Source organism: Perna viridis, chromosome 1, assembly GCF_037379345.1.
Source record: "Perna viridis isolate PV_CMFRI_1.1 ecotype Kerala chromosome 1, ASM3737934v1, whole genome shotgun sequence".
NCBI lineage: Eukaryota > Metazoa > Mollusca > Bivalvia > Mytilida > Mytilidae > Perna > Perna viridis.
In genome coordinates, this window is record NC_142445.1 from 14189877 (window position 1) to 14329550 (window position 139674).

At 33.0% G+C, this 139674-nt stretch overlaps 6 protein-coding genes and 1 long non-coding RNA gene across 12 annotated transcripts; 4 read left to right on the forward strand and 3 right to left on the reverse strand.

Moving 5' to 3' along the window:
* The first annotated feature begins 357 nt into the window (after positions 1 to 357).
* Positions 358 to 4428, forward strand: LOC148627368 (kelch repeat and BTB domain-containing protein 2-like). 2 transcript variants are annotated; one of them, XR_015919310.1, is made up of 3 exons: positions 358 to 443; positions 679 to 813; positions 2606 to 4428. XR_015919310.1 is itself a non-coding variant. In XM_088564662.1 (2 exons), the coding sequence occupies exons 1-2, from the start codon at positions 1866 to 1868 to the stop codon at positions 2860 to 2862; spliced, it is 315 nt and encodes a 104-aa protein (XP_088420788.1). In that variant the 5' UTR covers positions 1847 to 1865; the 3' UTR covers positions 2863 to 4428. The 2 variants fall into 2 exon arrangements, 1 of the variants encoding a protein (XP_088420788.1); XM_088564662.1 differs by lacking the exons at positions 358 to 443; positions 679 to 813 and adding an exon at positions 1847 to 1923.
* Positions 4429 to 13364: 8936 nt separating this feature from the next.
* Positions 13365 to 26741, forward strand: LOC148627369 (uncharacterized). Of its 2 annotated transcripts, none has more exons than XM_088571874.1 (10): positions 13365 to 13557; positions 13870 to 14094; positions 14396 to 14743; positions 16278 to 16649; positions 17316 to 17429; positions 21561 to 21911; positions 22098 to 22898; positions 23320 to 23427; positions 25932 to 26222; positions 26441 to 26741. In XM_088571874.1, exons 1-10 carry the CDS (start codon positions 13440 to 13442, stop codon positions 26623 to 26625), a joined length of 2913 nt encoding a protein of 970 aa, XP_088428000.1. In that variant the 5' UTR covers positions 13365 to 13439; the 3' UTR covers positions 26626 to 26741. The 2 variants fall into 2 exon arrangements, with proteins under 2 accessions (XP_088428000.1, XP_088427989.1); XM_088571863.1 differs by having other exon boundaries at positions 13366 to 13557; positions 21558 to 21911; positions 26441 to 26740.
* A 1758-nt stretch (positions 26742 to 28499) lies between these two features.
* On the forward strand, positions 28500 to 42191 carry LOC148627370 (inter-alpha-trypsin inhibitor heavy chain H5-like). The gene is made up of 12 exons (XM_088571894.1): positions 28500 to 28707; positions 31252 to 31409; positions 33111 to 33218; positions 33459 to 33694; positions 34681 to 34826; positions 35798 to 36083; positions 37056 to 37732; positions 38445 to 38532; positions 38968 to 39030; positions 39814 to 39924; positions 40452 to 40802; positions 41772 to 42191. The coding sequence occupies exons 1-12, from the start codon at positions 28636 to 28638 to the stop codon at positions 42005 to 42007; spliced, it is 2532 nt and encodes an 843-aa protein (XP_088428020.1). The 5' UTR covers positions 28500 to 28635; the 3' UTR covers positions 42008 to 42191.
* A 692-nt stretch (positions 42192 to 42883) lies between these two features.
* LOC148627371 (inter-alpha-trypsin inhibitor heavy chain H3-like) lies at positions 42884 to 62246 on the reverse strand. The gene is made up of 13 exons (XM_088571881.1): positions 62012 to 62246; positions 59100 to 59260; positions 57846 to 57956; positions 56560 to 56807; positions 52028 to 52194; positions 50575 to 50860; positions 49040 to 49734; positions 48376 to 48466; positions 48080 to 48139; positions 46274 to 46351; positions 45492 to 45605; positions 44461 to 44826; positions 42884 to 43945 (listed from the first exon to the last, which is right to left on the reverse strand). Exons 1-13 carry the CDS (start codon positions 62090 to 62092, stop codon positions 43704 to 43706), a joined length of 2700 nt encoding a protein of 899 aa, XP_088428007.1. The 5' UTR covers positions 62093 to 62246; the 3' UTR covers positions 42884 to 43703.
* Positions 62247 to 78258: 16012 nt separating this feature from the next.
* On the reverse strand, positions 78259 to 111856 carry LOC148627372 (inter-alpha-trypsin inhibitor heavy chain H3-like). 2 transcript variants are annotated; one of them, XM_088571907.1, is made up of 14 exons: positions 111642 to 111856; positions 99615 to 99775; positions 98997 to 99107; positions 97342 to 97589; positions 96548 to 96714; positions 94663 to 94948; positions 93591 to 94282; positions 92625 to 92715; positions 85092 to 85130; positions 84549 to 84617; positions 84047 to 84112; positions 83377 to 83490; positions 82358 to 82723; positions 78259 to 81916 (listed from the first exon to the last, which is right to left on the reverse strand). In XM_088571907.1, exons 1-14 carry the CDS (start codon positions 111720 to 111722, stop codon positions 81675 to 81677), a joined length of 2733 nt encoding a protein of 910 aa, XP_088428033.1. In that variant the 5' UTR covers positions 111723 to 111856; the 3' UTR covers positions 78259 to 81674. The 2 variants fall into 2 exon arrangements, with proteins under 2 accessions (XP_088428033.1, XP_088428044.1); XM_088571918.1 differs by lacking the exon at positions 84047 to 84112.
* A 6488-nt stretch (positions 111857 to 118344) lies between these two features.
* LOC148627373 (uncharacterized) lies at positions 118345 to 137821 on the forward strand. 3 transcript variants are annotated; one of them, XM_088571936.1, is made up of 5 exons: positions 118359 to 122742; positions 135218 to 135357; positions 136381 to 136757; positions 137233 to 137358; positions 137586 to 137821. In XM_088571936.1, the coding sequence occupies exons 2-5, from the start codon at positions 135225 to 135227 to the stop codon at positions 137733 to 137735; spliced, it is 786 nt and encodes a 261-aa protein (XP_088428062.1). In that variant the 5' UTR covers positions 118359 to 122742; positions 135218 to 135224; the 3' UTR covers positions 137736 to 137821. The 3 variants fall into 3 exon arrangements, with proteins under 3 accessions (XP_088428080.1, XP_088428062.1, XP_088428072.1); XM_088571946.1 differs by lacking the exon at positions 118359 to 122742 and adding an exon at positions 133031 to 133103; XM_088571954.1 differs by lacking the exon at positions 137233 to 137358 and having other exon boundaries at positions 118345 to 122742.
* Positions 129620 to 131997, reverse strand: LOC148627374 (uncharacterized). The gene is made up of 2 exons (XR_015920607.1): positions 131863 to 131997; positions 129620 to 131353 (listed from the first exon to the last, which is right to left on the reverse strand). It is a non-coding gene; the product is annotated as an uncharacterized LOC148627374 (long non-coding RNA).
* Positions 137822 to 139674: the final 1853 nt, after the last annotated feature.

Below are 139674 nucleotides of genomic sequence, written 5' to 3' on the forward strand. Positions count from 1 at the left end.
TTGTCTGTGCATTATAATGGTAACACTGAGTGTTTTGGAGTAAAATGTAAAGAAGTAACCCTACCCCACCGAACAATCGCTTAAACTTACATAATTTCGATTTTTCAATTGTGTCACAAAAATCTTGGCCTTTTGACCCAGTGGGGTACAAATATAGGGTGATACTAAAAAAGAATCTGAAAATATTCTTTGGCAACAAATTGATTTGGTTATAAAGGTACCTGAAAAACAACATGAAGTTGATGAGGGGGGCACGGTGGACCCTCCTAGCCCAAGGACTATTTATGGTGCATAATATTTATCTCTTGACTACTGGGAAAACCAGTTTTAAAATATTCAATACACTTTGGCTATTTATAGCGGAGACGAAACATCTTTGAAAGGGTATGAATTTCATGACATCATTGAATGTACAAGTCAACACTAGGAAACTTTAATAGCTGGTATGTATATTAAACTAAACCCTACATTCTCTGAAACAGCTACACTTTTACAGATCTTAAATTTAGTAAGTTATTAAAGCATGTTCAAATTTAGACGATTTTGCCACGTAAAAAAGCAAAATATTGTGTCTATTTTTCATGTGATTGGATAATAATTTTGTCTGACAAAAACTTATTATCATGGTTTGGCTTTTTCTTTTTATTCTATGATAAGATTATTGTCCATTTTTATCAGGGGATTTCATCCATCAGAAATGGAAGATGGAGTTACTTTTTATTACCACGAAGTTGAATTGTTAGAAAAATTGAGAGAACAAAAAGAAAGGCAGTCAAATGTTTGGATGTAAGAATAATTGGTGATGAAGGACAGGTAATTGTTGTTTAATGAAAGAAAAGAAACCTTTCAAGTTTAATAATTGTAAGACGGAAAGATTTTATTTACAAATTTTCAAACATTTGTGTTTTTATTCCCATTTCCTAAATATTTAAATTCAAAGGTTCATGATTTGAAATCAGGACAAAGCAGTTTTTGGCGAAAAAAGATAAGTGGTTCGGAAAATGATCATACAAATCTGATCTTGCAAAAAAAGCGTACATTTTTAAATTTCGGATTGCGATTTTGATTTGCGACGAAAACATTTGATCACAATTTTTCTGTGTAGAGTTTACCGTGAATTTTGCAATAAATTGCCCCTTTTTATTTTCTAAATAAAAAAGGGATGTTTTGAATCTCAGAAACTGGAGTTCAAACATTTTTCGAGTTTTACCGACATCTAATTTACCCTGTTACTTTGTCATTGTGTGACACAATCAAGCGAATATCTGCAATATTAAGGATTTTATTTTCGTTTGATGTTGGGTTATATTGAATTTAATCGGGAATGCACGGTCTCTTTTTTCCATTTGTATATTTAAAGGCAACCTTTAATCTGTATCGCAACTACATATGTCGCAGTTAGTTCAGTCTTAACGTTGGTGTATTTAACCAACATGACATTGGACAATTCATATTATTTTGTACGTTTAAATACATTTCCAAAAAATAAATTGTGAAAAATACATTTATTTGAAATCCTGATTCATTTCCAAAAGCTGTTATTTAAATGACGTTTCAATTCCTTTACCTATCTTCAAAAATATGTTAATTGTCTGACATGTCAAGACCTGTCCCGTCGACTTTTCTACAAATTCGTTTCTAATTTCAATTTAAGGTTTTGAAAAATTCTATTTTTTTTTGTTTCAACATAAAAAGGGTATGTGTAATTGATATGTCGAGTGGGTGAAAAATAATCTTGAAGAGAGAATATAATTTTTAAAGTATATTTAATACTGTGCTTGAAATTAAATTTGGGTTGCCACTTCCATTTTTAAAATCTGTCTTTAATTTTAACGTAGAAACTAAAGGCACGCTGGTGTATACTTATGTCGTGTCCATTTTTTGAAAGTATGTACAATAGCGGATTGATAGAAAAACAGATTGGTGAGTAAAGTGTTTCAAGCTGATGATTAAAGCTAAATAACACATCTGTATAGGTTATGTTAGTCTCGTCATGTGGCTCTATGGTTTCACGAGAATGAAATCTGTCAACCTGTCAATCTTGTAATCGCGATTCTTCTAAGCCGCTATATGTATTTTTAGTTACATGAAAGTGAGAATAGCATTTGTAGATGTGCATTTATACGTACAGGCAATAACTATTTTCCAATGCTTGCGGAGTTGTAATCATGCCAGTCAAAGAATCCGTTCCTTACAATATAAGAGCAACTCCTCATTAAAGGTTCTACTGATTGTGAAGAAATTTTACAGGAAGGCTCGATATAATATGTAGACTTTTAAGCAGAAAAGAATAAGATTACATTTCAATGCACGCAAAGATAAGTTAGATACTACATCTAAGGGTTAACATTTTCGAAACTCGTAAACCAAACCCCTTGTTAATCGCTCAGTTGATTTCCACGAAATTGTAAAGGAAGGTCAGGCATCATGTAGGTTAATAATGTCAGGTTGGTATGGATTATCCAACTTTGTAAGGATTTAATATGACGAAGTCCACTTGAAGTATAGGTATGATTTTGTGAGCTTGCTCCTCACAGTATTTCTAGTTGATGGTACATCATTTCCGTGTAACATTTGGGCAATTTACATCTTCTCTCTTTTTCAGGTATTGTTCATCTTAAGTCTAAAAAATTTCACGCCATAACACAAGCAGTTGATTTTCTCTATAAAGGCCGCAGTGATCTCAGCATATTAAGTTTTTCTGAACTTGATGATCTTCTTGAAGTTGCAGATTTCATGCAGATTGAAAATCTTAGACAGAAATGTATTGAACAGTTATGGCGCTTTATCCCAGATGAAAACAATAGCATGGGTTCTGTCATTAAATCAAACTATTTTGAGATGTTCGTTTTTGAAAACTGATTTTAGTGATTTTAGAAATTCCTAAAGATTTAGTGAAATCGTTACTATCCCACAAAAGTTTTTCTCATTTATCACGTGATTCGTTTGCTAAATTTCTGATTGATTGGATAAAGTTCCGTTTTAATCCAAGAAAATTTCAGTTGAATGAACTGCTTTCACACATTAAGATAAAAAAACTAACGTCAAACGTGTTAAAAAAACTTAAAGAGGATGTGCGAAGCTGTAGGAAGTTGTGATAAGTATCTACTTAGGTGTAAAAAAGAATTGCAATCTCGAAAATTGAAAGACGGACAAGGAGATTTCGAGGCACTTAACCCGGAAGTTGTACTAATCTCAGACGGAATATTGATTTGATATTACAACTTAGATTCAAAGATGTTTGGAAAACTTTGCAAATTGCCTGTCAAAGGAGTTGATTGTTCCTTGGTATCTGCCTACAATATGTTTCTTTATGTTGTGACGTCATATCCAGTCAGAGATATCTCATTGCAGTCTTTAAGTTTGTATAAATTTGATTTAAGAAGTAAAGTTTGGACATCGCCGATTTCGTTTGACTTTGATTGTTTTGGGACTAATCATTTCAAGGTTTTAAACATTCATTTAATAAAGTACAAGATATATCTATTTGTAAAAGTAAACACAATTAACAAATGTAAAATTGTGATGGTCGAATGGACTGCCGATAAAACATACCCCAAAACTGAAATTTTCATCTGTTGTGAAGAAGAGGAAGTTCAATTTTCAGTCTTGAAAAATTGCAAAGTGGCAATTTTTTGTGGCGTTCCACAAGTTTATCACAAAAATGAGAAGTATGGATATAGTTCATTGTTTACGTACGATATTGATTATTAGAAACTGTCTGTTATAATGAAAGGATTTCTGAATCCCGTTAAAAATACTAAACTCTTAAGTTATGGTAATGATATTTTCTTGCTGAATTTAGTTGCAACTAGTGGTATAATGCTTCAGTATGATGATAACAGTGAAACATACAGAATTGACAAATATTCTAAAATTTTAAAGAACAATCATGCGCAAAAATGTTGTGTTATGGTTGAAGGAAAAATATATGAATTTGACCATAAAATTATGAAGATATACAATTTGAAAAAATGTAAAGTCAGGTCGTGCGATTATTTAGACATTAGCAGGCGGCTACAATACCAGAAGTATTTACAAAGAGCGTTCCGATTTCATCCACAAGAACATTCCATATCAGTTTGTAGATGCCTCGGGAGATGACTTGTTGTCACGCAATTTGTTCACTAAATGAATGTAACAGTGAAAGAATCAGCAAGCTTTTCCGATGGATCAAACGATACTGTATTTTCAAGTTTAAGTTACGATGACTATTTTGAAGAAAACATCTCACTAGAGGATGGTGCTTTTTTTAAGACAATAGTATTTCTTTTTCACACAGCTCAGACAATTTTTTCACAGACGACGAATGGTAATGAGACATTACTGTATAAAACCATGTTTCAGTCAGTTTATTTTTTACTGTTTCGTTATTCTCATGTTTGAATTTTGCCATTATATGTAGAACGGTAATATTTATCTCCCATAAGCGACAATGGTAAAACCTTTGAAATAAATATCTCTTTAAAACAATGACGGAGCTAAAAACTGACTGTTCTGGTCATATCTTCATTTTCCTAACTAAAAATGTGAGCCAAGTCATAGCATAATCGTCACGTTTCTTTGATATTTTAAGCAGATGATTTGTAAGGTCAAAGAGTAATCAAGGAAACCAAGGTTATAGCGGTAATCAAAAGAATGTAATCCAGGGACAAAGACCAGATATGGAAAACAGACATACACAACAAAGAACATAAAATAACTAAAATCATACATACAAAGTAACAAAAGCAAATGAGCAACTCGGACTCCACTAAAAACTGGGAGCATGGACCAGGTGCATCGGTAGGGTAAGCGTTCTCTGCTTTTTTAGAAATACCCGCCAAGTTGCTCATAAAAAATCAAGTCCGGGGTAGACAAACGAGGAAAGGTAAACTATGACCCGTTGAATAAATCAGTTTTCATGGAGCTGATGGATATATCATAACGATCCACGAGTTCATGATGACGACCATAAAACTTCTGTAGTGATGACTTCAATCTTGTAGCAACCTAACCCTGCTCCAGAAGCCTATTCACTAGAGTTCTAGTGCGATACAAAAAGTATGCGTAGTTTCGGCAAGCTCTGGCATAACGTATGAGTTGTGATATGAACACTCCATACGCAGGAGCAGAAGGGATGTTGCCACAGATGAAAGGAAAGTCATCACGTTTGTCGTAAAGTTTGGACAATAGTTTTCCTTTACCATCGATTTCTAACTGTAGGTCAAGATATGAGGTTGACTTCACAGTGTCTGTAGTATCCTTTATCTCAAGTTCTTTTGGGTAGATGCGATGTATCAAATCCCCGAAATTAGGATTGTTTAAAGATAACACATCATCTATATAGCGGAAACTGAGATTGAAGGATCTAGCCAAACGATATTCTTTCTTTCTGATCAAATCAGCTATAAAGTCAGCCTCATAAGAGTGAAGAAATAGGTCAGCAAGTAAAGGAGCACATTTTTTCCCATTGGAATGCCGACCGTTTGTTGAAAAACACGTCCATCACACTGGACAAAAAACAAACAAGAACAAAGCTAGAAGAAGTATACTGAAAAAAAAAGAAAATCGATATATTTATTATACTCTAAATCATCATTGACTAATACAATTTTATAAGCCAGGCTATATTTTCAATTTATTAGATTAAAGGACTGAAATCCTATTATTTACAAATGTAGAATTATAAACGCTTGGCCAAAAGTTGAATAACTGAAGTTCCTCAATACTTGGTAATTTAGATGAAGGCCAACCCTGTCAGAAATTTCATTTTCAGAAAATCAATACGATTTGATGAAGTGCAAAACATTTAAAAATGACTTGGTTTTTAAGTGCGATTGCACTTAGGGATCGAATATCTGTATTTGTAAAAACAAGGTTTAAAGAACAGACAATCATTTGAAACTCGTATCTTTTACGAATAAATCTATCAAGGGCAATTGATAAATCCATCAGACTTTGTTTTAAGAAATGTTCTTTATAGACTATATTTCCCTAAAAAATGGGTGAGTAACACCATTTTTAATGAAGAACCTGCAAGTGCTTTTACATTTTTGTATCAAACTTTTGTAACTGTGATGACGTCATTTTATAGGATAAAAGTATTTGAATTGAACTTATTTTAAACAGTAGTTTCCGTGCCGTGGACCTGAAACGTTGATATTGTCTCGTCAGCAATAATTTTATAAAGTAAAGCGATTTTTTTACAGTGGGATAGCGGTGTTCAACTTCAGTCAAATGCAATTTTAGAAACTATCAATAAGCAGATTGTAATATTTTTTGAAAAAGATCATAACTCATCAAATGCTAATAGTTTTAATACAATTTAGGTACAAAATCATGAAGTAAATCGAAAATGTTACAACCCTTTATCATTTTCAAAAAAAGTAAAACATTTTTTTACAACAGTTTATTAAGCAGTGAAAAGCGTTCCTCATGTTACTTTATGTTCTTTTTTGTTCTGTTTTCCATGTCTGGTCTTTGTCCCTGGATTACATTCTTTTGATTACCGCTATAACCTTGGTTCCCTTGATTACTCTTGCTTATCCGTATAAGTTTCGAAATATTTGTATTAAAAAATCATGACTTAAAAAACATGCACTCACACACAAAAGCAACATTGATATAAAAACTTTGATTGAACGTCATTTCCTTTTGCATTTTCTATCGACGTCCGACGTCTTAAAACGCTTATTGTACGAAAAACATACAAAAGTCTATGACAAAATTTTGGTATAAACGATTCCTGACTAAGCAGTTCTGACTTCTAATAACTAGGTCAGACAGAAAAGTAGAAATTCTGATTAAACTGATATATATAAACTTCCAAGAATGACTTGATTAGTTTGAGCACTACACAAGGTATGTCTTAGTATAAAAAAGATATTCTGATCAGCCCGCTGAAAAAGACCCTATGTACCTTATTTTGATGTGGTTCTGGAAATTAGAAAATGAAAATGGCTTTGATCATTTCGGTAATTTTCCATATTCATTGAAAATTTGATTGTCCACTTGACTTTATTTGGGATTCGTTTTTCTCTATGGTTTAATCGTTTTATCTTTTTCATGGATGGCTGGACATTTGCGATATCACACCATGAAATATAAGGATATTCAACTTTCACTCAGTATTAAACCTATTATTATCACATACTAACTCTGCTCCTTTCCTAGCCGATTTGTTTTCATATTCATACGAGACTGAAATTCTTCATAAACTCGTAAAGAATAAAAATTTAAAAGATGTTAAATCCGTTAACTTTAAATACTGTTATATTGATGATAAATTGTCCATCAACAACCCATCTTTTGGAAAATGGTTACCGTCAATATATCCACAAGAGCTAGAGATAAAAGAGACTGAATAAACAGCTTGTTCTGCATCTTTTTTGGACCATCATCTTAAATTTGACATATCAGCACTAATTTTTTTGATGGAAGAGACGACTTTAATTTCAATATCATAAAATTAAATTACTTGTGCATCAATACCCCTTCTTCCCCTGCATATGATGTTTATATTTATCAATTGATTCGCTACGCTAGAGCAAGTACGAACTACTCTGATTACCTTGAACACCATAAATATCTGCGTAGCAGACTCCTAAACCAGGGGTATGAGGAAATGCGTCTCTAAAGATCTCTTACCTAATTTTATTTTAGATATCAGTCCTTGGTTAAAAAATACTCTGTTTCGTCTAAAATAATGAGTAATGATATTTTTTTGTGTAAATTGTTCCTTGTGCTGTTGTAAACGTTGATTTACCTATTGTGACAATAGCATGCAAATGCTTTTTAATGGCCACTGGTATATTCACGCCGCAATGGAAGAGGGGGTTTAACGCACAGTAAAACCTGGATTTAACCCACCATTTCGTTTGACATGCATGTACCAGGTCAGGACCATTGCGGTACTAGCTGCTCCGATGTTATAATATCTATTTTGCCAGATTTATTTTGGACTGGACTTGATTATTAATCGGATAAGTGTTCGGTAATTTTGTTGTCACTCTTACTTATTGACCGATGGACACTCGGAAGGAGTAATCATGGGAACCAAGGTTATAGCGGTAATCAAATGAATGTAATCCAGGGACAAAGACCAGACATGGAAAACAGACATACACAACAAAGAACATAAAGTAACTAAAATCATACATACAAAGTAAAAAAAGCAAATGAGCAACTCGGACTCCACTAAAAACTGGGAACATGGACCAAGGTGCATCGTCGTGATGCACCTGGTCATGGCAATACGTCATGGCAATAATTTTTGCAATCATATGTCTATGACGTCACCAGTGTCTAGCCATCCAAGAAGTAGATGAAACACCTAAATCATAGAGAATTCTCACTACCACTAAAAATCAAAATGTGTATCTGAACACTGCAGTAAGGTTCCCTAGTTAGGAAACACATACAATTGCTTATTTGTTTGCATTAAGAAATATATATTTCTTTATACATTCAAAAACATTTACAAAAACGGTAATAGACTTATCGAATGTTCTTCTTCTGTAACGGAAGTAAATTTATACTCTGAAATAAAGTAACACTTACAATGTTGTGATATGCTTTGTTATTTGTTTTTGTGTCTTGATAATTATAGGTCTTATAATATCAACTCGAGTTATTTAGTTTCAACATCATAACACTCTGTGAGTTTGTTATGGTGTTTTGGTATTAAATAGAAAAGTTGATATTTTGCAATGTTCAACTTTCACGAGTTGTTAAATCTTTTTCTCTATGACTCCTTTGGAATATTATGAGCGCTTGACATTCGGCATCTAGCAATCGTCCGCCTAGGACGTCACCCATAGTGTCGGTGAATAACGTAATAACGTTAGAAACGTCACAACGTCGCTTTCGACCAATCAAGTTTTATAGAAAATGATACACAATCACACAACAGCCAATCACAAAGTTGAAATTTTATATCAATACTGCAAATCACACCGTCCATACTTATCAGTCGAAGAAGAAGACAGAACGACCAATTCACAGAGAATAAAGATTATGATGCAAAATTCCTGTACAAATATCGCCTAAGCTAAAGGATTTACATATTGGCTGATCAAGTTTGAATGCGTGAAGGAAGAAAATATTTTGTAGAGTTTTGTAGAAAGCAATGATTTTTACTAATGGTCAGCATTAAATAAATTGTTTGCATTTACTGCACATATGTGTATTATACGATATTTACTTACCACTCTGAAAAAATATTTTTTTTTTTATAATTACAAACAAACATTACTGAAAAACATTGATATCACTCAGGGTAAAACAATGCTTTTGAATTAATCTTATCTTATATTTTTGCAAAAAATGTAAAATGCAAAAACTTTTAAAAATATTTTTATGAATTTTGCTTATGAATTGAAGGTTGTAACTATGAAACAATGTTAACCATGCCCGTAAGCACTTGTAGTTTCATTTGGCCAATTGCATATTTGATGATGTATATCACCCTTAGTGACTCCTATTAGTAATATTTATTCAAGAGGCAAAATGTACTTATCCTTCCGCATCACCTGAGTACCTCATGGTTTATCAAGGTTTTTCCGACCTTCACTTTTTTTTTTAATTTTGCTATTTGGTCTTCGAATGTTTTCATTCCAGCGTTGTTTCGTCCAAGAATTTCTTCCTTTGCACCCTTGGTATCGATATACATCTTCTTGTGCCACATGTTGTTTTTGGGTGACGTTTGAAGTGAGTATTTTCAGAAAAGGTGCAAGTCCTAGTTTAAATCGCATTTAAGAATTTAAAAGAAACCAGAATTTGAAAGCGGGGAAAAATGAAACAAATGATTTAAATCAGAACCATAAGAAAATGCAAATAAAAATATAATAAAAAACCTTGACTTCGCTTTCTCAGGTACAGATAAATCCACGCTTTTATTGAAGAACTCGCATGGGCATACTCACGTCATTTACGGTATGTATCTGGAATGCGGTAATGGCCATTGTAATTTGTTATAAACAATGGGAAATTCAATTCAATAAAACGTTATTTTGTAAATGATTGAATGTATTACACCTTCCGTTGAGAAAAGCGGATTATTCTACTGTCTTATAATCTTCATTTTCCAAATACTGTAGACAAACTTATTTTCACAATTCGAATTCGCTATAATTATATCATGTATTTTATTATGAACGGACTTATTATACGCGGCAATATGTTTTTCGCAATTTTTTGCAATTTTCGAACAAAACTCTATTCTATACCTCTCACTACACTCTCTTTACAAAACAAGTCTTGACACTCCTGTTTCTCTTGACCCTACCTCATCATTAGACAAACTTGTTGCCATCGTTTTGGATATTGGTTTCCACAGACTCTTTAAACCAGTTTGTGTGAAAAGTCAAGATGAAGAAAAACGATCACCTCTTCCACTACCGTTTGTCAACGAAGGTATAAATGCAATTAATTTTGCTAATATCCTCCATCACAACAAAATTCTCCCATATTTCAAAGACAAATCAATACCGATTATTTCATATTCCTATACTTCACCCATTGCATCCAAAATTTTCAATTACCAAAGGCTATTGTAGAACCTCGAGATTGAGAACTTCAAGGCTAAACCACATGACTGTTCTTGCAAAAACACTCCATCCAAATATGGTCCTTCTGGTCACGTCGTTACGGGAGATTTAACCATCATCGAAAACGAATCTCTCCGTAATATCCTTTCTAAAGGTCTAAAATACCGTGAACCACGCTCCATAAATTGGAATTATAACTTTAAAGTTCTTATGGATGCAGTGGAGGACTATGCAAGAAAATGGATAAAACGAGAACATGTAGACATTGATTCTCTGTAAGGCTGTGAGGTCGTGAGGTCTTAAATTTTGAAACGAATGAAAGTTTTAATTAGGTCAATGACTGCCAATGCTTTCAATGACGGGGATATTATTCATTGATTGCTAATCGATTATACGAAAAATTATATTTCTAAAAATGTTGATAAAAATGATACAAATTTTAATATATGAGTAAATAAGATTTATGTTCTAATTATTGTTTACGATAATTTGTTTATTTTTCATTGGAATAAGTGCTTCTCAAAATGTGAATTATTTTCATTAGAATGATAGTTATAGATTGGGTGCTATAGAAGATATCTTCAACTTTCGTTAGAATGATAATTCGGAATAGTCGCTAGAAAGATATAACAGTATTTTCACCGAAATAATAATTTAAAAAAGTAGAAATTGCATGATAACACAACGATGGCATTCGTCGCAATAGAACTAAGAAATAATATGACGACACAAAGACCGATTGGTGACCAACATCATCTCTGGACTGTTGGTCAGCAGGCTTAAGGAACATATGGTGGGGTTAAAGTTGTTTTATAAAGCCTCAATCATTTCTCTTGAATGTAAGGTCAAAATTGAACTGAAACAACAAGAAAACTCAATCATTTATTCAATTCCCTCCATAGAATATTGAAAAACAACCTATCGACAACCCCCCCCCCAAAAAAAAATTCTGATTTCCGAATACTTACTTATAGCTCACACAAATTGTATAAAAGAGTGACGAAGCCATGTTGTTCATGGTATGAAAAGTAAGAAGTATTTAAATGCTAATTGTAGCACCAAACTTGTAAACAAAATTATGAACCATGTCACCCATGTCTTAAAATTAAAGGGGTGTGTACGATTTTATTAAATACGGCCCTGATATTAAAATTAATATTTGATCGGTATGGATATTGCAAAATATTAACAAATTTCATGGAAACCATTGTGATACAAAATTATCCTTAAAAATAATCCGATCTATAATCAAGTCAAGTCCAAATATGTCGGGTAAAATAGATATTACACCACAAGAACAGCTAGTACCGCAATGGTCCTGACTTGGTACAGGCATTTCAAACGAAATGGCAGGTTAAATTTAGGTTTTACGGCGCGCTAAACCTCCTCCTTCCATCGCGTCGTGAATGTACCAGTGGTGATTTAAATAACATTTGCATGATATTGTCATGATCGGTAAATCAACAGTCACTTCAGCACTAAGAAAAATTTACAAAAAAAAACGATCATTACTCATCATTTTAGACGAAATTGCGTATTTTCAACTAAGGTTTGATATTAAAAAAGGATTTGGTAAGGGACCTTTTGAGACGCATTTCCTCATACCCCTGATTCTGGAGTCTGTTACGCAGATATTTATTTCGTTCAAGGAAACCAGAGTAGTTAGTACTTGCTCTAGCGTAGTGAATCAATTGTTAAATATAAACACTACATGCAGGGGATGAAGGTATATTGCTGCACAAGTACGGAAAATTTAGTATATTAAAATTAAAGTCGTCTCTTTTAAAAATGTGTAAATTCTTCCAAACGGGAAAATACCTGATTTCCTCGTTTGGACAACTTGAATATTCTAATCATAAAAGCCGATTCTACCATGAAAATATTTTGCATAATATTCAGTTTCTTAAAGCATGTTGCATCCCAGTTTTTAATGGAGTCTGATTTACTCATTTATTTTTGTTGCTTTTTACCTATTATTTTGGTTGTTTTATGTCCTTTTTTGTACATGTATGTGTGTGTTTTTCATGTCTGGTCTGGATTACAATCCTTGGATTTCCGCTATAATCTTCGTTCCCTTAATTACTCTTAGGGACGCCATTTGAAATGTAACACCTCGTGCCATCAAGATATATGTCTGTTAAAAACAAAATTAATCTAAGTACATAAAATAGATAAATGACAATTATATTAGAGGTATTTCGAATTAGTGTGTCACTTTAAAAAACACGCCTCACCAAAAAATATTCTCAAAGATCATTATTTACGATAAGTGATTAACTACCTCAGCGAACTCTTTATTCTTGAAGTAGGAAAAGTATTACACACTTTGTAGTCACATCAAGTGAACGCCCCTAGTAAACATTTTTATAGCTTATTCAAATTCGTTGTTTTGACTTTTGATAAAGGAAAAAACGAACCATTAAAGTGTTGTTGACAAATTCTACTTGGCTTGTCTCAAAAGATGTCCTCGACAAGCCATATCACTAAAGTGTCTCTGAATTGATCTTAAGAGCTTTTTTATTGGTCATGCAGACTTGTCCGATTACATTTACATAAATGACTAACAATGCCTGTTAGATTAATTTAAAATTAATTCGTAAATTGCATTCTTCTAAGAGATGATCGTCATATCGTTGCTGCAGGTATGTAACCAAGAGCGTTTAGAAATCTTTTGCTCTATGACTTTAAGTTATATCTGACGAGCATGATGAGCATTATATTCATAGGACGGAAGCATTTCGCCAATGTCTATTCATAATCCATCAGTAAATAATGATTTTTATATTGTAATCCTATTTTGTTACATTTTTAGGAGATTAAATTGACAACTTTGGAATTAACAGCTCCGTTTTGAAATACCATAAACAGTCATGTAGAGTGGTTCAACCATTTATATCTATACGTATTGTGATGGTTACCAGAACCCAAACTTTTAGTGAAAAAGGAAAATGCTTAAGAAATAGAATGGACTTTTCAGCGTTGAGATTCGTTTTTGTTATTAAACTTGTTTTTAGTTTATGTAATGCTGGTGAGTTCGATGTCATTTTAGTAAACTATAATTCGTTAATCTACATAAGATCAACTTGCGTACTTTGCGTACGAAATGAGACAAAATGATGCTTTCTGAAAACTTTATTATCGCTGTTTGTTAGACAATTTCTTTGTCTGAAAACGAAAATAAAAATATTGGCGTTTCTTTCTTGTTCATATTTCTTCTTCTTCTAATACAACAAAATACTTATGATATTCTATTTTGCTATCAAAAGAAGTATGTTAATGTAGACATCACTACTATTGATAGGTGTTTATTGTAAATTATTGTTGTATTTATGAATTCAAGATGATGTTGGTCAAACTGAACCCATTTTGTTAAAGCCGTTAAATCGTGGGATTGTAAGGAACTTCTGGGGAATCGTTCCTGAGGATAAAGATCACCAGGATATTTCCGGAGGCATAAAGGATACAGTCCAAAACATAGAAGCCGGTTTGTCGACAAAGGCTGTAGATGACAAACCAGACACTGGTGATTCCGCGCACGGTCTACACAGCACAAATCAAGATATAGGTAGGAAAAAACTCTGCATGCCTTCATTTATCTTTGATATCCGTTTTGTGCTCAAGACGACGAATGTTTTACTATTTTGGTCATCTTCTTGTATCTGCAATGTAATCGGACTTAATAGTTTATATTGCCATATAAATGAATGGAAAATAATTGATAAATCTCTGATGTCAATATCATTTAAAAAACTAATGTTAAGTCATGACGTCATAATAGAAAATTATTGTAACGTCATATACATTATTACTAATTTTATACTTACATGTTTTTTTATTTAACGTCTGTTTTCAATTTTAAAATTCAGCGAAAACTGGTTACCATAGTGACCCTAAACCACCTCTACCACCAACGCTCAAACTCAAACGTGACTACAATCCATCAATATACAAAAACGCAAACGAAGGCCATGTTGCAATTGATCTCAGTGTTTCTGCAAATGATGTTCAACGGAAGACAGCTAAAAAAATAAAACGTGTCACAGGTGAAGATGCACACTCCGTTTCTGGTACAGCTTCTGTTGGTAAAAGTGATCAAAATGCAGTCAATGCTTTATCTGAAAGTAAAGCTAGTGCACAAACATCAGGCATTACAGGAACGCTAAAAGCAGAAGGCGCTGACAATGTATGGACTACTGCAGCAAACAACATAAATAGTAAGTTAAGGTATACATTTGAGGATAATTCTTGTGAAGTATACTATCTGGCATTTTATATTATCGTACATGTTTAAAACTGATGTTTTATAATAGAAATTATCCAACCTCACTTTCGATAAAACAATTCAGTTTAGAGATACAATCACTCCTATAATAGAGTTCATTGAAATGAACATTTCTCTTGATTAACTTGAACTTGTATTTTTGCGTTTGCGTTTTGTTTTTTTGTTGTGTGATTTTATCTCTTGTTTTTTCTCATTTTGTTCTATTTGTTTTGTTTTGCTATTTTTATTTTTCATATGCATTTTTGATAGAGATTCCTCATACTTTGTAAGAAATAATTCCAAATCATCTTCCAAATATACAGAGGAAGATGTTTACAAAATGCTGGAATTTTTAATTGACAACATATTTGTCCAGTGTGGTGGACGTGTTTTTCAACAAATGGTCGGCATTCCAATGGGAACAAATTGTGCTCCTTTACTTGCTGACCTATTCCTTCACTCTTGTGAGGCTGACTTTATAGCTGATTTGATCAGAAAGAAAGAATATCGTTTGGCTAGATCCTTCAATCTCAGTTTCCGCTATATAGATGACGTGTTATCTTTAAACAATCCTAATTTCGGGGATTTGATACATCGCATCTACCCAAAAGAACTTGAGATAAAGGATACTACAGACACTGTGAAGTCAGCCTCATATCTTGACCTACACTTAGAAACCGATGGTAAAGGAAAACTATTGACCAAACTTTACGAGAAACGTTATGGCGTTTCATTCAGCATTGTCAACTTTCCTTTCATCTGTGGCAACATCCCTTCGGCTCCTGCGTATGGAGTGTTCATATCACAACTCATACGTTATGCCAGAGCTTGCCGAAACTACGCAGACTTTTTGTATCGCGCTAGAACTCTAACAAATAGGCTTCTGGAGCAGGGTTATGTTGCTACAAGATTGAAGTCATTACTACAGAAGTTTTATGGTCGTTATCATGAACTCGTGGATCGTTATGATGTATCCATCTGCACCATGAAAACTAATTTATTCAACGGGTCATAGCTTACCTTTCCTCGTTTGTATACCCTCGACTTGACTGGTTATGAGCAACTCAGCGGGTGTTTCTAGAAAAGCAGAGGAAGCTTACCCTACCGGTGCACCTGGTCCATGCTCCCAGTTTTTAGTGGAGTCCGAGTTGCTCATTTACTTTTGTTACTTTGTATGTATGATTTTAGTTACTTTATGTTCTTTGTTGTGTATATCTGTTTTCCATGTCTGGTCTTTGTCCCTGGATTACATTCTTTTGATTACCGCTATAACCTTGGTTCCCTTGATTACTCTTGCAATAAATCTTATTTCCTGTACTTTTTATGTCATTTCTGATGGAAGTATTTAGAACATGTATCAACCTTTTATTCAAGAGATTATTAAGACATATTGAATTTTTTGTTCGTTTTGAAACTTTTTAAATTTCATGCGCATGCCAATACTTAATCAGTTCAAAAAAATATCATGTATAATTATTACATTGCAGCAGAAAGTGGGTACCAAAAAGATCCTGAAAAAGCACAGTTACCACAGTCTATCAACCCAGTACGTTACAATCGATCGATACCAAAAGCTTCTGAAGAGAATCACATTGATGTTGACCTCAGCGTTTCTGTCAAAGAGGGCCAACGGAAATCTGCTAAAGTAACTAAACACATAAAAAGTGATGATGGGAGTTCCATGTCTGGTTCTGCATCCGTTATGGTTGATAACAGTGGTGGAGAATTCGTAAATGCCGCAGCCGGAAGTGATGTTAATGCACAAACAACTGACGTAGCTCACAAGTTTAAAACAGACTACATAAACAATGTAAACAATGTAAATGATTACCACAAAAGTGCAGCAGACGGCAGCAAAGGTAAGTGCGTTATCGGTCCCTGAAAGTAATGATTAAGATATAAAAAAAAATGCATGCATGTTTGAACATCTGTTTTAAGTTGTATTGCAATCTCCAGATATACACGTTTGTGTAGACAAATACATTATACTTATACAACAATACTATATGAACATTCACATCATACGCTTTTAGTAATTGATGTTTATGGCATTTTGAAATTATAAAAAATAATAAGATTCCGCTATCAATATTTGTGTAGAAAGTTTATTCACACCAATGAATCTAAATATGCAAAATAAGTGCAAGTTTCATACATTTCAGAAGAATGTTACCAGTAGTGAGACTTAAATCTAAATACACTATAACTCAGCATCCTATAACAAATACTAAATTCTGATACAGAAAATTGTGGCACTTAAAAACAGCTTCAAATTACCAAGATAATACAAAAAGTGTTTAGTTTAGGGTGCTGTACAAAATTTGGGGTGACCATTTCACAATAATGATAATTTAATTGGTGCAGATTTTTCAAACAATAAAGTTCACTAAAACAACTAAAAATTTAAGAAAGAAAAGAAATACAAATACATTAACAAAAACTGAAATAATAATTAAAAAAAAAGCAAACAAACAAACAAAAAAAAGCTACAAACAGCTTAGATCAATATATGTTTTTATCCTAAGGTACAGTTCGGCAAGCAGATCCGAAATTATGGGAATTCTTAAACCATGGGTTTATCAGAAATTTCTTGGGAATTATACCTAAGTCTGAGCTGCAAGACGACGTCCCAAATTATGGTAAGATAAGAAAGACAAGAAAGATATTATAGAATTGAGGCTCATGATTCTCATATCTTCATATTACTATTCCCCATACTCATTTGAAATCGCGGACCCCCCACCCCAAAACAAAAAAAAGTAGTATCACCTTGATACAAATATGTCGTACTTGACATTCTCTATACAATGTAAAAGCAATTCCAACGTTAAGCCAAATCTATTGCGCTCAATTCGTGACAAAATCACACGACAATGATTTCTCATTTCGTATCATAAAATTTCCTTCCATGTGTGACAGCATCTCTTTAGCTCCGAGTATGGAGTTTCCATATCACAATTTATACGTTATGCCAGAGCTTGTCGAAAGCACGGACTATTTGTAACCATCTCTAGACTTCATACAAGTAGGTAACTGGAACAGGGTAATGTTGCTACAAGGGTAAAGTCATCACCACAAAAGTTTTATGGTATTCATCATGAACTCGTGTTTACCGTGTCATAGTTTTCCTTTCTTACTTTCGTTTTACCCATACGTTACATTTGTTGAGCAACTCGGCGGGTGTTTTTTTTAAAGCAGAGAATGCATTTCGTATCCATGCACCTAACACATGATCACAGTTTTCAGTAAAGTGCGGCTTGTTCATTTATTTTTACGTTTTATTTTTGGTTATATTATGTTCTTTCTAGTGTGTATCTACTTTCCCTGTCTAGTCATTCATTATTCTTGGTTTATATTCTCTAGATTACCTCTTTTATCATGTTTTTTTTTATTTCCCCTAAAAAATCAGAACATAACACATACGATTTGGTTTAAAATATAACAAACAAAACCAATACCAATGAATGGAAACAATATATCACAGAATACAACAGAAAAATAATTCACTTTAAAAAAAAAGCTGTTTCATGACAAATGAATTGCAAGTCATTATTTGACACAATAAATTCAAACGCATATATTGTTTTGTCTTCAATTATACCCCCAAGTGGGGTTACATATAGTGATAGGGGTTTCCGTCTTTCCGTCCGTCCTTCCTTCTTTCCTTCCTTCTTCCGTGTCACAGTGAGGCATCTCTTATTCGTTACTCCTCTTACACAATTGAAAGGAATTGAAGTGAACTTTCACAGTACCTTCATTTTATGTTCTTATTGTGCAGCTCTATTTTTTTTTTTTTTATTTTGATCCAAATCAATTTGGGGGTTTCACACAGCACAACTGTCTCTGGTGTTATTACACGATTGTATAACGTCCCTGTGGTTCTCTTCCACCAACTCGTTCTACATGTATTTCTATAAAACTCAAATTAATCGGCTAGCGTTTCAATTGCTTTGTTTCTACGTGAAATGAGGAGAAACGTCATTACAAATATTTCATGGCCCAAAACAGCTATAGGTTTGAAATATCGGAATAAATATATAAACTTCTATCATACTATGTGTCAGCATTTACATTAAACAATATCAAGATCAACATGTTACTTAAACCTAGCTTGAAAACTTATGAAATGCCATTCCCAAAACCCGGAAGTGAAAGTAAACGTAAATGACGTCATTTATAAACATTGAAGACGTTGCCATGCTACTTGGTTTAAGATATACTATCATCAATATATAACGTTTTGATAATAAATCTAGTAAATCAAACCAGTCAGTATTCTTCAAATGTAATGTTTTTCACGTTCAAAAGAGATTTTCACTAATTTTACAGAACTCACCGTAAACAAATGTAACTCGCCCTTAAAGAACCTTATGCGACACACCGTGAAGGACGAGAAAAATATTTATAATTAGTGCAGATGAAAATCATGGAACCATTCATATCTATTTCACGGTTCATATCTTTGTTGAAGAGAGTAATCAAGGAAACCAAGATTCTAGTGGAAATTAAAAGACTTTTATCCAGGAACGAAGACCAGAAATGAAAAAGAGACACACAACAAAAACATAAAATAACCTAAATAGTACGTACAAAGCAATAGTGTTAATGAGCAACTCGACAATATAAAAACAACATTTTGAATATCATATTATGTGCAATACTTCCGATAAGCAGATAAATACGACAGCAGGGGTGGGTCAAGATATTGAAAAAGGAGGGTGGACTAGAGAAAAAGCGGGATATATAAGACTATTAATAGCTTGTTGTTGTCCTAATTTTGCATAAAATTACATACTCTGCCAATAAAAGAGGGGTTTCAAAACCCCAGACCCCCTTCAGGCTCCGCAACGACGATAGTATATTTGAAATGCATAATTTTACTATTTTAACATATTTTAAATCACAGCTATTTAGTTAAGGTCTAGAATTAGTCGAACTGTCAACCCAAATGTCGTTCGAATGCATACAGACTTGAGTGCGTTTTATATACATATAATTTTTGACTTAAACGTTTTGGATAATTGTTATATTTTGAAGCATTTTCTAGTTAATTGGTTATGTTAAAGTATGGAATAAAGCATAATTTTTAAGGATATTTACATTCTATTACTTCTCATCGTAGGGCAATCTAGTAGTCTCGGGGAAAATAATTAGGGACCCCTGTAAAAATGACAATCCTCATTCACAGGGACAAAACGAGGCACATTTATATGAAGCACGGGATATTTTGCTCCTTTCAATGACCATATGCAGAATATACAATGCTATTAAAAAAGTCAATTTACTTGTTATGTTACATTTTAAACGTAATTTAAGTGCAGTGTGTTCGCTCCATATCATGTCTCAAGACTAGCGATATTGTATTGAAAGTAATTGTGTGTCTAAGTATACATTTCAACAATAAGATTAAATTGGGTTATGGTACTGGTATTATTCCTGCATGTAAGCAACACAAAATCATAATTTTGTACGAAAAAGTAAAAACACAACTAGCTTAATAAATAAAATTGTGCGCAATTTTATCACGTTAATCTACTTTAAAATATTAGTGCTTAGTGTAAAAGTAAAAAATATAGTTACGAGTATATATCTAAATATACATATCCATAAAATATAATAAAAATAGATATGGTGAATATGAAGAACATACTTCATTCCATGAATTTAAAGACAGATAAAAGAAAACGAGATATGAACTATATGTCTATGTCATAAATGCAGACATGTGATAGTCAATTTTTTATTCTGGTTATATAATTAAATATAAGAAATATTAAAAAAAAACTGTAAGAAAAATAAATAAAACGGATGAAATTCTGGGCGACAGTTTCCTCCCTTATTATAACGAAAGGTACGTCTGAAATTATAAACCGATTTTCAGTCTAATAAATAAAAGGCCCATTTTGTAAAGGCATTACATTTGTTTTGATTATGTTTTCAATAAACTTGAAATGTGTTAAACCTTTGTTTAAGCATTATTTCTACTGTAATTGTAGTTATTCCGTATAACAAAACAGTGGATCCCTATCGGTACGTCCCTTCGTTCGTCAAATTTAGTGAACATCTTTAAAACGACTCTTCTTAACGCAGAACCCAAAAAATCGTGTAACATCATAAGTAGTTGGAGATCTGCTTGAAGCATGTTTGATAAACCGAATAATTTCCAAGTTTTAGATTATAATGACTACGTTGACAAGGACACGTTATGCACATTACGATATATATTTATTACTGTACATAAACAGCAGAAAACAAGACAAAAATACAAAATATTCAAGCATACAAATACAATTATTTCAAATTGTTGTCAACTGTCGCTTAGACAATATCAAAGAAAACCATGTATTTGCAAGTTTTGTTAAATGAAAGAGTAAAATAACTGCAAGATACAGGTAAAGAATATGGATATTTCGTTTTTAATGCTCCAAAATTAAAACGACTCATTGATCTTTTTTTTCAATCTGTTATTCTGTTATTGTTTAGAATCAGTCTATGCAATTTTATTTTATATATCGATGTTAAACTTGAGTAACTTTATAGCAATTTCTAAAAATAAACAAAAGTCAAAGATATTATCATAAAATGCCCGAAAGAATAATAAGCCAATGAGTAGGCTTTCTACTAATAAAATTAATTAAATTATTGCTGTGTTCTTGTAAGTGACAACATAAATATAAATAAAAATGATGAATTCATAAAAATGATTACTATAGAAATGACATTTTAAACCTCATCTGTTCCTTTTCGAAAATTTTGATTGATTACAGCAGAAGCTGCTTTCCATACCCATCACGACGAACAAGATCGACCAAACAATATCAATCTAAACCATAACAATGTCAATCAAAATGAAGGAAATCTTGATGCAGACCTTAGTGTTGCTACAGAGAATTACAAAAGCAAGTCAGCAAAGTTATCAGAAAGTATGCAAGATGGTCACGGTGGAAGTATTCCCGGTGTCACCTATGTTGCGGATGATCGTGGAGAAACTTTCCCTTTAAGTACCGGCAGTACGTTGATAAAGCAGACGTCTGATGAAATCGGTACACAATTTTTACCTGGAGTATCATACGTAGGAATAGATCACACGTGGTCTGGGACGGAACCAAAGATGTTCAGAGGTATTATACTAAATAAGATTAAATATATTCCTATATTAAAATGGTTATTTTTTAAAAATAGTTTTATGGAGCTATGTTATTTTTTAAAGAAAAGCAATGCCACAAAATGTACTTCTGAGAAATTCTAAACCATCAAGGATGGTAAAAAAAAAACACCCTCAACGACTACTGTAATTTGAATTTCAGAAGACCAGAATGTTGTCGATCCTTACTATCATAATTTACGGAAGAAAGCAAAATTTGTAACCGATGCTATTAGAGATGATGTTGCTAACAAACCTGGCATTAACGTGCCTTATGTTCCATATGACGAGTTATTATTGCCCGGTGTTGTTTATGTCGGTAAAAATTATAATGGAGTTTATGATCAGTCGGATGTGGCGACACGGAGCAAGAGGTTAAATCCTGATTATGCAAATCCAAGGAATTACGGTACAGTAAGTACGTCTTTAGCAGCTGGAGATCAAAGGATGTCGCAATTCAAAACAGGATATCAAAGTTCGCCCCTGAGTAAATCGTTATCAGCGATCGCTTCTGCAGGAAATGGAAAGAGTCGTGTTTCTAAGTCATTTACTAAAAACACTTACCAGAAAAGTCATGATCCAGTTTCAGTGAGCTCTTTTGTCTCTAGTTTCTCTAGTGGATCAGGTAATAGTAAAAACAAGGTTTGGATAAGTAATTCAGAGTACCAAGATCCATTTCACGATGAACATAAAGATAGGGGTTTAGTCACTAGTTCATCAAGTAGTGAAAAATATAATGATGGTACTTGGTATAAATACAATAATGACAATTATTTCTTGGATCAATACTTCAAACATTCCAAAGGGCAACTTCCAAAATTTCTTATTCCTCCATGGGACCAAGCTTTCAGACCAAGACGCCCAACCTGGAAAGTTGTTTACAATAATGAAGGAGTTATACATGTGGATTGGCCTAGGACAAAATCTCAATACATCGAGGCTGATCCAGTCTGTATGGACAAAAGTAAGTTAAATGAAGTATGTTACAATGGCTTAGTTTTACCTATTTGATCAAAACCTGTTTTTCCTTTACTGCGTCTTTTAAGCATTGAATTTAGAACTGACGTTATGTGTCAGTATTAAAAGTTTGTGCCAAAAAAACTTTCTTGACATAATAAAATAAAAATGATATTGTGTTAATATATCAACCTAGACATTTAGTAAAGGTTTGTTAATATATCAACCTAGACATTTAGTAAAGGTTTGTTAATATATCAACCTAGACATTTAGTAAAGGTTTGTTAATATATCAACATAGACATTTAGTAAAGGTTTGTTAAACAAATTCAAAGAAAAATGACAATATTATCGTATAAATGTAATCGGTAACATAATTGATGCATATTAAGCAATAATTTTTGTATTTTTTATTTTGTTTATTTAAGAAAACTATGTACCATCAGTATATATAAAGGTAGACAAACTAGATATACCGTTATGTTTACATCTTAATGTACCAAAAGGCAGGAAATACACACTGATTGAACACAGCGGTAAGTTGCTGAAACTGTAATCCTTCTGAATGCTGAATATTACATGTCAAAATCTTAATCACATGCTGTATCAACCCGAAGCGTGATATAGGTCGAGGGTTGATAACACATGTGATACAGATTTTGACATGCCATGTTCATTATATTATATATTTTAACTTTACTTCAGGTATGGTTTGTAAAGGGGTGTGATATAGGGTACGCGATAAAGGTCTAGGGGTGTGATATAGGGTATGTGGTACATGTCTAGAAGGGTGATATAGGGTATGCGATATAGATCTAGGGGTGTGATATAGGGTATGCGATAAAGGTCTAGGGGTGTGATATAGGGTATGCGATAAAGGTCTAGGGGTGTGATATAGGGTATGCGATAGGTCAAGAGGTGTGATATAAGGGTATGCGATATAGGGTAAACGATATAGGGTTTAAACAAACACTTTTGATACATCAACCAAAAAAAGTATATTTTTATCTAAATATATCTAAATATCTAAATATGTGACATGACAATAAGTCCAGTTCCGTATGAAAAGGAAACAAATATACGTACGTAAGTGGCAAAAAGTTGTAAATAATATACTGCTTACATATGTATATTGAAGATTAAAAATATAGCAGACATCGAGCTAGCAAACTATATTTTAAGATCGTAACCCATTTATTTTTTTTAGGGTTTTCTTTGTAAATATCTTTGCACGATATTCCTTTCCTACACTGTTAACTCATGCTTTTTGTAAAAATAAATATCTATATAAATAAGAGAGCGGAAATGGATTGGTTTACAATAGCAATCAGTGTAAATAGCCAATCTAAGTAAACATCTGTAATAATTAATATGTGTTTTTCGAAGGCATTTTCTCTACAACGGAAACATTTTTGGTCATTTTGCAAAGAATATTCATCAATTGTCAAATCGACATAATTTATTTTGCTTAAACAAAGTGCATTCTTAAATAAAATATCTCCGAAGGAAGAGGTCCATTACAAGAAAATTTTAAATAAAATTCAATTAAATTAAAAGTACACAGTAGTTTGGGGAAAAATCTACTCAGTGCCACTAAATTTTCACTTTATATAGAATGGTAATCAAAAACTCCTTATGTGAAGTAAAGTTGGCATTTCACCAAAAAAATCACTTTGTAATAACAATTAAGGTAGTAGACCTGGGGTACCACCTACATTTTTCTATAATTCAATTTTCTTTAAATTTGTACACGCTATTACACTAATTGTGGCGCATCATTTGTCAGATTTTCAAGAAAATTCACCATGCACATTTTGAACAGTGAAGACTAAAATATTGCTGTTTTTTGTTTTGTTTTTTTTTTTAAATCTGTATCATTGGCCAAACTGAACCTTATCTGGTATTTTGAGGTCATTTTGACAATATATATTTAAATAATTAACTGAATATTAAGTAATAGGATTAATATGTCTGATTTAATATCGAATTTTATTCTTTCCATTTTGTAGAAGGGAAACTATATTTACCAAAATAACAAAAAAGGGAGGGGTATTTTTCAGCTATTGGCTTATGTAAAAACCTCTATTTTGCAAAAAAAAAAATCATAATTCAATTTTCGTATAAACAGGTATCATATGGACTATTAATATAGTTATTCATGCGAATCAATAAACAAATTTTCAGAAAAGTTCACCGTATAGTTTTTTTTTTTTAAATGTTTTAATGATAGTAGGGTAAGGCATTGAAATATTTTTTTTGATAATTAATCATTATGGTTAAAAGTATGTTGATATTCAATAAGGTTACCAAGTATCACATTATGAAGACTTATATTGATGAAAGAGCATTGTCAGGCACAGCTGGAGTCAAATACTGTTGCAAATAAATGTCACACCAGTATTAATACTTCTGCACGAAAGGACAAAATGCTAAACGTAGTTCAATGCTGGATAGAGTCATATGCTGAAAAAAAAGCAACAAAATGAAACGTAAAGCTTAAAGTCTTATAAGGAATTATAGAAAAGGCATATTTTTTAAACTCTAAAAGGTTATGGAGTTATAAAACTGGCAATGTTATTGGTTAACCGTACTGTCTCATGACAGTGACCATTTTCATATTTCAATTTTGATATTATATCTAAAGGTATCATTTCAAACGTTTTCCCACATCATAGAATATATTCCTCAATGTACCCATTTGAAACAATAAATCAATACTTCAAAAGAGCTGAGTTACTTGGGCTGGCGTATTTGTCCTAGAAGTCGAACCCTTTCATGGAGGTATTTCCCTTTAACATCAGTATCACTTTGAAGCTTGCATATAAGGAGTCATTCAAACGCTGTAGTGACTAAAATCCATTTAACTTGGATTACCTCCCTTACCCCAGGTCTACTCCTTCAATGCAAAAATCATTGGAAAATAAAGTCATTTTAGTTCAGTTTATTTCAGTCGTATCATTGCGAATATTAAATTGTTACGTGATGTTAGAGCACAAATAAAGTAATTGTTGAACTGAAAATACAGTTTACTTAATTACAGATGAAAAACTTAACATTAAAACAGAGAGGTGTGAAAGTATCGCAAACAATAAGTACTACAGTGCAGAGTACATACAAGCTGCATACTTACCTGACCACCAACTGACAATGTATCCTGATGTAATTTTGGAAAATCTCAACTTCCGAAAGTGGCACGAAAACGAGATTTGTGACCTTCCATTTCCAAATAAAGAAATGAAAATAAAAGGATGCAGAACAAAAGGAGCTCTCCATGGAATACAGTTTTATATTGATGCAACGAAATCTGATTGTCATTATACAGGTCTTGTAGGTAAGCTAAAATAAACTTCCAAGCATTACAAAATAATTATATAAAACGTGCATGAATGTTGTTTTATACTGGACGTAGTAAATACATTAAAAGAGAAATAAATTACAAGAAGTTAAAAATAAGTAATGAATTTCGTACTTTTTTTGTTTTGCTTTTTTTCTCAAATATAGTGTCTGTATACATTTTATGTGATTAAAAATGCTACCTTTGTTTTTTAGGGTCATATGCAAATATGAAGATAGAGAAATTTCTAACTGAAAAGAAGAACAACCAAACAACGGCTAGGATTGTAATCAAAGAAGATACTAGCTACACAATGCATGCTATCTTGAGAGAAAATTCTAGCAAACTTACTAAACAGTGCTGGGAAACTTTCGATACAAGATTTTTAAACTTTATTTAAATTTAATTAATTACATATTTAGGGAAAAAAGCCAATTGTTCCATCCATTGTATATACATATATTACTATTTTTTCAATTTTCATACCTTTCTTTTTTCAAAAAATAATATATTAATATTAAATCTAAAAATCGACAGTTATTGACATTTAGTTGTATTCCAAATGAACAAAACTTCCTACATTTATGAAAGGCAATGTCATACCGATTAGTTTATATTCCCATTTTCACATATTGCATCTAAACTTTTCAACTACAAAAGAATATTGCAATACTTCAAGATTAAGAACTTAAAGTCTAATCGACCTGACAGTTCTTGCCAAAACACTCCATTCAAACATGGTATATCTTGTCACGTCATTACGGGAGATTTAGACATCGTAGAAAATGAATCCCTCTGCAAATTTTTTGAAAGATGTGAGTTGACAGATGTGATTTCATTATCCTAGTAACGTATTAGAGTTCTAAGTAGACTAATGAGTGTCTGTGATAGATCGCATTGCAAAGATCATAATATAGCAAAAGGATAATGTTGTAACTGCAGACAAAACTTAAAACAACTTTGTTTTGTCCACAAGACGCAACACGTATAATTTGTAATTTCGAATAAAGGTAACAACAAAATTACCGGACACTATTACGATTTATAATCAAGTCGAGTCCAAAATAAATCTTGCAAAATAGATATTACACCACCGGAGCAGCTGGTACGAAACTAGATGCGGGGAAGCATAGCATTAATAAGACATATACTACTGCCACACTCTATAAAGAAGAGATGATTAAAAACCATAAATCCGTTCTTTCCTCTTTCGGTCTCCCTACAAAGACGATGTTTGTGATAAAAAAATCCCCAAGAATCAACAAAACTTCGAGCTGAATTTGCAAAATGTACTACAATATAGAAATAAGAGATGCGAATGAGACAGTCATCCATCAAAAGTCATTTAACAAACTCAATTAAACTTCTACAGGTCACTACAGGTCCTCAATGATGTTCAAAAAAATATATGTGAAATTATTAATAAAAGACGAAAATCGGCCTTATCAAAAGAAAACAAAACACGTAAAATTAATAACAATGAGCATAAAAAAACAACGACGACTACTCGCTGGACTAAGGGTTTCTGGCTTCGGAAATGCATATAAAATATGTGGCGGGGAAAAACATGTTTGCGAGCGCTCAATCCTCCCCTTAACATGGGACAGTGGCGGGAAAATTCAACAATACAACGTTTTAAAGAAATCTGTTTAATTCGGATTTAACTCCTTTGATCGATGCATAATACAAGCCCCTTAACAAATAGGACAAAGGACAACAAGCTGTACCTATCTCGAAAACCTCTTTTACAATTTACTTGTCATAGAAGGTCTTCAGTCTTACCATGAAAATGTGTCTTAATTTATGAATTAATAACAATATCTTATAAAATTGTTTCCGCAACTTAGATTTTGACAAATATTATTCCGTTTACTCTTTAGTGCTACATGTGTGCATTTGTTTTAATGACTTTCGCTGAATATTCTTGAAAGTTCAAGTGTCCTAAAATCTATAAAGTACGTTTATGATAACTTCTATAACAAAAAGCTGTCGCAGTAGCAAAACAAACATTACGAAACGCTGCTGAGGCGTTTTGATAATAAACCACTTGAAGAAGGTAATAACATACAACTTATAGACTTATCAGTACAGTGAATCTTAAAAAAAAGCTGCATTTTGTATTATCACAATAACTGTAGACAATTGAAAAATACAGATGGTTTGTTTCGAAGCCAGTTCTCTTGGTATTTTTGTAATCATGACTTATGTAAAAACGGACTTTATAGGTTGAAACTAGAACTATTTCTTATAAGACAATAGCTGTGAATTAATGTATTGCATGTTTTTTTTCAACCAAAGGCAGTTGATGTTATAGCCGTAACACCTACTGGTCCGATACGTTAAGTCTTTCATTAGAGCAATTGGTGCCATTGTACGCTAAGTATGTGAATATTTTAACTTTAAAGGAACAATGAAGACATTGTGTTTTTTTACGTTTGTAATTGGGATCTGTACATGCTTGATATCATCGGAAGCTAACCAGGTAACTATATTTTGATATAATTAAAAATTTGCAAGGTAACTGTATTTTAATACAAAGCATCGCAGGCGAGGCTAACGATAGACGTTCAGTCAAACCGGACTAGGTATCAGAAAAACCCGCAGAAATAGGTCAGGGAAGTGAACTCAAAATAACAGTAGCCTTTTTATATGACTTAAAATATGCAATTCAAAAACAAAATAAAAAATAATAAATTATTATTTACAGTATCTACGTACGGTACACTGGCCCCGTGGGTCCGGGTGTCAAAAGAATAGGCCTGTAGCAGCGCTAAGCTTGTCGTAAAAGGCGACTAAATAGTGCTAGGAAACGTAGCCGGGGACTAGGCGCTCGGCCCACAGAGCATCTGGAATGTGTGCTCAAGGTGGTGGAATGGGGTACCCCTGGCGTGTAACATGCTGGGGTTGTCAGGCTATAATACGGAAAACCTGACCGCAAACCATAGTGATGCACCGTGTTGGGAAAGATGTCACGTTCGTCACGTTCCTCGCACGTTAAAAAACCATGCTGTGGTATTCGATAGGAGTAAGGAACCTTTGCGCTCCGCAACAGGAGGCTAAATTGCCAACCTTACCCATCCCTCCCTTTTTTTATTGGCAATCAAAATTTTTCGACCCTATTATCCTTGTGTCCCATCCCTTGTTTTTCATTTCATCATCATGTTCATTTTATCATCCATTTCATCTTCATCGTCTGAATATAACTGAAATATTGGTGCTTGAACGTTAAACCCCAACAATCAATCAATCAATTAAACGGTACACTGAATTATTTTACCACACTTTACCTATTCCATCTCGTTCCATTAAGCTTTCGTCCCATTTGCTATGTCTAAACAAACGTTAAGAAAAATGTATAAGTGCGATGCTCGGTTGTTGGATGTGTCTAACTCATATTGTATTGGAAGCTGACTATGTGATTTGATCTTTAATTATATGTCATCAGAACCTGACGATGAAACTCTAGCTATATCACCTCGCGGGCCTATGGCCCTTGGGTGATATAGTAGTCTCGAGTTGATACAGGATGTGATACAAATTTTGACATGTAATATTCCGTATATCATCGGATATTGACCAAGTAACTATATCTTCATATCATTTGATCTGACCTGGTAACTTTATCTATATCTCTTCTGAAGCTGATCAAATAACTATACATTGTATTTTGAAATGATAGGACTTGACCACTTGATACCATCATAAGCTTGCCAGCTATTTATATCTTGATATAATCGGTATCTGATCAGGTATGTCACCAGAAGCTGCCTAGGTTACATGATGGTATCATCGGAAGTTGACCCGGTCATTATATTTTGAAATCAATTATTACGCCCTTGGTATCCATTGTCGAGACAGGTTCGGGTCAGCTAGACTAAGCTGATTATTGCATGATTACATCTACAAAGAAACTATGCAATTAAACTATTCCATTAATATATTTAACTTTTGAATAATGAACGGTGTGATTATTTGAATAATGAACGGTGTGATTATTTGAATAATGAACGGTGTGATTATTTGAATAATGAACGGTGTGATTATTTGAATAATGAACGGTGTGATTATTTGAATAATGAACGGTGTGATTATTTGAATAATGAACGGTGTGATTATTTGAATAATGAACGGTGTGATTGGAATTCTATGGTCAGAAAATAGCTGTTTGACAAAAGTAAAAACAAAACAAAACGCAATATTGCACAATATTTATTGTATCGAAAATTATTCAGAGAAGACGTAAAAATGTTTTCTACTCTTTCTTTTGTTTTGTTAAGAAAAAACGATAAAGCTAAGAAAATATTGCAAAAAAATAGAAATTCTTCCTTAATCATACCTACAAAGAATGTTAAGGACGTTTTCTAAACATTTCAAAAGTGAGTAATTGTATGTCCACTGATAAATATATCAGGATAACATGTGCCTTTTACCCAAGTAAAGGTATGATCTCGAATCTTAAAGACAGTACTTAAATCACATTTTTCAAATTTCATACTGAAATGTTATCCCAATACCATATTTAATGACTATTTCTTTTTCATTTTTTTTTTATGAATGATGACTGCATGATCTATTTAAGTGGCGACTTTTCTGCATGTACGTAGGATAATAAAAGAAGTTTTCGAGTTATTGTGTGGAGGGAAGGTTTGCTGAGTAGTTAAGATGCTGGATTTGTATTGACGAGGTCGACACCACTGTCAATATAATGGTCGTTTTCTTAGAGAAATTACTTATAAAAACGGCCAACTAAGCAATATTCTGATTCCAGGTGTGTTATTGAATACCTTGAAAATCCCCCTTTTTCTGCTAATTGAAAAAATATGTCTTGAACATTTAATCAAAATACAAGTATAGATCTGTATTATGGGTTGACAATTTTGTCTTAAATTGGCCAATCAGTTCTGGTTTTGACGTAGCGTAATCGAAGATATGATATTAATTCATAAAAAAGAGAAAATATTGTTTGCTTACGCTGATCTTTGCGTATTTTTGTTTATATTTCAGACGATTTTGTTTTTCATTTCAGAAACTTGTTATTCCTGAACTGAAAATCCAAACGGATGTCCGATACAGGTTTGCCGAAACCAAATATGCTTTGACGATTTTCAATCCATCCAAGGCTAACAAAACATACATAGCAAATATTCCATTTCCAAAAGATGCTTTAGTCAAGAATTTTACTCTGTAAGTTGATATTGACTTTAATAGTATCGACCTTAAAAATACAATTTTACCATTTCATTGTTTTCGTAATACCTAATAGACGAGAATTGGCATTATATGTTCGTTACTCCAAAAATACGGTATAACTAGATAGAAATACGTAGCTTGGTAGAGATTCCTTATACTTTGTGAAAAAAAAAAGATTCTTAATATTCTTTCATGTATACCGAAAAGAATGTTGTCAAATACTGGAATTTTGATCGAAAACATAGTTCTCCAGTTTGGTACATGTACACGCATTTTTCAACATACGGTTGGCATAACAGTGAGAACAAATTGTGCCCCGCTACTCCATTTAGTCCTATATAGTGCTAAATAAATGAAGTATCGTATTTTTGTATCGCTCTAGAACTCTAACAAATAGGCTTCTGGAACAGGGTTATGTTGCTACAAAATTGAAGTCATCAATACAGAAGTTTCATGGTCGTCATCATGAACTCGTGGATCGTTATGGTGTATCCATCTACACCATGAAAACTAATTTATTGAACGGGTCATAGTTTTTCTTTCCTCGTTTGTCTACCCTCGACTTGACTGGTTATGAGCAACTCGGCGGGTGTTTCTAGAAAAGCAGAGGACGCTTACCCTACCGGTGCACCTGGTTTCTAATTTCTTTCCTTAAATTTCATGCGTTTTATATGGAGTCACCTGATAAATACCAAAACGTTTTTCTTAAAACTAAACTCCGATAAAACATTCTCATATTTTGTGATTTCATAGAGTATTCAACTATTCAAAAAATATAATCAAGAAATGTGGATTAATAGAGTAGATTTTGACCGTTTTTTATTTTGGGGGGGGGGTGGTTAAACTAAAAAAAAGTGTAGTTTTCATTCAAATTATCTACTTTCAAAATATCTGAATGTAACGATTAATGGGTCATTTGAAGGACAAAATAAGATGGTCGTGCAACAAATCAACTTTGAGTTAGCCTTTAAATATTTTAATAGTGTCTGCAATGTTGTGTCTCTCAAGGTTTGCCAATCCTACATTGGTTAATTAGAAATGACAATTGAATACTCATGCCGAAGCATTCCAATTTCTTTGATTGCTAGAATTGTCGTCCTATGTATCTTATGGTGTTTGTAGTGTTTTGTTTTATAAAGTTTGATTTGATTTGAAATGAGAATTGAATATTCATGGGAAAGCATTCCAGTTCTATGGATTGCTTGAATTTCCGTGCGAGTATTTGTATTGCGTATGTAGTGTTGTGTCTATTAAAGTTTGCAAATTATTTGAAATGGGAATTTGATATTAATGGAAAAATATACATTTTATTGATTGCTTGAATTTAGTTTTACGCCAAGTGGCAGTTATTTTAAGTTTTTTCAGGACGCCAATCATAATTTGGGTAATCTATCAAACCATGCTCTGTACTCATCTGGCACAGTATGTACGATAGTGACTACCAGTCTTCAAGTCTGGGCCCGGCCGGGGATCGTACTCGAAGCGAGTAAAACACCAAAGCTGTTTCAAATTTTAAGCTTAGGTTAAATCAATGCAATAAACACACTAATATTTTTCTCTCAAATAATTTATATGTTTACTTGTTCAGTGCCACATGAAGCTCCTGTTTAATGATATTTTTTGTATTTGTAACTAAAGCGTTGTGAAGGGACTTTTATACCATAGGCAAATTTTTTCTTGCTCTAATATTTTCAGAGAAATTGATGGCAAAACATATTTGAGTCGAATAGTAGAGGACCGGAACAATAAAGAGAGTAAAAGAGTTGAGAAAGAAACAACGCAAGAAAAAATAAATATTAATCAGTAAGTGGTTCTATAAAAGAATATTACAGCAATAAATACTTTGACTAGTTATTCATAACCACAGTAAAAATTCGTTAAACATTGACTTCTAGTAAACAACCATGGAGTAAATACTGTATCTGTTTTAACTCATTAGTTTGTCAATGAGTTGATTTAGATCTGTTTTTCTCTATTGTCTAAACTTCTTGGTAATTATTGTATGCGAATCTAACGTGTACATGTAAACAATTTTTTCTCCAGATTACAAAATACCAATGCATTTCGGCTTCCAATAATAGTACCACCGTCAAAGTCTGTAAGGCTTGTCCTTACATATCATGAAGTCCTGAAACGAGTAAGGGGTTTGTATACCATTGGGACATTCGTAGTTCATTGCACAAACGTATACAACCTCCATGTACAAATAGCAATCACAGAAGAAAGCCGTTTGACAAGGTTCAATGTGTTACCCGCAGCTTGGCCGACAAAAAACACAGGTATGATGATATCTATAGATATGTTTTGATTAAATTATCTTTTTAATTTAAGTCTGATCATATTTATGATATACTTTTCATCCAGTCGCGTTATACAATTCACTCTCCCACAAAAAGTCGCTTAACTATCAAATGATCTATACAAAGCACTGCTAACTTTTATTACTGGCGTCATAAAACCTAATCTCAGCATCTTACCGAATGATTTAGTTGAACACGAAAACATACCAAAATATCGGTCACAAAAAAGTATTTTATCAAGGTTATATGAGAAACTGTTATTTATACCATCTCACTGTGCGAATCAAAACAAAAGTATGCTTATCAGTTTTGCGTTAGAGATGAAAACTATTAGATGAGAATAAAATAATTAAGTACAGTCATATTAAAATTAGGTTATTTTATTTCGCGCATTGCAGATAAGCCTGTGCACTAAATGACAAAGATGAAAGATATAGATCGTACGGCAGGGTTTTTTTCTTTGGCGGGTATATAATTTGGCGATTTTGAAGCGTAATAACATATGAAAAAAAGTTTGTCGTTTCTTATTTTGGCGGACGATCAGTGATGCACTAAATAAAGTATATTTCCGTGAATTCAGCTGATCAGTGTAAAAGGCTTGCTGCCTTCATGGCAAACGGAAAATCTACAAATAAAAAAAAAAAATGAAAAGTTAAGCTATCGTGTATAACGTAAGCATTAGTACGCGATGAAAAATCACGAGCAGAAAATCATATTGAAATGAAAAGGATGTATAATACCGGAATTCGTTTTAGTCACTTATTACATCATTTTCCCGTTCTTTTTTCATATGTGACTTTGGCGTAAGAAATATCAATTTTTATGAGATTTATTAAGATAATGCTTGCTGTTTGTTTTATCGTAATAAACTATTTCTTAAAAAAAAAAAACAGTTCTTCGATTAAGCCTGTAGTTCTTCCATGCTGTAATAACATTGAATAAAATTATCAACTATACTGCTATAGGTTTAAGTAACAAGGTCAATGTGAGAAGACTTTCAAACAAGACAGCACACATAACATACAAGGCACTCTCAAACAAACAGGAATGTTTACACCAAGTTGAAGTCATTTATGATGTAGAAAGGAGTTCCGAAGCAGGGGAGATTATTGTAAGCAATAGTGTTTTACAAACCCGGATTACTTTTTCGCTTGTTTATATATATATATATATATATATATATATATATATATATATATATATATATATATATGGGTCTGAAAAATTCCCAACGATGTTAGAACTGTCAAATTTGCGAAGCAAATTTTTGGTCGTTCCCTCCGCGGGACTCGAACTCGTACCGCTGTGACATCTATGGCAACACCGCCTGCACTAAGACCAGCGCAAACAAACATGTTCACAAAGTAGCAAACCGATTAAAATAAGATTAGGTTAACGACACGTAACACAAATATCTAAAGCGCTGGCAATTTTAACCCCCCCCCCCCACAAAAAAAAACTATAAAAAAAACGGCAATGTCATCAGGTGCGTCAAAAGGGTAAGCATTTCCTGCTTCTCTGGCGGCATCCGTCAAATTGAAAGCGATTATAATCCGGTAATAGTCTGGCAAAAATAATAAAGCTCCCCGAGAGGAGTCACAAAGGGATACTATCAAAACCATTTCATACCTATCATGGTGATATCATTCAATTCAACAAAGGATAATAATGTAAAAAAAAATAACGTGGAAATGGTAGAAGATTTCAAAATTTTGTTAGCATCATTAACAGATTTAAATTTAAATTTTTTCAGTTAAAAATTGTTAATGCATCATTTTTAAAGTATCTGATACAAATGATGAATGGCCAACTGTTAAAAGAAGGTATGAAATGGTCATTGTCTGCATGTTTACTGAAGTAATTTCTTCAATAATGACATTCTAAGCTGAGATTGGAACGTTCATCGTATCGTTCATCTGTTTATGTTGTAAATTGCGATGTGGCATGTGGAACGATTGGGTTTTCCTCTTTTTTAGCGGACGTAGTCCTTGTCTATTTAAACAAATCTTTGTTTGTAGTATTGGAAATTTAACTTTCGAGGTTCTCTTGGTAAGTAACACAATTTTAATGTTTGTCTTAAAGGTGGAGGATGAATTCTTCGTTCACTTCCTTGCACCTACAGAACTTAAAGCCATTCCCAAAGACATAGTTTTTGTGCTTGATACCAGCAGCTCTATGTCAGGCACACCAATAAGAGAACTTCAGAAATCTATGATAACTATTCTGGAAAAGTTGGCACCAGAAGACAGGTTTAATATATTAGTATTCCAGACAACATTCGGCCTACTAGAGAGTGAATTGCAAAATGTGTCTAAACCCAGTATTAAAAATGCTAAGAACATGATAAAACACATGAGTCCTAGTGGAGGTAAGAATTATAATTAACTTAAATTGCATCGCAAACTCACAGGGCATGACATAGCAGTACGATGGGGTTTTCCAAATAGTAGGAAGCCGCTTTCCCGCCCGACGAATCTAGACGATGCCCTTAAATTGGTAAGAGTTTGGATTGTTTATTATTAATTTAGTTCTTTTGCCATTTCATTCGGTTCCAGTATGCATTGTACGAGTTCTCTCAGCTTTCTCTGTGTATTGTCTTTGTCGATTTAAAGTTTTTATCACTTCAATAATAATTGGTTCTGATTTTATTTCTGTTTCACAAGTTTTAGACAGATTCTTTAAATGCTTCGTGAATACTGTATTGTTTTTTGTTTGATATATATTTTATGTCTTTTCATGCATTGAGTTTTTTGTTGTTAACAAATCGTATCCCATTTCATATCCAAGAGCCTGCTGTTTAACAATTTATTAACTATGATTGTTTAAGCATATGCAATATCTCTCATAGACACGGTCAGTTTCGTTTCTATTTGTATATGAGATCATCAGATGTATATATAATCAATTCCATTGTATTGATTGGATGTATAAACATTATATGGATGAGACGTAGAGTATGGTAACGCGGAAGATTTCACAAAGCGTTTTTTCCCCGATTTGTGCGGAATTTATTTATCGTTTTTATTTCTAATAAATATACTGTTATTGTTTTTATACTGCAAGTATCATCATTGTTTATCAAGAATTTTATACGACCTGTTAATTACATTTCTTTTCCACCAGCCCCCCCCCCTTTTCCCCCGATAGTGGTGACGCTACTATTTACATGAAGTCCATACAAGAGTAGGAAAGTAGAAGGAACTAAAGTGTTATATACTGTCAGTGTTCGTATATCATCAATAAAGTTACTGTCGATGCATTTTGGTTGCTCAAATAGAACGATTGCAGTATAGATTAGTATTATGTATATTTCATGGTGACATGTTTTATCTCGTTTTAGCAACAAATATACACGACGCACTGCTTGCTAGTATCAAAATGCTACATACGGAAAAATTAAAGGACATACGATCACCTATTATTTTATTTTTAACTGGTGGACATGCATCAGTTGGAGTTAAAAATAGACGTGTCATAACTAAACGTGTGCAATCCAGAAACACGCTTGGAATTCCAATAGTAACAATTAGTTTGGGACAAGAAGCAGATCAACTGCTCACAACGAAACTTTCTGCTCAGAATTTTGGGTATTCCCGTCATATATTGGACATTACGTCATCTTCTTTGGTTATGAATAATTTATATGACGAAGTGGCATCAACACTGATGAAAAATCTTCATGTTATATATACGAATAATGTTGTGAATGATAGATATTTAACACGAACGAAATTCCGAATCATTTTCAAAAATGCTGAACTAGTCATATCAGGAAAATTACTTAATAATTCAACAAGTTCAGATCTAAATTCAACAGTGATTGGTCTAGGAGCTAACGGTTTAACAATTTTGTCGGATCCTCACATAATTGTTCTTCAAACAAATACACAGGAGAAGACAGTGAGAAGCATTTGGCAATACAATAGAATAAAAGAAGTAATGATGTTAAAAACAGCCATATCAAATCCGGCTATTTTACAACGACTTGACAAGACGCTTTTGACCTTAGCAATACAGGTTATAAATTCATTTTTTTTAAATAATTGCCCAGTATATCAGCTTTTCAAACGTTTAACTTTGTCACTGCCAAAATTCATATATTTTGTTTCAAATATTTGTTTTATATATTTGTGTTTAATGTCAGCGCATGTCATCTAACCAAATAGTAGAAGTCACATATATATACTTTCCAGAGATATAATTTTATTTAGGCATTAAATGTTTAACGATTTCAAATTTGAACCCACATAAACTTTTAAATATTAAGTACCAGCCTTTCTAAAAACAAATCAGACAGAAGGTGATTCATGCATTTTAAAAACCCACCAAATTCAATCTTATTTCTTGTTCTGAAACAGTTACTGATCACGTAACCAGTCTTCATTTTTTTATTAGGTTGTTGCGCTTTTGAGATAAAAATCATATAGATCGTACATGAAATTTGCACTTTGGAAGAGTTATGGTTCTTGATTTGGCTTCATTTGGTTGGTTTCAGTGGGAAATGAATGTATGATTTTCATAAAAGTGCAGATCTGAATGCAGAAACTATTGTTGTTTTGTGAAAGTATAGCATATGTAGACTGAAAAAGCACCATTTGTTTGGTGGATTTTTCTTCACCATGAATCACTTTACCATTGATAGTGTATGAATTTTGTGTGTACTTAAATATATATATTTTGAAAAAATGAGTATCTTATATGCAATGACTTTAAAATGTATTTATTACAGTACGACTACGTTACACCACAAACGACTTTATCAATCGATACATGTTTCAACAAGGGTCAACCTGATATCATAAAAAATAGTGAAAGAGGTGAGTTACTTAGTTTAGTACAGCGCTAGCGATCATGATTTAAGGTTATATGTGGAGATAAAAATTATCTTTGTATTTATCTACTCTATAAAAAAAAATGCTTAACAAGAAAATGTCGACTGCATCCATCAAAGCCAGAATTATATTTGTATCGTTTTGTCGAGAAAGTTTTAGATACCCCTGTTCTTCCTTCTAGCAGATCTGAATTACCTATCATCGAGCTCAATATCACGCTTTACTTTTTTTTCTATTACGTTAAAGGTGCCTTATTTACAAATGCTTATTCATATCTTGTATTATACATATTAAGTGTTCTTTTCATTGTCAATTGACATTTGATTTAAAAAAAATATAGCAGACCCGAGGAAACAAATACATGTACAATAAAGTATAATTTTATTAAAGATATTTTCATATTTTCATGCTTTGTATAAGTGTATGCTGCCGCATTCCGTCCTACAGAAATTCCACCGAAGAGACAAGGCAGTCGGTTTTCAGGTAACACATTTACATGTATATAACTATAAACGTCTCAGAATGTGACGATTCTATTCGCTACACTGCTCCATCGGATCAAATTGATACAGGGAAGATAATGTAAACATATAGAAAGGTCTGAAAAATTCCCAACGATGTCAGAACTGTCAAATTTGAGTTGCAATTTTTTTGTCGTTCCCTCCGCGGGACTCGAACGCTGTGACATCTGTTACAGCCCTAGATTAATCCTACGAGGAGGAATGACCCGGCCAGCGAAAGCTATATTTTGATATAGCCTAGCTGGCTGAGTGGTCTAGGGCGCTGGACTTTGTGCAGGCGGTGTTGCCATAGATGTCACAGGGGTACGAGTCCCGCGGAGGGAACGACCAAAAATTTGCATCGCAAATTTAACAGTTCTAACATCGTTGGGAATTTTTCAGACCTTTCTATACGTTTACATATCTTCCCTGTATCAATATGATCCGATGGAGCAGTGTACCGAATAGAGTCGTCACATTCTGAGACGTATATATATATATATAGAGAGAGAGAGATATCTGTAGAGAGAGATTTTAGATTTGATTTTTTTAAGTCTTTGCTATTAAATAATCTGAATGGGGTAATTTTGAGTTTAGGAATTTTTTTTTCTATCTGATAATGAATCTAGTCCAATAGTTTGGATATCGTAATTTTTCTCATACCTGTTCAAACAATTTTGAAATTTATGATATTACAAATTTGTTATAATTAACTCTATCATTGGAAATAAAATTATTGACAAAAGCATACTTATTTTGATTCTAGGAAAGGGTGATCCACATTTTGAGGTTACTGTTGAAGGAATTGAGTACCCTCTTTGTTTTGACATAAGCATGGAACCTTACTCAATAATACAGATTCTGCATTTTCCTGGAGGTAAAGCCATACTTTACGTAAATTGTACTATACATACAATGTGCATAGGTTTTGTAAAGTTTAACGACATCAGCATAATAAAAAAATTATTATAAAGAGCTGTAAGAGTCCTCTTGCACAAAAAAATATTTATGTTCTATAGATATGCCAATACATGTTTGCGTAGATTTTACTTTGAATCACATCTGAACAAAATTTATTTTTGATAGAAAATATTATCTTGTATTAAATTCATGTGTCGTTAAGTTATAAAACCCATATAACCCAATCCAAAATGGCATTTGACTTTTTTCAAGCGTCATTATATACTTTCTAGCAAGTGTTACGGTAAAAAAGGGTAACAGTTTAACTACTTGTAATGTAAACTTTATTTGTTTACCATTTTTTTATTTGAAGGCCCGGTGCGATTCGTCTTTCATTTTCTTATATACTGCAATTAAAAAACACTATGAGGGAATCACCTGTATTTTTTTTTTTAAAAATGGGATGAATTCTAACAGCATTTTCTTTGTTTTCTCTTTCTATAGAACTGATTATCAATATTGGCATAATTCCAGAAAGTGATGACTTTCGAGAAGACAAAATGTATATTTCAGACATTTTCATCTGGAGTCAAAATGATAAAATTCTTCTCAATATAGATTCTAAAATTCTTTATAATGGCATGTTTTACAATTGGAGTGCAAATAATTGCACAGAACAAAGTGTTGAAAGACTTACTATCTGCATTAATGGAAATTATGATTTAATCGAATTCAAAATACGAAATACGTTCTGTTTACTTGTAAGGAAGGTCATTCACCAGGACAGGAAGTACTTCAATATTTTAATCAACGACGTAGTTGTTTCTGCTTCAACCAAAGCTTCAGGATTGCTGGGTATGTGTATTATGAATAGATGTAAAACAAAAATCAAGGGGACCAGGATTCGGAGGGATTATCCAAGATAACGACTAAACGGGGAATAACCACATAACAAAAACATAAAACAATCAAAATATCTCGTACATTAAATCGAAAGTAAACAAATTACCCGAACTCAACTAAAAACTCGGAGCATTTTATATTTTGAATGGATGTAAAAGTTTGGAGTAGGAAGTATGGTTAAATATTGTGCTCTATGTTCCCTGTCTTTTCCTCAAAACCATCGTTATCATCAACGCATTTTGGCGATTTTTTTTCACTTTTCACTTTTCAATTTGTTTTAAGGTTTTGTATTATCTAATAAACAAACTTATATACATTTCTCTAAATGTCGTTTTGAATGACACAGTCTTAATTCAGTAAACAATCGTAAAATGTCGATGTAGCGATTTGATGTTAATCAAGTTGAATAAATGTGAAAATTGGTAATTTTTCAACGGTTTATGTTGTACAGTTCAGGAGTTTTTCAAGTCTCTTTGATGATTACTTTCAGGTACAAACATTAGGAAACAAGAGGCTCTCAGGAGCCTGAATCACTCACCTGGTTGAATTTTGCATATAAGGGCAATACATTTAATAAGAAGTTCTCCAACAATTTTGACTCGAGAAGATTTTGATACGACTTATCATAAAGATCATTTCACTAAATGAAAGCTTATTTCCATCTAACATAGTTTTCAAAATATTGGCTGAAATCTGAAAAAAAAAAATCAATTTTTATTTTTCAAGGGCAATAACTCTTACATGGAGTCGTCTGACAACTTTTATCCCTGGAGACTTTTGTTTGTAGGCCTTATGATAAGGATCATTTCAGCAATTTGGCTGAACCTAACCGTTTCTGAGATATATGCAAGATTTAAGCGATTTTTCAAATTTTATTTTTGCCTGAAAATTAATTGGTATTAGTCTTTGTTTCTTTTTTAGCCAATATTCTTAGAAGTGGAATAAGATTGAGGAAAGTGGTAAACAAGAAAAGCCATATCATAGGTAGTTTCAGATCTGCACATCAATTACAAAAGAAACCTCTTCATTTGGTCGGCAAATTGAAAATGGAGAAATCAAGAGAAAAAATATTATGTTGGCATTTACATAAAAATGTAACGAATATCTTTGGAAAAGACTTTTTTCTTCGTAGCCTCTTCCATTCAGGAAAAGTATAGACTTCATATTCAATGGGATCTAGACAGTGTGGAATGGAAAAAATGACTATTGGAAGTAGGGCTATGGGGCGGTGGGAAGTTTCTCTGATAAATGTATATTTTTTTAGGTTTTGTATGTCCTGTTTATATTGTATTTCAAATTGTCGATATAGTGGAACACACCTAAAATGTGTTTGTACTTGTTTTCTAGTCTATTTTATTCAACAATGGCACACCTCTTAAAATGCTAAAATATGTCTACACATAAAGTAAATAGTAAGCGATGAAAGTCTTGTTGTAGATTGGTGAATGTTCAAGGAAAACAAAGAAACTGAAGCCAAACTTGCATGTCTATGTCATAATATAATTACATAGTATTAGAGATATTACAGTGTGAACTGTCCATTATGATGTATTGCTATATTGTTATTATGAAAATGCGAATATTGCAATATGTGAACAGCTTGATATTTAATAAATTTAAATATTTACTAAAAGTGTAATATGATAAAGATATTTGTAGAAATTACATCCGTATCAGTGCAATATCTTGATCCACGAATAAAATAAATCCACATTTTAGTATTTAGTAGGTTTCGTTTCCAGATAAGGTAAGTTCCCTATTTCAAAGCACCACTCAGTAGACCTTCTTATACAAATGATCAATGAAACGAAACAGCTAGTGAGCAACTCGGCCGTTGGGTTTTTTCTAGAAAATCAGAGGACAGGACACTTATCGCTGCACCTGTTCTATGCTTCCAGATTTAAGTAGAGGCCTCGTTGCTCCTTTTTGTTTACATATGCGTGTTATTTTAGTTAATGTTATTTTATGTTCTTTACTGCGAGTGTGTCTTACTTCTTTGTCTGAATGTTGTCCCTGGATTCGTTTTATTCACGTTTTAATAGTTCTACCCTTTATTTCACATGTCAATGTATATTGAAGCTTTTCACACACCGTATAGCAAAGTCTATAAGCTATCCTTATAGTGAATAATAATAGTCTCTGGATACACAAGTCCAATATCCTTTAAACATTGCAATATATCTCAACACCCAATTTCCACCATTATTATAACATTTTTTTTTAAACTAAACAAAACAATAACACAGGAACACAGCGAAGAATTGTAAAGAAAATAATACAAAAAGCCCTTAAAGGCAGTCATTCAACCAATTATAAATAAGCAACTTGAGGACCCCCATAAAAAACAAAAGTTCCAAAGGTGTACATTGATTAGTAACATTATCAAATTTTAAAACGTGTTGTGATATAGGTAGAAAATTATCGAACCGGAAGTATGCAAATGTTTATATAAAAAAATGATGCAAAATATGTCAATTTTACATTGAAATCGACAAGGATACAAATTCAATTTAATGTATGGTGACGTTAACATGTTTGCTACTGAAAGAAAAAAATATGAGAAAAAATTAACTTCTGTTATTTCTTTATATATGAGTACACATGGAAAACTGGTATATCAAAATTTTATAGGTGAAATTAAACTATTTGAAATGTAAAATATAAAAGAAGTTTTCAATCATTGTTATATAAGATTTCAATGAATAAAATGAACGCATCATTGTATTAATTGCTATGGAACCATCAGCAAATAGTTAACCAATGACATGATTTATGTATAAATGACTGGCACACGTACTTCAATAAAGCTTTCTTCATTGGTCCTTCATAGAAAATAAGTATGTCTAAAGTAATTTACACCGTATTGACATCAGATTTGAAATACCGTTCAATATTTCCATTTATCAATCCTTTGATGGTTTTGTGCAAATTCCAGCATGGCACCATTTCGCCAGAGATAATGTCAGGCTTAGAATGCAAAACTGCAGTAAAATATGTCTTATTTTTGTTATCAACTTCCCTGAAATGTCCTCGTATCCGCCCCTTGCTGTCTAAGTTGGTTTTGGTAAGTATCGTCTTTTTATGGACAAATTGACCTACAATAATGCACAAAAAGCAAAACTTCAATAAGGAGTGAACTGGTATGCATTGACTACCACTAACTGTTACCGAAAGATACTAGAAATTATAACACATATTACTTGCAGAAACAGTACTTTTAAAACAATGCGCTTATTTTTCTAAGTCATGTCTATATAATCTATGAAATGTGTGAAGTTGACTTGGAATGCTCGATTATTATTATTTATTACAAATACGTCCTATTCTTTCTTCTAAATTACTTTGATATTTATCCTTCATTATGCATGTATTTTATACGTTTTAATATGACAATAGGCTAAATGAACAGGTTTTGCGATAGCTACATGATATGTTTATTGTTGTTCCAGGGAAAGATTAATAAGATTTCTTTCTAAAATCTGTATGGATAATCCATAGAACTTGACGCACATTTACTAAAGACTTAACTGGATAGTATACCTTTAATGATAGGATGAAAAAAATAATTTCATTAGTAGTAGATAAAAAATTGTAGTTATCGGTATCTCACCTAAGATACCCCCAGCCTGTTTTGAAAGTCCAAACTCCTTATCTAAATACAGATTGAGGTAGTCGACATCTCTATTTGTTCCTTCTTTACTGGACCGTTTTATCTTGATACTAATGTTTTTCTCGAAATCTATTTTTAAAACTCTGTCATAGGTACTCGTAACTCCGACATGAAATTGAAGTCCAAACATTCCGAACACGTGTTCATCATTCCAAGATAACTCTGCACCATTAAACAGAACTTTTTCTGGTGTAATATCTATGCGGACTCTAGGGGCTAGTATGACTATTTTTCCGATAAACGTTTTAAATTTCCCATGTATGCCCATTTTCGAAGACTTGATTATCTCTGCATTTATTGTTAAACCTGAAATAAAAATCAATGTTGGTTTATCAAAGAAAATAGCACCTACTCATTTTGCCCTATAAGTTTGTAACCTTGTTGAAATTTGTTATTTCTGAAAAGAACGTAGCTAGTTGTCAGACACGACGCGTTTGACATGCATTCTGCTTAAAATGAAAACTTGAATAACCTTACACGCAGCATTTTACCACTGCGTGTATTACTTAAATCAAGTAAACTTGATTTCACATACTAGTAGATGTATTGCCGATCAAAGTTCAATGTCTACAAAACAGATTCATATGCAAGTAAGATACAGATATACCTTGGTGGTTATTGTCATGACAAATACTTCCCTATCTCTTCACTTTCTTTTTATATTAGGATCATAAACATTTAGAATATCTTGACATTGTAATATAGTTTACTACTATGATGTAGAATTTTTGTAAAATAGTTCCGCTTAGATCTTGAATTATCAATACGCATAACGACGTTTATGTTTTCAATGTTTGCTTAGCTTAAAATAGATATTAAAACGCCCACGATAAATCAGTGCAAAAAAGGTGTGTTCTTCTAAATGGTTTACTGTTTCTATTCTTTTTTCTAAAGTAACAAAAAAGTATATAAAAATTGAATAAAAAAATGAAAAATATGTTACGTTGAGCTATTTAAAGAAATAAACGTACCAGAAATCCGATCGTTAAGCATGCGCATGACGTCTCCTTCCTCGGCGTCAATATCAAAGCACACTGGAAACTCTAGACCATCTATACTCAGCATAAAATGAGGGTCTCCACCGCCTACAGAATGAAGTCTTTATTTTTCATAAATTTCCAGACTAAAGTCATTTATAATTATATGAACATCATGATCTTGGTTGGCACGTTCTGATTACTGTGAATGTCAAAATACTTTTACTCTTGAGTACCAATTTTCGTAGTTGAGGGAAAAGTTATCAGTTTGTAGGTTCTTGAATTCGTCGATTTGACAACGCTATCATATGAACGAATAGGAAATTTTCTTTCCGTTGGGAACCAAATTTTGTGATTTACCAAACCCATGAACACGCGATATGTATAGGATACTTTGGTTGGCGATATAGTTACCTGAAATACAGTCCCTTGAATTAGCTTCGCACTTTCATTTAACGGAAATAGGTACTTCAAATTATTATACTTGCATAATGTATCAAAGCCTAAAATATCGCAGCTTTAGAAAGATAAAAAGATAAAATTCCTAGAGAAAAACAAAGATCGTAACTAAAACTTATACTATCAATGTGTGTAGCAAATGACGCCGAACTAGAAAAAAAACAGAATATGTTAGTCATGGTTTCCGTAACTATATTTTCCCCTTGATACAGTAATATGTTTACATATAATAATATTGTACAACTCTAACATTAGATTGCGAAGGACAGAGTATAGTGACAGTAATGTGAATTAGCTGTAATGACAAAAAGACTTACCCCCGCCACTTCGACTGTATCCACTAGGCCTGCCGCCACCGAAAGACTGTACAACAGGTCTCATGCCACTTCTAGAACCTATAAATGGGAGTTTTGGTGCAGCTTTAAAGTTATATAATCAGAAAGCGTAACCAGATTGCTATTTGTAAAGAAAATTTCATAAATAAACGGTTGCAAGTGACCTCAACAGTAACGTGTGTGTGCGCGTGAAATAACATTTTAAAGATGTCCAAATATTTTATCAACCAACCAAAAGCACAAATCGATCTCAATGAAAGACTAATTTGGTACTGTGGCGTTATAAATATTGGTCGATTCGGACCCAGTTTATGAAGTGCAAACTTCCCTAATTCTGATTTTATCGCATAATTTGGGCAAAATTAAAATCGGTCTTTGGATCGATTGAAAAGGAAAACTATTGACCAAACAATACGACAAACGCAACTTTTCTTTCGAAATTGTCCACTTTCCTTTCATCTGTGGCAACACCCCTTCAGCACCTACGTATAGATTTTTCATATCACAACTCATACGTTAAGCCAGAGCCTGTCCTAACTACGCAGAATTTTTGTATCGCGCTTGACTTCTTACAATTAGGCTTCTGGAACAGGGTTATGTTGCTACAAGATTGAAGTCATCAATACAAGTTTTATGACCGTCGTGGGTGGTCACGATGTACCCATCTGTACCTTGAGAACCGATCGGTTCAACGCGTCATAGCTTTCCTTTCTTCTTTCGTCTACCCCAGACTTGACTTTTTATGATCAACCCGGCTATGATTTCTAGAAAAACAGAGGACGCTTACCCTAGGCCTACTGGTACAATGGGTGTTGTCAGTTTTTAACGGAGTCCGGGTTGCTCATTTATTTTTGTTTCTATGTACGTATTATTTTCGTTATTAATTATTTTTGTTGTGTTTGTCTGTTTCCCTCTCTAATGTTTTACCTTCTTTTGATTTCCACTGGAATCTTGGTTTTCTTGATTACTCTTTAATTAATTAATTTCATTGAAACCATTATCTAAATTTTATCAATAAAGTATGAGTTTCCCGAATTATCAATGACGTCAAATCTTATTATGTACAAACACTGTGTTCGTTCTTATAATCCAATTGATAGCGCATTTGGGCTGGGTAAACAATATTTAGATTATTGCATTTATTCGGATAACTTGAAAAGTTCGTGGTTTTATTTATTTTTTTCAGTTTTCCATTGCCATTTGCCCTCACGACATAGACGCAAGGAAACAGCTTCAGGAGGAATAAAATATATCATTACATAAGGCTCTATTTTACTTTTATAATTTGCCAGAAGCAGTACACGTGATATTCCATTTTCCAACATACTGATTAGCAAAAAGATATTTCTGTACAATAAAATATCATATTTCACTCTATAGCTAAATTTATGAATGAAAGTACGTGGCACGAGCCATCACCGTCAATGAAATTGTAATAGGTTTTGGTCAATCATATTGGCCTCGACAGCCGTATTGGCCTTCGACGGTGCCTCGGGACCAATACGACCGCCTCGACCAATATGACAGACCTCAAACCTATAATAGGGCCAATATGAAATTACATATTTTTTTAACATATGATATTGACCTCGTTCAAGTGCAGTAATTGTATGAAATGTAAAATAGTTTTTTTTCCGTATCCGACAAACCTTCTCGACAGAGTGCGAAAAAAAATGAAAAATCATGTTTGTAAAGTTTTGTACGAATTAAACTACAGTTTTTTATTCAAGCAACAATAAAAGAAAATTTATCACGTAAAATTTTCTTATTTTAAACATTTCACTATACCTGTTGGTGGTGGTGGTATGTTCTGAGGATATGTCCTCTTGGATATATCGGCTAATGCAACTATTAAAAAGAGAAATATCATCTCAGTAATGTTAATGCAACCCTTTGAAAACAACTATTAAAACATTGTAGATAATTGGTATACTAAGTTGCTTCTGCTGACATTAATTGTGTAAATCGCCAAATTTTGAAAAAGAAAATTTATGCTAGAGAGACACTATTATAAAGTTTGTTTCCGATGTAGACCGCTGAAACAGACTTGAAATTTTGAATGTTTAGATGACGACAATACATACGTTGAGCATCTTCATTCTCGTCAAATGCCCCGACATCTTTTTCGTCAGGTTTTGTTACAACCATTGATGTAAGGGGTGTAACGAACTTGTACTGCAAAATCAGGAAATTAATGTATTATTCATATTGTTTATCGTTCAGCAATAATTGTTTTTCTGTTTTTTTAAATTAAAAACTAGGATTTTGCCATTTGGTTTCCAGCAAAGAGGTGAAATATATTTCTTTTGAGGTTTTTTTTTTAAATTTTAGTATTGTTTACCAGTGAAGTGTGAACAGAAAAAATCTTTGAAACGCTAACAATGAACAATGAAAAATGGGCAAATTAATTACTCGTATTTAATGAGTGAAGAGTGAATAAGTAATAAATTGATATTAAAAACAATTTCTTAGATAACCTTAATTTGATTTGAGTGTACTTCCGTTTAAGTTTAAAAATCTGACACTTATTTAACAGAAAAAATGATACAATACATTTCTGTGAGATTAAAAACATAACTGATTCAGATACTTTAAGATGAGAAGGTGACATAACGTTCTTCTTTTCATGTAATTGAAAAGTATCTGGACGTAATTCTAAATGGAACTGTACACTGCTTCAATGATACCGGATAACCGTTTTTTTTTTTGCAGTTTAACAGAACTATTTCTAACACCTATCTTAGTTACCTTAAGTGACAATTCCAAAGCTTTGTCATTTAACTGTTTCTTAGTCTCAGCATTGTTCTCCCCAATAGCCTCTTCCAGTAATTGTTTTATAGTAAGATAAGCCCAAATTCGTTCCGTTATTTTGGTAAAGTCTCCAGCCTTTGTAAGTTCGGGAACCCTGCTTTTTATGTTGGACTCCAGCTCAAGCTCAATTTGGCCACCTATTCCGTCACCAGTTACTACCAGATTTAGGACTTGGACATCGTCATCTGATAGTTTTCCTGCTATAATTAACTCCTTCCCATTGAAATAAGTATCAAATTTCTGTTTTGTTGCATTTGAAGCAATGTCATTATTGTTGTCAAGGTATTTAAAAGTAACATTTCTTAAGGCAGCCGAAGAAATTTCATCATAAAATCCTTTTATTTGAAGGGCAGCATCAGAATCTGCAAAAATCTTTCTTGCAACTCCTTCATTCTTGATTGCAACTTTCTTAACAAATTCGTAATCTGCATCGTCTCCAAAAGCAAGACTAAAGATTGCTACACCGTCAGTATTGTCGTTGCCTACGTTTTTCAGAATTTTGTCACGGTTTTGTTCTCCTTTAGAGGCCTGTCCATCAGTCAAAAATATTAACACTTTCATCCGATTAGAATCTTTAGTATGCTCATTTAAGAATTGTATTCCCTTTAACATAGCAGTATTAATATCCGTCCCTATAATAATAACTGACAAATTTACATACAACAAAATGGAAATGACAACCGATGGCTACAATACATGTGTTTGCTTGTCGTTCTTTATATTAAATTTTTTCTCATGAGTGGATTTCTAGTTACCTAATATCGAAAGATGTTTTTTTTGTGGATATTCCGGGCAAATAACCGAAATGTATGCATATATATAATGAATACTCTCATTATACGCCATTTCGCTTTCTTTTTCTTTGTACACTGTGGTCTTGTTACATTATGTATGGTTGGAAGCATTTGTTTTGAAAAAAGAGCACTTAAAAAGGGGGTTATAATAAGGGTACAGCTTGGTAGGACCGCAAATGCTGAAGAGTTTTGAAATTAAGACTGAAACACAACAATTAAGTTCGATATAGCTCTAATCTTGTGATGTTTTACACACAATGTTTTTCATTAATTTTATCTGACCAGAATGATAGTGGTCAAAGAACTTAAAAACTTTCCACCTAGACATATGAAATAAGCTATAATACAAAGTTAAAAATAAAATTATTTCTGACAACTGTTTATCCCTTAAATCCACATTGAACAAATTATAGGCTTACTTTTGTACTATTGTAACAGGCAGTATAATTGTATACAGATCAATAAACTTTTACTCAAGTTACTGTTCTGAAACCAGGAAATGTTTCTATTCCATTTTACGTCCCTAATTTAAAAAAAGTTGAGTTGTAGCCCCTTAAATCAAACACCAACTTCTTTATGTGTTATGAAATTCTGTTATGTAATGTCTACAATCCAATATAGATACATATGTAACAACATTTTAAACAAAAATTGAAAAGGATTTTTATCAATACCTACATCCTCCAGCCTTCATTTTTCCTGAATACGCTCGTGCCAACTGTTTGTTTTTTGGAGAGGCAGATACCAGTTCATCTTTCCAAAAATTAGCGTTACTGCTAAATTGCATTATATTGAAGTTATCACCTTCGTGGAGGTCTTGAAGAATTTTATCAATAGCATCACTTTGTTGTTTTATTTTTGTTCCAATCATTGAGCCGCTTACATCAAGAATAAATAGAACATTTTTTTTAATCGGATCCATACCCTCAGGGGCAAAGAAATGGACAAAATACCCGTCGACTACCTGTTGTAAAAATGTAATATAGATACATATTAAAGTTTTTATTGTCATGACTTTATATGATATTGAATTAAGTATGGTTAATTTAAAACATACCACTGCCGTCATACTATGAAAAGTTGCAAATATGGACACAGCATGCATTCAAATCTGATACAGTTCATAATTTGGATTGAAATAAAGTAAAACTATGACAAGATTCTGACCAGAATAAAAGTATTCAAAACTTTAAAATTTGCAGCTAGACATACGAAATAAGCAATTTATACAAAGTTGAAGAAAGTGCTTATTTCTTTTTCCTTTTGGCCCTTCACTTTTAAAAGGTAAGGTTCAGAACTATTAAAATCAATCGAAAACTTCCTATTAGTATATCACAATGTATATGAATTAATCTTTCCATTGGTATATACGATATAGCGGTATAATCTCCAGACCCATTGAAGTTGCCAAAACTCTTAGCCGTGCTCATCACTATAAAGTGCAAGTAAAAAAGCAGCCTAGAAATATCATTGAATAATTTAACTTCAAAAGTTTGAATAAAAAAATGTGTCTGTCATCTTGTTTTGTGACTGTGCCGTCATCGCCCTTTTTTATTATTCTACTCGTTAGCTTTTGATAATCGAATTAAATCATAAGGTTTTTGTCGATTTGGTATACCCTAAATGCCAGTGATACACATCTACAAACTTCATAGGCCGAAAAAATATATAACAGTTACATGTATTTTCTATCTAAGGCTTCTGTCACGATACTGTACACGTATAGCAGTTCAGTGCATGCGATATCATGCAAGTGTCAGTCTATGTAAGAATCATGCAGTGTATGAAAAAAAAACACCATTTTGAAACTTTAATTTGACTATTTGCACTATCGGAATCAAGGAAAAAAGACAAGACTTTTCATATCACTTTGGTAAATTGGGTTATAATTGCATTGAAATGCACTGAAAATGAACATTTTCATGACTTCAAAATTGCCATGATTGTTTTGTATGCATCTTTCTCGTTTTTACGCGTATTGGTTAACCTTCAAAGAAATAGCAGTGGATTTGAACGTAGTTTCACAGATGTTGTGTAAAATTTTTTTCTACATATGTCATTTAATTTTGTCGACTTTAGAATAGAAAATATGTCTTTTGCTACGTACTAAAAAAATCAATATTCAACATACCAAAACCTCTCCTGGACTCAAATCTCTTTCGATATCGTATTCAACAACAAAGAGACCAGAGAGCCCTTGTTCTGATGCCTGCCTTTGGTCCTCTGTCGTCGGAGAGTAGTGAATTGTAGCGGAAGTCTCTGTAGGTAGGTCAATCACAGCAAGGGCATTTTTACTTTCTGAAATGTTACGAAAATATTCTTTAAAACAACGTGTAGTATCATTTGTTTAAGCAGTTGATACATGTATATTTATGTAATTTCCATGTGCTTCAATACAGTTTTGATGAAATGAAGTAAAACAGAAGTGATATCCGCTTTTGTGGATTGGTCTATGTAAATAAGTTGGTTTTTTTTTTCATTTGTTGATGTTGTTGTTGTTTTGTGTGTGTGTGTGTGTTTGTTTTGGGTTTTTGTTTTAGATTTGGACCTTCCAAATATATCGTGACTCGTCATGGTAATTCAATTAAGAATTTTTCATCGTCATGTAAAAGCGTGATTTGTAGACCAGTCAATGCTTTTAAGTGACGATGAAACATGAAACATGAAACGTGAGACAATTGCTATAATTATATTCAAGACTCATATGTTACTCTTATTTTATTTCTATTTCATTTCAAATATTCATAGAAAATTAGCAACATACAGAGATCAATAAAAGTAGTCCACTTAATGCGGACGTGACCTATAACAAATATCTCTACGATGTGTTTCATCGACTCATGAAACATCACGTGTACAGCCGATTATCCAATGAGATTAGCGTATTTTAATGGTATGCACAGTTGATGAAATCACTTAGACGTAAGAAATAAACAGTTCATATCAATTTATTTAAGAGTTCTTGGTTTCCTTGATTTACTATTTTCCATTTTTCGGGCTTTAAAATCTCTTAAAACTATTACATATAAAACTGTGTGACACAAGATAGGAAATTATTCCCTATTACTGTGTTATTAGATCATTTCTTTTTAATTTGTTTTCCTTCGGAAATATTTTTAATAAGATTGCGCTTTCAGTAGGTGAGACAACTTGTGTCCGATCAATCATGCAAGTGTTACTGTTACGTAGAGCCTAAAAAAAACATTAATTATTGCGGATATTTGCTTAGTTAGATGTAATCCCCTTAAGACTATACCTTCTACCCTTTTGAGTTATTTTTTACAATGAGAGATAATTCATAGATATGTACCAAGAGCACTACAATTTAAACTAGTTATAAAAGTTTGTTTTAATGTATCAGATCGTCTGTTGGTATTGTTTAAACACTTTTATATGAAAACTTAAACAAATAAAAAAAAAATTACTCATTTGGAAACCATCGTGTGCCAACTAACCTTATATTTTTACTTAATTTTATTATGGAACTACACTAAAATCAACTGAAACTTCTACGGACGAACTAGCTATAAATCGATCGCAGAGTTATTGAAATAACCCTTTTCAGATTTAAGAAAATATTTCGCGGGGCGCAACTTGATACAACTGCAGAGGTCGAACCCTGAACAGTTTCGCAAATATGACTAAAGCGTTCAACTTTTATACAGCTTTTGGTTGTGAATAGACATTCGACCAGGGATAAGAATTTAGCGGTAATTCCTAAGCGGTTTCGGTAACAACCTCCAAATCTATACCAACTTCCCTGGTGGGTATGGTACTTAGTGGTAGAATTTCAAAGAGATCCATTCCCTTTTACTTAAGTTATTATCCTGAAATCAAAAGAATCGTGTTTCTGACCCCCTTTTGATTCCTAATTAATAACTACTTGGCTTAAGTCATAACCCAAAACATAATCCTAGTATCATTTTGAGGTTCGACACATTGCAGTACCACTAAAAAGACATACATTCACTTTTACTAAAGTTACTGTGTGGCTTGTTTTCTAATTAGTTCAAGTCATAGGATTACATGTAGTTATAGGATTACATGTAGTTATATATTAGATACAACATTTGATTTTGGCCACAAAAAAAAACTAGTAATAGTCAAAGACGTTTAAAACATAGATAAGTAATTCATACAAAGTTGAACAAATGTTTACCTCTGGTCCTTTTTTTGGTCTCCAATTTCTAAGAGTAAAGGTACAATAATCTATAGAATAAGTCAATAAGATAGCAAACCACACAAAGAAAGCTGTAATTGATTTTAAGGATTTTAGCTTGAACTGTTTAGGAATAAGTACCTAAAACATCATTTTCTTAGTATTACAACAATTATCTGAATAAAAGGGTATGGATCTATTTTACATTTTATCACGAGAGAAAAAAACAGATATGGTGAAACGCAAAAGTTGCACCAGCGTATAATCTTTATAATAAAAGAACAGCGTTCAAATGTCCCCAGCGCAATAAGATACATTTCGACCAACAAATTGCCTTCTTCATCAATTTAGTAAAAATCATTCCACCAAAACCAGAGTCGAACTTAATCTGTAACCTCTCATAGTTAGACTACATACAAAAAATAAAATCAACTGGTAAAAGCATTACAAAAAAGTGCGGAAAACTGTAAATTCACTGAAATTTTCTAAGTCCAAGGGCCGGAACTCCTGTAAAAATCATTCAGCCATAACCAAAGTCTAACATAATCTGTAACTTCTCATAGTAAGACTACATACTAAAGATAAAATCAATTGATAAAAGCATTACAGAAAAGTGCTGAAAACTTTAAATTCACTGAAATTTTTCTGAGTCCAAGGACCGTAACTTCTGTAAAGGTCATTCCACCATAACCAAAGTCGAACTCGACCTGTAAAGAACTCGTCATAATAAGGCTACATACCAAAAATACACTTATTTGATAGGAGCATTACAAAAAAGTGCCTAAAATCCGGACGAACGGACATAGGGACGCCCGGATTTCCATGTCCTCTCGAGACGCGTCACCGGAGACAAAAGTAGTAAATATTTACAGAGATCACCAAAAGGTTTTCAATACGTGTAAACACACCTTTGAGTAAGGTCTGAAAGGCCCTGACGACAAAAGTAAATTCCATGGTAACAAAATGATGACAAATTAATCTAAAAAGTCTAATAACGACATGGAGACTCATTTATGACTAACATCTCCTGCCTGTCCGCGACTGTGGACAGGCGCATGTCTGCGGTCGGGTTAAACTAGTTTTATAAGGCCTAAACCTAACCCATTTAATGTAAGGTCAAAATTATTTTCCAGGCCCTTGGGAATTTCTTGGTCCTCCATTCATTCATGTTTCAAATCACAAACTCCAAGGAAAATGCCAACCTGCCTTTTGTGAAACTTGACTTTGTAGAATTTCATATAGATCCAAATATAGTTTTACTCTAACTATTCCGGATATCGGGGAAAAAGCTTTAGTTGTTTCTGACCCCTATTTGGTTTTCGATTCCTTACTGATTCAGGTCAAAACCCCCAAAATCAATCCTACCTTCCTTCTGATGTGTGGCACGTGGTACAATGCCACAAAGGTGCATATACCTTTACTCATTTTTGTACTGACATCTGGTAAAAACCTGTGTTGACTTCTTTTGGCTCTTAACTACTTAATGGTTCAAGAAACAATCCATAAAATAAATAAATAAGGTCCGGGAAAACAAATACCAATAAAAGACGAAGATTTATTTGTCATTTTTATCGATATTTTTACACAGAACGATGTTTTACTTATAATACTAAATTCAAAGCTCATTTTCATGCGTTTGACTGGCATACTGGAATCCATAGTCGTTAAAGAGTAATCAAGGGAACCAAGGTTTTAGCGGAAATCAAAAGAATGTAATCCAGACAAGGACCAGACATGGAAAGCAGACACACACAACATAGAACATAAAATAACTAAAATAATACATACAAAGCAACAAAAGTAAATAAGCAAATCGGACTCCACTAAAAACTTGGAGCATGGACCAGGTGCACCGGTAGAGTAAGCGTCCTCTTCTTTTCTAGAAACACCCGCTAAGTTGCTCGTAAAAAGTCAAGTCCGGGTAGACGAAAGAGGAAATGAAAACTATGACATTAAACAAATCAGTTTTCATAGTGCAGATGGATACACCGTAATGATCCACGAATTCATGATGACGACCATAAAACTTCTGTAGTGATGACTTCAATTGTAGCAATATAATCCTGTTCAAGAAGCCTAATTGTAAGTAGGCTACCGCGATACCAAAAGTCTGCTTGTTACGCAAGCTCTGGTATTACGTATGAGATGTGATATGAAAACTCCATACGCAGGTGCTGAAGGGATGTTGCCACAGATGAAAGGAAAGTTCAGAATACGGAATGAAAAGTCGTTTGTCGTATACTAGAAATTTTAATCAATAGTTTTCCTTTACCATCGATCTTTAAGTGTAGGTCAAGATAAAAGGCTGACTTCACAGTGTCTGTAGTATCCTTTATCTCAAGTTCTTTTGGGTAGATGCGATGTATAAAATCCCAGAAACTAGGATTGTTTAACGATAATGTGTCATCTAAATAGCTACGGAAACAAGTGACGAAACTTGTATACCCTATTTTTGTAGTCGTATAAAAAGGGTTCTCTTGACGTTCTTAAAATTAAGTCAATACCTTTAATACTTCGATCCGATACGACGTCATTTCTTAACGGCGGCACTGATACTTTTGTTAGTTTCCTGTTTTCTAGTATAGCGACATCTATCTGGAAATCTTCGACAATCTGACCGGGGTCAACATAAATTATGTGTTCATACTCCCCATAAACTCTCTCCAGTAGTTCCTGGTATGTAAGGTTAAAGGTCACTTTACTCTGAGCAGCAATGTTGACATCAACGTTAAATTTATTAGTATGTCTTGGTCTGAAAATATTGAACCGAAATTAAACTCTAACTTTACTCTAACTGAATCTAAGATACTTTTAGTGTTTACCAATGAGTGGCGGTACTATTGGTATTATGACCGATTAATAATTATGATAAAGATATCAGAATATTTTAGAACGTATATAATGCTGTTGATCGGCCTTAGACCTCCATAACTTTAAAACAAATGGCAACAAAAAAATAATAATGCACTGTAATCATTATTCATTGTCAAGTAACAAAGGACAGAACTGAGTATGCTGTAGGTAATTTTATACAACATTGTCCTTTATATATTTTTTTACCAGGTCCTAGGCCAGGACAAATTGCATTTCGGTGAGTTTTTGGCCCCTACTGGTCTTTATTTGTAAACAGGATATCAGAATTTAACCAATCTATAATTTTTTACTGGACTTGATGAGATACAATAACTTTTCATATTTGAATTTACTTATTGTAAATAAATGACAAATCACTCGAATGTGATTAAAACTTGAAGTTGAGGTCTTGCAACAAAAACAAACTTTTGCTAAAAAAAATACATTTTTATTACTTGCAATGCCTGCATCAACGTTTACCCGCCACATTTTCATGATTTAAGAAAGAAAAAAATACTTACGAAATATCAAAATACTACATTGGGACAGACACCAAACAACAGATGTGTTTTTCTATAGGGTTTCAAAGCCCAAATTGACCCATTTAATAAGCGAGAATGACTGGTAGACATGTTGTCATATTTCTCAAACAGAACTTATGTATAAATGCTTTGTTTGTATTATCATTCTTGTACAGTTTAACTAGATTTAAACAACATTAAAAATGCAATGCAGTGCACAGACGGCGGACACAAATTGAATGTAAAAGCATGAGACCCAGGTAAACATAAAATGTGACATCAAAACCACACATTTATTTAAATGTACGACTTGTTTAGTTATTTGATCAAAACAGATCATATACGAATACGTAACATTATAAAAATTGCATTCCAATCTGTTTGATTTATACTGTAAATCATGTGTATTGACTCACTTTTGAGCAACGTGCCCAGCACTTTGCCCCTTTTTCTTTGCGTCGCTGTACTTCTTTTTAGCCTTTTCCTTTTCGTTAATTTCTCCTGGATACATTCTCCCATCTATTTCCCTAAATCGTGAAAAAAAGAGAGAGAAAAAAAAAGAAAAATATCAATTAGTTTATTTTTTTTTCGAAGTGAGTTCTTATATCGCTCAACGTTTGCGAAAAATAATCAAACTATAGTATATGTTTGGTACAACTTAAGGTACAAGTAGGTAGGCGAAAAACTAATAGGTAAAAACAAACATCTTGGCCATAATTTCGATGCACGTGACAACTAAGAAATGTGTTATTTGTAAACAAAATGATTAAGTCATATCCATCTCTTACAGAACCCGAGATCTGTGCCGATAAATTATATTGATTTTTTTTCTTCCACGAATGTGACTGTTAATCATACCAGTAGTTTCAACATTACTGACAGCGTTCTATACGTGTAGGAATCACGTAGTTACTAGTTGACCTATATAATCATTACAGGAAACGAATTTCTAGCCACTAATGTGGAAGGTATATCAATTTCTTCATAATTAAGAACCACATTTAAAACTGAAATAAATACGGAGTCACTCTATATGCAAATTTCTAATTCTAAATTAAATGACATAGTATATGAGTATTCTCATTGCATACTCTGTTTCATCAAAGCACAGGGTAAGGTGAAGAACTTGAAATTATAGAAAGATTTTGTCTTCGCGGTTCACGAAGCGTAAACTGCCCCTAAGAGGGTTATTTCACATAATCTGGTAAAAAAAATTAATAAAAAAAAAACAAACCTTAAAAAGAAGCACCATGTTCAGTTCAAGAACATTTACAAGATCCATTATGAAAACATCAAGGAAATGGAAACATTCTGTTTTTTTTTTCCTATGAAAAATGTTATTGCTCTTGCTTAATAAGTGTACTCGCCTTGATATTCTCATTTCCCATGGTTAGTCTGATAGAGCTTGGATACAAAATGTATTAAAACACTTGGTAACGATAAAAAAGGATGTACATGTATATGATAAACGCAATGACAATGTTGTATAGGTAACAGCTTAAAATCGACAACGTTTTATTGGCTTACAGTCACAATTTGCAATCGATAAGGTTGTATAGGTATACAGTCACCATTTGTAATCGACAACATCTTCTTCAATATTGTACAGGTCACAAACAGTCACAATTTGTAATCCGGTTCATTTAAATCTGATCAGTAATAAAACTTACATGACAAAGTCTGTAATAAAAGCGGCATCTGGTAATGTGACTTCAAAATGTGCCTCTACTGGTGTCTTTGCACTGTTGGCAACTTTGCTGGTGACTAAGGTAGTAGCAAATCTGAACTTAACATCAGATTTTATGTGCATATAATAGATTCTGGGGTTATTCTGAAATAATATTTCGATACTTGTACAATGTGTTAGAATCGATAAAATTTTACTTATACATACACTTTCATGTAAATAGTTTTCTTGTCAGAAAATTGAATGTAAGGAGTCCAAAAGAATATTTCAGTTCCTAATTATAACTTATAGTTTTTAATTTGTAGAATTTGAACTTACTATAAGTTTCACTATATACTGAGTGAGTTCACGACTGATCAGTGAAAAGATGCATGACAGATGATAAGTCTCTTGTTGAAGTTTTGTCAATTTAAACATAAACAATTTTGAAATAATGGGGTTGATAATTGATTCGGGGTCTCGTGATAAAATGATTGCCTAAAAGAGTGAAACCTAAACTTTTGAAATTTGTCACTGCTTTTTCGCCAAACACGCTAGAATGACTGGTCTACTCGGACTCAAAATATGATTCTAAGTAGGGTGACATGCCCACCAGAAATGTATAAAGAAGAGGTCATCCGATCCAGGCTATAATTTGCTAATTTTTGACAAATTTTTGCATTTTTTTTACAGAAAATAAAAAAAGGCAAACATTTCCATCAAATGGGGTCCAACCTCAGAGTCTCCCTTTCTCCGACATTGATTTTTATACTACTTTTTATTTCAGTACATAAACAACCAAATCTGATTAAAAGTTGTTAACAAAGGCAGCATTTCAACAATACACAAATCTATCACTTACGTACGTATGAAATAATTGAAGAAGAAAACATTGTATTCAGAAAGCAACACAAACTAAATTATCACGAATTATACTGTAGGTACGTGAATACAGGACTACATGTACTTCTAAAACAACAACAACTGTTTAAGTACTGCACTTAGGCATGTTTGTATGTACATGTATCCATAATTGATAATGTAAAATTGCATCCGTGTGTTTTGAAAGCACGATTTTAAATGGGCATTATTTTCTTCGTCACGAACACGATGTTACTGATTCAAATTGTTTATATTATTGTTGATGTTACCTACTTGATGTACTTTTATGAAATCGTTGTAAGAAAAAAAAACAATCACAGTTGATTCATTCTCACTTAACGCCAAGAATATTTGTTAATAAAATGAATGGCTCATTACAAGCGATTGTTTACATGGTTTATTTGTAGTGATGTGCGTTTCGTTTGATAAAGTCGAGTGCAAACATTGATTCAGAATTCTTCTTTTATTGAATAAAATCCAAAGGTAATCATATATTCCTTTTCTAAATCCGTTATTTGATCCCATTGGATTATTTAAGAACCAGTCCATATAAAATTCAGACATGATATCGATGAAAATCCATCAGACAGAAAATACTTTTTCAGTCTACATATATATGCTATACTTTTACTAAATAGTCCTTCCTGTATTCAGAGCTGTATATTAACACCTCCCACTAAAACCAACCAAATACCAAATTAAGAACAATAACTCTTAGAAAGTGTCGGAAGTTTACGAATTTATTTTTTATGATGTTACTTAAACTCAACGAAACATTAACGCTTATGCACTATCATTCTTTATAGAATAATAGGATCGGAAAGAGCGAATGACCAAAATATTATCACGAGTGCTGAAGAACTTGTTCCGCGCACGACTTAAATCTTCAAGCATACTTGGCACGAGTGATCCTATTTTGGTAAGTCACGATCGTGTGAGATCCGTAAGGATAGTCAAGACCGTAAAAACCCCCAATCATCATCTCTTTTCGCGTCTCATCCTTTTATAGTAACCTAGTCATGATGCTCTTTGTTAAGAGGCTAATGGCACTTGGTCATCTCCTTTACTGCAGAATAGATGGGATATGGATGGGAAAGACCTTACAATTGTTCTTGAACAATTGACCTTTTAATTATTATATAGATTTTCTTCATAATTTATTTTTAAATTCTGTGATTGGCGGATTGACATCAAAGTGGTGACGTTTTGGCGGGAGAAAGACCGAGAATTCATTTCACAATATGTATTATCGAAAATTTATTAGAGTGGGAACATTCGATATGACACTGCTATCTCTTTAATAAAGGGAGATTAATCTTAATTTTAAATCCATTCTATTGCCAATTTCATCGCAAATATTCTTTTTACAAAACTTCATTTTAAATATAGTTGTTTATATCATCAAAAAACTTCCAAACGATAACTTTATACATCAAAAATTAAAACCATTTGACTTTTTTTTTCAAAAAACCTTTTGCACGGTTCTTACAAATGAAGCTGTCAAAAAAAGGTAAACAGCAGGAAGAAGTTTTACCAATGTTAAGGAAAGGGTAAATGTCCACGAAATCGTTAAAAAGTATTTACGTCCACACCCAGATACACACGTGGGTATAAATGATACACATAGATACAAATGTGGGTATAAATGCACCAGTCAACGTTATGAAAACTAAGTTCATCAGGGATGATCAAGTTATATTTTTAGTTTTATACACAAGGCATGATCAAGTTATATATTTAGTTTAATACATAAACTCAACAATATTGATTACAAGTAACTGCTTCAAAAAGTTTCCGCATTAGGAAAAAAAACAACCATTCAAATATATATATTTTTTTCAATTTCACTGATTTATTTATTGTTCATAAAGAATAAGATATGTTTTTTTTTGTAAGGCAAAGTGAATAATATTAAATTTGATCTCATTTTACCCTTACCAGTACAATCTTTTTAATGAAACAAGGAACAAATTTTTTTATCATTCAAATTATAACAGCTGTACGAGTTTAAATGTAAAGTGTAAACAATCTTACCTGGGTAGCCGACAATTCATTTTGTGAAAATACAACTGAGAATATAAACGGACAAATAAACAAAGTCTTCGTCATATCCATGGTGAATTATTCTACTAAAACTTTAATCTTTGATTAACTACATTTCACCTACATAACCAGGACTTCTAAAATGACTACACAATCGCACTTATTTCGGTCTCAAGGACGCTATGAAGTTATTGCACAGTTGATAGATAAATACATCTTATACTACACAATGCCAGAGTTTTATATCAGATTTATAAGCATAACATAGTGTCATGGGTCATTATGTTGAATTTAAATGTGTTCTTAGTTGACCTTTGTATCTGTAAATGTCAACTCAGAAATTTGTGAATCAAATCATAGTTAGATTGTTAGCTACTGTTACAGAAAGGCTTTGTGTGAGTGTGTCATCCTCTTCCAATCCTTTTTTTGTGAGTAAAGTGATCATGTTTCAACATGAAACATTAGTTATATAATGTCACGAAAGACAAATTAGAATAAATGCTTAACGAAGACGGAGAAATATCAGTTTACCGAGACTTTACTTTGTCACACTTTTTAAGTCTAAACTGTTTTTATTCCTTATATATGACACACCTTTAGCGCTCGTTCAAGTGTATGATTAATTATCATTGCTTTTTGGTTCTTGGTAAGAGAAACAAATAAGGGCAAATAAGCGAAAAAGAAGAAAAACCCAACTTTAAGTTAATGCGGATGACGTTGTCAACTATACAGGGCCAAATCATTACAGAAATTACTAGAACAGAGCGAGTAGAACGCTTAAATGAAAAAAAAAAAACGTTAAAGACGAAGTAAACAAGGCTAATTATAAAAACTGTATTCCGAAAAAAAAGTCATAACATGAATAAACAAATAAACCCGAATCTGTTTAGTGTACCTTCCGAAGGGAGAACGTAATTTGCGGGAAATTGACCAGATTTGACCCTTAATATCATAAGGAGTGAGTCATTTCATCCGCTAAAATATAATTACATATATGAACATGAAAATTAAGTTCCAAACACGTGTGAAAAGTTTACTGTTAGAAAACCAGAAAAGTAAAATAAAAATCAGACAAAACATTTGATATGAAATATAGAAACGAAAACGATTCATCTAAACCGCTCATACTTTAATGTAAACATTTTACGTGACATGTATAAAAAAGAGAATAGAAATATCTATGTAATTAACTCTACCATATAACTTAAGTGGTCCAAGAATAATACGTTATAATAATTTCTTAAAGAGAAACAAAAGCTTATAGGCAAAAACCATTAACTCAAATGTTACTATTCAAAATATTTCTGCACCAAGTGTAGTAGAATGAAAAGAAGGCACACTCCTAGTTTGTCTATATCATACAAAATAAATGTGTACCTAAAGTAAAAAAAAACTACGTTATAATGAGTATAAAACTTCAAGTTTAAATACAAATATATCTTAAATTTAATCAGTTTGAAAGCCTTTGTTTGTTTTAATACCAAAGTTCAGGCGCGGATTCAGAAAGTTTTAAAATGATGGGTTCCATGGTACCAATTTGTCATTTTCGCCGAAATTTTGCACAAAATTAACAAACTGGTTTTCTAGCACACTCCTTAATTAGTTTTTCCATTGAATCCGCCACTGAAAGAAACTTCTGAACCTACAGACTGATGAAATGGTTTGACTTGCTAGGCAGATTTTTAAATCCCCATCCTATTTAAAAATGATACATGAAAAACAACGAAATCAAACTGTCAAATTATCAGGTGATAGAAATAGTACATAGTCGATCAGGAAAATGAGGTATTTACATTCTGAAATAAATATTTAAAAAAAAACATTATTTCTATGCGAAAGAGGACCAGTACGTGTGTACAAAAGTTTTTAAAAGAATTAAAATTGCAAAATAGTCTTTGAAAAATTTAAATTGTAACGTATCATACGGTATCGCATGGAACGATTTTTTTTAATTGATTCTTTAGAAATCGCATCCCAATAAATATGAACATAAATTGTGTAAAGTATACATCAACAAATTTACCATATGCAACTGTTTTACCTATTTAAAAATTATGGCATCACATTTCCCAATCAGTTTTTGGGTGCTACAAATATTACATTGTCGGTATCGAAGATGAGGTATTCATATTCGTAAATTGATAAATTGGTGCCTGGTGTTCATACAAAAGTGTATTATATCTATCATAAAGATTATTTAACATAGAATTCTTAAGTAGTTTTGAGGATAAAATGTACATTGTATGCGTTATCTCAATTAGAAGGGTAATCATGCACAAACAGTCTTTATCCAACAAGTCCACATCCATAACAATGGAATCATTACGATCTGTGATATAAGTCCTGATACAATACCAATGTCTAATCTGAAATAATCTTGTCAAATGATAAGTCAGAGATTATACTTTTATATCGTATCGATCTAGTATTCAGTTGTTACACGAATTTTGTTAACAATTTTATTGATTGTGATATATTTCTTCATGCAACTGTCAAATTCTGTAACTCTGTGGTTTAAAATATTACTAGTTCTTGCAAATACACAGTGTACCTGAGAAGCAGTACAAATTAATAATTAAGTGTAAATATTGTTTGTATCTCAGTATATAATGAATCATTTTAAAATTTGCAACAAAAAAAAACAAAAACAAAAACAATTCCGAGAATTATAAATACAATATATGAATTAAAAGGTCCGATTTCGATGTGGTACATAGTTGTGAAAATTATAGGACTAGACTCCTCGGAAAAGGTTATTTTGCTCACTGAGTAAATTCAGCATCCCAAGAGAATTACGATGGTCGCCCTGACTGAATTTATCAGTATAAAAGTATCCTTATCGATTATGAATATTGTCACCGTCACAAATGTCGTTCCTATTTGGTGGATTTGACGTTCAACGATATACAACGCGAGTATCTCGCAAGAAACAGAAATAACTCCGGAGAACGTGGGTTAACCCCCTAAATTTGTTCGTACTGTTTTTTTTCTGTGTAAATGTTCAGGTTTATTTTGTGTTGTAGACTGAGTGTTCGTTCTTCGCGTGTAACTTTGGTGTTTTCAGTGTTGTCACGTCCAAGGATTTCCTTCCGTTTAGGGCTTCGATGTAACATCTTATTTTTTTTTAAATTTACAAATGTTGAAGGATCCTTTTTAATTTCAGATTTGCATCAGTTCCCTGAGTAAGGATTCGATTTAGATATATTTTCACAAATTACAAAATTTATTTAAACAAATGTACAATTTAAAAAGTTTTTACAAAAGATAATAAAATAGTAACGGTAAAAATGTATATGTTTTTAAGTAAATATAACACTGAAAAACAAGAGTTTCGCAAACTTATTTGTAATTTTAAGTCCAAAAACTGATACTTAATCATTATTTCGGATTGAAACTTTCCCTGATGTACCTGCAAGGTGTTTAATTACACACAGTGCATTACGGTCTATTTAGTTTTTAACAAAATTTGTTAAAAATACTATTAATTCAGAATTTATCAATTTGATATGATAAAAATTAATTGATGATATAGAACCTTTCTTTTGGTGTTGTTAGGAGGCGAACGAAGCGCATTGTGTTGTATAATGTGCGATCTGACAGGTCTTATGGGTCAATTGAAAGAGCATTGCGATTATACGCAGAACAGAGAGGAGCTCATGTGACATTTACAAGATTACTGAAAACGCGTGATAGTAGTCGGAGAAAATTAGAAAACAGTGACATCTGTATGTTTACTGAACACTGGTTAAATGCATCTAATATCTCATTTTTAGAGAAGTTTGATGATAGGTTTGATTGTGTGTGCAGTATTGGGTGTGCAGTATTGGAGCCCCGTGCAGGCCCGGGTGTTCAAAGAATAGGCCTGCATCAGCGCTAAGCTTGTCGTATAAGACGACTAAATAGTGCTCAGAAACCTAGCCGGGGGCTAGGCGCTGTGCCCACAGAGCAACTGGGATATGTGCCCCAGGTGGTGGAATGGGGTACCCCTGGCGTGATGCATGCTGGGGTTGTCAGGTTATAATACGGAAAACCTGACCGCAAACCATAGTGGTGCACCGTGTTGGGAAAGATGCCACGTTCCTCGCACGTTGAAGAACCCTGCTGTGGTATTGGATAGGAGTAGAAACCTTTGCCCTCCGCCACAGGAGGCTAAATTGCCCGACCTTACCCATCCCCCCTTTTTCCAGTGGCAATCAAAATTTGTCGACCCTATTATCTTTGTGACCCATCCTTTTTTTTTCATTTCATGTTCATTTTATCATCCATTTCATGTTCATTGTCTGAATATAGCTGAAATATTGCTGCTCGGACGTTAAACCCCAACAAACAAACAAACAAAGTGTGCATTATTGGTATGAATAGCAATAGTTACTCAAAAGGTTCTGGAGGTACAGCATTGCTTATTAGAAAATCACTTGGTTTTAAAGTATATAAATTAGATACAATGAACGATCGAATATTTGGAGTCAAACTATGTTCAAAACATTATATGAGTATTTGTGTTTTATGTGTATTCCCTTCCATCAACAAACCATGATAAAGAAACATATTTGAAATATTTAGATGACTTGTGTAGAATCTATGATATATATGACAATGTTGTAATAGTGGGAGGCGATTTTAATGTTGATATTACCAAAGCATAGACAAACAACAAAGTCTCTAACTTTACTGAGTTTTTAAGAGATCCAAATTTGCACCCCCCTTTTGTCAAAGTAGCGTAGGTTCTTTATACAAATATAAATCTAAGGATTTTGTTACTAGTGTACATGTCAATATATACCTGTTTGGTACATCAATGGAAATGTATAAATCCAAAATGCCTGCTTTGAAATGGTCGAAGTCTAATGGTTTTGAAAAGAAACTTTATCAGCCTGAAATTTGTAAGCTACTTAATTTCTCAAGTGAAACTGTAGACGTTTATTCGAATGACGTTGAACTTTATACAACAGTGCTTACTAATTCCTTACATAAAGCTGCAAGTATTTGTATCCCAACAGGTCAATACCGAAGTTTTTTTAAAAACCGTATACTGGAAAAAATGTCAATGAAACGATTATCAGAGACAGGTATACCGTGATCACATACTGTTCCAAGCTATCCCAATTACAAGGGTAAGAAAGGGGAATTCCGAAATCGTAAACATTCAGCCGAAAAACTGTGGCGGAAAGAAAAATTTGGGGTAATACCTATTGCTGCCGAAGTAGATATCGAACAATTCTCCAAACGTGTTCGTCAATTCAAGAAACACGTCGTCAAATAGTAGACTATCCTATGATGTAAGAGTCGCCTGTGACGAAATTTCTATTAGTGACTTATGATGTGACTATTTTCGGGATTTATACTCAGAACAAAAGGAAAATAACAACGATTTTGACATACCTTTCTTTAGTAAATAGTAAATTGAATGTGTAGTCGTATTTTACCATTAAGACTGAACGCATATACGAGATAGAAAAAAGCCAATTACTGTTGATGAAATTAAGTTGCAGTTAAACACTTTGAAGTGATGAACAGCCCCTGCTCAAGAAAACGTCTGTAACGAATATACTATTTATGGCGGAAAACGAGTATGGGAACACTTGTGTAAACTCTATAACATGATTATGACTTCTGAATGTATACCGGCTTCGTCACGACACTATGATAACAGGGAAATAATAGAGAGACTTGTACTTACCGATTACCGAGCTGTTATGCTCAGTCCTCAGTAAATTATTGGAAAGGATCATTTTAAACCGTATTCAAGTGTATCTCACTCAGCAGGACATAACAATGCCTTATTCCCTTCAATTTGGTTTTGTCAAGGACCATGGTTCTAGACCAGCAATATATACGTTAAAACAGTCTGTAACTTTTCACACGGAACGAAACTCTCTAGTATATTCTGCATTCTTTGGCAACGATAAAGCGTTCGACCGAATTTGGCAGGATGGCCTGTTGTACAAACTTAGGAACTTAGGAATATTTGGAAAGATGTGGAGATTGATATATGTATGGTACAAGTCTGCAAGTGCTCATGTTCAATACAAGTCAATATCCAGTAAATCATTCAAAATCTCTCAGGGAGTAGGACAAAGACGTGTTTTGTCTGCCTGGCTCTTTTCGTTATTTATCGATGGATTGATTTATCTTCTCGTAGAATCGAAAATGGGTTACTTATCGAAAACGTACACATTCCTTGTATATTATTAGCTGATGACACAACGTTGTTCAGCTTTTCGAAAAAAGGACTACAAGGCTCGCTTACCATCGTCCACAAGTACATGAAAAAATGGCGTTTGAAATAATGCTTTGAAAAGTAATGTGTTACTGATTACGTCTAAGAGACATATGCAGAAAAATAGATTAGATTTTAAATTTGGTGATCAAACTATTAACAGGAAATACAAAGTCACATATGCTGGAACTCTCATAGACTGTCATGCCCGAACGTTTGATAGATGTAAAAAAAAAACTGAAACGCACCTTGCACTCACTACACACTGTAGTGTAAACTCGAACGGCATGTCACCAGTGTCAAATACCGTTGTATGGAAACGTGTAGTTCTACCTACAACTCTTTACGGATGTCAACCTTGGGCCAGTCATTTGAACAAAACTGAAACATCCATGTTGGAACAGACTCAAAGATACTTTACTCAGTTTTTATTGTGTTTTGACAAACGTTCACCAAGTGCTTCTTCTATAACTTAGGACTGTGATCGATAAGGGTTTAATAGACAAGTATAAAATGTTATTCTTTGGTCGGTTGTGTAGAGCGCCGGGAACGACAACTCATTAACAGTTATTTAATCCTATAAGGCCCGCTAATGCAATTTCTGGCAAACCTGACCAATCATCTTTCACTTACGATCTCGTTCGAACTTTATTGAATACAAAAAATACCAGTTTTATATATATTGTAAATTTCGATATGCTGTACACGTGTTTCAAGGGGTAACCTCTCATCAGCAGCATTAAAATCAAATATGTAGAAAGATCATAATCAAAATATTAGTTGTATACAAGAAGTAATCATAACCAAATCTATCGAAAGAGGAAGCCAAATCCACCACCGAGAGGTTCTACCATATGCAATGCAAGGAATGAAGCCTCGGTGTTTAACGTAAATATGATATGTAATTTCTTGAGCACTTCATTGAAGAAGCTTTCATTCCGAACAAGAGACTCTGGTCAAACGTTGTAAGTCAAACAGTAACTCATCCTATCTCGTTACACGAAATGTCCGAGTAGTTCCGATTGATTTTGTCAGTGTTGTCAGACTTTGTTGATTGAGGAACCATGCTTTGTACATGGACGTTATATTTTATATATAGGTCAACTTGTCTTATTTTATTTCGTCAGGTTACTGTATAAACATGATTTTGAACTTGGACATTGTCATCCGATAGTGTATTGCTATTTCTAATTCCTTCACATTAGAACGAAATGCCTTTGTCTTGAGACATATGAATGAAACTTTTCTTCAGGCAGATGATAAAATGTAATTGAAAAAAACTTTGTTTGAATGTATCAGAATCTTCATAATAAAATCTTTTTACAACTGTTTAATATTAAATGTTTAATTGCGTCCGTAATCTGTATTGTTATCTAAAGCGAGATTAAAGACGGCAACATCATCGGTATTTTGTAAAAATTTGTTCCGATTTTGTTCCCCTTGACCTTTCAATTAGTCAAATATACATCTGTGGTTTTAAAATTTTCATTTGACTTGCGTGCGTCCCTATTTTTTTCTCAAGAAATTAATCGTTTTTAACAAAGCAATAATTAAGTTGTGATATAATTTAAACCACGACAACAGAAACAAAACATGAATAATTTGAAAGCTGTAAGTTTATCCTCTTTTTCATATATACAACTATCACATATCCTCCGAAAAGTATATGTCACTGGTTCAAAAAATATTATTTATTTCGAATTGTGATGTACAATTTTTTGCTTCAAGGTTGAATATCTAATGGGGTTCTGTTGAAGTCGAAATGTCTAAATTAATCCAAATAGATATTTATTATAATTCGTTTTTTTTTTTAAAGAATAACGATATAATTTAAAAACACAAGTTTTCAAACAAAGTATCTTTAAAGAGAATACGTACAATCATTTTAGAATATTATATCGTCAAGCTCTCGTGCCAACTTTTTGCTAGGACCAAAGGGATGTTGACAAAACTGCCATCTACTACACGTTATGATGTATGAAGCTCTATGGCACAACAGCATTCAAACTACTTAAAATTGTCGAATACGGTTGTTTCAATGTTAGCATAATTTGCCCAGTGAAACAATGCTTAGGAGTTCCCGCCATAACTGATCGATCAAACTAAACATCTATCTGTTGTCGAAATTACAAATCGAATGGTAATCGATTGATTAGTTCCGTTTATCGAACACTTGTCGATCGAGTTTAATTATTGATTTTGGAGGATAAAAGATGTTGATTTTTTACTGGTTACCTAATTGTCTCCCACTTCCCTAATCAGGAATAATTCTAGTTGTCTAATAAGTATACTTAAATGCAATTTAATCAACTAATCAGCAAATTTATTTTCAAGAAATGTTTTTAACTAATGACTAATTGATCAGATTTCAATCAAAATTATCAAACTCTTTTGGAAATTTGATACGCGATCGATTTACAAAGCTAATCAATTGATCACAATTTAATAAGAGTCAAAGTATAATTGTTTTTCTATTGCCATAACACTTTCACTCAACTCATTGCACTCGTCTAGGTTTTTGGTTTTTGCAGAATATTAGAACGTCTAAGGGAATTCCAGTTTCATGCAGCGACCTAGAATTGTATATGCTACTGCACTCAGTTATAGAAAAAGGATTCTGGTTTTTACTTTTATCTAAGTCTATCAGAATAAACAACACTTGCAAAAATGCATCAAATCAAGTGCTACGTGAGCGTCTCATTTTACATTGGAATTCCGTATCTATTAATAAATAACGTTAACCATATTTTTGTTAGAAGTGCTAACGAACTCAATGTTCTTCTGGTAGATTGTGTTCATATTGTTGGTTAATGTGTCTTATACATTACCAACAGGCAAGTTTTGTTTACTACCTAATTAAACAATAGAGACAAGATTTTTATTTTTAATAGCCCTTGTGGTATTGCATTAATATCGTCCTTAAAATGAATCATAGCAAAATATTTGATTTTGATGTCATAATCCTCGAAATATCAAACTACTAATTCATTTACAGATTTGTGAACGTTATCTCAACCTTCTGTAAATTTTAAACGGCATTAGTATAATTATTAGTGTAGAGACAGTCGTGCGGAGTTTATATGGATACAAGCAGTCTAATATGAGGAGTACAAGTTGATATGAACGCATCAGTCTGCGTATGTAGTGTAATGACCTACTTGTGAAATCGCGTATATTATACAATGTAAATTATAAGCATCATTGGATGAGTAATTTTTTCCTAGATGTCCAATACAACCTTGTTGTCGAAATCATTTTTTTTCCTTTTTTTTCTTCGACCAAGATAATTTAATGTGCTGTTATAGAACATGAATATCACGATTGTAGGATGGAACTTTAAAGCATTTAACTACAAAAATGTACTTCTTTACTGAACCAATGACATTTTCATTAAGAAGACCGATTAAAAGTAAAAAAAAAAAACTTCGAACAGCGAAACTCACTCTTCTTTTCTAGAAATAGCAATAATCTTGTAGTCGGAAAAAAAATTGAGGCGAAGCAAACGAATCTCGATTAAAATAATATCCCCAAAATTTCGAGCAAAAAACCTGACTGTAGTTATGAGAAAGGAAAAAAAAACAAACGTCTGCCGCTGCGTTGACCTTGCCCCCGATAACTGAACGCCTCCCACATATGAAAAAAAAAAAAACCATTTGGTCATTAAAAATGTACATGTCCTATTTTGTCTTTCATTTTGCATCTTCTTGTTATTTTATATTGACGCTTTGGTATTTTTATACGTTACTAAAATATGAGACATGCACCTTGCCCATACAACAAGGAAGTAGTCAAGTAAGGATTGTTCATTTCTGTTTAAAATTGTTACGGTCGAAATCGGAATTTTCCCATTCCGAAATGGGACGCGTCCTGAATTGGAATAACACGAGATTCCACGTTATTCCGTTTCAGGCCGTCCGACTCCGGAATGGGACGATCTAGTTTATTAGATAAATAACGCTATTTCAAGTTCCTAGGCGGTATTTATTTGAATATGTCAGACGCAGCAAACGGTCTCAGTCTTGTATTCTTTGCCTCATAGACTTCTATAGTATATCTTAAATTTTCATGATTTTTATGACCAACTCGGCGGATGTTTCTAGAAAAGCAGAGGACGCTTACCCTACCGGTGCACCTGGTCCTTACTCCCAGTTTCCCGAGTTGTTCATTTACTTTTGTTACCTTGTATGTATAATTTCAGTTACTTTATGTTCTTTGTTGTGTATGTCTGTTTTCCATATCTGGTCTTTGTCCCTGGATTACATTCTTTTGATTACCGCTATAATCTTGGTTCTCTTGATTACTCTTTTAAAAAAATAGACAAGGAGTTTCACCTCCTGACCATGTTTTTTAATTAAGGAAATGTCAAAAATAATTTTTAGGTTCATTTTAGAAAGAGTAATCAAGGGGACCAAGGTAATCAAGAAAAAAAGGGCACAAACTTTGGTACACCAGGACTGGACAAACTAAAAATAGTCCTTTTCTACTTTCACTTTTATTTTGAGCTCATGAAATAGACACATTTTCTGAAGCATTATTTTTCATGAAAATACTGTTTTTTCCTCAAAAACAAGTTTTTTGTGTCATAGCTTGAAATTTACATTGTACTTTTGATGAAAAATGATAGTTATTTGCCAAGAAACAAAAACAGGAAAAGGCAAAAAGAGAGCACACTATATTTTCAGCCTCCATGTTTTGACGTACATCGCTCAGGAATATGTAATACAAGACTGATACCTATTACTGAAACTTTTAGATATCTTTAAATGTTATTACTTTTCTATAACTTTGTTCAATTTCCAACTTAAAGACAAGATATGTCTGTCATCCTGCTTTCCATTGAATTTTTGTTCCAATTTTCATATAAGTATCCTTTAACAGTATTTTTGTTAAAAAAGTTTTGATAAAAAAAATTAGTTACCTTTTTAAACATTAAAGGTAGTCTTTATTGATAAGACAAATGCCTTAACTATTCTATGAATACCAAATTATTTTAAAATCTCTATTTTTTTGGCCGATATTCACAAAAGTCCAGTTCGGACCCCCTCCCCCTTTTTAGCATTAACACAAGAGATCCTCTTGATAATTTAAAATCTGCTTACTGAAACAACCAATTGCACAAAATTGAATTTCTTGTTTATACAAAGGCATAATAGGGTCAAAATGTTGAATAATTATCGTTATTTTAATGAAAAAGACATCTTAGTTTCCAAAAATGCTGATTTTCAGTCACAATTGGTACCCCGGGCATGTATAAATGTACTCAGTAATTACAAATGGAGAAATATCTCACAGAAACAGATTTATATTTTGCAAGAACAGTAAATAACATACACAGAAAACATCAAAGTTTCTACTTACTTCACACTCTATTGAAGAAAATTCATTTTTTATATGTTATTACCACCATTTTTTTATAAGTCACATTAATATTTGAGTGGAAGTACCATTAGAAATGGTCATTTATGAGATAAAAAATGTTTTATCTGCCAGTTTTCACTTTTAATCGATCAAATGGCTGTAGTACAACACTTCTTGAGCAGTTAAAGTAGAATAAAATTGAAAATGCAAAAAAAAAAAAATTCAGTTTTTATATGTCATGTGTAACAAGTGCAACTCAACCATTTTCAAGTCAAGTCTACTCCAAGTATTAAAAATGTAAAAAAATCAAAACTGTTTATATTTCAGCAATTTAAGTCACCCTATTTATTTCTTATATATTTGTGTTGAGAAAACTTTTGATAATAACAAGTGCAATCCATTGGTCGTCTTTTAATCCATAAAAACATTGTTTATTTCCAAATTTAGTAAAAATATGCCATAAAAGTAAAACATGAGGCCTTGAATCACTTTATTCCATTTAATGTTGCTCCATTTAGTATAAAATATGATATATTGTTGTTTGAAAGCTTCTAGGATAATTGAAACTCACTTACTAAAAATCTCACTTTCCACTGAAACTGTGTTTATCAGGTCTCAGTCTTGTATTCTTCGCCTCACAGGCTTCTATAGTATACCTTAAATTTTCATGATTTTTCAAATAAATAGACAAGGAGTTTCAACTTTTGACCATGTTTTTCAATTAAGGAAATGTCAAAAATAAGTTTAGGTCCATTTTAGAAAAAAGGCACAAACTTTGGTACACCAGGACTGGTCAAACTAAAAAGAGACCTTTTCTACTTTCACTTTTATTTTGAGTTCATAAAGTAAACACCTTTTCTGAAGCATTTTTTTCATTAAAATACTGTTTTTCCTCAAAAACTAGTTTTTTGTGTCATAGCTTGATATTTACCCTGTACTTCTGATGAAAAATGATAGTCATTTGCGTACACCGCTCAGGAATATGTAATACAAGACTGATACCAAAATGGACACCGAAGTAGAGTTCAAGAAATTTTGAAAATTTTGTCAACAACTTACCAAGTGAATTGAACAAATTACTTAGTGGTCCAATCACTGTTGACGAAATAGTTAAAAATAAAAATATTAGAAATCTAAAAAATGACAAATCCTGTGGAGTTGATGATATTCTTAATGAATATCTTAAAAACACTGTTTTGGAGCTAATACCTGTATACTTCAAGATTTTTAATTTAGTACTCAATACAGGTATTGTACCAGAACTTTGGTAACAAGAACTTATTGTACCTATTTATAAGATCCAAATAACAATAGCGGAATTACACTAAATTCATGCTTAGGGAAAACCTTCTCATCCATTTTGAATGAAAGACTTACTAAGTCTTCAGATAAGATTGAGCTCTTATCTGAATCACAGACTGGATTTCGAAAGGGTTATTCTACTGTTGACAACATTTTTGTGTTACACTCCCTTTTAGCTATATATTTTTCAAAAGGTACAACTATTTTGCACATTTGTTGACTTTAAAAAAGCATTTGACACAGTTTGGAGAGATGGTCTGTGGCTAAAAGTTCAAAAATCCAATGTAACAGGGAAAATATTTTCAGTTATTTTCAATATGGATCAGAATATTTAGGCTTGTATTGGGCATCAAGGTAAACTCTCTGCATTTTTAACTGTGGAGTTGGTGTAAGACAAGGAGAAAACTTGTCGCATTTTTTGTTCTCAATTTTATTGCATGATCTAGAAATCTTTTTTCAAGACAATGAAGTACAAAATCTAGATTTGATAGAAAGTTCATGCTTAGAAATGTTTGATGTATATGTCAAAATATTTGTGATGCTTTATGCAGATGATACAATTATGATGTCAGAAACAAAGGAAGCTATGCAAAAAGCATTGGATGTGTTTGCTAATTACTGTAAAGAATGGAAGTTACAAGTTAATACTGAAAAGACAAAAGTTATTGTCTTCAGTAAAATAAAATGTAAACAACATTTTCAATTCCAAATATATAACAAAAATATAGAAATAGTAGAGTCGTATACATATCTAGGCACGGCTTTCAGTTACAACGGCAGTTTCACTATTGCAAGAAAGCGTCTAATAGATCAAGCCCAAAAAGCTGTATTTGGTCTCTATAGGAAACTAAGAAACATTCCACTGCCAATAGATTTACAGTTGAAGTTATTTGATACTTTTGATATCACCAATACTGTTATATTCCTCTGAGGTCTGGGGTTTTGAAAATAAGCAAAACATTGAAAAGGTGCATCTTAAATTTTCTAAAAATATCCTTAAGCTAAGAAGCAGCACTCCAAATTTTATGGTTTATGGAGAGTTGGGTAGAATTCCACTTGAAATATTTGATTACGTCAGAATGGTTACCTTTTGGGAAAGAACTATGCAAGAAGAACAAAAACTGTCTAATACAATGCTTCGGCTTATGTTAAAATTGCTTGAAAATAATCCAACCAAATTTTGGTGGAATAACTATCATGTTAAATCTATCTTGGATGATACGGGTCTTAGTTGCTTATGGAACGAACACGTTAAAGTAAATATTAACTGGTTTAAGGTCGCAGTTAAACAGACATTATGTGATCAATTCTACCAGTTTTTACAAATGGACAACATATCTCTTTTTTTTTAACGAAAAATTGCTAATATCATATGAAAGTGAATGTGTTAAAATATAAATGTAAATCTGTATCCATTCACATATTTAATGATATTTAATGATATTGACTGTTTTGTGTATTTTGTCGGTGTACTTGTCTTATTTACATGTATGTACATGTTTGTATTTGTTTTTTGTTGCCCACTTGTACACCTACTGTGTCTGAGGCTATCAATAAAATCTTGTTTTGTTAAATCTAGTCTTAAATGGTCATGATGACGGGTGATGTAGCTACACAGAGAGAGAAAATCGGTCTGTTTTACTCATTATTGCGTACAAGGAAACCTAAGAAATGTCTCTCATTGTTCAATATCAAATTCATTTGTTTATTTATCACATGGATTAGCCTCTGTCCCGCTGATACTTCTTTTAAGAAGAGTCCTTTTTGATCACGAGCTAAATCGGGAACTAAATACAAAAGCAAGTACCGAGATAAAGAGGAAAAATATATCAAGTTATATTAAGTCTGTTCCAGACTTCCCAATAAAAACTGAAATTTTCTACTATAAGATTGCTTGCATTTTATTGATAATGCTGGCGTTGAACCTAATCCTGGGCCCTCGTCTACATCCAGTTGTAGCACAGAACCATTAAATACAAGCTCCACCAGCTTAAACCTAAGTTATTCGCAAATCCTGAAGAATTCCGTATTTTTTCTTCACTTGAACGTGCAAAGCATAAAACCAGAACTTGAGCAAATATCAATTGAATATAACGACTTCAATATCCCCTCATTTACGGAAAGCTGGTTAAAACAGATTGTACCTGATAATGAAATATCGATGACAGGATACCAACTATTCCGCAAAGATAGACTAGTTCGTTTGGATAGGAGTGTTGTTGTGTAAGATCCAATATAGACTGTATCTGGCGTCCCGTCCTTTGCGTTGGTCAATTAGAATGCTTATGGTTAGAAATAAGACTTAAAAAGAAAATCCTGTTTATTTCTTAGATCAAGTTCGCTTCCATTTACCCATTTTGGAATATTAAATCTCCCAAATCTAACCTCAAAATCTCTTTAAAAGAAAAATCTATCTATATGAAAAAGCAGATTATAACCTACTGAGAGATCGTCTCGCTAGAGTAGACTGGGACTCCCTATTTGTAAATGAACAAATAGATTCGTCTACTTCAAATATCACGGATAAAAATATTTCTGTCCGTGACGAGGTTATACAAAACCGTATCACTAGTATAAACAAGAAAGACCCACTTTGGATTAACTCTCCCTTAAAAAAATAATTAGGAAGAAAAACCGCTGTCATAACAAGGCAAAAAAAAAAAGCATGATAGTCCGGATAGTTGGGAAAATTTCAGAAAAATAAGAAAAAAAGTGTAATCTAGCCGTTAAAAATGCGAAATCTGACTATTATAGAAACATATCGAACAAAATAAAAACGGAGAAACGGACAATGGTAAAAGTGTATACCTATCCTTCTGAAAGGGGGTTTAAAATTTACTTTCCCTATTTTAATATTATACAATCTTTTTTTTATAATTTGAAAAGTGAACAGAGCAAATTATGAAGGCCTTAATTGACTCAGTACTTCTGTACTTTGATTACACTATTGTTTTCGGTGTTTTTACCGTTCACATACTTCTAGAACTTATAAAAGTCATTTATTTATGTTGATTCTCAAATGTATTTGCTTCTATCCTTCCTTTATTTCAGTGGAAGAGAAATCGTGTTTCAAATTCTTTCCTCCTACCTAGAGTTATCAGTCCCAAATATTTTTACATGCCTTATTTGGTCCTTTAATTTGGTAATAAAAAAATATTTTTTATTCCATTTACTTCCTCTGATTAAATTCGCACAACTTTATTAAAAGCAAAGCATGCTTACGCTGCAATTACATGTAGTCCATGCTCCCAATTTTGAGGATTCACGTGATTTGCTCATCTTTGTACCTTTTTGATTAGTATAAGCTGTTCGTGTATGTTTGTTTTCCATGTATAGTCGTTATACCTGGATTTATGAATTTCCTTCTGATCTTCAAATTGAATTTATTACATCATATTCAGTACAAATGTCTTACATCTATAGAACATATTTAAACAAATATTAATATGTTTAGTACACATCTTCAATTTAAAAATACAATGTAATATTTTAGTGCAGTTTGATCCCTATAACGAGGTCGAACTTTCCATTTTAGAAAAGTATTAACACCCAATTAAAAAATATATACAAATACAGCTAATTAGGAAAAAGTAAAAACTTTTGTACGAATAAAATTGAAAAAGAACTTCATTATTAAACCTTGCCAGATAGATTTCATAGTGATTGTAACAATGAATTACACCCTAAGAAAAAGGAAAAATAATCTTTAGGACTTTTCATGGTTCTTTATTCTTGTTCAGTTCAATCAACCCAAGAACAAATAATAACTCATTTCCTCTAATTCTAATGAAAATGGTGGAACTAATAGAAAATATAAATTATCTGTAATACAATATTGCCAAAATATTTAAATATATCAAACATTACTAAGTGTTTTGCATATCATTAGCATCATGATATGTGATAAAGTCAATTAGGAATAAAATGTTGCATCATGCTAAACATGTAGCCGAAAAAAAGAACAGAAATGTGACTACAATTCTTTTTCAGCTCCCCTGTCCAATGTAAATTATAAATGCTGAACTTATTTTTTTTTCGGTTATATACATAAAAATTAAATTATTAAAGAATAAATTCAAATAGAAATATTTCTATAGCAACAAAATTAAACAATATAAAATAAAATATATGGTAATAATGTAGTGTTTAGTTAAAAAGTAATTATGGGAACCAAAATTCTATCGGAAATCAAAAGAATGTAATCAAGGGACAAAGACCAGACATGGAAAAAGAAAAACACAAAAAGAACATAAAGTAACTGAAATAATACATAAAAAGTAACATAAGTAAATGAATGAATATATAACAGGTGGTATACCCGCTTATTGTTTAAGGTTCCGTAAAATTATTGAGTGTAAAAAGAAATGTCATTTAAATGCATCGTTTTTCAGGGATTTATGGATAAATAAGATGTTGTTCTACAGCGATTTTTGAATTAAACATGAAAAAAGTGGTAAGAGCTAATTTAGCAAGTTCCCATTACAAATCTCGAAATAAGCAATGAAATATCTATGAACGAGATCGTCCCATTCCGGAATCGGACGACCTGAAACGGAATAACGTTGAATCTCGCGTTATTCCGATTCAGGACGCGTCCCATTCCGGAATGGGCCATATTCCGATTTCGGCCGTAACAAAATGAACTAAGACGACCAATGCGTCTCAAAACTGGCCCTACCGTAACGGTCGTTACTGTCATCACTCCAGTAATAATAGGAACAGTAAAAGTGTAGATTCGCATTGAATGTGTATTCTAATGTTGAATTCAACATGAATCCCTATACTTAATTTTTTTTTTTAAATCCACATTCATCATTTAAAAAAAAAGATAAACGCGTATGTTTTACGATTGTACGCAATACTGTGTACCATGGTAAATACAGTGTACGTGCAATAAGTCACATTACTCTTTAACAGCTAATAATGTCGTCATAACGATAAAACATTGAATCTCAACTGTTCGTAAAATAATATTTTTTTTTAATTCCATACCATTCTGGTAATTTAATTCACGCGTTTTTCTATGGACAAATATTTAATTATACCGAGAAAAAAGTATTAAGAACGTAGACCTTTTGTCCATGCAACTATAAAATAAACCATCTTTTTACGTCAGTCGAATGATTGGGTGACCTTTCATTTCGGAGAAGGTGACTTACCATTTCCATGGAAGGAAGGATTTTTCATTTTGTAAGCGAAGATGACGTACTATTTCCTATAAGAGACGGACTTGTCATTTCGGATGAGAGGACTTCGATGTTAAGTACTAAAATATTTGTTAGCCTAATTCTGGCTTTTTGAAGTATAGAAATATTCTAAATCTATAGCCATATCAGTTTCAGTGAAGAAACATTGTTATAGTCACCAAGAAATGATAGATTTGAATGTTTTAGTACCTCAAAATTAGAACCTGACAAGAAAAAAATCATGATTTTGAAGTTCCCACACAATTTTTATGTAAATATTTTAGGGGCGAAAGGGGATGCAAATCTACTGATTAATTCTATTTGGTGTAATATCTGACATGGTCTATGAATGAAAAACTCTTGACATTACAGTATAGATTATATAACCAGCAACATTTTCTCAGAAGAACCAACGACCAAAAACTTCGGAAAGCAACAAATCTATTTTTTTAATAAGTGATCTCAATACTTACAAATAATAATTTTTCGATTCTTTTTTACATAGTCATAATGTGTATTATACTTAGTTTGACAATTTTTATTAATTTTATTACTACACAAGTGAATAAATTTACATCGTTGCAGGGATGGGGCAGAAGCTGGTAAGACGAGAGGGGTCAGGATCCTATAATTTTACGTTGGACCATATTGTGCTATAATTTTCAGTGGTACCACGAAAAGGTGGTTAAGATAAGGCTTTATCTGTTAGCAGATCGACCAGTTCACGACTAGTACCAGTAGAAATTCCTCGTCATCAGTTACCAGGATAACTTACTTACAAATAGCCTAACCTATCTTTGTGAGGATCGGGCTCCCTGTTCCCTCAGAAATGCACGGACGAACTTCCGTTATCGTTGTTACCAATTCACTTCTGGGCGAATTGTACTATCTTACCAGGTCTTTTCGTTTTCTGCCGTCGCTTTACCAATACAACATTTCCCATTTTATTGAAATTAAATAATATGATTCATGTTTGATAAGGATATGTCATATTAAAAAAAAGAGAGACGAACAACTTCAGAAATAAGGGTGATAAGAGGAATCAAAGAAACTGAGACCACAAACCACTAACATATTGAAACTGGACGACAACAAAAAAAAAACATGTATACAAGTAAAACTGAAAGTAAACAGATAATTCGTGCTCCACTATATGGGATATTATAATATCAAAAGTCAAATTCTATTTGAGAGAATTTAAATTTGGTAAGCAAAAGATTCACTCTTTCAGAATCATTTGCTTAACAAATTTAAATTCTGAAATCTTAAATTAAAATTTTTATACAACTGATCGAGAACATTATCTCAAGTAAACATTATGTTGAAAATATTTTGAGTTAATAGCTCAAATAAGGCTTAGTCTTTTATTGTCTTAAAGGATAGACAACCTCTGAACACAAATCATCGATCTTCACTTCTATGAAATAATTGTAATTCATAAAAAAAACAACCAGAACGTGATATATTGTAGAAACGGTTAAGATATAATATTTACATGCACGTACATAATCTGTTCGTATGGCCTTTTCTGTAGTACTACATCGACCCATTTAAAATCATACATGTGAATCCGAATTGCACATGTCATTCAAACTGTATTAACATCAGATTTGAAATACCCTTCAATATTACCATCTATCAGTCCTTTGATCTTATTGTGCAAATTCCAACATGGCACCATTTCACCAGTGATTACGTCTGGTTTCGAATGCAAAACGGCGGAAAAATGAGTCTTATTTTTATTTTCAACTTCTCTAAAATGTGCTTTCATCCGTCCTCTACTGTCCATGATAGTTTTCGTTAGTGTTGTCTTTTTATGGACAAACTGACCTGCAGGTACATGTACAGCATAAAATATAATTTCAATTAGGTGTTTAGAAAACATAACATATATCTTTACATGCATTTGAATATGAGTCTGATTTAATTTTTTTAACACTCTGTTGTCTAATGCATGATTTGTAAATACGCCAACGATATAAAACCACAGAAGTTACACAGTGTCAATGTAACCGAGTAGTCAATTTGGCATAATTCTGAATGTAATATTGAATCTTCCTGAGTGCTCAGTCACTATAAGACCAGAGTAAATATAGATAGACTTACAATTTTAAAGAATGTGTGTTGTTTAGAATATAAGTCGCTTGAAATTAAGAAAGTTACATTTTAAGAGAAACATTTATGTTAAGTTGTTGTAGTTCATGATTGTAGTTTATGATAAGTTGTAATACCAAATGCATGAAATACAAAATACATTTTATTATTTCTTACCTAAAATACCACCTGCCTCTTTTGAAAGTCCAGCCTCCTTATCTAAATATATATTGAGGTAGTTGACATCTGTATTTATCCCATCCTTCTCTGTTCGTTTTATTTGCATACTTATGTCATTCTCGAAATCTATTTTTAGAACTCTATCTTTTTGTCCCACAACGCCTACACCGAATTTAAGTCCAAACATTCTGAACATGTGTTCATCATTCCAAGAAAACTTTTCACCATTGAGCACAACTTTTTCTGGTGTAATTTCGATGCGAATTCTTGGAGCTAATATGACAATCTTTCCAATAAAGGTTTTATATTCTCCATTTTCGCGTTTTATAAAAGACTTGATGATTTCTGAGTTAATTGTCATACCTAAAAAAAACGTAAACAAAACTTAATAAATAAGATAAATAATACATAGTAGAAGCGTTTTTGTTAATGTGATATTATTTATCACATATCAAATAATTTAAACGCAAGCAAATAAGGGCTACTATCCACTTACACTGGGATGAATAAGAACAGAAAAAAACCGACTTGGGTGTTACAATAGGTGAATAAATGCCAGATATACTCTATACTATGGTCCTTGTAATTGAGTTTTAACATTTTATGGATAAGGTAAGTAAACATACAATATTCTTCTGACGTACCCTTTTCTATATGCTACTCTCTGACTTCAATCATTTCTTGTTAATGTATAATAAATGCGGAAAAATGAAAGTTCAGTCGTAACAATATCGTGCATGTATAATTGAATTTTAACCATATTAATGTTGTTTCTTACATACAATACATTATTTTTATGATTTAAAATATATATGGCCTTACAGTGTACATTAAAGAAAAAAACAATGTCAACGTTCAACAATTTGTCATAATTTTTACACTGATGTTTCAATAATTGAGTTTGTAAAAAGGTCGCTTGTTCAAATACGAAGTCAATTGTAACATGTGTAACTCTAAAGAATTATGTTTAATATCTTACTTTTTCGGTAAGATTTTATTATAATCTTTCAACGTACCGGAAATACGATCACTAAGCATGCGTAGTACGTCTCCTTCTTTGGCAGGAATATCAAAACAAACCGGAAACACTACACCATCTATTCTCAGCATAAAATGTGGATCTCCGCCACCTTGTAAAGAATCATCATTAAGTGAAAATCATATAATTGCCTTAGTCATTGTAGTTTGTTCAGTTTCGTCAAAATTAATTAACTTAATTTTTTGTCTCTTAATTTTAAATTTCATGTTTACAAGCAAGTGACTAGTCAAATATTTACAAGTGAAATATTATTGATCAGTAAGATAACAGTGACATTCAATGTCCAAAATTTTAGATTTTCAATAAAGAGGTTTAAGGGTGTTTGTGGCCGATGGAATTTCGTAAAATTAAAATATCACGCACCAGTTCGGTTTTCTGTTGTTTTTTTTTTTTTTTGTTTTTTTTTTGTTTTTGTTAATTGAATTTGGTTTTGTCAAGGACCATGGTTCTACACCAGCAATATATACGTTAAAATAGCCTGTAACTTTTCACACGGAACGGAACTCTGTAGTATGTTCTGCATTCTTTGGCAACGAAAAAGCGTTCGACTTAAAATTGGCAGGATGGCCTGTTGTACAAACTTAGGAATATTTTTAAAGATGTGGAGATTGATATATGTACATGTTATTGATGAAATATAGACTAACCTCCTCCTCCACGACTGTGTCCACTTCCACCAGAAACACGTCTGAGAGGAACCCTTCCCCTACTACCTGTAATATACATGTATAAGAGGAATTCATACTGATTTCGAACTCAACTCGAAATTGCTATTTTAGTAAAATACTGTCAGGATGTAGAGGTTTTGTTTTGTTTTTTGTTTTTGTTTTGTTTTTTTTTTTGCTTCTTTTTTATCATAATTTAATGACTATTTCACTTTCGAAAATTAAATATAAAAGCATATCACTTTTTTTGCTCTCGAATACACCCTATCTGATATCGTTTGACATTGAGTATAGTGTCGGAGTGAACGGATTTTTCTGTATCAAAAGTAAATGACTCAGAATATATGTTCCTAGCAACTAAATTAAAAACAAATATATTATTTATTTACCTTTGTTTGAAAGCTTCTTTTTTTTCAATTTAATTCATTTCATTCTTATCATTGACGTGAATGACAAACATTTTATTGATGAAATATAGACTAACCTCCTCCTCCACGACTGTGTCCACTTCCACCAGAAATACTTCTGACAGGACCACTTCCACCGCTACTACCTGTAATATACATGTATGAGAGGAATTCATACTGATTTCGAACTCAACTCGAAATTGCTATTTTAGTAAAATAAAGTCAGGATGTAGAGTACATTGTCAATCGTCTGTTGTCTGTCTTCAATAATTCATTTTTTACAATAACTCTATCATTATGTCATTTACATAATAATCATATGTGCTGATAATAGCTTTTTTTATTCATGTAAAGCTCTGTGTGTATTTCTTTGGTTGCCATTCCCGTAAAAAAAGGACGAATTGAAGCAATGTTCGCCCTGAGGATAACACAACAATCATTAGTCTTCATTCATTTTTTTTTACTTTTAAACTGTCGAAATATAAAAATGTGAATTTTCTATTTAAAATTTTGGAGAGTTATGTTTATCATCATAAAACAATCAAGCATTTATTGTTACCATTATAATGTAAAAAAATCTAAATAACTACTGTTACTGGATGCACAATTTAAAGTATTACCTTGTGATCTACGAGCCGACTGTTTATCAGCCAATGCAACTGTTGAGAAAGAAAAGAAGCAAACCCATGACAATGAAGTTATACAGAGAGTTGTGTGTTTTACAAGTTTGTTGGCCAATTCGGAACTCATACAATGTAGAATCAATAGGGTTTATTGGAAGGATAATCGAATGTTTGAAAATTAGTCACGCCTCACTGAACACCAGTAGGTTTTGCTGAGATGTCTAACCAATGACCCAATTTGAGATTGATATTACAGATACGGCATATAGGTTACAGACCACCAATTCAACCAATGAGCATTCGGAACGTACGCAAAAATAGTCCTACGCAGAAATTACCTCTGTTCCTCATAGTGCTGTGAAAAAAGTTCTCATCTTATTTAAAAAAATTTAAACAGTTTCTGAAAGGAAAAACATTTCTGTACATTTTATAGGTGCATTTTGCTTCTTGTGATGTGAAGCCTAATCTCCATAATGATTTTTAAATATACCCCTATCTTGTGAAAACACTGGGATTTCCCATGCTATTTATAGACCCTTCACTTCCGGTGACCAGTACTGCACTGCAAGTCTGCTAACCCCACATGCCATTCTGAGGATTGTGAGCTGACATATGTAGAATCATGCTGATATATAGTCATCTGCAGGTTAAAGTTAAGGTAAAGTCCAGAGAAGCCATTGAATATTGTGAAATTAGCATAGAAGCCTATGGGAAGTGGAATTAGTGGTTTTTAGCCTTAAGCTGAAGCCATGGCAAAATGAAAAGTTTCTTGAAATAGCTTTAAACTACTTGAAGATCTTGTTAACTTTGCCATGAGAGGAATACACTACAAAAATCCTTCAAAATATGCATTTTTTTAAGTTATAGGTCCAAATTATGGAAAATTGGTCTTTTTGGCTGATTTTTATGTCCTATCTTGTAAAAAGTGTAGAAAATTTAGTAAAAATATCAAATATTAAACTTTGAGGGCTATATTTACCTAAATATGGTAGTAATAAGCACTTGAAATCAAGTTTTGTGTAGATTTGAGCAAAAATTAGGTTAGAAATGAGGAAAAACTCACTTTCATTACTGCGGTTAAGGCCATATAAGCATTCCCCTATGGCAACATGGAAAATCCATTATTGAGCACTTTTTTTGCTTTAGGTGCCCTTTACTGGTCATGTTTTAATGTGAAAACACTGTATTTACAAATTTAAAGCCAAATATATCACCTTTTGTGAAAATTTAAAGATTTAGGATTTTTGACATGTGATCAAGAAAAAGGGGGAGGCAAGTCAGAAATAAATTTTTAAAAATAGACCAATTTCTCAGAAAATGATTACTTTTAAAACTATTTCTTCATTAATATTGTTAAAAAACAAGTTGTGATTGATATTTTTTATTTGAAAAGTCAGAAAAAGTTCTTTGCAAATATTTAATGCATTTCAGTATGGTAGAATATTTTCACTTTTTTGCTCGCACAACTTGGTTACCCTATATTTAAAAATCAAATATTTAAAAAAGTGCTTGTCACATTTCACTGAAACTTTGCAAATGCATTCAGTATGTGTGTAGGAAGATACCTGTATAGTTATTTATTTTTTCTAAGACAAAAAGTGACTCTTTAGGTTACAGACCACCAATTCAACCAATGAGCATTCGGAACGTACGCAAAAATAGTCCTACGCAGAAATTACCTCTGTTCCTCATAGTGCTGTGAAAAAAGTTCTCATCTTATTTAAAAAAATTTAAACAGTTTCTGAAAGGAAAAACATTTCTGTACATTTTATAGGTGCATTTTGCTTCTTGTGATGTGAAGCCTAATCTCCATAATGATTTTTAAATATACCCCTATCTTGTGAAAACACTGGGATTTCCCATGCTATTTATAGACCCTTCACTTCCGGTGACCAGTACTGCACTGCAAGTCTGCTAACCCCACATGCCATTCTGAGGATTGTGAGCTGACATATGTAGAATCATGCTGATATATAGTCATCTGCAGGTTAAAGTTAAGGTAAAGTCCAGAGAAGCCATTGAATATTGTGAAATTAGCATAGAAGCCTATGGGAAGTGGAATTAGTGGTTTTTAGCCTTAAGCTGAAGCCATGGCAAAATGAAAAGTTTCTTGAAATAGCTTTAAACTACTTGAAGATCTTGTTAACTTTGCCATGAGAGGAATACACTACAAAAATCCTTCAAAATATGCATTTTTTTAAGTTATAGGTCCAAATTATGGAAAATTGGTCTTTTTGGCTGATTTTTATGTCCTATCTTGTAAAAAGTGTAGAAAATTTAGTAAAAATATCAAATATTAAACTTTGAGGGCTATATTTACCTAAATATGGTAGTAATAAGCACTTGAAATCAAGTTTTGTGTAGATTTGAGCAAAAATTAGGTTAGAAATGAGGAAAAACTCACTTTCATTACTGCGGTTAAGGCCATATAAGCATTCCCCTATGGCAACATGGAAAATCCATTATTGAGCACTTTTTTTGCTTTAGGTGCCCTTTACTGGTCATGTTTTAATGTGAAAACACTGTATTTACAAATTTAAAGCCAAATATATCACCTTTTGTGAAAATTTAAAGATTTAGGATTTTTGACATGTGATCAAGAAAAAGGGGGAGGCAAGTCAGAAATAAATTTTTAAAAATAGACCAATTTCTCAGAAAATGATTACTTTTAAAACTATTTCTTCATTAATATTGTTAAAAAACAAGTTGTGATTGATATTTTTTATTTGAAAAGTCAGAAAAAGTTCTTTGCAAATATTTAATGCATTTCAGTATGGTAGAATATTTTCACTTTTTTGCTCGCACAACTTGGTTACCCTATATTTAAAAATCAAATATTTAAAAAAGTGCTTGTCACATTTCACTGAAACTTTGCAAATGCATTCAGTATGTGTGTAGGAAGATACCTGTATAGTTATTTATTTTTTCTAAGACAAAAAGTGACTCTTTAGGTTACAGACCACCAATTCAACCAATGAGCATTCGGAACGTACGCAAAAATAGTCCTACGCAGAAATTACCTCTGTTCCTCATAGTGCTGTGAAAAAAGTTCTCATCTTATTTAAAAAAATTTAAACAGTTTCTGAAAGGAAAAACATTTCTGTACATTTTATAGGTGCATTTTGCTTCTTGTGATGTGAAGCCTAATCTCCATAATGATTTTTAAATATACCCCTATCTTGTGAAAACACTGGGATTTCCCATGCTATTTATAGACCCTTCACTTCCGGTGACCAGTACTGCACTGCAAGTCTGCTAACCCCACATGCCATTCTGAGGATTGTGAGCTGACATATGTAGAATCATGCTGATATATAGTCATCTGCAGGTTAAAGTTAAGGTAAAGTCCAGAGAAGCCATTGAATATTGTGAAATTAGCATAGAAGCCTATGGGAAGTGGAATTAGTGGTTTTTAGCCTTAAGCTGAAGCCATGGCAAAATGAAAAGTTTCTTGAAATAGCTTTAAACTACTTGAAGATCTTGTTAACTTTGCCATGAGAGGAATACACTACAAAAATCCTTCAAAATATGCATTTTTTTAAGTTATAGGTCCAAATTATGGAAAATTGGTCTTTTTGGCTGATTTTTATGTCCTATCTTGTAAAAAGTGTAGAAAATTTAGTAAAAATATCAAATATTAAACTTTGAGGGCTATATTTACCTAAATATGGTAGTAATAAGCACTTGAAATCAAGTTTTGTGTAGATTTGAGCAAAAATTAGGTTAGAAATGAGGAAAAACTCACTTTCATTACTGCGGTTAAGGCCATATAAGCATTCCCCTATGGCAACATGGAAAATCCATTATTGAGCACTTTTTTTGCTTTAGGTGCCCTTTACTGGTCATGTTTTAATGTGAAAACACTGTATTTACAAATTTAAAGCCAAATATATCACCTTTTGTGAAAATTTAAAGATTTAGGATTTTTGACATGTGATCAAGAAAAAGGGGGAGGCAAGTCAGAAATAAATTTTTAAAAATAGACCAATTTCTCAGAAAATGATTACTTTTAAAACTATTTCTTCATTAATATTGTTAAAAAACAAGTTGTGATTGATATTTTTTATTTGAAAAGTCAGAAAAAGTTCTTTGCAAATATTTAATGCATTTCAGTATGGTAGAATATTTTCACTTTTTTGCTCGCACAACTTGGTTACCCTATATTTAAAAATCAAATATTTAAAAAAGTGCTTGTCACATTTCACTGAAACTTTGCAAATGCATTCAGTATGTGTGTAGGAAGATACCTGTATAGTTATTTATTTTTTCTAAGACAAAAAGTGACTCTTTAGGTTACAGACCACCAATTCAACCAATGAGCATTCGGAACGTACGCAAAAATAGTCCTACGCAGAAATTACCTCTGTTCCTCATAGTGCTGTGAAAAAAGTTCTCATCTTATTTAAAAAAATTTAAACAGTTTCTGAAAGGAAAAACATTTCTGTACATTTTATAGGTGCATTTTGCTTCTTGTGATGTGAAGCCTAATCTCCATAATGATTTTTAAATATACCCCTATCTTGTGAAAACACTGGGATTTCCCATGCTATTTATAGACCCTTCACTTCCGGTGACCAGTACTGCACTGCAAGTCTGCTAACCCCACATGCCATTCTGAGGATTGTGAGCTGACATATGTAGAATCATGCTGATATATAGTCATCTGCAGGTTAAAGTTAAGGTAAAGTCCAGAGAAGCCATTGAATATTGTGAAATTAGCATAGAAGCCTATGGGAAGTGGAATTAGTGGTTTTTAGCCTTAAGCTGAAGCCATGGCAAAATGAAAAGTTTCTTGAAATAGCTTTAAACTACTTGAAGATCTTGTTAACTTTGCCATGAGAGGAATACACTACAAAAATCCTTCAAAATATGCATTTTTTTAAGTTATAGGTCCAAATTATGGAAAATTGGTCTTTTTGGCTGATTTTTATGTCCTATCTTGTAAAAAGTGTAGAAAATTTAGTAAAAATATCAAATATTAAACTTTGAGGGCTATATTTACCTAAATATGGTAGTAATAAGCACTTGAAATCAAGTTTTGTGTAGATTTGAGCAAAAATTAGGTTAGAAATGAGGAAAAACTCACTTTCATTACTGCGGTTAAGGCCATATAAGCATTCCCCTATGGCAACATGGAAAATCCATTATTGAGCACTTTTTTTGCTTTAGGTGCCCTTTACTGGTCATGTTTTAATGTGAAAACACTGTATTTACAAATTTAAAGCCAAATATATCACCTTTTGTGAAAATTTAAAGATTTAGGATTTTTGACATGTGATCAAGAAAAAGGGGGAGGCAAGTCAGAAATAAATTTTTAAAAATAGACCAATTTCTCAGAAAATGATTACTTTTAAAACTATTTCTTCATTAATATTGTTAAAAAACAAGTTGTGATTGATATTTTTTATTTGAAAAGTCAGAAAAAGTTCTTTGCAAATATTTAATGCATTTCAGTATGGTAGAATATTTTCACTTTTTTGCTCGCACAACTTGGTTACCCTATATTTAAAAATCAAATATTTAAAAAAGTGCTTGTCACATTTCACTGAAACTTTGCAAATGCATTCAGTATGTGTGTAGGAAGATACCTGTATAGTTATTTATTTTTTCTAAGACAAAAAGTGACTCTTTAGGTTACAGACCACCAATTCAACCAATGAGCATTCGGAACGTACGCAAAAATAGTCCTACGCAGAAATTACCTCTGTTCCTCATAGTGCTGTGAAAAAAGTTCTCATCTTATTTAAAAAAATTTAAACAGTTTCTGAAAGGAAAAACATTTCTGTACATTTTATAGGTGCATTTTGCTTCTTGTGATGTGAAGCCTAATCTCCATAATGATTTTTAAATATACCCCTATCTTGTGAAAACACTGGGATTTCCCATGCTATTTATAGACCCTTCACTTCCGGTGACCAGTACTGCACTGCAAGTCTGCTAACCCCACATGCCATTCTGAGGATTGTGAGCTGACATATGTAGAATCATGCTGATATATAGTCATCTGCAGGTTAAAGTTAAGGTAAAGTCCAGAGAAGCCATTGAATATTGTGAAATTAGCATAGAAGCCTATGGGAAGTGGAATTAGTGGTTTTTAGCCTTAAGCTGAAGCCATGGCAAAATGAAAAGTTTCTTGAAATAGCTTTAAACTACTTGAAGATCTTGTTAACTTTGCCATGAGAGGAATACACTACAAAAATCCTTCAAAATATGCATTTTTTTAAGTTATAGGTCCAAATTATGGAAAATTGGTCTTTTTGGCTGATTTTTATGTCCTATCTTGTAAAAAGTGTAGAAAATTTAGTAAAAATATCAAATATTAAACTTTGAGGGCTATATTTACCTAAATATGGTAGTAATAAGCACTTGAAATCAAGTTTTGTGTAGATTTGAGCAAAAATTAGGTTAGAAATGAGGAAAAACTCACTTTCATTACTGCGGTTAAGGCCATATAAGCATTCCCCTATGGCAACATGGAAAATCCATTATTGAGCACTTTTTTTGCTTTAGGTGCCCTTTACTGGTCATGTTTTAATGTGAAAACACTGTATTTACAAATTTAAAGCCAAATATATCACCTTTTGTGAAAATTTAAAGATTTAGGATTTTTGACATGTGATCAAGAAAAAGGGGGAGGCAAGTCAGAAATAAATTTTTAAAAATAGACCAATTTCTCAGAAAATGATTACTTTTAAAACTATTTCTTCATTAATATTGTTAAAAAACAAGTTGTGATTGATATTTTTTATTTGAAAAGTCAGAAAAAGTTCTTTGCAAATATTTAATGCATTTCAGTATGGTAGAATATTTTCACTTTTTTGCTCGCACAACTTGGTTACCCTATATTTAAAAATCAAATATTTAAAAAAGTGCTTGTCACATTTCACTGAAACTTTGCAAATGCATTCAGTATGTGTGTAGGAAGATACCTGTATAGTTATTTATTTTTTCTAAGACAAAAAGTGACTCTTTAGGTTACAGACCACCAATTCAACCAATGAGCATTCGGAACGTACGCAAAAATAGTCCTACGCAGAAATTACCTCTGTTCCTCATAGTGCTGTGAAAAAAGTTCTCATCTTATTTAAAAAAATTTAAACAGTTTCTGAAAGGAAAAACATTTCTGTACATTTTATAGGTGCATTTTGCTTCTTGTGATGTGAAGCCTAATCTCCATAATGATTTTTAAATATACCCCTATCTTGTGAAAACACTGGGATTTCCCATGCTATTTATAGACCCTTCACTTCCGGTGACCAGTACTGCACTGCAAGTCTGCTAACCCCACATGCCATTCTGAGGATTGTGAGCTGACATATGTAGAATCATGCTGATATATAGTCATCTGCAGGTTAAAGTTAAGGTAAAGTCCAGAGAAGCCATTGAATATTGTGAAATTAGCATAGAAGCCTATGGGAAGTGGAATTAGTGGTTTTTAGCCTATATCAGACGGGGATGCGTGAGGTGATCACATTGTATTTTGTCATGGTGCTGTGCGTCCTTAGATCGTGAAACAATACATATACATACGTCCCGCATCTTCATTCTCATCAAATGCTCCTATATCTTTATCCTCAGGTTTTGTAACCACCATTGATGTAAGTGGTGTAACGAACTTGTACTGCAAAAATTTAATGCGCATGTTAAATACTTGCGTGCAGCTTGTTTCTATATGAGGCAGGTGTTAACATATAGATTATCATGATCACTACGTCCCCAATTACACAGAGGTATTTCAAGTAGAACCAACATAACGTGTTGAAGGACTTTTTGGTCAAAAACTTGCATATTAAAAGTTTTCTAAACTTAGAATCGAATATTTCCTTTTTGCGACGCAGTCGGTATAGTTTCGCTTTTTACCCTTTGACCTTAAGGACGCTCTTCTATGGAAACGCAAGTCACCTGATCGCATTTTTGCTTCCCGATTGGCCAAATACTGATTAATTAGTGACGTTCGAAAAATCTGTATTGAAAATTTGAATAATATGTGCCATGTGTTATTTTCTTGAAAGAAATGTTGAAACTTAGACGTTAAAAGAACAAAATTTTACCGCGTCGGCTATCATTTTTAAAAGATAGTACTTGTTTTATTTACCTCTAACGTCGATTCGAGATTAATGATCAGAGAATGAAATAAAAAGGCTTATCTCAAATTTATAAACTGAAGATAATTGATAAATTACCGCTTTCTGAAATAAATGGAAATTTTGGTAAGCTGTACATGTGTTTCACGGAGTAACCAGTAACATTCGAACTAAACACGGAAAAAGTTCAATATTCGATTAGAATTACTCCAGACCAAAAAAAAATAAAATTCATGAAGATTTTTTTTCCATTCTGGTGATTTTTCTTTTGTTGCTTACGAATATTACTTGTTTGTAAAAATAAAAAAAAATCCATATTGTCAACATTTTGTTTCAATTTTTTAATCCAACACACAACGCTCTTATTTTGAAAAATGCTTTTCCAATAGAATCTCAAACTCTAACATCATACCTTAAGTGACAATTCTAAAGCTTTGTCATTTAATTGTTTCTTGGTCTCCGCATTGTTCTCCCCAATAGCCTCTTCCAGTAATTGTTTTATAGTAAGATAAGCCCAAATTCGTTCCGTTATTTTGGTAAAGTCTCCAGCCTTTGTTAGTTCGGGAACCCTGCTTTTTATGTTGGACTCCAGCTCAAGCTCAATTTGGCCACCTATTCCGTCACCAGTTACTACCAGATTTAGGACTTGGACATCGTCATCTGATAGTTTTCCTGCTATAATTAACTCCTTCCCATTGAAATAAGTATCAAATTTCTGTTTTGTTGCATTTGAAGCAATGTCATTATTGTTGTCAAGGTATTTAAAAGTCACATTTCTTAAGGCAGCCGAAGAAATTTCATCATAAAATCCTTTTATTTGAAGGGCAGCATCAGAATCTGCAAAAATCTTTCTTGCAACTCCTTTATTCTTGATTGCAACTTTCTTAACGAATTCGTAATCTGCATCGCTCCCGAAAGCGAGACTGAAAACTGCAACATCTTTAGTATTTTTATAATCAATGTTTCGTAAAATTCTCTCACGATTCTGCTCTCCTTTAGATGCCTGTCCATCGGTTAAAAAGACCATAACTTTCATTCGATTATCGCCGTTGTTTTTGTTAAGGAAATCTATTCCTTTTAACATAGCAGTATTAATATCAGTCCCTGCAATATAACATTTTTGCATTAAATCAAGTTTAGTACATGGCTAATTTGCTTGCTCGTTGTCCATGCAACATCTTCACAAATGTTTTATATTGAGTTCATGACTTACATTTTCGATGCAATTTGTGTGCAAAAAAAGTATAATTTTTAATGTTTTTTTTTTATTTTGAAAATGTTCATGATATTGCGATTGTTATACTTTGTCTTTTGGTCTGATGATTTCTTGAGTCCTTATTTCTGTTGATGCGGAAAAGTCTGAAGAAAACTATGCTTTTCTAATATATACGTCAAAGAAGAAAATAAAATTTAAATTTGTATTCAAAAAGACTAACAAAACCAAACAAAAGTTAACAAAACAAAAATGAAAATAAAATACGTACACCCACTAGCCCGAATTCTGCTTGCATATTCTCTTGCCAACTTAATATTATTTGGAGTAGCAGATACAAGAGTGGACTTCCACAGTTTGGCTTTGCTACTGAACTCCATTATATTGAAGTTATCACCTTCGTGTAGATCCTGTAGAATTTTATCAATAGCATCACTTTGTTGTCGTATTTTACTTCCGCTCATGGAACTGCTTACATCAAGAATGAATAGAACATTTTTTTTAATCGGATCCATACCCTCAGGGGCAAAGAAATGGACAAAATACCCGTCGACTACCTGTTGTAAAGAAAACAATGTGGAGTTTTATTGAATTGTGAACACAAGATGATAAAAAAGTTTCGTGTATAGTACATATTTCATTTTCTATTATTTACATGTACGCTTTATTCAAATACAAATCTTACACGTAGGATTTAACATATTGTAGACAGTGATATTGTAAATATATTCAATGTCGAACATATCTCGGTTCCAGGGACTTAGTTCCAGGTATTAGATACTAGCAATGCAATGCCTTTGTAATATACATGTTTTATTTGTATGTGTGCTATCGGGAACCAATCTATAAATTGAACATTACTCACCATTATAAATATCTGAGTATATTTATATATCTTGTATAAAGATCTTTGGTTCGATTTACGCATTACATAAACCGTTATTTCACGTAAAGTTCTTTATACAAGCTAATATACTCAGATTTTAGTTACGAATGAGATCAGCTTTATCCTCTCACAAAACCTCCTAGAACTGTCAGAAGACCAGATCTATGACAAATTTAGAACAGTTTTCGTACAGTTCTATAGCCAGCTCTTCCAACAGTTCGAGCAGAGCCGGCTCTACTAGTAGAACTGTTCTTGTGGAGCCAGCTCTGTCAGAACTGTCAGATAAGCTGGCTCTAGTAGTAGATATGTTCTCGTAGACCCGGTTCTTCTAGTAGAACTGTAATAAGAGCTGGGTCTAGAACTGTTCTAAGACACATTTAGAACTATTCTGAGTGGCTCTTCTGACTTTTTCCCTGAGAAGTTAGAACTGGTCTCATCTGCACATTCCTTATAATCTAATATTATCAAAAACTATGATAAATTCATATTAATTTATTCAAATATACACGCCTTTCCCAGACACGATTATTTCATTGGTAAAAATAGTCCGGGTTTTAAGTTCATGACCTTGCTTATTGATTATGTAATTATAGGAAAATTTTGTATCCAAGATTAAATAAAAACACATCTTTTCTAACAGTAAAAATGGTCATATTAATTATCATAATTTAACTGGAAAACCGAAATAAGAAAATGAAACGGTTTTAAACTTAAATTTTACTCATTTCTGTACCTGATAACTTACATTCGACTAGTCAATTATATGTAGTGTGGACATTGCACATTAGTGACAATTATGAACTACGTTATCTTCATGTAAGGTATTTATGATTGCACCATCTTTAGTTTTCGAAATATAAAGTAGTGAGAGATCGGCAATATTTTTTATGGGAGAAGGACAGCGGGTAACATTTGATTGAAATCGACAAAAAATTGTGTATCGTTTTGTTTTGTTTTGTTTTTTTTAAATGCTAAAAACATAATATTTCTTGAATTTAAATTGTTGTCGTTGGAGACTTGTATCGATTGGCGAATGGGCGATTATACGACGTAAAATATCTCCAAGGAGGGATAACTTAAAAGGGTAATTACGGATGTGTTGAGAATATTTGTAACAAGTTTTCTGAATAACAGTCAAACCATATAATTTTTGTCAGGTTCAAAATAAAGATGTACGTAGATTCAATGAGCATCACAAATTTTTCTGATCTTATTTGGAATAATATCAATGTTTATCTTTTTCGATATGAAAATAGCAAATGAAACATACTAAGATTTCTCCCGGACTTAATTCTCGCTCTAAATCGTATTCAACAACGAAGAGACCAGAGAGGCCTTGTTCTGATGCCCGCCTTTGGTCCTCTATAGTCGGAGAGTAGTGGACTGTTGCAGACAGCTCCGTTGGTTGCTCAACCACAGCAAGGGCATTTTTACCTTCTACAAATTAAGCAAGATATTGTCGTCACGCCCTTGATATGTTTTTCTGATGGTATGGATATATATAAACGTGATATATGAAACAAAATATTTGGTAGGCAATGAATAAACACACGGGTACAACTTTTGGTAAACTAGATTATAAAGTTAACACATCAATATCGATTTTTATGGGTCGTCTACATTAAAAATTTAAGATTTTATCGTGACAGAAAACACCATTTCAAAAAGTAATATGATTATACAGTTGATAAATCCGTGTAAAGAGAGATAAAGGGTATTATTAACTGATGACTTAAAATACAATGTAAATTGCTCCTTTAATACAACAGGAGGTTTTAGCAACCATAACTTTTACAGGGCAATTGCCCTGTATTAATTCTGGCCCTGTATAAAAGTTAAACTTGTCCGCCATTTTGTTTGAAACAGACTATAGAATTTTGTTTGCCAAAACTGACTATAAATTTGCATCACTAGGAAATATGTCATACTGAGCTGTATTTAACGGTTTGTACAGATAACTCCTGTTATTTTAAGTCATCAGTTAATAAAGGGATCATAAAATAACCATTTAATAACCCTATAATACTCTATGATTTCTAACATTATTTATACAGTAAAAAATACCTTCAATGCTTCGATCTGATATTACGTCATTTCTTAACGGCGGCACTGATACTTTTGTTAGTTTCTTGTTTTCTAGTATAGCGACATCTATCTGGAAATCTTCCACAATCTGACCGGGGTCAACATAAATTATGTGTTCATACTCTCCATAAACTCTCTCCAGTAGTTCCTGGTATGTAAGGTTAAAGGTCACTTTACTCTGAGCAGCAATGTTGACATCAACGCTAAATCGATTCGTATGTCTTGGTCTGAAAGTTCAACACAAGAACTTATTGTAACTTTGATTCTGTAACTGGACTATAAGCGACCGGAATTATTTCCAGAATAAGAATTAATTGAGGAAAAACAAAGCAGAAAGAATTAGAATCTGTTGAGCAGGAAGACTTCCAGAGTATCCATATAGAGGCAACGTCACAAACTATTACCATCATTGAAAAAAAACCCAATATTTTGGGTATTTAATACGGTCTTGCACTCAGTTTTAGAAATATGTGAACCTATAAATTTATCATCAGAAAGTGTGCTACAATCTTAATGACTTTTTTTATTGGAAAAAACTAATAAAGACTAGGCGTTGCCCCTAACGGGACTCATACCCCGCAGCCTGTTGAACACTACATTTAGGTACCAATGTTAAAAATACGATTCATATTGGACACAATATTTTTGTGGATAGACTTTCGACAAACAATATGCTGCCAATTCTGAAGCACCCAACTCCAAACAGCAATCAGTACTATTGATTGTTCAACAGCCATTATTTCTACGATTTTTGTTCAAACATATTAAATTTATGACAGTATGCACATCTCCATGAGGTTATATTACATCCGACAAAGTTTCATAACAATGGTACAAGCTGCTTAAAAAGTAGTTTGGACAGACGAACAGAGAGACAGACAGAATGAAACGTATATACCCACAGCTTTGTTTGCAGTGGGTATAAAAAACTTTCCTCAAATAAGTTGTCAACATTCATTTTTACGTTACGTTACTTTCTGTCCCGTATAACTAACGTGCGTCACATTATAATAGAGAGCTAGCAAAAGTCTTTAATTTTTCTTACGTGTTTACATATATTTTTTTATCTTATGTTTTAGTAAAATTATGTATATTAATGTTATATCATATACACAGAATTAATTTTGTACATTTCGGCTAAGGAGTTTACGGTTCAAAATATTTCATTTGTTCATTATCACAAATTATATGATGAAAAGACTACATTGCGGATGTTTCCATTAGTTCAGGCTTCAGTTAAGACAGATTGATTTGTGTTAAGTGTACACTGAATAATTACTTCATGCAAAAAGAAAATGAAAGTTTAAATTTGGTTGAAATGATTGTGTTGTATATATTATAATTGCTATGGTAAAAACATCGTGGTTTGAATTCATGATCCTATCGGCGTGTCCTGTTCTTATCGTACTGGTGTATGTCCTTTGAATTCAAATTGCGATACAATGTGACAAAGAATATGATACACAAACTGTTGTCATTTTTTCAAACCTGATTCATGCCTGCTTTCTACTCGAAAACCTAACAGAATATCAAAAGAAATAATTAGTCTAAACGGGCATTTGATTACGCAGATACCAGAACTAGAAAGAGAAGGTAACTAAAATATTGGTCTATGTCGGACATAAAATACATACTTTTGAGCTACGTGCCCAGCGCTTTGTCCTTTTTTCTTGGCTTTGTCGTACTTTTCTTTAGCTTTGGCTTTTTCATTAACCTCTCCGGGAAATATTTTTCCGTCGATTTCCCTGAAATAAGCAATAACAGTAAGCTTTAAGTTCACTCTGCAATAGAGATAGCTGATATCTGTCTTTATGTTTTTAATATTCTTGAAATTGAAATAAGGAGAAACCGCTATTAAGCAGTATTTAATGGTCGATGGCATAGGTGTAAAAAGTACTATTACTTTATTATGCAATACTTATACCGATAGGAGACCATCAGAACATAAGATCATCGAGTAGGTGTGTTCGTCGATCGGTTATACCGGTAAAGCAATCGACGTTTTCTTCAGAAAACTGACCGCCTCAGTGGACTAATAGTAGTGTGCTCATCTCGCAAACTAGGTTTTTATTAAAGGTTGCTACAGCTTCTCCAGAGATTGATTGATATAAGACTTAAAATATTGTTTCTGAATCCTGTAATTAATTGGCTACAGTTCATTTCATTCTTTTCTTCAGACTTGATGTTAAAATATGCAAATTCCTTAATAAATATGTTTCAACTAAATAAATACACAGTATCATGAACCTTACATGGCGAAAGCTGTAATGAAGGCAGCATCTGGTAATGTGACTTGGAAATGAGCCTCTACTGGTGTCTTTGCACTATTAGCAACTTTGCTGGTGACTAAAGTTGTAGCAAATCTGAACTTGATATCAGACTTAATATGCATATAATAAATTCTAGGATTCGTCTGAAATGGTATTTGATGTCTATATGTAATTAACTTAAAATTCTCTATTTTTTGTGTGTTGATCTGACTTTTCAAATAAAACATTTACAACGAAAAAATACTACCCTAGAAAATGCGTATGGTCCTGTCAAACTCATTTTCACTGATATGATATAATTGTTGAAAACATTGTCTATTAGTCCGTTTTAAAGGTGTCCCGCCAAAATATTTTTGAACAAAGTGTGTATGAATTGTCATTTTTTCTCTATACTTTTGCATGGTTCTTTTGTGAACTATACTTTAATACTTTAACAGAGCATGTATCCATTCAAAATTGTTTGCAAGCGCTAAAACCATATTGGGAACGTAAAATTAGAGAATTTGAAATATCAATAATTTACTTTTGAACAATCGAGGGAACTTTCTAGAATCTTAAATATTTTAATAAAGAAACATTTTTATTAATTTGAATAGACCAACTGTAACAGTAATCTGAATCTTATTCTAAAACTAAGAAACTTTAAGATTCTGGACATACATTAACAATAGTTTAAATTCGGGCGGAAGTCAATTACATTCAAGGCTTTAAAAATTCAATAATTTACTGTTTGAAAGAAAATGCTGATACAAAGGGGACGAAGGTGACTTCTACCAGTTGATATTTTCAATTTTCAAAAATAAAAAGAATTTAATTTTCGTTAAACAATTACTGTTCCTACAATGATTTTTGTTTTATATGCGAATTCAGGTAAATGCATCTATTTATACATGTATTTTTTTTTCAAAATCGTACTAGACAAACTGAAGTGCTACTGTGTAATACCGTTTTTATCGACATTTCTGAACACACTCATCAACTTCATGAATTCAGGTCATTCGAGAGTATCGGGAAACCGTGCTATCACAGTTGAACTATATGTACTCGTACGGCTACTGCAACCAGGCGCGTAGCTGAGGCCAAATTGAAGTGTAGGCAAAATTACGGCAGGGGGTCCACGGAGAAGCTCTGCGGAGCGTTTTAGAGCATCATTTATGCCTCTCCTGGATGTATTTTATCTCAAAAAAAAAATTGGCAAAATTGAGTGTAGGCAAAAGCTTTTTTGCCTAACGGCAGCTACGCGCCTGGCAGCTACAGTAATTAGTTTATATCCTTGAACAAAGTGATCAAATACAGAAAGTTATGTTTGTACGTTGTAATTTTATGAAAATTGTTAAGCATTTTAGATTAACTATGGTCGGCTAGGGTATATCGTTAAAACCAATTTATATTGCTTGGTACTACTGTTATAGAATTTTGAACATGTGCAATGTGAAAAAAAAAATGATAATTTATTTCCTTTTTTTGAGATTGATTGATTGTTGGGGTTTAACGCCATATTTCAGCTATATTCAAGCGATGAACATGAAATGGATGATAAAATGAATATGCAATGATGATTATGATGAAATGAAGAGGAATGGGATACAAGGACAACAGGGCGACAAATTTTGATTGCCACTAGAAAAAAAAAGAGGGATGGGTAAGGTCGGGCAATTTAGCCTCCTGTTGCGGAGCGCAAAGGTTCCTACTCCTATCGAATACCACATCAGGGTTCTTTAACGTGCGAGGAACGTGGCATCTTTCCCAACACGTTGCACCACTATGGTTTGCGGTCAGGTTTTCCGTGTTATAGCCTGACAACCCCAGCATGTAACACGCCAGGGGTACCCCATTCCACCACCTGGGGCACACATCCCAGTTGCTCTGTGGGCAGAGCGCCTAGCCCCGGCCCGGTTTCTGAGCACTATTTAGTTGCCTTTTGCGACAAGCTTAGCGCTGCTGCAGGCCTATTCTTTTGACACCCGGACCTGTACGGGGCATAATTATTTCAGTCTTTGCATGTAACTTTCTTAGATGTGCAAAGAAATTCCTTACACATGCACATTACTTTAGATCATGACGCATTTGCCTTTGAGGTTCCGGGAATTCGAAAATCTAGCATATTTCTTATTAATATGTTTAAGTATCAGACTTAATGAATTTCAAAAACCAATCGAATTAAGTTTTTATTTCTTGTTCAGAAACCGTTGTAGATCACATAACCAGTCTTCGTTTTTTTTTTATGCATTTCCAAACAAACACTGTTCCTGTTTAGCTACACGTGTAAGTTTATTTTTGAATTTTATGTTTTCACTTTGAATCATCGTTTGCAAAATATAGTTGCAAAAACATTTTTTAAGGAGTAAATATGCTTATGTATAGATGATGAATAAAGAAGCATTTACCAAAATTCAAGGAAAAAAATATTTACATTCCTGAAAAAATGACTAAACGTATTTTCACAAATAACGCCATAGATTTTGACTTTTGCGGAAACTTAAAATATCGATAGTTGGATAACCCCGGTGTTAAAAAGTATTAAAAGTTGCATTCGAATCCCAGCATGAAGCTGATGTAAATAATCATTCGCAAAATACTAAGTGGACGACATCTGGATTTTTTAATTACCGGTTTTTCCTATAAAAGAGAAAGTAAACAATCTTCTGTTCGCGTCTAATTTGCCAAGGAGCATGATAACAATTTGTAATATATGAACACCAACTCTGGAGAAAAACAACCGTATGGTGATTTAAATTAAAATTTACGTTTCCAAGAAACGTGTAGAAGTAGCCTCCCGTTTCCTGATCTGTGTTTGGAGAAACATATTGTCTATGGAACTGCTTATAATAAATCGAATTTCCGGCGTAAAAAATGGGTACGTACAGTCCGGCGGCCATTTTGAAAAAATGGCGGCAGCTGGAAATTTTTTTGAAGTTCTGCATCCTTCATAGAGTAATTCTAACCTCTTTAAAAGTTTCATATCAACCGGACCAGCCACTTTAGAGAAAAAGGGCGGACACTTTCAACAATTTTTATGACAAGAGAATTAAAATAACAATAATAATAACAATAATTAAAATTTACGTTTCCACGAAACGTGTAGACGTCGCCTCCCGTTTCCTGATCAGTCTTTTGAGAAACATATTGTCAATGGAACTGCTTATAATTAATCGAAGCAGCGTAAAGAACTTGGATATCAAATTTCATCGAACTCGAACAACTTTGAATTTTTTTATCGCGGTGACGGCCATTTTAACCAGAGGCTCACGTGAGCCTGTATCGCTCACCTGGTTTAATTACTTGCTAAATATTTCATATAATTTTGCGTAAATTTACAAGGAATTTTCCTTAGATGAAGATTTTCTTGCAATTTAAAGCATTGGTAAACAGGAATTATTGCATGGGACAGGTTGGAAAGGGGACATAATGCATAGTTTGCAACCCCAACATACTAAAATCCGGAACCAGGCCTTTAAAAATGCAGAAATTGCCATTGTTTTGCGGAATCCATGAAATTTCTGCAAAACACAGCGTTTCTTAGCCTCCAACATGATTACTTTGCTAAAAAACTAATCTTATTAAACTAGGCATTTCACATCCAGTTTTGTATGGAAATATAGTTTACAAGGCACATAAATGCAAACAATGTCCATCAAATCTTAAGAATTATTTAAATAGACTGATTCATAAAGGATATAAATTCGACATTGTTGTCAGATCATTAAATCTTGTCTTTGTAGGAAAAAATATTGATACTCTTATTAGATCATTACATTATAACTTAATCATTCATATTTTAGCATTTTAGTCATTGCACAACTTCTTGCTAGACCAACATAGTCTATGATGTTGCAGTTCTAAATCCTTTGGAAGTTTTGTAACTGATATTTTTTGTGTTGGGAGGCTTGAAGATTTGTCATCCTTATTTGTGTCCTGAGCTTGCTTTCAGTAACTGCGAGCATTCATTGTTTATACCTCATTTGTTTGTCTTCTATGTTATTGTTAATAATTGTTGAGGTACTTTTCTAATGAATTGGATGTATTTCAGGTTGATTTTTACTGTGTGTCTAACTTTGTATTTATTTTAGCCTTTGACCGTATAGAGGGGAAGGGTTTGGATCCAACAAAACTAGTTTAACCCCGCTGCATATTGTTTGCGCCTGTCCCAAGGCAGGAAATATAGTCACTGGCATGTAGTTGTCTTTTTTTAAAACATTTTAGTTTCTTACCATAAATGATAAACTGATATAGTATTGAGGAAGGGCCGGACCTTTTTCGGGATGCTGGGATCAGAGGTTTTTAAGCTCAGGATTTCGGGATTTCTGAGAATTAAGCCCGGGATTTCGGGAAATAAATCCACCGGGAATCGGGATTTTAGCAGTTTTTAAGTTCCTTTGTTGTTCGGGATTTCGGGATTTATCCACTTTGTTTTTATTGGGGCAATTTAGAGCTTGCTACATGGAGGAAATTTCCCACTTGTTGAAGATCATGTGGCGACCTCTAGATGTATATTTTCTCGAGCGGAAACTTTGGTTAAGTTAAGATCCACAGTGGCAGCCATTTTGAAATGGCAAAAGAGTCACAAGCTTTCATCTCCTCATGCCAACGATCATTTGTTTCCAGTTTTGTTTCATTTGGTCAAGCGGTTTCCGAGAAAAAGATTTTTACATGTTTTTCTCATAGGGTCCAATGTTAAAGTAAGATCCTCGGTGGCGGCCATTTTGAATTTCCGATTGGCACCAAAATCACAAACTTACACCCCTTCATAAAAGTGAACATTTGTGTCAAGTTTTGTTTAATTTGGTCAAGCGGTTTCCGAGAAGAAGATTTTTACATGTTTTTCCCATAGGGTCCAATGTTAAACTAAGATCCTCGGTGGCGGCCATCTTGAATTTCTGATCGCCACCAAAATCACAAACTTTCATCCTCTCATATCAGTGAACATTTAATAGTGTCAAGTTTTGTTTAATTTGGTCAAGTGGTTTCCGAGAAGAAGATGTTTACATGTTTTTCCCATAGGGTCCAATGTTAAAGTAAGATCCTCGGTGGCGGCCATTTTGAATTTCCGATTGGCACCAAAATCACAAACTTTCATTCGCTCATATCAGTGAACATTTGTGTCAAGTTTTGTTTAATTTGGTCAAGTGGTTTCCGAGAAGAAGATGTTTACATGTTTCTCCCATAGGGTCCAATGTTAAACTAAGATCCTCGGTGGCGGCCATCTTGAATTTCCGATCGGCACCAAAATCACAAACTTTCATCCCCTCATACCAGTGAACATTTGTGTCAAGTTTGGTTTTATTTGGCCCTGTGGTTTCAGAGAAGAAGATTGAAATGTAAATGTTTACGGACGGACGACGGACGACGGACGGACGGACGACGGACGCCAAGTGATGGCAAAAGCTCACATGGCCTTTGGCCAGGTGAGCTAAAAATGGTAGCCGATACCTAACTCAAATTGCCAATTGATCCGCAGATTCTTAGACGGGACGACTTAAAGAACCTATATATCAATTTTCATCAAAATCGGACCAACTTTGAATTTTTCGCGCGCAGTGGCGGCCATTTTGAAAATGGCGTCCCCCACGTAGCTCAAATTGCCAATTCAGCCGCATATTATTGATCAGGACGACTCAAAGAACCTACATATCAATTTTCATCAAAATCTGACAAATTGTAATTTTCGACCGCGTTGGCAGCCATTTTGAGATTTTCTTTCGTGATTTTGTTTGGACTATTCAGCTTAATTTATACACCAAGTTTCGTCAAATTCTGATCAGCGGTTATCGAGATATATGATGTTCCAATTTCGGGACGAACCCTTTTTCATATGGAGGGGGTGTGTGTCACCGCATTGATTACTTTGATTATTTATATCAAAATACTAATTGGAATTTGAGTTTCATTTCAAAATTAATCTTCAATTCATTTCGTCATTTCATTCATCATGACGTACTTTCATATATGACAAAGGACACTGCATGACGACATATAATAGATATGCCTATGACGATTGTTTCGGGCGATAATTGCACGAGCACAGCATGTCAATTTCACTGTTAGGGATATATAAACTTTCTATTGTACAAACATAATTTAGTCCACAAATTTATTCGGTCGATTAATGTCGCCGTTCATCATTATTTCTTTCAGATAAATAAATATATTTGTTATTATATGGACTCAGCAGTTATATTGCCATTATATAATAATTGTGGACTTGATTTACTGCGACAGTTCTAACATCTTGAAAAAAATCATCTCAATCAGACCAGCCACTTTTGAGAAAAAGGGCGGACACTTCCAACATTTTTTATGACAGGAGAATTAAAATAATAACAAGTTTTAAGTTGTGCTTGCAAGCAAGTCACAAAAGTCCCCTCACGTTCCCCAAATAGTCTCATAAACCAAAATTTTGAAATCTGCATATAATATCAAGCTAAAATAAAATAAAATTTCGATGAATTCAACATTTTCTTTGTTGGGGCACCTTACTTTGAATGGCAGCCTTCATGGATATTTTAAAATATGCACTTAACCAAGCTTTGATAATTCTAGTGAAAAGTTCGGCTGATTTTTGTGATACATATAAATGTACAGTTCCTTAATTAACGGAAAACATCATAATAAGTTTTAAGTTGTGCTTGCAAGCAAGTCACATAAGTCCCCTCACGTTCCCCGACTAGTCCTAGGATCCAAAATTTTGAAATCTGCATACAATATTAAGCTAAAATACATAAAATTTTGATGAATTTAACACTTTTTATTATATTTTCCTATTATAACTTAAATTATTTGATCTATAGAACTGATTTTAACCTTTCAACGTGCACTGTTTTGGTACGTTCAAATTTAAAAAGCGTACTTCTTGGTATGGCAGCTTCTAAGAAGTACTATGCTAGTTATTTGCATTACACTGAGAATCTCTGTATTTATATATTCTGAAATTTCCCGATAGCCAATAGTAAACAATAGTAGGATTCAAAAACTCCTGATAGCCAATAAAAATTTACAATAAATAACAAAAGACCAGGGTTTACTGTATTCCTTCAACAAAAATTTCTCTCTGTATATTCCATAACAGAAAAGCTGGATCTTAACAAATATCCATTTTGAGTTACGGCGTTTTTGACTGTTCAATTTTAATATCATAAAAATTGAAATTCGCAGCAAATCCGTAAATTAGTGAATTCGTTATATGTATTAATGTGTCAAATATAAAACAAATCATTAATGTCGATACGCAAAATTGTTGAAACGAGATAAAATTCAAGAGAAAGAATTGATGAATAAAAGAATGACAAATATTCCACGAAACAAAACCGTCGTAAAATGGAAAGTATTCGTAATTAGTTACATACTAAAATTCTAATGTTTTACGTTTATATAGACAACTAAGATATATTCAAGCTTTCGTTCGAAGTTATCCGCAGATATAAGAGAAGCCTCGAAGAATAATCCGAAGAAATTTTGGGAAATACTTAAGCGATGCACTAATGCTAGTAAATCGGATGTGAAAGTTCCGCTAGATGAACTATACGATTATTTTAAAAATATCAACTCGTCAGAAGACGAAGTTGATAATGATCTAGATCCAGATAACGATGAATTCCGCGAACGCGATCTTGCTGACCGCATACTTAACTGTCCTATTGATGCGTCGGAGAAAGAAAAGGTCATTAAGAATTTGCCTAATAACAAGGCTATGGGAATCGATTGTATCAGGAATGAGTACTTAAAAAGTACCTTTCATATATTGCTTCCCACATGCGTAAAAATCTTTAACGTTATTTTTGATACCGGTATAGTTCCAGAAAGTTGGACTTTAGGCATGATACAACCTATTTATAAGAATAAGGGTGATGTACAAGATCCGTCGAACTATAGACCGATACGTTTATTAAGCTATTTTAGTAAAGTTTTTACGAGCATTTTGAATAATAGACTTACCTCATTTGCAGATGAAATTAAGCTGATTTCACCAGTACAAGCCGGTTTTCGGAGGAACCATTCGACTTTAGATAATATTTTCATTTTAAACTCATTTATAGAACTTTATTTTTTACATAAAAAGAAGCTGTTTTGTACATTTGTCGATTTTAGCAAAGCTTTTGATAAAGTCAGCAGAAGTGGATTGTGGACAAAAATGTTAAGGTCTGGTATAAATGGAAAGTGTTTCTCTGTTATAAAAAATATGTACCAAAACGTAAAATCGTGTTAGAAAAGATGGCGAATGCTCTGATTTCTTTAATTGTTCTATAGGCGTTCGCCAAGGAGAAAATTTGTCTCCCTTTCTTTTTTCAATTTTCCTGAATGATTTGGAAAGCTTTTTTGATAATCATGATGTTTCATCTTTACAAACTATAGATGATCTTTTGGCCCAGCATATAGATGAGTTTATGAAGATGTTTCTTTTGTTATACGCTGACGATACATTACTGTTTTCAGAAACGTATGATGGCATGCAAAAAGTTTTAAATGTGTTCAATGAGTATTGTAAACTATGGAAACTCGAAGTTAACCAAAGTAAAACAAAAGTTGTTATTTTTTCTAAGAGAAAGTCTCGTCCTGCAGCACCATTATTGTTTGACGGTCATGATCTAGAATATACAGACTGCTACTCCTACTTGGGAATTTTATTTCAATATAATTGTAATTTCGTTCACACCAAAAAGAAGTTAGTAGAGCAAGCTCAAAAGGCTTTATATGCAGTCTATTATAAGATCAGAAATCTTAATTTGCCAATGGATTTACAGTTAAAAATTTTTGACTCTTTAGTAGCCCCTATTTTACTTTACGGAAGTGAAATTTGGGGGACTGGGAAGAACGATAATATAGAAAAAGTACATTTACAATTTTTGAAAAGAATTTTGGGTGTGAGAATATCTACTCCAAATTTTTTGGTTTATGGAGAGACGGGTAGATACCCCCTGGACATCAATATAAAATGTAGAGCATTATGTTTTTGGAGCAGATTGATGTCCACAGAAAAGTTGTCATCCAAGATTTATAGATTATTATATAACTTGTATATTAGAGGTCAAAGTCAGATTATGTTTGTTAAGAATATTGAATCTATTTTTTTGACAATGCAGGACTAAACTTTATATTTGGATACCAGATGCAAGTTGAGGTTAAAATGATCAAGTTTCATATAAAACAGATTTTGATAGATCAATTTATACAACATTGGCGTTCACAAATAAGTGTATCATCAAGAGGATATTTTTACTCTTTATTTAAACAAGAATTTTGCATAGAACCATACTTATTAAGACTTGAACAAAAACATAGAATTCACATTACGAAGTTTCGACTTAGTAATTTTCGTATACCTGTTGAAACTAGACGTTGGTATCACATAGATAAAGAAAATAGAAAATGTACAAAATGTTCGTTAGATGTTGTTGGTGACGAATACCACTACATTTTGTTTGTAACAACCAAGAAATAATAACATTACGAAATAGATATATCCCAAATTATTATGTGCAAAACTGTAGTATTGTCAAAATGGCGGGTATGTTCTCTTTGTGTCACACTAATCTTTTGAAAAATGTATCTTTATTTTTGAAAGGACCCGGAAAACTTTTTGCCTAGAAGTGATTTACTCCTGTCCGCTATGTTTCTTTTCTTCCATATAAATATGTCACTTTGTCTTTGTCTTTGTATGTTTGATATGTTGTATGTTGTAACGTTTGTTTGCTCATGTTGCACACTGTGCCTGAGCTTTTCTAAATAAAATCTTGAAAATTGAAAAAAATTGAAATTGAAGATGGAGGCGTATAATATTTACCAAAAATAATAAACGAACAAAATTAAGTTCGTTGTATACACGTACGAATATAGTACCTAATAGCGATTGAAAGGTTTTCTATATAAGTTAAAATTAAATAAAAGTCAAGTTATTGATTAGCAGTTTCAACAAATATGATATAAAATTTCCAAAAGAAATAATGCAAATACAACACCTTATCGCATTACAGTTTAATTTTTTTTATATTTATCTATTTATTATTTTTTTTTTATTATTATTATTATTTTTTTTTTTTTGTAAATTGTTCATGAGTTATAATTTCCTATCCAAATCTGAGATAAACATCAGGAAGTGGATTAAATGTGACGGAATAAAAAAAAAATGATAACAATAGTCATACGAATAGTAGTTAGGTTTTCCCTTGACTTCGTGGTCGGCGACTTAATTACATAATAAACAATTTCGAATAAAATGACGGGACAAAATGTGTAAGTGAGATCAAAACGAGCATAAACTATTGAAAGAATAAAACAAAAACAAAAAAGATCAAAGTGGGTTACAGTTTGGGGTGTTCAAGTGAATACAGTCAATTGGAAAACAAAGTTGTAAATCTTTAAATAATTTATTATCATTTTTTTAAAAAAACAAAAATATAGATTCCGGTTGATGATTGATTTAATGTGATTATGTTCCGCACAATTCGATGAAGATTACCACCTATATGCATGATAACTATCTTTAATGCATAAAGGGCGTGTGATCCAATGCTCTGATCACAGGATACAAAGCTAATTGTATACGAAATTAATCAATTCTACCTAGATGAAAAACATAAACAACTGCCGGAATGTAAAGACAAGGGCTGTATAATGATCTGCAAGATTACATTTGCCCTATCTGTTATTCATATATTATAATGGTAAGTTACAACCAAGGTTATGTTAACCGAAAAATATTTTAAAACCCATTGTCAATGACCTAAAGCGCATTCAGGACTTAAAATGAAAAGGGATATTTAAGTAAAGTATTGCTTATTCAGTTGACCTTTTTCTGTATCTAGTCTACTGCCAAGTACAATTATGTCATGGTAACTCGCTTGTTTTCACTTTTTGTTGAGATACATACATAAAAAAAATTGAGGTTAAATTTTTGAAATATTCTTCTAAAGTGGGTGTAATGTGGATATCTTTTGTGGTAAAATTGGCGAGAAATTAAAATTCTACCTAACATCGCCTAAATCTACCCCAGACAGTTCATGCTTTGCAAATTTAAAGGGGGCACACGCTCGCCGCACCCCAGCCTGAATCCGCCAATGGTATTGCTTTCAGAGCTGAAGAAACTTAATACACCTGCTTCCATTAAGTGCAATTTATAATGTAATAATAGTAAAAATTTTGGTTGTGGTATTAAAATGGCACTATTTAAGTATGAATTTTAATAACCTCAAATAACTGTAAAAAACTGAATGAACATTTTGTACTAAAATGTTCACTGCTGCAATCCACACAAAGAATTAAATTGACCAGAACCATGTGATAGGACAGTGTTTAGACATTATTGATTAAATTGTTATTTTTGAGAAAGGGAGGAATGTGTAATGACTTTAAGAATTAATATTGTTCATGTTAACTATAAATTGAATTATATGCATGTACAGGTATAAAACAACCAAAATGGCTTATGGGTATAACACAACCAAGATGACTTACGGTTATAATAACACAACCAAGATGGGGAAGTAAAAGAACATGTTATGAAAAACAACAAGTAACAAGTAATAAGTAAGTCAAAAGAAATACCTAGAGGACAAAAATACCTGTACACAAATAAGAAATGGGAAATAGGATGCGTCTTATATAATTGAATAGTATATATATTTGAACATGTATATTCAGAGAGCTCGCTTTTACTCTTGTAGTAAACGTTACAGTCAGTTTTACACGTCTTCGGAATTATTAATGCGTGCCAGATTCTATCACAACCATTTATACATGAATTGACTGACACGCAGGACACATTTACATAGGAATGTAAATACGGAGGCACATTTTGATTAACAATAGTCAATAACGATAGTCAATGAAGTGTGATATAAATAAAACGGCTATCTTTTTATTTTAACAAATTTGCAAGACTATTTAACTAAATGCATTATTTTACAAAATAGATAATAAAATGTAACATGCTATAAAGATCTCAATGGGAACACCTTGCAACCTTCCCCACTATAAATCAACTTTTTACACTAGTAAAGGTGTATATAAACTTACCTGAGATGCCGATAAATCGGTTTGAGAAAACACAACGGAGAAAAGTATAAAAAAGATAAACATCAGCATTGTCGAATCCATGAGGAAAATTGAAAGAAATTACAGTTCACTCATAACAAAATGCTTTTCCCACTTAATCAGGATTTCCAAAACTACTGCGCAACCTACATTTATATGCAGGTCGAGTCAAGGACGCTAAAAAATAATGTCGACTGTTGCACCCCTTGAAAGATAAGTACACAAATTTGGATTTTTATATCAGATTTTTAAGTATCAAACTACATTGTAGGTCATTATGTGTAATTTTACTCCAAATTTACCTTTATATCTTTAGTTGTCGATTTTTAAATATGTTAAAAAATATTGTTAGCTACCGTGAGCGTGTATCCTTTTCTTTTCCTTCTCTCAAATCTATTTGTCAAATACTTGATAATACGAAAACTATCAAGTTTTTGTTATTAACCAGGAAAAAATACACGACTAAAAAAACAAAAAGGTGACTTGAAGTGTATTTACTTTTTATAACAAAAACAATTCTCCTTTTTTAATCTTGACTTGTGCAACCGTATGATAAGAAATGATTGATTGATTGGTTGATTGATTGATTGATTGATTGATGTGATTTAACGCCCGAACAGCAATATTTCAGCTATATTCAGGCGATGAACATGAAAGGGATGATAAAATAAACATGAATGATGATGAAATGAAACAAGAGATGGGATCCCAGGATAATAGGAACCTGTGGCGGAGCGCAAAGGTTCCTACTCCTATCGAATACCACAGCAGGGTTCTTTAACGTGCGAGGAACGTGGCATCTTACCCAACACGGTGCACCACTATGGTTTGCGGTCAGGTTTTCCGTAGTATAGCCTGACAACCCCAGCATGTAACACGCCAGGAGTACCCCATTCCACCACCTGGGGCACATATCCCAGTTGCTCTGTAAACAGAGCGCCTAGCCCCCGGCTAGGTTCCTGAGCACTATTTAGTCGCCTTTTACGTCAAGCTTAGCGCTGATGCAGGCCTATTCTTTTGACACCCGGACCTGCACGGGGCGATAAGAAAGGAGGAATGTATTCTCGTTAATGCAATAAATCGTTATTAGAAAGAACATTTCAGTAAATACATTCCGGAGAACTATCAGCTTTATCGTCAAAAAGTTTGTTTTTATGATTTATATTACTACAGTACTAACTGGAATCAAATTGGGTCCAGAATCTTACCCTCAAATTCAGACTAGAATCCACTAGGGTCCAATTTTGCCTTCAAGTTCAGACTAGAATCCAGTGGGGACCAGAATATTAAAATTATTAACTGGAATCAAGTAGGGTCCAGAATCTTACAAATACAAACTGGAGTCCAGTAGGATCCAGAATTTAACAAGTACAAACTGGAATCGAGTAGGGTCCAGAATTTTACAAATACAATTTGAGTCCAGTAGGGTCCAGGATTCTATAAGTGCAAGCTAGAATAGGGTCGAGACTCCTACAAAAACAAACAGAAATCAAGTAGGGTCCATGATCTTACAAGCATGAACTGGGATCTAGTGGGGTTCACAACTCTACAGGTACAAACTGGAATCCAGAAGGGTCCTCAATCCTACAATAGTATAATGTTCTATCAAAAATTTAATTTTCAATCTTCGTTTACATTCGGTTAATAATTGACTGTCGTCATTAACACGGATTTTGACTCACTTGAACATGCTGCATTTCAGAGGATGGTGATATAAAGCATTTAACCTGGGAAGGCAAGCAGACCTTATGAAGTGATTGATTGATTGATTGTTGGGGTTTAACGCCCCAACGCCCCGTACAGGTCCGGGTGGTAAAAGAATAGGCCTGCAGCAGCGCTAAGCTTGTCGTAAAAAGCGACTAAATAGTGTTCAGTGCAAATGTTCTTTCTAATAACGATTTATTGCATTAACGAGAATACATTCCTCCTTTCTTATCGCCCCGTGCAGGTCCGGGTGTCAAAAGAATAGGCCTGCATCAGCGCTAAGCTTGACGTAAAAGGCGACTAAATAGTGCTCAGGAACCTAGCCGGGGGCTAGGCGCTCTGCCCACAGAGCAACTGTGATGTGTGCCCCAGGTGGTGGAATGGGGTACCCCTGGCGTATTACATGCTGGGGTTGTCAGGCTATAATATGGAAAACCTGACTGCAAACCATAGTGGTGCACCGTGTTGGGAAAGATGCCACGTTCATCGCACGTTAAAGAACCCCACTGTGGTATTCTCCCGGAGTAGGAACCATGGGGCCCCGCCACAGGAGGCTAAATTGCCCGACCCTACCCACCTCTCCCTATTTCCAGTGGCAATCGAAATTTGTCGACCCCATTGTCCTTGTGTCCCATCCCTTTTTCATTTCATCATCATTTCATGTTCACTTTAACATCAATTTCATGTTCATCGTCTGAATATAGCTGAAATAATGCTGCTCGGACGTTAAACACCAACAAACAAACAAACAATTAACGCCCGAGCAGCAATATTTCAGCTATATTCAGGCGATGAACATGAAGTGAATGATAAAATGAATATGAAATGATGATGAAATGAAAAATGGGATGGGACACAAGGATTATGGGGTCGACGCCAGGGGTAACCCATTCCACCACCTGGGGCACACAACCCAGTTGCTCTGTGGGCAGAGCGCCCTAGCCCCGGCTAGGGTTCTGAGCACTATTTAGTCGCCTTTTACGACAAGCTTAGCGCTGCTGCAGGCCTATTCTTTTGACACCCGGACCTGCACGAGGTCGTTGTAAAGTGTGATCATCCTCTGAAGTATGGTATTTGAATTATATTCCCATCAAAGGTTTTGAATCATTTACAATGTTAATACACATTATTTATTTATGTTATACAAATCAATATAAAGCAATATAAACATATAAAGCAAACTTTCTGTGATCTATATATAACTGTGTTTAATTTTAAACAAAAATGATGAATAGAAAAGACTTATTTTTATCTATTATTCAACACTTATTTATAATATTCCAGAAATATGGACTCTCTTGATACAAATGAAAATACCTTATTGCTATAAAAAAAAAAAAAAGACAATCAATCAAATAAAAAAAAGTTTAAATGGGCAAAATTTGTACGCATGTCCAATGTACGTCAATCATACGTCAGAAAACAAAAAAAGTTAGCATGTCAGACATACGGTAAGCATATGTCGTACGTCGGACGCCTTAACTATATAGCACCTGATATGCGTTTAACATATGCTTGTGCATCATATGTTAGACATACGTTTGATAGGCATTTGAAAAACGTCAAATTTGGATGTATGTTGTCAACATTTTGCCTATGTTCATTCTGTTTTGAAGATCTTGATTATATGCGCCCTAGATTACACTGTAACATTAAAGTTTTAAAATACGTGTTGATTCTTCATGAAACCTTCACCCAATTAACTAAGCACTTAATTGAAACCATTGAATTCAGTTAAGCGAACAATTTGTAATGGTTAAAAATAGGCAGTGTTTTCTTACTTGGGTTGTAGGTTTTGGTCAACCTATCTGGTGTTTAGTATATTACCAAATGTTAAAGGTAACCCGACAATGAACAACATATCACTTCTACTCGGACAACTTTTTTAAAATGATTTTTGTTAAAACTAAGGCTGAAAGGGGAGGTAAGTATGAAGGGAACACGAAGTTTTAACATCACATTGATTCGAACAAATTTATAGATACTATCAATGTAGTTTAACAAAGAGTTACTTTTTTCAGTTGTACATAACACATTATTTTATCATAATGCTAAACAGTTTAATCACTATCTTTTCAAAAATAATAATACAATCGGAATCAACTTCCATAAAAACAAACTAGTCACATCTTAACGTATCATTAATAGTAAAACGATGATTTGAGATAACACTTAATCTCATATCAATCCAATATCTAACAAGTATTTAAATGTTAAACGTATTGATTGTCACAGAGCAAACAAAATACAAAATATGTGATACCAAGTGTGTATCTTTTTTAAAGATCGGGAATAGATTATGAACCCCAAATTAATAAATTGCACGAGGATTTAAAATGCATTTTTTTCTTTCTTTCTTTTTTTCTGTATTATAAGTCATTTTATGCGATCTAGGTATTACATTTTTAAAGTAAATCATGACACATTCAAAAACATGAAACAATGCATGTATACTTGACCAACTGCATACAAAATAAACGTATGAAAAATAGAAACAAATGGTATTCATATGATAAGAAAGCGATTCATGTATCATTGGGAAACCCAATGCTAAGTACCTCTAAGTAACTCAGTGTATACAAATTTGTGTTTTGGATTTCGTGATTCTTTATACATGACCTTCAAACTATTCTGAATTCCGGTACGTCACAGGGAAATCCTGCATCATACAGCGAGCTCTGGTAATATGTATATCTAAAATATACTATGTGCTATTGCACTCATAATAGATTTTAAGATAAAAAAAAAATACAAGTACCTCGATTAAAATCAGCTGTTGGCACTAAAATAATTGTAATAAATTGAATTTGAGAAAGGTATCGTATCTAATTAATCAAGAAAAACCAGACGATATAAAAGAGAACAACAACGAAAACACTCATCCTATAATAGAATTCTACATCTATAAATAAAAGACATTCAGATTATAATCTAGTTTTCGACCAATCAGAGTTCGAGAAGTATTGAATAGCTCACTTATTTAGTTACGAGTGTGTAATAACATTAAATAATATACCAGTATTCTAAACATTGGGTTTAGGCTTAATTTGAATTACTATTGATGAAAATCATTTAAGTAAAAGCAAAATTAGTCTAGTATGTAGAGTGTTTTATTATTTTTGTAACTCGTTTATTAATCAAAACGCAATTGATTTTGATAAATTTGGTTACGCATATTTTAAGATAAAGTCTATCACCTTTAAAATATTACAAGAATATAGTCTGTAGTTCGTTTTTTTTTTTATAATGTTACTGCCCGCTCTTTCGTGTGTGATTTTATTCACGATGTTAAAATACAAACCATAAATTCTATAGAAATATTACACACATTTATTTACTAAATATTACAAGTATCTTATGTGCTTCATGTTTTGACATATATTTAAAAAATGGAGTTATTAATGAAATACAGTATACTGTATAAGTTTAAGGCATGCGATATGGGTCTGAGGATAATATGTGAAATAAGTGACAAAAGGGAATATATACTGAAAATTACATGTCAAAATCTGTTTCACCTGCTGTATCAACCCAATGGCCACCGGCGCCGCGTGGTGATAAAAGTCGAGGGTTGATACATTATATGATACATTTTTGACATGTCATGTTCATTATATCATATATTTCAAATATACTTCAAGTATGGTCCATGAAGTGTGTGATATAGGGTATGTGATATAAGTTTAGAGGTGTGATGTAGGGTGTGCGAAATAGGTCTGAGGTGTGATATAGAGTATGCGATATGTAGGTCTAGAGATGATATAGGTCTAGAGTGTGATCTAGGGTATGCAATATAGGTCTAGAGGTGTGATATAGGGTATGCGATATAGGTCTAGAGGTGTGATATAAGTAATGCGACATGTAGGTCTAGGGGTGATATAGGTCTAGAGGCGTGATATAAGGTATGTGATATGATAGAGTTTAAACAAACGCTTATCATGCATATTCAAAAAGGTATATTTTAATCTTAATATATGATATAGGTCTGAAGATATGTTATATGTGACGTAGGTCTGCATTATGTTACATATGTCGCTTAGGTCTGAAGATATGTTATAAGTGGCACAGGTCTGAAGGTATGTTACATATGTGGCATAGGTTTGAAGGTATGTTATATGTGGCTAAGGTCTGAAGGTATGTTATATGTGGTTTAAGTCTGAAAATATGTTACGTGTGGCATAGGTCTGAAGGTATGTTGTATGTGGCATAGATCTGAAGATATGTTATGAGTGACATAGGTCTGAAGATATGTTCTATGTGGCATAGGTCTGAAGGTATACGGTATAGGTTTGATGATATGTGATATAGGTCTGTGGATCTAAAAATGTACGGAAAAAATATTTATTAAATTGGTATGAGTTATAATAGAGTTTAAACAAACGTTTATAATGCATATTCAAAAAGGTATATTTTAATCTTAATATATGATATAGGTCTGCAAATATGTGATATAGGTCTGATGATACATTATATGTGGCATAGGTCTGATGATATGTTATATGTGCATAGGTCTGAAGGTATGTTACATATGTGGCATAGGTCTGAAGATATGTTATATGTGGCGTAGGTCTGAAGGTATGTTATATGTGGCATAGGTCTGAAGATATGTTATATGTGATATAGGTCTTAAGGTATGCGGTAAAGGTTTGATGATATGTGATATAGGTCTGTGTATCTAAAAATATACGGAAAAAACATTTTTTAAATTTCTCAATTACGGAAATTTCACATTGTCAGTGTGTATACACGTATGTTACAGTAGACAGGCATAATCAGTTATTACGTGTAATTACTAAACATTTTAGTAATTATGTGTAATTCTTTGTGTGTCTAGGAGAGCTGTTGTAATTCTTAAGTGTAACAAGTAATTACAAGTAAATACGGCATGCATTTTACGTTAATTTACTAACTGAAAAAATATTTTATTGACATACCTGAAAATAAAATAAATGCAATTTCAAATATTTCTTCGTGTTCAAGAGTATTCGAGGACACCACGATTCTGGCGGCAATCAAGAGAGCACAACCTATGGACAAAGAAAGACAGGGAAAACAGATACACACAACGAAAATAATAAAATAACCAAAATAATACGTACAAAGAAACAAAATTAAATGAGCAACTCGGACTCCACTAACAACTTGGAGCATGGATCAGGTGCATCGGTATGGTAAGAGTCCTCTGATTTTCTAGAAACACTCGCCGAGTTGCTCATAAAAAGTCAAGTCCAGGGTAGACGAGAGAGGAAAGGAAAACTAAGACAACTTGAACGAATCGGTTCTCATATGGTGCAGATGGATACACCGTAATGATCAAGTAGTTCATGATGACAACAATAAGATTCTGTAGTGATGACTTCAATCTTGTAGAAAAATAACCCTGTTCCAGAAGAATAATTGTGAAAAATCCAGCGGGGTACAAAAAGAGTCTGCGTAGTTACGGAAGTCTCTGGCATAGCATTTGAACTCAATACGCAGGTGCTGAAGGGATGTTGCCACAAGTCATAGGCTTTAGGTCTCAGTATCGTATTAATTTTCCCATAGACTTCTATAGTGAAGTGCATATTTTTAGGATTTTTTAAAAAATATGTAAATTGATTCAATAAAACTTTCACTTATGTAGCATTTCTAAGGACATGTGAAAAAATAATTTCCTGCAAAGAAAATAGGGTGAGTCCACGAAGATTGGACAGAAAAGTAGTCTTGAACTATAAATAGCCATTTTCCCTACTTTCACTTTCGTTTTGCACTCACCTAACCAACCTTTTCAGTGGAACATTTTTATGATATTATGTTAGATTTTCTTTTAAAAAAGTTCTTCATCTTACAGTGTGATGTTTGCTCTATTTTTTAAGTCATTGTTCTTGTCTTTTGACAAAACATTAGTTCGTAGAGAGGCAAAAAGAAAATGCACTATATTTTTATGGCATCCATGTTTTGACGTACACCCGCTCAGAAATATGCAATACGATACTGGTACCTTTAATGCTATTGTAAATTATAAAGTAAATTAATAACATAGGGTAAATGCTACTGATTATGGCAAGTGTTACTATTGTGACCCCTTGCATTGCATAAAACATATAATTTAGCCCTTACACATTTTACAAGTTTTATGCGAACAACCTGCACTGCATTTTATAAAGCATTGTCTATTTCCGAAGGATTGTAGTCTAGTCTGACTCGCGAACACAAATTTCACTGTTTTCATTAACATTATCTTCTAATAGTCAATGGAAGACTGTAAACCTATTTATGGTGAATGTTGACAAAAGAAGTCCGTTTGTTGTACTGATTCTGTGCTGTTCAGTGTTAGAATCGACAGCGGTCAGAACGAAAATATAACAAGAATGGATATGGTGAATATGTAAGAGCGACAACAACCCCATCGGGACGAAAATTGTCGGTTTAAGGCCACCCATTGTTCTTCAGTGAATGACGTTTTTGGAACCATTTATTCTGGTTGCTTTAATAATTTATTGTGACGCGCTTGTCCTGACTTTTTGAAGGTATCGTCAATTTTTGTTAACGTCTTCATGTTCGGTTTCTGTCTGGTTTCTCGTTAAACTGCATATACAATTCGTCAGTAAGCAATGTTTCAAAATTTCCACAAATGCGGGGTTAACTGCTAGTATAGGTGATCTACATTTATTATATCATTTAATTGAAAAACGTCACCAGCTAAACTGTTTATCACTTAAATATTTAATTTTTAATGAAACCAAGCATTTATTAATCTTAGTAAATAAGCGAAACAATGTCGGATTAATATATTAATTACTCGTAATAACTAAGGAAAATCAGAAAAATACATGTATTTACTACACCAGTTAGGAATTTCTCGTGATAACTATTTTAGTATTTACGTGTAATTTCTAATAGGGTATGTAAGTCTCGTCACGTGACTCCGTGATTTCATGAGAATGGGTCCTTATCTCCCATACAAATGCATAGAGATTCGTCATTAACATAGCATTGAGTTCAATGTTAAAAGCAAAATATATTTTTTTGAAAAAATACTGATAAAAATGACAAATGTCTAGTTCTACTGAATAAAAATGTTAAGAAAAAGATAGAAATAGAAGATTTTGCATAGTGATACAGTGTTTTCATTTATCGGAAGTGAACAATAAAATGGAGACCGGCCTTCGGATTTCAATACTTTCTACATCCGGAAGGAAAACTGAAACTAGAACGAGACTTACAATCCCTATTACGTTTATTTACTGTAACATATATAAACACTGCGCATAGTTTAAATAATATTTGTTTTATATCTTTTGAGTTACAGATTACATACGTATACCTCTACGTATAAAATACGTATTAAATAATATTTGTTTTATATCTTTTGAGTTACAGAATACATACGTATACCTTTACGTGTGGTGGACGGACGGAACCGAGCAAATACTAAACCTTCTTTCAGCGTTGGTGATGCAGGATAATTTTTTACAATAAAAAAAAAAAAAAAAAAAAAATCATAAAGACATAATAATTCTCTTGGATGATTAGGATGATAATAAAATTTAATTATCAGTAATGAGACTAGGTTTTAAAAACAAATATCTGTACAACAAAAGAATCTCAAAATCAACATAATATAACAAAATTTAAGCTCCTTATAATTCGGTATAATTTCTGTCTAGTCATGGACTACTTAAATTAGAAAATACGGAGAAAGAGAGATAACACAAATATAAACTTTTTGTTAACTTCATCAAAAAGGTGGGAAACCAAAACCAATTAAAACTTGCCGATGTTTTCTGCAATTACTCTTTAAATAGCCAAAGATACAGCTTAATCAACACCAGTACCACGACATGTATGCTATACAAATGTGTTACAAATTAAAGATCTATTAAAATTTGTCTATACATTTCTTAAATTATACATGTATATATATAAGCGTTAACTTTTGCTGTAGTGAACGTTGCATTATCTATTCATGTAAAATGGAACAAATACTGGACTGGTTTTATTTAAATAACACTATAACAATAAAGTTGAAAATGATAGCACTTTCCGTATATCCGTTACGTCCTTCATTTCTTGCATTATAAAGCTAGAACACCGTTGCTTCTTTGAGATAATTCGACTGTCTTTGTGGACATAAACCACTAAAATCCCCAAAAATCGTCCGTAACACAGTGTTAACCTATCATCTGCGCTATATGAGTGACGCTGACAATCAGCTGACTGTTCCTACACTTGGTTTAATTTTCGTTTTCGTTCTTACATATTATATTCAATACTGATAGACCCGGTTTGTACTTATATGTATAATACATGACGGACTGAGGTGTTTCTTAACGTACTTTGCTATCGTTTGGGGTCTCTCGCGGACGGTGTAAAGCATCAAAGCGTTTACGCAGATCCCGGGTATGGTTAAACCCGTGAATGTTGATCATTGTGTATTCGAGGAAATTGGTTGTCATGTGACCACGTTCATTCATTTAATTGGTAATTTTTTGATAATCAAACATTTTTAATTCTAAATTTTCGTGGACCTTTCATTCTCTAGTACCATCTGAATTGATTCAACTACATGGGGATTGGCAGAGTGATGCCTATAAGATCTATTTAGAGTTTAGTATTAAGGACAAACTATCTGTTTCTAGAGATACGGCTAGTTCATTACTTCTTTAATTTTAGCCGAGAATAAGAAGCAAGTGCTGTTAATTTCTGATTCTGTCAGTAGACATTTAAGTGGCATTCACATGTTGGAGATTATTACTATTCCTGGCGCTAATTTTTTTCCGTACACTAATTTATTAAGGTCAATAAATCACATATTAATACCTTCAGTCATCTGATCTTGCATGTAGGCACTGAGGATATTGGTAGTGGTCTTACTCTTGATTTGATTGTACGGTATTATTTTAATTCATTTACTTTAATGAGAGATGCGCAGAATTGTAAGGTTATAATTTCGACTATTTGACCTCGTTTATCAGATTTTGACACTTCTAAAGGTATTAATTATAAGAGTAAATAATCGTTTATTAGATTTGTGCAAGAAATTTAAATTTTTACTTGTTACTTCGTTTAAGCCTTTTGTGCAGCAGCCAGGTTTGATTCCTAGAATTTCTTTTTTTGCTAAGGATAGAGTTCATTTAAGTATTTGAGGAGTCAATTTTTAGAAATTTTTTATAGGAGTTGTTAACTATTTGAGATAGATTTCATTTATTATGCTATTTTTGTATATTTATTTTGTGGTTCTTTTTATGAATAGAACAAGGTACTATGTGGTGTTTTTCTTTCATTTTTTAGAAGACCTTTATCAAGAAAGCTTCTTGGGCTAGATCATAGCTCCTTGGATTACCTGTGGACCCTTATTAGTCTACAGGAGCAGGTGCGATGGGCTTTATAATTATAGGTATGTTGAATAATTTAGTATTTCCTTGCCCACTTTATGGTGGCCTTTTGCTTTGTGCTTTAGGACTATTAATTTGTTTGAAATGTTAACTTTTTACATAATGAAATTGAATACGATTACAACTATTAATGTATATATATAATTTTCGGCAAAATATTATTATCAATTATTTTGCGTTCTGTGTTATTCTTGCCTTAAGATTTATTTGATTTTATTTTGATTGTGTAGAGTTATATTGACATGTAAGTTGAAAAAAGGGACGATTGAATTCATTAAAATTAATGCATCATCACGTGATTTAATGTCGATCGGTGACCTAGTGATTCAATTTGTAATATGCACGCTATATACAGCGTTGTATAGCCTACAGCAGCATTTGTTGAATATTAAACCCAGCAAAATACTTTTGGGATAGAATCAACACTTTCCAGTGCACGTAAGACAGATATTGGTGCATGCCAATCAATTGATGATGAGAAATTTCCAAGGCCGAAAAAATAATGTAATGTTTCCGAGCACTATTCTAAAATTTTGTAGGGTCGGTAGGTAGGGATTTTTATTCTTATTTCATATTTTTGAAATGAAATAAGTCATAAAGATACAATGAAAAACAATTATGCAAAGACTAAACATGTAATAGACTTAGTCCACAGCCTAATCCCTTTTAGGATTCGGCGCATGAGTAATTTTTCGTTTTGACGCAGGCGGTAAAAACAAGTGCCGAATTCCAAAAAGGGATTATCCACGACCATCAGCTAACTCATGGCATGTGTGTTTTCAAAGTTCTTCTTTTTTTCTGAAAGACAATCGGCAGAATTTTTACATTATTTTTTTTTCTTCAAAATTTCAAATAAAAAAATATGAGTAGGGGTCTGAAAAAGGGTCAGTAGGGTGACCGGAAACATTTTTAGGCATAAACGGGTGGTCTATTCATTACTCCAGTAGTGCTAGAGGTTGTCTGGCAAGCTTTTTTTCTGACTTGGCTTGGGGTATGAATTCCAACCTACACGTTATGTTGGTTCTGAAACCAAATGATACTGGCAGTGCCTCTTGATATATTTTATACTACTGCAAAACAAGTATACAGTTTTTGTCCAAGGAAACATTTTGCAGGCTACAAATGTATGTGACTATTTAGGATTAGATAAAATTGTTTGATACAAGATTTAGTCGAAATATTGATTTTGAAGTGTTAATTGTGAGTCAGTACCGATGGATTTAGCCTTAATGCGCTTTATATACCGGTAGTTTTGTTTCATAAGAATTTCGAATGTTTTCTGTTGAGTACATGAGTGTAAGTAGGAAAATTTTCCATTATGCAGTTTTATTCTCCTTTGCTAAAGAACTGTTTACTAACTAGGACTAATGTAAAAACATAGACATTATAGATGTAAATTCTTTGCACATCATACACTACATACATAGAGTAATTGACAGGCTTTTTAGGGAGTTGAAAATGGAGCATGTCCAAATTTCGAATTTGCCTATATAAATACAAACGTCTCAGAATGTGACGACTCTATTCGCTACACTGCTCCATCGGATCAAATTGATACAGGGAAGATAACGTAAACTTATAGAAGGGTCTACAAAATTCCCAACGATGTTAGAACTGTCAAATTTGCGATGCAAATTTTTAGTCGTTCCCTCCGTGGGACTCGAACTTGTACCGCTGTGACATCTATGGCAACACCGCCTGCATAAAATCCAGTGCCCTAGACCACAATTTCGGACACTAAAAACTGGGAGCATGGATCTGGTGCACCGGTAGGGTAAGCGTCCTTTGTTTTTTTCTAGAAACATAGAAATCATAAGGATATAATATGTTTAAGGCTAAATACCAGACAGAGAGAACTTCTGTAGTGATTACTTAAAGGAATATATTCATTAAAAAACATTGCTTCCAATGTATTACTCTATGGTTAATAAGCAAAGTTGTCTTTTACAACTTTGCAACTTTCAACACATAGGATGATGCGGCATTTTCAGGCCATTTCCATGGCTTGTTTACATACAATGTGAACATGTAACCGCCAACACTGTTTACTAAAAGTGCCGTGAAAAAAAAATGAAAAGCAAAATAAAGAACTGGCATATTCTGAAGTGCAAAAATGAAATATCTTTCAATCTGAAATATCAAATTGTTAAATTGAAAAAAAAAGATTATTCAATTCCAGTGTCTGTGGTCATTGATTGTTCTCCCCAAAAGGGACGGTCCTTGTGACATCATGAATATTTACTTTATTTATACTTATTAACCAACTACCCAATATACGTTAAAATATGTCAAACACTGACCTATTGATATTAATTCAAACCGGGCATCTATACGGTGCCAATACGACAAAAGAGGGCCAATATGCATCAAACCAGGGCCAATACGGCATCATAACTTCCGGTCATTTGAAACCGCCATTTCGAATTAGATATTCTCACTTCATTATCGATTATTTATGCATATGTACCTTAACATCTATATAATTAACCAAACAAATAAGAAACTAAGAATAAGGTAAGAAAACTTTGCAATCGACTATGATTACAGATTACAATTGCCCAATTAATGTAAATATAATAAATTCATTCTCGCATATTTAAAGTTAAATTCAAACAAACTTACTGTATTCTTCTCAGAACTGTAGATTCAGATACTCCGAGTACTTCTCTCATCATTGGGGCAGAGAAAACCAAAGCTTGTAAGAAATTGTAGTTGTTCCCTGGTGATGCCATATTTGCGGTGCATTTCCCATCGGTTGTATTACGCTTCGACTGATAACCTCCTTTTTTGTAAGTAATAAAATTTCTGTATTTTTTAAAAGGTCGATGGATGAACACATCGACATGAATATATGGTTTGTTATTTTGAAATGATATTCATTTTATCAATATATATTTTGAAATTTAAAAATTTCAAAATTACTTAAGTACAGGCTCCTCATACTCGCTTGCGTGTACAATGAGCCTCTATCACACGCTTCCGTTTTTTTTTTTGTATCAAATGCTGATGGGAAACGGTAAAAACGGCATAAAACTGCAATTATATACTTTTTATTGAGGTGAAGTAGAAGATATTGAGCCAAGTCATGGATATTGATGGAATTTTGCATTCAATTGATAAAAAAAATCATTATTTTTCTAATTTTCATAACAAATATTGAAGCGATGTCAGTTTTTCTTGAACTTGATATAAATCCAGTGCAGACTGAATACCCGATTCCGCTTTGTGATAAGTTCGTCATACAAAGTTTCTGGTGGGCAATACATGTATGTAAGTTTTTGTAGAAGTTCTAGTAATCTTTGGTCAGCAGAAATCTTTAATTTCTCACGAGTCATTTTCTGGTTGAATGTGCAAGACTATTTTGTAAACATGCGTTTGTAGAATTCTGATCATGAAAGGTTTTTGTCACAACATTCATTCTTGTTATTGTTAAAATCGATTGATTGATGGTACTTTTAAGAATTCTTAAAAATATTCAAATATCGATCTGCATTAATGGTACCACAAAATTCCTGGAGTTTTGTTTTGTCGATTTCAATCAACATTTCACCAAAAAAAGTATATATTATTTCATTTTCATTTCATTGTGCCAATATCTTTCAACTGAATGAAAGATAACCCGATTTATTCATGGTATTGACCGTTTTCGATCAACATTTTATACGAAAACTTGAACCGTGTATGAATAGCATTTAGACGCGAGGAGCCTGTACCAATTATTCAACTTGATTGGATAACAAACCATATTCAATTGTGACTCGTGGTGAAAACTATGTATGCGCGGGACCATATATACATCCCTGATCGAACCCGAAATCGAACCAACACTTGAGCCATTCAAAGTCATTACAATACTACTGTTGTGTACCAGACTAGGAATGGTCACAATATGTTAAGAAATTGTCCCATTTTGGCTCGGGAATGGTCTTATAGATTTAGGAATGGTCTGTCAACAATTGCAACTATCATCAATTGTGTTGAAAAGTCTCGTCTTCAATACAGTGGTTTGTGGTATACTTAACAATATAAACGAAGAAATGACATCGTAATGATGAACACTTTGCCACGCATTGTATTTTTTTTTTTTTTTTGACGTTTTCTTCTGCCCCGCAACGGCGACCTCACGGTTATCCTGCATTCCCGCAGATCGTATTTTTTAGTGACGTTTTTGATTATTTTAGCGTAGTCAAGGACCAGATGCGTTTTTGGCCATAATTTTATTATGTCATTTACTTTTCGAAGCTTTTCGGTTTATATAAATTATGTCATTATACAGGAATTAAAAAAACGGTACTTTGTCTCGATACTTTCCCCATAACATGGACAAATATCTTCCATAAAACATTGATTATAATAGGTAAATACTAGTAAGAAAAAACATACACAGTTCAATGCAATATTTTATTGATTTCACGATCTTTTATTAATAGAATAGTGATGGATATAAACTTTTTAATGGGATTTTAATTAGATGTAATTTTGTACCGAATATTTGTGTTGTGAAACGGTCTCTATTTTAAAATAATCGCATGGGTATATTTTATTTTTTGCTGACAATATCCGTAAATGTGCGTTAAGTTTTCCATGCAGGCTTGAGAATGGTTATAAAAGTGTGAAGAACAAATCATAGTTTATTCTGTTGATACATGCATACACTAAATACAGAAATTAAACATTTTGTATTTTGTTTACTTCAATTTCAAAACTCTAGAAGGTGCCCGCCGCCTGACACAATTTTCTGACGTCTCTTGAGCGTCCTTGACTTAATTCTCGGACGCATTTGTTTATAGAAAAATATTTGATGAATGGACCTTATTCTGTTGGATTAAAATAAAAATATAATGTTGTGATTCACAATTAAGTTTATTGTGACGTATTGTCTAATCTTTTTACATGGTAAGATACTATTTCTTTTCCTTTTGACTGACAAATCTGTTATGTCAAGTTTTTTAAGGGTGTAGAAATGTGGGAAGTAGCAATTTAATTTTGTCTATAGATATCGAAAAACTTAAAAGACTGAATGACAATAACAATAGATGCCAGGGAGTTGCATCCCACTGCTTTTTTACATATTGATGCACCAAGAAAAGCTGAGATTTCATCGCGGTTTGTATTGCTCCAGTTCTGATCAGGTCCATGTTGTGTAGCATATCTGTTGGTTTCAGTTACTAAGTTTTGGATCATTTCATCAGTGAAAAATGATTTAAATAAGTTCAACCAACTCATTTGCATTTGGTCCCAGATTGTGAGTTGTACCTGTATTTTGGATGAAAGGGTCTATGTCAATGGGATCATACGTTTCACGCCAGGTTTGGCTCATTGTTTGGTATGTTTGGGATTTCATCGACATTTTCATTTTCTTCGTCGGGTGGAATCTATTTCTGTCTCCATTTCTTCTGAAGTTGGCAGCCATAAGAAGTCCGCGTAATTTCGGCAAGCCCTGGGATAATGTACGGGCTGTGATATGAAAACTTCATAATTAGGTGCTGAGGGGATGTCTCCACAGATGATAGGAAGGATTTAACTGACATTTTAAAATCGATACGTGTGAATCGAAAACAAATGTTCTTCAAACCAAGAAATCTCTGTTATTCGTAATATGATGACCTTGTCTACTACATACAGAGCTGTGTTTTAACTACTCCTACCACGTAAGAATTTTGAATTCCGTTCCTCCATACCCCAACCTCTTACTTCCGAGCACCATATTGCATAACGGTAGGTCCGACGTTCTTTGAAATCGCCAGAATTATAGTAAACTATTTACCATTTAAAACGTTTTATAGTTTCTTTATCGCGTGTGTAATATCGGTCGATAAAATTACGGATTTTAAAATTTGCGAAACGAACGAATTGCCCTTACCAACTTCAAGTTCGTTTTGCCAAAAATTTATTGTATTTCGTAAAATTAGTGACCCAATAAAAATTGCTAGTCATTTTGGCAACTGTCGTCATTACAAATGTTTTCTAGGTTTTTAACAAATATTTAGGATTTTTATCGCTCGATTTCCGGTAGGTTAAACTTCTTTTATGTAAATAAAAGACTTAAAATATTTTAAAACACATGTTTAGCTAATTCACATTTGCGGTGGCTTAGAACGTGTCAGATGCTAGAGGATAGGATGGCACCACGACAGAATATAGCTGGCCAGTCAACCTCTAGCATTGCTGGAATATGTTTTAACTAATTTGTTGATATTTCCATGAAAAAAAAAACACGTATTGCAAGTCAAGTATTATTGATGAGATAATATTTTGTTTTGAATCCAAGATTGCAGAAAAATATTCTTATTCATAGATTCTATAAAATTACCTTGTGTCCGTTCCGTGCTGTCTGTATAGGGTTTGTTTAGTCTATGTAAGGGTAATTTGTTTAAAAAAAACATTACATATACAAAGTACTACTACATGTATCTAAATGTATATGAATATATGTAAACAAAAGTATTCCCAGGGTTCCGCTGAGCATTCGTGGCATTTAACATTTTAACCTTGACACGACTATGAATTTGGGGATGAAATGTATGACACAGAGTAACACTTTGATATTGATTTATAATGTCAGGCGAGCAAATAGTATGGTTTTAATAAATGATTCAATAAAATGTGAAATGTTGGAAACAGCGATAACGGAAGTTCCTCCGTGCATTACTGAGTGAACAGGGAGTCCGATCCTCACATACGTTAGGCCACATGTAAATAAGTCATGCAGAGTACGAGAAATTCAGATTGATTCCAGTCGTAAACCGCTCTGGTAACAGATAAAGCCTTATTTAAACCCATCTTTTCGTTGTACCACAGAAAGGTATAAAATAATATGGTCCAACGCAGAATTATAGGATCCTGACCCCTCTCATCTTATCAGATTCCGCCCGCCCATCACAGCAACAATATCATTTTATTCACTTACATAGCAATAAAATACAATATACAAAAATTGTCTTACTAAGTATAAACCGCATTCTGAATATCCGAAAAAAAATTCGAAAAGGGATTTGCTGCTTTCTAAATTCGGTCTTCTGAGAAAATATTGCTGGTCACATCGTATTCTATACATATCGTTAAGAACAAACATGCACAGTTTTCCATTCATAGGCCATGTCGGGTATTAAATGAACATCACAGAGGCAAATACTACTGCAATTGTGGTTACACTGTAAGAGTAAAATCTGTACTACAATAAACAATGACGTTTAGCTTCATAAGTTTATAACTTTGGCGTTCTGAATGACAAATCCAACCTCACAAAAAAACGGGAAAGTTGCACTTTGCGATTCTATGTAAAAAGGTTTTAAATTATTTAAACGATAGTACGGCATCTTGCTAGTCTGTAAATATTGAATCTCGTACCATTCATCATTAAGATAATATTCCACCTTGTGATTCTGCAAATATCGGCGTTTTAGTGACAAATCCTGCATCATAAGATGATGTTGCGCTATTCGAATCTGTAAATAATGGTGCTTTGAATGTCCCATCGTGCATCGTACAAAACAAGCACTTCTGATTTAATGACTGCAGGCAAATAACTTCCTTACTGAAAGTATCTGCATGTTGGATAATGTTATGCTCGTAGGCATCAATCCCTCTGGAGTCTAAATCTGTGCTACAATATCTGTAGATATCGCTGAAAAAATATAAGAAAACAGCAGAAAAGTATCAGTGGAAGTTGAGGGGGATGGAGGGACGGTTTTGAGAACCGTTCGCCATTCATGAACGCTGACAATGACGTAACAGGTTACTGACGTAAGCATTATAAAGGCTTGTCGAAAACCGGACACAACTCCGGAATCAGCGTTACATTAATTGAACTTCCATTGAACTCGCTTTATCATTTACCCGATAACCAGTACTTAGTGAAAGATTCAATGAAATGTGAAATGTGTAGGGAAAACGGCTGCAAGTGGAAAGACGGGATCTGGCAAGACGGTACAAACCGCCGAGAAGTAAATTGGCTAAGGTAGGCGTTTCCTCTGCGGGCTCGAACTCGTACCGCTGTGACATTTATGGCAACACCGCCTGCACGAAGTCCAGGGCCCTAGACCACTCGGCCAGTTAGGCTTATAACTATTTGACTCTGGATAAAATGAGTCGTTCACTGACTCGAAGCACGTGCAAATGAAATACAATAGAAATTTAGGTTTCAAGTGATAATTTCGAGATACATACTCACGCTCTAAGCTAAGTACAACATGGTTTTGTACTGTTCCGAACGGTACGCAAGGCTGACCCCTCTGAAAATTTGTGGGTGTAATGCTCAAAGTAGTCGATTTAACAATTAGCCTGACGTGATGCATCTGATTGTAAATAATTGTAATTCAAGGTATTCCAAATATTTCTATCCCCTATCGTAATGTTCTCTCTCCTAAATATAAACTGGTTAACTTAAGGAACTTACCATGTTTTGGAAACCCTTGTAACGTGGTATCGGTATTTCCCTTAACTTAAGGATGAAGTGCCAGGGTTACATGTAGTTCAATTTCTGATTTTGCAGTCACTGTGTTCCTTTTTCTAGGTCTGTCAATACCTAGCTCCTTCATCTAATCAATGTTTTCTTGCTTTCACTTTTTACTTTGGCATACCGCCTCTTGCGACCAACTCCCAAGTGTCCGACTGTCTACAAAACATTTTATGTGTGTACTTCCATGAATTATTATGCAAATTTCTTCATCATGCCCCTAGAGGGGGACTAGAATTTTCTATTTGACAGCTTTATTTCGGCACAAATTGACCTACTACATAGTGCCTCCCGGAAGGGGGACTGGTGAGGTCCCAAAAGTCACATTTCAGCAGTACAATAAAGCCGTAAATGCCACATACATGTATGTACGATAATAGAAAATCCATTTGTTGCTTTGAGTAACACCAGCTTATCATATATGTAGATGATTCATTTGCGTAGTTTACATACCCATTTAATATAGAAAAACCCCTGTGCGCTGCCCTTGACAAACTAGCGTTCAATAGTTCACCTATACAGTAATATTATTGCAAATGTTGAAGGTGATTTAACCTATGAAAATAATTTCATACAAAGCGGCTACAAGTAAAAATGATTTTTTCCTGAACTTCAAAACATAAACAGAAAGGCCCTTTTCCAGCTGGAGCTTGAATCGACGTACACTGATCAGTCGATATTGCCCGTTCTCCTCACTTCTCTCCTTTAGAGCATTCCGTCTTATTCAGGTTGAAAATGTTGAATTGCATGCATTTCATTTTTGAGAACCGTTCGCCCTTCATGAACGCTAACAATGACGTAACAGGTTACTGACGTAAGCATTATAAAGACTTGTCGAAAACCGGACACAACTCCGGAATCAGCGTTACATTCATAGAACTTTCATTAAACTCGCTTTATCGTTTACCCGATAACCAGTACTTATAAAAGTGGAAGTAGCCCATGTCAGATAACGTTTATTTTTGTTGAAATTAAAAAAAAAAAGAAAAAAAAAGATTTATTTTCTGGACTGTTGGCCTCACAATATATGTAATTTTCGATGTAATAATTAAATTTAAAATTAAATTTTAAAATTGCGAAAAAACATGAAGAATTTTAGTTAAAACTATAGTTGTATGTTTTAATAGTACTTGTTATTTGTAGACTGCATAGTAGGTACCGTCCCCAACATAAAGTGACAGTAATACTATTTATTATACTGTAATGTAGCTTAGCAGTTCATGTATCCATTGTTAAAATGTAATGAAATGTTCATGAGACTGCTTAGCAATTCACATGGTCCTATTTTTATGTAAAACAATACGAAGTATGAATCGCACTGAATGATAAGCTCTTCATTGACGCCAAATATAGTTTACCTACATGATTAACCATTTGAAATAATTCGACACGCGAAACAATTAGGAAACAAAACAACGAAAAATGAAAATTGCTAGCATGAAGAAAATTCGTAAATGCAGTAGGCGTTCGTAATACTGCGAATTACACGTGCATCCTATAGACAAAACAATAATTGCATGTCCGAGATCATGTATGAGCATACATAAATGCCGTACAATATGAACACTAAAATCATGGTATACTTGAACATATACGATCAATTTCTTCTGATCTTTTATATTATGCTATACATAGGTAGACAGAAATTATACTATTTTGTTTTAAACACCACCGACGTGTAATCGTTAATTGCACCATTATTCCAAATATAATGTTCTGTAATTGATCGCATTCTAACATTGATGACTGCCAGTTTCTGAAGAATACTTCTGATATTGATTACTATCCTTATCTCTAAAGTCTCGTTATATTGTACTATTGATAAAGACTTTGTAAACATTATATTGTTTAAACGTCAAAGATATTTTACATGGAAATATATTTACTTGTAGAAAGTGTGATGTGGTGAGTACATATACGATAAAAGTTGTTACTTTACCTTTTTTGTGAATTTAATTTCTGAAGGAAAAAAACAAACATTGAAGAATAAATGGGCGTTATAACGATATAAAAAATCCCAACGATGTTAGAACTATCAAAGTTGCGAAGCAAATTTTTGGTCGTTCCCTCCGTGGGACTCAAACTCATACCGCTGTGACATCTATGGCACACCGCCTGCAATAAGTCCAGCGCCCTAGACCACTCAGCAACTCGTACGAGTTCGAGTCGCACGGAGGGAACGACCAAAAATTTACTTAACAAATTTGACAGTTCTAACATCGTTGGGAATTTTTCAGACCCTTCTATGCTTACATTATCTTCCCTGTATCAATTTGATCCGATGGAGCAGTGTAGTGAATAGAGTCGTCACATTCTGAGACGTTTGTATGTAATATATACATATAAGAAGATCTAAAGTTAGATTAGTTAGCTAATGCAGACCGAACTTGTAAATGTGTTTTTTTATTTTTTTTTTTTTTTTTGTGTGTTTCAAAACGGTTTTATTTATCATCAAGGAATGACACTATCCGATATCTAGACGGCGTGAAATAAAAACAAACCAAATGAAAGGTGTAAACTTTGTATATAAAAAAGGATAAGCCAAATTGCATGTTGTAGATTGAAACTTTCACCATTACAAATCACTTTGTCTTCATCCTGTTAGGAATAACTACATAAGGCTCATTCGTAAGGGATGAAGTTACGATATTTTTGTCAAATCGTAAAGGATAACATATTTTGGTATTAACATTGATTCACTCGTAGGGTCTTTACGTTTAATAATTGTTGATAAACTGGTCAATATCGTGATATTCAGACTGCCCACAGGACAGTGATATTGACTATTGACTAAATCAGCAATAATGACCGGGCAGCACGCGGGGTCATTATCTCATTCGCTGTCAATACCACTGTCTTCAATATCACGATATTGACCAGTTTATCAACAACTATTACGTTTATTTCATTGAGGAACAATATCCTGGATATTTTCTGTTGTTTCCTGGTCCGGTTTTCTTCGTGGTATTGACTGATGGAAATTCTACCATGGAAGTAGAATGACACACGACCACCTCTTTATCCGGTTAGAAAATCTGGTTTTTATTTATGAAATAAATATATATGACATAAATTGCGTCCTTATTGTATGACTTACTGATGTACCGCGATTCCCAACCCTTTGGTATGAAGGTTTGCTCGTTGTTCATTGAAGACCAATTGGAGGCCTTGGGCTGACATTTTCATCCAGGTGGGTTTGTTGTCTCTTTGACATATACACCATACCTATTCTCGTTATAATGTTATGGATTTTTCTACTACCTATCATGTGACATTTCTTTTGCAACCACAAATAAGACGATAGAGAAACAAACTTTTAAATAAGAACTCGTGTAAATCTTAATATAGGAGTAATCAAGAAAATTCTAAACGTTATTCATTATGTTTTGAAGATGTTTCATGTCCGAATTACAACGGGAGATTTATTGTGTTCATAAGGTTGGTTTCCAAAAGTATTAACTTATAAATATTGTTAGTATCGGTTTTTTTTTCACTAAGAAATGAAAATGCATGCTTTTCCCATCCATGAAACCATTAAGGTGAAAAGAATAAACACATATGCCCTTGAAAAACACTTCCATAAAGGAATATCAAATAAGAAAATGCAACCCGTTCGCTATCAATGTGGTACTGTTTATCGTTACGTCATACGGATGAAACAAGTTCCGTTATTCGGAACATGATGACCTTGTCAACATTGCATACAGAGTAACGTGTTGCTGTTTCAATGAATGAAAGTTCCTTTATTGTTTTCGTATTGCAAGTCAAGTATTATTGATGGGTTTAACAAAGATTTTTAAGAGCACATCTGTCATGTTTTCAGTTGATAAATGAACAATAACTAAATGTTTGTTTGTAAACGCTTATATATTTCAGGTGCGTTTGTGTACAGGTGTACTTCATATTTCTATCGGCATAATTTCTACTTTCTTTACTTTTTTCCTTTGCAAGTTAAATAATTGTAGAAGGTTTTACTTGGAAATGATCACATTTCAATGCTTTTCTATTACTGCTTGTAGTTAAACTATGTCTGAGTATTGTGTTGGGTTTAAATCCACTCCAAACCTTGACAATGACCCACACGATGAGCTTGAAGAGGAAAGAAGAGAACTGTTAGATAGGTTATTACAAATAGAGAGTCTACTAAAATACAGTGAAGGTAAAGTATTACCATACAGACAATTCAGACATTTCCGGTCTCAGTCAAAATAGATATCTTAAAAGAAAAAAAATTGTTTGAAAAAATGTCTAGATTTAGATATTTGCAAATTTATGCAAATTATATGCGAATCAGTTGCATCATGGTGCTGATGCTGATTGCTATATATAGGATAAAAGTAGGTGATCACGAAGTGGGGTCGATGGGGTGAGGAGGTGGTGGGAGGGTTAGTGTTCATGCGCGGGAAAATGGGTCCGTTGAAAATGATCGTTTATGGCGATAATTTGTCATTATTCGCGGGATGGGAGTTCACCCGGGGTAAGACAGGGTCCAAAGTGCAGTTTCCCAAAGCTTGTACCCTCTGATGGTAATTTCAGTCAAAAAGAGTTCATTAAAGTAGTTAGTGGAAGACCAGGGGTCCTGAAGGGTCACTCATGTGAAAAAAATGAGGATTTTTTTGCAATTGTTGGTTTTATATTGACCTAAAACCGGAAGTGGTGAGTATAAGGGGTTAATATCGTGGACGTAGTGAGAGACATTATTATTCTATAGGATCCAGGTAAAATGAATGACTATAGGTCAATTCCGTTGTGATAAGAGGCCCTACCCTTAAATAAATCACAACTTTTTGTGGCCAACTTCACTCGTGTCCACTTGTTCTGCTCTCAAGTCCCTATTTTTGATAAAACTCTATTCACTCTGCTTGCAAAAGAAAATCAAATTGTGGGTACTGAAAATAACATTGCCAGCACCCAAAAATCGGAAAACAGCCCAGACCGTATATATACGGGTCCCGCATGATAAGGATGAAAAAAATCGTTTCGATTAATTTTTGTAGAGACTGAGACCGACTTGCACATACATGTATATTGGAGATTATAGCCTTGCTATGAAGATACCTTAGGAAAGAACCTTTATTTTGTCTACTGAGGATGTTGACTTCTTCAAAAGATTAGTATGTTTTTGTCGAAAGAAATTATGCATAAAAATGTGTAAATGTTTTTCTTTTGATTTTTTTTTTAGCAAAACCAGAACAGACGGAAAATACAGCTTTACTAACAGAGGAAATTACTAATGAAAATGATCTGTGTAGCACAACTGCTAATTTGGCCTTTCCATGTCACTCCAGTTTTGAAACCCCTCCTCCACCAATAGATATAGCAATGAATGGAAATCAGCTTGAAAAAAGTATTGATGCACTTCCTTCGAAGATTAAAGGTCACAATAGTGTCCTTTCTTATTGTACATTGGCTCATCATAAACCAATAACTCTGCCTGAAGTATTGAGTGTCTCTAAACCGCCACATTCACTGGGATATTCATGTTTAAACAAGTATCAACCTGTACCACAAGTTTCAAATGTTGTACTCGATCAAACTCAACAAGATATAGCTAATACGGTATGAATTTTTCACAAAACGCGTTGGGTGGAATTCGCGTTTTTCTATCGTTTATCTTATCTTTTTCTCTTTTTATATATAAAGTGCCGATTTTTCTTCTAGAAAACTTGCTTTAATTGCATTCTGTATTTGTGATAAGATTAACACACTGGGATTGGTAATAGATCATGCTCCTTTAAGATATAATTACTTCTTTTCAACAGAAAGAGACTTGTATAGCAATTATCTTTTAAAACGTCTTATAAACACACCTTTAATCATCGACGGTAGTCAAGGAATACGGTGAAGGAAGGGGACAGGCTAGCGAAGATGAACTTAAGTGTATGTTTCTCAACCGACAAAGAAAGAGGGAAAGGTTATGTTAGACACTAAACTAAAGGAAAAGATTTTAAAACGAAAAGAAGAACACACTGAAATGACATAAGCAATTAACTTTTGTTTTCTACGGTTATTCAATTTGTAAGATTTTTTACAGGAAGTGAATAATATTATTGTGACAACAAACGAACCAAGACCAGTAAACTGGTTAATTCCAGCAATACTTGCATGTGTGTGCTGTTTTTGGCCAACTGGTCTTTGTGCTATCTCTGCTGCACACAATGTACGTACAACTTATATAATTGTGTACTTTTAGAGCAACATTCATCGAGTTTTGAAGGAGAGTGCATGAATCAATAATTTCATTATATTATAATGAATGTATAAATGTTTTACTTCACTTGCAAAAATAACCAAATATATTGAAGTTAATAAAATCAATAAAAGCAGAATTCGGTTGATTATTTTTCACTTACAATCACGATAATTAATGCTTATTTTCTTTTGTAGGCCAACAAAGCTGTCAGTATGGGAGACACAGAATCAGCAAAGGACGAAACATTAGCAGCCAAAATATTGACACTTATATCTGTAGGACTGGGGACAGTTTGTTTAATTGTTGGCTCGCTTTATCAATTTGGACTTTTAAAATTAAGTTAGTTATGTGATACTTTTAAATTTGCTTCTTTGGGGTCTTGTTGTTGATTAAGTGTGTTGAGCATTTCTGCTGATTAATAATACATAAATAAATTGTTCAGTATTAAGTTTGCCTCTTGCTTGATTGTAAACTAGTCCCACACTGCCAGAATAATAACCCTGAAATATTTATCATAAGCACTTTATTGGGAAAGAAACATATTATCGTAGCATTTGTAATAACACAAACTTTACATCTTGATATATGTGTAAACAGTTTTTCATACAAATTATATGGAACCCCAAATTAACTTAAATTAAGACAATTATACATATCTTAAAATAATTAAAGATAGGTTAAAGTGATTTATACCTATCTATTTATAACTGAATAAAACCTTTCTTCCACTTATTTTAAGATGGGTATGTTTGAGTTATATTTATGTTCAAATCAATTGTACGTAGGTACATATAACTAAACCTATAATCAAAATAATTCGTCTAAGGTTTGATTCAACTGTACTAACCTTCCAAAGAATAGAACCCACACAAAAACTAGGCAGTGTGTGAAAAATGATAAATTTTGTTTTTAAAAAAAATCATCCCTTTCATAACACAAATGCATCATTTCTCAAACTTGAATTTAGTTTTTGATTAACTGCAACGGTTAAAGAGAAATAAATTACATAGAAAGCCTTGAAATTCATCGAAAAAGGGAGATAACTCTTTCAATTTGTGCAAAATTTGGTAAGGGATCTTTAAAACTATTTTGTGACCAATCCATTGTCGATTTCAAGAAATCTTTGTACTATTTGACACACACACACACACACACACACACACACACACACATATTTATATATATATCCATTAAAACAAAACCAAAATTCGTGGGATAAAATTGTTATGTGCCACCCATATCATAGGAACTGTCTGGTTTCTATATGGGCAATATCTGAAACAAAAAGTACCTTTTTCAAAGAATTAATGAGCTGTTAAACTTATATAGTAGATACAACCTGTCTTTTGTTCTATTTGTTTAAGTGTTTGTATTATTCCACGGATTTTTATAGTTCGTTTTATTTTTGTATTTTTCCACCTCTGTCCCAGGTTAGGGAAATGAGCGCTCACAAACATGGTTAACTCCAACAATACTTTATGAGCCTGTCCCAAGCCAGGAACCATTAATTAAATGATTGCCTTTGTTTTTCAAGTTTCACCGTGTTACGTTTTTTTCTCTATAAGCTGAGTAAACTGTGAAGCTAATATGATGCAGGTGTAACCTGTAAGAGGACGAAGTTAAAGATATATATCGTCTTCAGTTTTACATTAATTAAGCTTTTTTTACTCTCCATAACTTTGTGAAACTTTGAGGTGTGAGCCATTAACATTTTGTATTTATTAAAGAAACGAAATAAGTAAGATCGTTATTCCGTATTACTGGTTGCTGACTGGGATTTTACTACACAACTTAAGTTATCCATTTGGGTTGCCAGTTTAGGTTACATGTTTAGGTTGGTTTTAACTTTCTGTCAGACTTATATAAGGCTCCCATTGCTTTTAATGTCAATGGTTAAATTCGTATTGAATACCAGTATGATGACTTCGTCCTCTACTAAAAGGCGAATCTCTGTATTATAATATACTACAGAAATATGTAGAAAACCTAATAGCGCTATTATATATAGATAATCAAGTTCTTCCACGTGTCCTTTCATAACAAAAAAAAATACATGGAAGATTTATGTATATACCTTTAGGATTTGACAGTATAGTCATTGCTCTTCGGTTAAGGTACTGTTACATAAAAATGTTATGGAAAAAAAGACCATTGAATTTCAATACTTACGGATAAGCTATTAAGAGTTCTATTATAAGTACTTGTTTATTTTATTTAGGTAGGTGCAAAAAGCTGGAATTTCCTCAAACGTTTCGTTATTCTTTTCAAATTTAGGGTACCGTA

Excerpts from the sequence above, each read along its gene's own strand:
- LOC148627368 (XM_088564662.1), top strand. The coding sequence starts at position 1,866 with ATGTCGTGTCCATTTTTTGAAAGTATGTACAATAGCGGATTGATAGAA. Across the intron at positions 1,924-2,605 it reads ATTGATAGAAAAACAGATTG|GTATTGTTCATCTTAAGTCT; the intron begins GTGAGTAAAGTG and ends TCTCTTTTTCAG.
- LOC148627369 (XM_088571863.1), top strand. The coding sequence starts at position 13,440 with ATGGTTACCAGAACCCAAACTTTTAGTGAAAAAGGAAAATGCTTAAGA. Across the intron at positions 14,095-14,395 it reads CAGCACAAATCAAGATATAG|CGAAAACTGGTTACCATAGT; the intron begins GTAGGAAAAAAC and ends TTTAAAATTCAG. Across the intron at positions 22,899-23,319 it reads TCCAGTCTGTATGGACAAAA|AAAACTATGTACCATCAGTA; the intron begins GTAAGTTAAATG and ends TGTTTATTTAAG.
- LOC148627370 (XM_088571894.1), top strand. The coding sequence starts at position 28,636 with ATGAAGACATTGTGTTTTTTTACGTTTGTAATTGGGATCTGTACATGC. Across the intron at positions 28,708-31,251 it reads TATCATCGGAAGCTAACCAG|AAACTTGTTATTCCTGAACT; the intron begins GTAACTATATTT and ends TTTTCATTTCAG. Across the intron at positions 34,827-35,797 it reads CCGAAGCAGGGGAGATTATT|GTGGAGGATGAATTCTTCGT; the intron begins GTAAGCAATAGT and ends TTTGTCTTAAAG.
- LOC148627371 (XM_088571881.1), bottom strand. The coding sequence starts at position 62,092 with ATGGATATGACGAAGACTTTGTTTATTTGTCCGTTTATATTCTCAGTT. Across the intron at positions 56,808-57,845 it reads GCTGGGCACGTTGCTCAAAA|ACCAAGACATACTAATAAAT; the intron begins GTGAGTCAATAC and ends CAATATTTTCAG. Across the intron at positions 50,861-52,027 it reads TGAGTCCAGGAGAGGTTTTG|GTAGTCGACGGGTATTTTGT; the intron begins GTATGTTGAATA and ends TTTTTACAACAG.
- LOC148627372 (XM_088571907.1), bottom strand. The coding sequence starts at position 111,722 with ATGGATTCGACAATGCTGATGTTTATCTTTTTTATACTTTTCTCCGTT. Across the intron at positions 92,716-93,590 it reads CTTTAGAATTGTCACTTAAG|TACAAGTTCGTTACACCACT; the intron begins GTATGATGTTAG and ends AAATTTTTGCAG. Across the intron at positions 84,618-85,091 it reads GTCGGCTCGTAGATCACAAG|GTAGTAGCGGTGGAAGTGGT; the intron begins GTAATACTTTAA and ends TGTATATTACAG.
- LOC148627373 (XM_088571936.1), top strand. The coding sequence starts at position 135,225 with ATGTCTGAGTATTGTGTTGGGTTTAAATCCACTCCAAACCTTGACAAT. Across the intron at positions 135,358-136,380 it reads TCTACTAAAATACAGTGAAG|CAAAACCAGAACAGACGGAA; the intron begins GTAAAGTATTAC and ends TTTTTTTTTTAG. Across the intron at positions 136,758-137,232 it reads AACAAGATATAGCTAATACG|GAAGTGAATAATATTATTGT; the intron begins GTATGAATTTTT and ends GATTTTTTACAG.